We start from the raw sequence: 144,179 nt of genomic DNA on the forward strand, positions 1-144,179 counted from the left end.
CGATAGCTTATCGCTGCTGTGGGAAGAAAACCTCATATCTCCATTTTTGACATTTTTCAGTTTGTGACATAATTTGAAAATACCAGTTACCTTTTGCAATGTGTGTAAATTTCAAGCACGGTCTCTTTTACTGAGCACAGCAGCAGCAAACCACTCAGACCTACTGAACAGCCAGGTAAGCAGGACAGGTCATCATTAGCCACAGAACCAGACCGGCTAACCTCACCACCCAGCTCAAAAAAAGACAAATAACACATAAACATGTCCCAACCTCAACATCAGCGACTAATTTACAAGGTTTCAAGTCTCTCCTACCGGCACTGGCACCTTCCAAGAGCCTATGTGCATGGCCACTATGCTCTCCTACAGCTGCACAAGCTAGTGGCATCCTGCAACACTATTACTTTGGTGTGCAGAAAAGCGTACTGCTTATATATGTACTGCTATACTATTACATATGTACTGCTTATGAATGCTGCCAATGTTCAGTTATATGTTTATGAATGTTGAAATATGGACCATAGTCAGAAAACTGAAGACTGTAGACTTTGTGTCAGTATAAATCTGAGCAATGAACGTCATTGGTTGACTGATGTGCTGACAGATGGCACTTTTCCCGAGTATTTAAGACGTATTCCTGATTCCCGAGCCTATTTCTGGCTCTCTCCCATGATTCAGCAATCTTCTATTACTCTTTTTTTTTATGGGGTTCAAAAATAAATCCCTGTATCTTGCGTGTGGCTGCCTGGGTCTGCAATGCTGAGGAAGTTGTGCTCGGCTCTGATGGTTTTTATGTGCTTTCAGAACTATGAGCGTTGTTGCAAAGGTGTTACATAACAGTGCCGTTTGAGCACTATGTTTAGAACAGGCCCCCAGTGAGAGGGGAAGAAACCATGAGAACGCTGATCAGATGAGCACTATGGCAACCTTTTCATTTTCAGGTTACAAGAAGCACCGTGACATGCATTCGGGCGAAACTCAAGCTGATTCCAGGTCAAACCAATAGGGAGATGCTGTGATGTTCTCACCAAGTGATGACTAACTTTGGATGTTTGTTCAATATTGATTCATATATTTTTTTACTTGGTTCAAGCTGCTCCATAAAAGGTAGTATTTATTTATAAATGTGCAGACTTTTCTAATTTCTATGATTTTTCCCAAATTTAGTTGTAGTCCTATTTTAGGACAGCAGAGAGAGAGAGGGAGAGCGAGAGAGAGAGAGATGACAGAACGATGACTCATCATCTTATTTACAGAAGGGCATGCAATATTCATGCCTTTTTATACTGTCATTGTAAAAGCAGCAGCATGTTTGTTCTCTGTAGATCCATGTGCTCTCCTGGTCTGACATAACCAGTAAGAAAAATCAAGGCAAATTACCGTTAGCTTTAAGCAGATTAATGGCAGATTTTAAAGAGGTCTTCAGTTTTGTTTTTTTTTTTTACTTCACATAAAAACCATGTTTGGTTAATTTCTATCCAACTCTGCCTTAAAGGGAAACTCTGGTCAAAATGTTGTCAGAACAAAACCTTGTATCTCCAATTTTTTGTCATTTTCCAGTTTTTGACATACTGTGAAAATGCCCGTTGCCCTTTATGTTCACATTGTCTGTGAATTTCATGATGAATGGACCAAAAGAAACAGACCAAAATGACTCGGACAAATGTCTGGGTTCCATTGACTTACATTAAAAGTAGAGCAGGTTTTTTCCTTCTCCTGTAAAGTTACCAGTTTGGAGATAAGAGGCTTTCTTCCGACAACAGCAATACATTAGACTCCATGGAGAGGTTTTCTGGTTTGAACACTGTGAAAACCCCCCCTTCTGATGATGTATCTTGTGGGAGGACCATCTGAAATGCTACTAAACTGGGTTTGCTTTGGTGTTAAATTTTATCTTTATTTTTTACTATTTTTCGTAGCTGGTAAATACAGAAAGAAAGCAAAAAAGTGTAAGAAATATGAGGAAAGCAGATAGCAGGTAACCACTGGGAAGTCCAAAATCATGCTGTATTAACCCCTCAAGTGGCCAAAGTTTTATTACACACTTCTATAACCTAAGAATAGCTCGATCAGTTGCATTGAGGTCCCTGTCGCTACTGAATCATAAGCCTTAGTATGTAATAAGCCTGGGATTTTAAGGGGGTCTTCAAATCATCATTACAATGGAGAGAATGGATTACCTGAACAACAGAAATGACTCATCGGATGAGGAGGACACCGAGCTGCAAGCTAAAGATAGCAAGTTAGCTGGTTTGGCTTCTTTTCTGTGGCCGAAGGGGTAAAAAACTTGGATTGCATGGATGTGAGATGTACATGCTAACTCTTGTAATTGTGAGAACAGTGATGAATATAAACATAAAAATGCTATAAAATCATGAATTCAGTCAAAGCAACAAGGGCCACAATGCTGTGCTGCAGAAAACGGATTCATATTATAGCATTAAACTATCATTACAGACTCAAATGCCTCTTTTAATACAGCGGCTCTATGTCGTTCACTGAAAACGGGCATTTACGAGGTAGACCAGACATCCCTGTCTGGTGTGGGGATATACTACTGCTTTGAAGAGCAGATATGAATAATAGATCAGAGACGAAAGGCTCCTCTTGTAGCGGAATTTCCCCCTCCCTTTTCTGTGGCCTGCATTTTATGAGCTCGCCGGTGATAGAACAAGTCTGCCGTTTGCGGTATGCATGAAGTTCAGTCTTCCCTCACGAGCAGGAAGGTGTTAGAATTATCTGAAGCGGACAGTGGCAAGTCTATCCAGTTACCAAGGCGTATGATTATACACTGGGGTCGGTGGTTTCTAAGGCCTTATCATCACACACACAATGGTTGGAGAGGATGTTGGTGGTGTAATGAGTAGATACTTTTGCCAGAGTCTCATTGTCTTCACACCATCCTGTATCATCTCGTCTTGTTCTGGAACCGTGTCAGCTTGTGCGTTGTTTGTGCTGGTTTCTTAGTGAAGTAAACAAGGCGGTGTAGGAGGAGCTGCCTTGATAGCTAACATTTCAGTACATAACTCAATTTAGTTTGTAACTCAATAAAGCCAAGACCACCTGTGTTGAGTTCAAATCAAGATTGAATCAAAAGGGGGCAGAAACCGAACTGAGAGTGACTCGAGCGGGAGTGAGTCAAGAGCTAGACTCCAGTCCTCTTAAAGGCCAAGGCTCAATCTCAAATGGTTCCCTGCTCCCTGTATAGTTATGAAATTTTAGTATCCGCACCCAGATAGTGCACTATGTCCAGTAGGGTACGGGTGCCCATGTGTCTGAATCCCAAATGCTCTTTATTAGACATATTATGCCGTGCTTTGGTGCAGGAGGCAGTATTTTAAGTTTTACACCGTGCACTATGTAGGGAGTTGGAACCATTTGGGAGTTGGCCCAAGCTTTAACTAGTGTTTAAATACATCCAGTCCAACTTTTCGGATCTTTTCCAGTGATGTGCTGGAGTCATTTAAAAGTGAACTGTGCTCCCAACAGATGCACCCGGAATTACAGAATGACTTTCATTTGGATGCTTAACCCTTGTGTGGTGTTGATGTGGTTGTTACTCAGTGGTCTGCTGGACTCACCACATTATTGTTTTTAAATCAATACATTCATTCATTCATTCATTCATTCATTCATTCATTCATGTTCTAAGCCGCTTCTCTCTCAGGGTCGCGGGTTAAATCAATACAGCCTTAACAATTTATGTATAAATACCAGATGTTTAAAATAGCACAAGTGTTCAGCGTGGGGTTCTCCTTTAGCAGCTGTAGCCAGTCAGCAGCCTCTTCATGTTGTCCAACTTCACGCACACACAAACACACACAGATATACAAACACACACACTAACAGAGAACAGAGCACAGAGTGAAGGACACAGCACCTCCACACTTTTACTTCCCACGAGTTCAGCCCAACACCACATGCAATATAAATATGTGGGCAGTGAAATAATAATAAATTATGTTATTTCATTTTTTGGTAAACACTGAAAATGGGTCCCACAGACCTGAACACCACACAAGGGTTAAATGAAATGATGTAATTACATCATTGATGGCTGACATAGTTGTGTATTTATTTACATTTTAATTGAGTTTACATAAAAATATGTTCTCTTCTACTTACAAACACGAATGTGAGTGTTTTCCAGAACGACTGGCTGAATAAAACACAAACAGATGCAGCGATCAGTTTGGGAGCCGCTTGAATGAGTCATTTTAAGTGGTTGCAGGACCAGAGAGCAAACTTGGGAAGACCAATGGCCGAAACCAGGACGAGTTCCAGTACAAACACTCGAGTCCAAGACAGAAAAAAAACAGTGGACGTACAAACTTAAAAAGATGGTTCTCCAAGGGTTCTTTGGTGAAGGCAATGGTTCTATTTAGATGAGTTCTATATAAAACCATTTCATGCTTTAGATTGATGGACAGTGTGTTGTACATGGTTCTATATAGCACCAAAAAAGGTTCTGCTGTTGTTATGATGTGAACCTTTTAACAGTAGAAAAACCCGTTTTGGTTCTTTAGATTGATGGACAGTGTGTTGTACATGGTTCTATATAGCAGCGAAAAAGAGTTCTGTTATTTTTAAAATTTTAAGCTTATAACAACAGAAGAACCTTTTTTTTCGGTTCTTCAGATTAACTGAGAGTGTGTTGTACATGGTTCTACATAGAACCAAAAAGGGTTGTCCTGTTACTACGATGTCAAGCTTGTAACAACAGAAGAACCCTTATTGGTCCTTCAGATTGATAGTGTGTTTGTTGTATAAAGTTCTGTGTAGCACCAAAAATGTGAGCCTTGTAATACTAGAAGAACCTTTAATGCTTTCCAAAAAGGTTCTGTATAGAACCAAATACAACACACTCTCCATCAACCTGAAGAACAAACTCCACCATGCAAAGAACCATTTAAGCGCGAAATGATCCTACATACCCTGTCTTCACTAACCCTAAGAACCCTTAAAGAACCAAGCACCTCAACACTACTCAACAGCTCTTGACTCAGATTTCAGGCGTGTGTAAAGTTCGTAGTGTCGTGCTATTAAAACAGAAGCACCTAAAGAACCCATTCATGGTGACACATTAAACAACCCTGGGTTAAATTCCACTCCTGGTCTATCGATCGGTATGAAGCGGCGTGTTTTCTAATGTTTCGGTGTGTCTGTCCCTTTAAAACAGCGCGCAGAGCGGAGAAACATCTGGTTGTTGAATGAAACCCAGCCATTCATAAAAACAGCACAGCGCCTGGCTGCGATTGGCTGCCGACGGCCTAACACATACCGGAGCCCTGCGCGGCCTCCCATTGGACGCTGGAGTGAGTGACGCGAAGAGTCAGCCAATGAGCGCGCTCGCCAGCGTCGAGCGCTCGCCCTCGGAAAAGCAGGCGAGTCCATTGAGAAAATCTTCAGTCTGGCTGAGTCGATACGGAGAGCGCCGCGCCGCGCCGAGCAGAGCCGAGCCCAGCCGAGCCGAGCCGTGCAGGGAAGCGCCCCGTGTTTGCTTTGGGATTTAATCACATCGCTGGAGCTTCTTCTTAGTCCGGAGGATTAAAGCCCTGAGCCGTGAGTATCTTTGCACGCGTCTGTGGTGTTTAGGCACAGCTTTTTTTTTTTTTTTTGCAATAAGTAGTTTTCTTGCATTTCTTTTGTTTTTTCCTCCTTCGCGAAGTTCAAGTCACTCGCAGCTCGAGGTTTTGTTTATGCTCCGGGCTCCGCGGAGCGCACGCCATTTTCTTGGTGCTTATTAGAGCCACCATTTTCCTGTTTTTCTCACGCTGGTTTGTTAGTTTCTAACGCGAAAACGTGTCGTGTGCGTTTCTCAGAGGGCATATGGTCTTAAGTGAAACCTCATGGGGGAGAGGGGGGGTCGCTTAGGTTTGTGCTGCAAGTGTGGTGGGATTTATGAATGGCGCGTTTGAGGGTTGTTTTTTTTCCCGTGAGGGATCAAATTTCACTTCATTGAGAAAAACAAGAGGCCGAGAGAGGAGGAGAGAAGAGGGGGGGAGGAGAGGAGAGGGGGAGACCGGGGAGAGGGGTTGAACTTCTTGAACCCAAAGCGCCTTATGGCGTTAACCCTTACCTGTGACTTTGTAGTATATCTTTATGAGGCGGTTTGAAGGGAAACTCCACCGTTTTTTCAAAATTTCTGAATAACTCGGTTCTGCAGAGAAACTTACAGGCTGGTTTGAAATCAGAGGTATGTCTACAACCCAAACGTGGCCATTTTATTCACCGTCCAAAACCCATCGTGTAACGTGGATGGTGGTTAAAATGGCCATAAATCCGAAAATAAAAAGTAATTTTTTTTTTTTTTTTTGGGGAACTACTTTAGCCCACGAAGCTGTGCGTCTATCCCTCCGCCTTGAGTGTGTTAAACATGGGTTAAAATGCATCTAAGCCAAAACTTTTTCACAAACCCATCATAAAAACAGCGCGTCAGACAGGCGGCAGCACATGTCCAACCACTTCACGTAACTGTTTGGCTTTCTGTGAGGGACTTTCAGAGGTGGACGTCTGGTTCCTATCGGCACCGCTATGAAGAGTTCTGACTCGCCTAGTGACTCTAGAACGGAGCACTTCGCCCCAGACCGCTCCGCGGAAATTTTAAAAAATTGGTGGCGTTGCCCTTTAAAGGTTTCTGCGTGTTTATAATCTGGCCGGAGACTTTAGTTTTATGACGGGAAAAAACCTGATTGTGCAGCTTGTGCGTGAACCTTAACGTCCCCGTTGGGAAGCCGTGATAAACTACAGGAAGCAATAAGATGAACATGAATGTTTAACTACGTCCTATTTTGTCGCGCTGCTCGCCAAGACCCGCTGGGTCCTCTTGGCTCGGTACCAGCAGCGGTAACGCTACGTGCGTCAGGGAGAACAGACACGTGTTTGTGACCAACGCACCAACATTTAGGTTCCCTTTCCCCCCCAACATGGTGGACTTTGTTCTGTCTTGGTGTGTTGATCTCTCCCCCAGCCCACCCCTGCCCCCCCCCAGCCCACCACTGCCCCCCCCCAGCCCACCACAGCCTACCCCTGCCCCCCCCCAGCCCACCACAAAACCTTACCTAAGATCAAACCCAGTGGACACAGCTCACTTAGGAAAAGCACCGAAGGCTGAACGCGTGTAATCAGTTACGTGCTTGGATGTAGGGCTGCGCGATATGTCGATATTTTCTCATCATCGTGATATTTTTGTCACAATATGCTTTTCTGAGCATATCGTCGATATGGGTGACGACGTGTTTCAGTACAAAAACACGTGCATAAAACACTGAATAAAAACACCTGTAAAATATTAATAATAATGTTACACTAGATACTCTATTTTTTCCAAAATCTCACAAAGACCTAATATCATGACGCACACTGTGTATTGTGATTAAAAAATATTGTGATATAATATTTTTGCCGTGATATCGGCCACCCCTACATCTTCGTAGGTCACACGGGAAAACTTCTGTTTTTACTTATTCCACGCTGTACCTCGCTGTTACTGGCTGGCAGATTGATGTAATTCCTCTGTTAATGTTTCATGAAGTTCATTAGGGATGCAACGGTCATTCATTTTATGGCCGGTGCTCTGATTCTAATTTCTTTACAGCCAAATTGACCAATGGACTTTATTATTATTATTATTATTATTATTATTATTGTTATTGTTATTATTATTGTTATTATTATTATTATTATCCTTTTTAGCCTGCATCTCACACGGTGTGGGTTAGTACATTCTAATAGCCAAACACACAGTATGGAACTGTGTGCATAAGTTTGGGCACCCCTGAGCAAATTACTTCATTACTTTTGGTTGTTTTTCAAATGAAAATTAACACATTTCTGTGTGTTTTAATGCAGAATTATCAGTTATGGTTTGTTTGCTGTGGGGCAAGGCGTTTTATGGGCATGTGCAAAATATTTCCAGTACAGTAAATTTTCTGTAGTAGTTTAGAAACTTCAAATAACTATAAATGGCATTATAGCAACTATAAATACTATTGTTTGCTCTTTAATGGGCCAAATTTAAAATGATTAAATTAAAAAAATCAGGTGTGTGTATAAATAACATGAACCAAACAAGGTACTATGCTGAAAAGTGAGAGGCAACTGCCTGTTTAGCATGAGTTATACATGATTATGCTACAGTGTGTAGTTATAGGAGTAGCAGTCACATTGAAGTACAGGCTCCTGCTATACACTATGAATTGCAACACAGATTTGCCAGAAGCATATCATTCACATCATGCATCCCTAAAACTTATAGAAGTTACAGAACTACCAACTTTTTGCATCCTTATTTTTTTATTTTTTCTCATTTATTTTAATGTTTTGCTTTCATTGCCAGACTCAGGCTCATTAAACAGATTTATCAGTCCACTCATGCTTTAGCAGGACCTTCAGAGGGCCTGTTGAGCTCCTCTCTAAAGTGGATCCACCCATTTTCTACACACTTTAAAACAGTTAATAGCGAAATAATACACTGGATACAGATGCTTAATTCCCGCATTCAGAATACTTCTTATATTCCATCTCAACCCTGTTTGTATTTTCCTATTTTTCTCCTTTTTTTCTGGTTAGGCTTAGCGAGAGTGGCTCTCTCTCCCTTGGGCAACAGATGGCTATGTGTGGTTATGTAAGGCCCCCATCTGTACCGTGAGGCTTAAATGGTGTGGCGTGTGTGTGCGTGCGAGTGAGTGTGTCGCTGTTCTTAAGCAGCGTTCTCCGTCGGAAGGGGAAAAGAGTTGGTGCTCCACAAACAAACGAGCTGGTTGAAGGTGCCACACATCAAAGGGACAGTTGGTCTCGTCCTGTCAGTTTTAGGGACGTTCGCTGACAGCTGCCCAGGTCTCTGGCCGAGTACTCAGCTCTCTCTAAGTGCCACTTTTCTCGGCTCTTCCTTCACCAGGACCCGGCAGGCGAGAGGAGATCTCACTCGCGAAGGGAGATACCCACCCCCCCAATCCCTGTTTCTCTCTCTCTCCTTCCCTCCTTCTCCGACCTGGTCCAGGCCTCCAGCCACGCTGCAGAACCCGCAGCATGGACGGCTTTTATGACCAGCAGGTCCCTTTCATGGTGCCACCCAGAGTAAGTGCCCACCTTTGCTTACATTTACAGTATTAGTAGCCAATATAGTTTATAATTGATATTCTTAGTGCTGGTGAAATGCATCATTAGTATTTCGATGCGGTCGGAACAAAATCTCCAAAATGGTAACTTTACAGGAGAAGGAAAAAACCTCCTCACTTTTAATGTAAGTCAATGGAACCAGACTTTTTTCCAAATCATTTTAAGCTGTTTATTTTGGTCCATTCATCATGAAATTTACACACAATGTAAATGGCAATAGCTTCTTTTGAATTAGGTCAAAAACTGAAAAATGACAAAAACGGAGATACGAGGTTTTGTTCTGATATTTCCGGTGTCCTAACAAAATCTCATGATGGCGTGTTCTTACACTTACTGTAAAACTGTCAGGTCATCATGAAATATTCACCTAAAAGCTAGAATAGAAGATGTTGTTATGAAGCTTTGAAATGACAGGAGTGGTCTATACAGTATATATGACTGCTGCCATTGCTAACCGTCATCTATATCTATAGAAATGTCATGCCGAGGAGTCGGCCTGCCGGCCACTGAGTGAGCGGAAGAGGAAGTTTGTGGACACTGAGCTTGCCCAGGACACGGAAGGTAAAGAACTGCAGCCCCTTTGCTGCTGTTACTGCAGCCACAAGATATGATCCAAACAGAGCCGTACCCCGTCATGTGACTCTCATGTGTAATCCTGAATTAATCCTCATATTTCCCCAGAGCTCTTTCAGGACCTGAGTCAGCTGCAGGAAATATGGATAGCTGAAGGTAAAATTCCTCTTGGTGGCAGACAGAACATTCCTAGGCCTTTTATTAATTTCCCTATTAATTACTTTTTAACCTCTTGACATTTTTGTTGTCATTTCTTGTTTTGATATTTTGGTTTGTCCATCTGTATTTACACAACCGAATCAGAAGGCAAATTATTCAGCAACTGCATGAAGTACATTTAAATTTCTATTTTATTTATTTTTAAAGCTCCCCTCAAATCAAATCGTTTTATGATCTCCACACATCACTACATGCTCACAAATTACTGCTGAAGCCAGAAATCTCCGCCGCTCTTTGTGTTATTTTCTAAAAGTGATGTTTCCAGAGCAGATCACTGAAGAGACGCCGTCTGTTTATAGTTTAGAGCCCAGATTTGGGGAAAAACGGGTCGACTTTCAGTAGAAAAACAAAGTTCAGCTTCTTTTATTATAAGGGTTTAAAATGACGTCACCGTCTATTAGACTGGAGAGAAGAGCTACAGCCTCACACGACGCCCAGCTTCTGAATGGAGCTTATGGAGTATGAACGTTATGAAGAATATGACCAAGTGGGTTTTGGGACCACCGGTGGTCTCGAGGAGGTGAAGAGGTTAAATGTCTTTTTTTTTGTTGTACATTGTGTGCAACTATTAATGTCCAGGCCTGAAGTGGGCAAATTGGCTGATTTAGCTTCCCAGCAGTCGATGCCCAGAACTCTCGACTGACAATAGAAACGGATTCAGCTCAAATAAACAAACATTACTCATAACATGTTTAATTAAATGTAATTCATGCTTTCTTCAAGTTACTTGTGTTTGCCTGTAAATAATAGATGAGCAATCGATAAAAATGCACCCAGTCCACATTCTGTTTGATGTGACTTCAGACAAAGACGATTGTAACCCCATGTTTTATGTGTTATACACTGTATATACTATAGTTTTCACCATAATGTTGAATATAGGTGCTAAGTTCTGGTTCTAAAATCTAATTGGCTGAGCCACCTTTGAAGCCATAGTGAAATACTCAGTATGCACCTGTGAAGTCTAAGCCCATAGTGTTTAAAGCCCATTCAGAACCAGACTGAGCTCACTCTTTATCTTCCACTGTCTCCAGCCCAGGTACCTGACGACGAACAGTTTGTTCCAGATTTCCAGTCGGATAACTGTGAGTATCTGATCCTAGAGTGTGCAGGCGGGGAGGGAATGGGATTGGTTGCAAGGCTGCCAGTAGTTACTTATTTGCATGCGTTTCATGAATTATTAATGACAGTCTGTAGAGTGAAAATTTCAGTCTTCATGGATTATCACAGATTTGATGATACCCTGATATTGCCAGATAATGTTAATGGCCACTTTGGTTATATCATAATAATATTTTTTTTGGCCAGTTTTCATCAGCATCAACACGTACTGATAATAAGAGGGAATGCGGTCTGCAGTGTCCAGGACATTTTTAGCTGCAGAGTTGGAAAAACATTCTTAACTTTTAATGAAAACACATTTTATTTCAAGTGATTTTGGAGCATGAACGGTGATCCGGTCATCACGACGTTCTCACACTATGTAAGAACAGCTGTTGAGCTCAAATTATGTAGAAAAATGAAGAAAAAAAGTATATACATTTTTAAAAATCAGAAAAACAGTGACTATGTAACAACACACAGCAGTGTAACATGGTGATTAAAGTTATACTGCTTGTCAGTTGCTACATGCATTTTTTTCAGTACAGTGGCAGAAACAAAAGGTTAAAACCCAAATTAAGACCCCACTGGGGTTGTCCTGGATTAAATTGATCTAGTTAAGATGCTTCTGTAATACTCTTTTCTTATTAGATTATGTACTTAGGTATTCGATCCAAACTGAAGTCATCACAGTGACTAAACCCGTAAGACAAGATTTCAGAGTTGCCGTGTTGCTGTAATACAATCCCTGGTTAAGTTAAAATATTTAATGTGTTAAATTAAACAGGACGTAAGTGTTAAACATAATTTAGCCACTGTTGGGTTAAAAGATCATTGTGTGAGTTTTTTTGGTCTTTTTTGCTTGTCTTTCGTGGGGAGGGGGGAGGGGGGAGGGGGGGGGTGAATGGACCTCAGTAGGGTTTCCAATTTTCATTCCAAGCTGTTCTCAAGTTCTGGGCTCCAAATGTTTGGATTGAAAAACTGTGCAGTGCGTGTGAGCTTGAGGGGGTTGTTGTGCAAGGGCCCAGCACACTACTGCAGTGCTGTAAATCACTGCAGCCTTTAGCATAGTGACATTTTAATGGGCCAGGATACACACACACACTCGCACACTCGAACACAAACACACTTACTTCATTATGTGGCGAACACTGGTCTGGCTGTTTTCCTTGTTAGGCTTTTTTTCCTCCCCTTTGGCATCTGAATACGTTTGGTTGCGTGTTCTATAGTGCTAATGTGACTTTATGAGTCTTGCCAGCGTTAACACATGCATATGTTTGTATAGGGGGGGTTGAGTTTGTCTGGCATGGTACTGCAGCTTTGGCAGGAGGCCTGTAGGACTCACAGAACCCTCTTTCACCATGCCTTGGCAAAAGAAGCCCTTTAGCCCTATAGGTCCTGAGACCTTGTGACACCTTTTTGGAAGAGATCAAATCTGCGCCATTTAGACAAACATCTAGGGCACATGGAGTCATTTGGGCATAGCGTTGCTCTCACGAAGTGCCAAGAGTTACTTGAGTGCTAATAGCTCCACCTTGTGGAGAATCTTCAGCCTGCTAAATGTGAGTGAGTTACAAGCCAGGTCTACAAGGTGCCTCACAGCTAGACTTTCAAAAAGCATAAATACTCTTGGAGCAGATTTATGATTGACTTTATTTGGTAAAAGGTGGTGAAAATGGTTCCTACATTACCATAGAAAAGCAGGGGCTCTCAAACTGGTCTTGCGAGGCCCTACAGATGGTCCACATTTGTACCTATGTGATTGAGCAAAAATGTGGACTGTCTGGAGGGGGTTCCTGAGAAGCACTGCCCTAAAGAACCTCTCAGTGGATGCTCGTTGAAAGACCATGTTTGGTTATGAGATCTGGAGGTGTGAAGAGCCTTTTTATCCCATTTTATCAAAGAACCATACATCCCAGAACTTTATTTTGAAGGGTTATTCAAACTGCCTCTGTGAATGGTGGCTCTCATTCCCTCTTTGGTTTGGTTATCTGGATTGGTAACGTCTGAATGACTTGTACTAAAGGCTTTGTTTGTTGCTGTCTTCGTCTTTCCCTCTGCAGTGATGTTCCATGGCCCTCCTCAAACTAAAGTGAAGAGGGAGACAAGCCCAAGCAGAGAGTTTTCCCCCTGTGGACAGGAGCAGAGACTCTCCCCATATGGAGAGAAGTGCCTTTACAACTACAGGTGTGTGTCTTAATGATCACCAATTCTGTTACTAGAGATTCACCAGCCTGCACAGTTCAGCTCTAACCTAATCCCTCACACTTGATCTAATTATTGTCTTCAAGTCCTCGATTAGCTCAATGAGTTAAGTTAGATTTGGATTGGAGGTGAAACTTCAAGGAAGGTGCATCTCCAGCCAGGCCACTAATTACGTTCTTCTGATTTTTCTGTATTGGTGGAAATCTCCATAGAGCAGTTTTGATGTCTCCAAGTTTTACATTACAACACCACGTTCTGGACTACGATATTTCAAACAACAGCCAAAACTACTGTTGAGCTATAAGGGAACTCAACAGAGAGTTCAAGCTTGTTATTTAGTCATTTAAATTGAAATGAAATTAGTTATTTAAACGGAAATTCCAAGAAGTTTATGATGTAAAGACAATCAGAATGCTTTGATGTAAAATGAGCTGTTCTAGGGAAGCTTATCAAGTCAGAATTGTTCACAGTGGTGGTGATAGGAACCAGGCGTCTTAAGAGTTCAAGGTCACGGAAAATAATTTCATGAAATGGTTATGAATACCATGCTCTATGTCTGAGAGTGTGTTTTATGATAGTTCACAGATAGAGGGTTGAAAATATTGGCCTAAGATAATGTATTTTTTTTTTTTAATGTATTTTTGGCAGAGCAAAATTACATATAGAACTCCGAGGATGTGTAAGTTATTGGGTGGTTTTCGAAAATTAAATTAATTGCCTATATTTGCGTTGTAGACATCGCAACTATGGTTCCTATCACCACCACTATAAGAAGTCCCTAAGTTTACTGTTATCATGAAATGTTTCTGACAGACCCAAACTGACCGCCCTTTCTTTTCAGTGCCTATGACAGGAAGCCATTTGCATTCAACAAGCCACTGACTTCACCGTCCACCCCTGTCTCACCTTGTGACTCCTCCCACAACGCGGTGACACACACCCTGCAGAAGAGAGTCACACCCCCAATCCATACTCAGACACAGGGACTGCCAGCACTGGCTGGCCACACCCACAATCCAAGCCAAAACCATCACAGAACACAGACCCCAGTTCACAGCCAAAGCCCACCTTTTGCAGTGCCCCACCTGCCTGTCAGTAACCAAGATGCCTCCTACAGTGCAGATCACAGGTATGCCCATCAAAGCTGAGAGCTCTTTTGAGGTCATTCATTGCATGCTAGGGCTGCACCTTACAAACAAATCATCAGACTGTGATTCTGTTTCTACGTATTTCAGTTGCATTGATTTGTCTAATGTCCCACACAGCACTCATCAAAATATCCTGTGATTGGTCAGATACTCTCAGCACAGAAAATAAAGACTTTTGTGATTAATGAAATGGCCTTTCTATTATTTCTATTATTATTTTCTATTATTATCATATTGCCGTCCATATAGTCCTACAGCATGAAAGTCGACTGTTAATTGATGTCAGTTGGCTGATGTCACGTCTTAATCTGTCTTGTGCCTACGTGGTCAGTAATCAGTGCTGTGATCAGCTGATGCTGTGCCACGGGGTATTAACCCCCTAATGATTCTACACTGACCTGGAAAGCAAAGCTATCTTTATCCCAAGGTTTAACTCATGGAAATAAGCGTTGGAGGTCCTGTTTGCCCTTATTATGGTATACATCATCTAGGGCTCGGTGTCCATTCCACGTCCTCCATTCGTTTTCTTAACTCTGCTTTTGTGATTTAACCATTTTATTATATTTTTGGACACAGTTACTTTGCACACTGGGACTGAATTCCACTCTGCCAAAATAATAATGATAATAATAGGTCTAAAATAATGGTTGTAAGTGCCTCTGAGATCAGAAGAATGGAAGAAATGTGAAGCAGATAAGAGAAAGAATGTATCGGGAAGAACTTCATACCCCAAACAGTAACCCTTTCATTCTTATTCTTTTTCGTTTTAGGTTCCACAGGCAGCTTTCAGAGCCATGTCTGCCCTTTCCACAGCCTGATGCCCGCTGCAGGACACCCTACCCTCCACAGAGCCAGCACCCCTTCCCACGGGACAATCGACCACCCTACCATCGCCAAATGTCCGACCCCCTGGTTCCAGTTCCTCCGCGAGGGTTTAAACAGGAGATGGTGGATCCCCGATACCCTGAACAGAGCGGGCCTAACGTGGGAGCCCCTCGGGCCCCTTTGTTCCAGCAAATGTCCATCAAACAGGAGCCCAGAGACTTTGGCTTCGACTCTGGTAAGTGTGACTGGCTATGAGCCACGGAAACACTACATGCAGTATGTGATCTTGGCGTGAGATTATGGTGCACAATTGCAATTACGTCAAAGGCACGTATTTCTGTGAAACCTTTTCATTTGCGTTATAGCTCTCTCTCGCTCGCTTGCTCGCTTGCGCTGTCTATCTCTCTCTCTCCCTTTTCCACTTGGTCTGTGATGGCGAGATGTGATGTAACAGCAAATCCTCTTAGTTCCTACTGGCTCTGAAATACTCTTGGCTGTGAATACTGTGTGCGTTTCAAAAGAGCATGTTTCAGGCATGATGGAACACTGTGCTTTGGCATTATTGCTGGCTTGAATGGAAAGAAAGTCTCTACTTAATCAGTTTTTGTCTTTAATTCTGGAAGATAATTGTACTGAATGCGGCAAACAACAAACTGAATTGAATTCATCTCTATCTTGCAGAGATACAGAACTGCCAGACATCTTTCGGAAAGACATCAAGCTTCTATCGGGCCAACAGTGAAGGTAAAAATTCATACATCAATTAATCAAATGTAACTGCGACCACAATCCACTTGTAGGTGCCTTCGCTCTTGCTTTCCTGTTTAACCTGTTAAACATCCTGAAACACAACAGCACTGAAAGTCAAAATCCCATAATATCTCTCGGATTAGGAGTAAATTGGAGCGAATATTTTTGGTCCGGAGTTAAATGTGTGCTTATTCTGCTTTAATCTGTAATTATTTTGTATCTACTCTTAAACTAATGTGCACGTAATCATGAGAGGAAGTGGACTCTTACACTTTAGACCTTCTTAATATGCGACCCGGTCGTAATCATGGCTGAGCGCTGTCCTTGGCTGACCCGTCTCGTTTCCACTGTGTGCAGGGTTCATCTATGACGGAGAGCCTCACCTGTACTATGATGATGCATGTGTGGTGCCTGAGCGGGCCGAGGGGAAGGTCAAGCAGGAAGGGACGGGGTTCCGAGAGGGGCCGCCATACCAGCGGCGTGGGTCCCTGCAGCTTTGGCAGTTCCTGGTCACCTTGCTGGACGACCCGTCCAACAGCCACTTCATCGCCTGGACCGGCCGTGGCCTCGAGTTCAAACTCATTGAGCCGGAAGAGGTCAGTTTATTGTTTGCGGAAAGGGACACTTCTGCTTAGTTACAGGGTTTCTACTGGGTGCTAGCGTGGCTGTCGTATATGTCGGAAAACTCTAACCAAATCCATGTGTGTGTCCAGGTGGCTCGGCGCTGGGGCATCCAGAAGAACCGGCCTGCCATGAACTACGACAAGCTGAGCCGATCTCTGCGCTACTACTACGAGAAGGGCATCATGCAGAAGGTAAAGGCACGTTCCCGTTCCAATTTCCTTACTTTTGCTTCCTTTAGTGCCCATCATGTACAGCTGGGGTTAGAAATGGTACACGGATTAAAAACCATCAAAAATGAGCTGTTTTTTTACAGAACATAATCAAAAACGGCAACAGAATCAAGTAAGAACTTAAAACCATTTTTAAATGTTGTCAACAACCTTATTTTCTTCTGATTCACTTTCATAGAAACAGGAATTAGAAAGTAAATCACTGCCGTTTCAATTATTTTTTGAAGCAAAACCGAATCTATATCTCCGTTTTTGCCCTTTTTTTAGTTTTTGTGGTCATTTGAAAGCGTCTTTTGCTCTTTACATTGCGGGTAAATTTCACGATGAATGGACCGAAAGGAACAGCCCGAAATGACTTGGAAAAATCTCTGGTTCCACTGACTTGCATTAAAAGTAAAGTATGTTTTTTCCTTTTCCTGTCACCTTCCCATTTTAGAGATACGAGGTTTTGTTCCGACAGCTTCCGACACTTTTTTAAAAAATGTATTTATTTATTTATTTATTTATTCCATCTTACTCCAGGGTTCTGTCCTGCCTCCCCAGTTAGTAGGATGAAATATTAGATTATTAACCAGCATTTAATTCAGGAATTTCAGGGTTTTTGATGTTATGGGGGGAAAAAAATATTCTCGGTTTTCATTTTTAGTCCAATTTAACATTTCCTAACTCCTGCTGTACAGTAGCCAATCCCATTATTTAGAGCCTCACCATATATTTTTCCATCAATTCAAGATTTTCCAGGATTAATGCCTCTTTCTCTTTCCACAGGTGGCAGGTGAGCGCTATGTGTATAAGTTCGTCTGTGACCCGGAAGCTCTCTTCTCCATGGCCTTCCCCGATAACCAGAGGCCCAGCCTGAAAGCCGACCCAGATGGGGTGCAGGTCCCAGAGGATGACACCGTCCCACTGTCCCACTATGAAGAGGCAAGCGGCGCCCCCTACCTCAGAGACGGACGCGATCAGTGCTTGGCAGGATTACCTTTCACCGAGAGCTACGCGTTCTGAACTGCTTTTGAATGTGTTCGGACTCCTAATCGCCCTCCTAGCCGCTGAGCAGGACTGACGAACACTCGCACACATAAAATCCCATACATGCCTATTCGGGCCCGATCCATCATGTTATAAACAGTGGGAATATATCACCTGCTTTTTTTCCCCCCTCCCCTTTTCTTTTCTGCACACTCGATTCTCACCTCCTCTTGTGATTTGAACTGGTATCATGATCATAAAAACACACAAACCACAAATTCTCTCCTGTAATGGACCTCTTATTTCGTCTCGCAAGTTTTTTAATCGATGAAAATAACTGAAAGGGACTCCGCAGTATTTTTCGACAAGCTTCGGTTTTGTATGTATAAATATATATAAGTGTATATTTTAAAAGGCGGCTTTTGTGCGCTGTTTTTCTCCGCGTAGAGCCTGGCGTCTACCTTTCAGCTCTGTCCTTCTGAAATCCTTTATGACAAAATGTACTGATGCACCTCTGATGCTTTTGAATGCTGAAGTCTACAAGTATCACCTTAATATGAACGATTCGCAGTTTTATTCCAGCTGTGCAAGTGTACATGCTTTATCACTGGCCAGAAAGAGTGCGCGGGTTCTGCTTTTGTATTATGATTTTAATGATCCTTCTGAACAGAGATGGGTGGGAGGGGGCAGGAATATTGAAAGAGTAAAATCTATGTATATTATATGAGTATATTTTTGCAAAGTCTGCATTTATTTTGTGTCTTTGTATAAGCTGTATACCAGAATTTCATCACTCTAATTAATACCTGTTCATTTTATACAGTGGTGAGTGACAAAGTGGAATCTATGGGCTTTTATACCAACATATATCTGAAGTGTAAACATCGGGATTTTGCATGTCAGTTCCAGTTTCTGCATGGAAAAAAAAGAATTGTGCGCTCGAGTTTGTTGACATGCAAAGCAGTTCATAGGTTCTCTGTAACAGAACAACATTCTTTGCAGTTGCACGGAACCAGGTGACGGTCCTGCAACCTTCAGCAACAAGTTTTGACCTGTGAAGACCCTCGGGCAGCTTGAATTTTGGAACTTGTGAGCTGTTTCGCTCTTTTTAGTCATTCGGCTTTCTATAGCAACCGATCACAAGCTTGTCCGAGCACATAAATCTGATCAAGCTGCAGGAAAAACGGACAAATTCTAAACTTTTACAGTTGCTGTCTAAAAGTAGCCCAGTGTTGGGTTTGTGCTCAAGGCCTTTGTTACAAAGAACCCAGTAACTTGTTTTAGGGTGGGTCTGCCTTTTAATCGCAATGGTCGGACTTACTGTAAGGGGAACCGATCTCTGTTCAGCAGTGAGAAGGACATGGCCCCCTGTAACGAGCTTCACGGGTAACTTGGGTGTCCCTACCTCCACTATTGAGCTTTTTAATCTGTTCTGGATACAATAAACTCATTTCTGCTTCACTTAAGCCTTGTTCTTTGGCAGCGTTGAGTCTAGTGTGAAGGATCATGCTCTTTTATGAAATCTACTGAAGTGTCTGGAAGCCACATGACCAGCACGCTTGTTCCAGCGATGGTGTGTAACGTGTTATAACCGGATTATCTTGCTGCCATTGACACGACGCTCAAAGCAGCTGCGAAGGAGCAAAATCATTTTAACAGAATCGTTTGGTATCAGTACGTTATAAACATAAGCAAGTGTATATTATACTTAATAACTTAGTGCAGCTTCATAATCACAGACTACATTGGGAGTGAGGGAAATGCAGGTCTTCAAAGCTGTAGTTAAAAGGCAAGTCCACCTATTTTACAGAATTCCTGCCTAAACTGACCAGACCTGAAGTCATTCAGAGCGGTTTGATGAGGAACGTGCCATTCTAGACTCACCAATTCAGGATTATTCACGGTGCTGGTGATGGGAACCAGACGTCGGAAGCGTGTACTGCCTTATCACACAAGTTATCACACAAAATAGCTTTTTTGCGAAGCCGTATGGCGAGTAATGTAAAAATAGTGCCCAAGGGAAGCTTTAACACTATATAACACTATTAACAAGACTTAAAGGGAAACTCCACCCATTTTTCAAAAATTCTAGATAGTTAAACGGTTGAGACGTAAACAGTCTTTCAGGGTGGTTTGGTGTGAAATGCTCAGTTCTAGCATAACTTGCCATAAATCATCTACTGTGGTGGTGATGGGAACCAGATATCCCCCTCTAAAAGCTCCCTTTACAGAATGTGATTAGAAGAGATGGTTAGATATACGCTGTGCGATGTCTGACACACCAATAGTTTTGTGATGAAGTTTTGGATTCAAATATATTTTTGTTGTATTTTTTCAGATTTATGACTATGTTACAGTCATCAACATTACTTCTAAAGACTCAGAGGACACATGCAGGTACACTGGTGGTTTTGGGTAGTAAATGATTTTGACGTGTTTCACACCAAACCACTCAGAATGATTTTGTTTACATCTCAAGGACTGAATCACTGAGAAATTTTGAAAAAATGGTGGCATTCCCCTTAAACGCTACAGCATTGCATATGAAAGTTCAGAAGACACCTGTAGGTTCACTGGCTGATAGTAAATAAATGTGCACTGTAGACTTTGGGATGCCTGATGGGATGCCTGGTTCCTATCACTACCACTCTTTCACATCACACCACTCTGAGCTTCATTTTAACCACTGAAATGGGTGCGTCGCTGCTGTTGGAACAAAACCTCGTATCTCTAAAATGGCAACTTTACAGGAGAAGGAAAAAACATGCATTACTTTCAGTGTAAGTCAATGGAACCAGACGTCTTTCCATGTCATTTTTGGCCGTTTCTTTCGGTCAATCCTTCATAAAATCAACAAAAATGGAGATGCGAGGTTTTGTTTCCGACACCAGCGATATATATATTTTTTTAAATGAATCGAATTCTTCTTTAAAGCCGAGAAAAGTGATCAGACCTGTTTGATTTTGCTAGATTATTAGGTACACTCTGATAGAAACACTGGAACTGTGTCTCCATCACATTGTTGTCTCTCATTTCTTAGAACTTCCAGAAGATTCTTCCAGTCTAAAGCGTGTAAGAGGGCTTATCTAAAGTTAACCTAGTGACTCCCATTCTCTGCTCTCCACTCATCCCCCCCCTCCATCCTCCTTCTCTTTCTGTCTCTCAGTGAATGCTCAGCCAAAATCCTGCTGATGACCCTGATCCGCTGTGTAGAACTGCAGAATCTATTAGGGCTGTCAGGAGCTCAGATTGTCATGAGCGCGCTCTCATAAGCCTTTTCTGAGGACGTCGTGGCCTCAAGCCTGGCCTGGGTAAATCATGTTATTAGGCTATACTTGACTGGTGACATTAAGGGAAAAGTTCAGAAGTTTTCCAGCGTTTTACAAGAGCTCCTGACCTGTTAAGTGCATTACTTTTCCATCTGTCTTAAAGGGAGTACTGTGCCAAGGATTGGCCTAGTTCACTTAAATTGTCTTTAATGATCTGAAAGTTAAGGCCTTCATTTTTAGGCCACACATATTCTCTAGAGCCCCAACGACTGTTGGTATAGTAGAGTAGTATTAGCACTAGCAGGGTTGTGTGTTGTGCTTATAGGGAAACGGCACCCCTTGGTGGCCAAAAAGCGTAATTGCACCTGTGCTTTCTATTACACAAAGTGAAAACGGCTGTCTGCCTTCTCCCCGTTATACAGCGGCCAGACCTGGCGATCGACCTTTATTTCCCATTTTTCTTCTGTCACAGGCTCGATGAAACCCCATTAGATGAACCGTAATGTATATGCCCTACACGCAGCGTTAGATACAACAATATGTACAAGAAGCATAGAGTAATGACACTGGCAACTGCAGACGAACGACTCGTGAACGAATCGCTCCTTTGAACCGGTTCTTTTAAACAAATCTGTAGAACCTAATCACAAACCGAACTGAATCTGCGGACTTGGCGTGGTTTCCTCTTTCTGTTGTGTATTTGTGCGTCGTGCATTTCTTTTAGTGAGAAGACGTGGCGGACATTAGATTCACTCACTGAATCGAAACTCACTGAACGAGGCTCGTGAATCAATGCGTCGCTTATTCGGACGTTCGATTCGTTGAAACGGACAGCTCGGAAGAATCGGTTCGTGAAATGATTCAAACTTCCCACAGTCAGTTAAAGGCCGCTTGAAAGAGAAGTGGCCGACGCAGTTTTCACTCAGCTGACAGCGATTTCGGCCGTGTCTCAAATCGCTCCCTACTCCCTATGTAGTAGATTGTGTGAACATAAATTTTGGCCTTTTCAACGAGTGTTCAGCTGTAAATACGTGTCTGAATCAACGAATGGCTTCTTATATGTGGCACTGGTTGAGTGCAGGGACTGCTGTTTTAGGGGCTATGTAGTGCACTATGTAGGGAGTAGGGAGCTATTTGAAATGTGACCTTCGGGCCGCCTATAAACGGTTGTCGGCGTTAGCAGCCGATTTAAAAACAGTTCCTCCTTCATCGTGACGCTGTTTAACTGCTGCTAAAAACACTGAAAGCTGATCTCAGACCAGCAGCTGGCTGTTCACGCCCTTGGAGGCGCGTCATACGGGTACTTCAGAGCCGGTTTATGAGGAGCCTGGCCATTTCTTATCCCCCCTGCTATATTAAAAAAATGACAGAGGGCGCCCGCGAGTGAGCCCTCGATGAATGGGAGTAAGTAGCGCTCAACGGCTAAAACCGAAAGGTTTTCTAGTTTCTAAACACTCGCCCAGAACGTTTCTTTAATTTTACAAAGACGAAGGATGTATTTCACTTAAAAACAAAGAAATCTTACCTTTATTTTTCCTTTTTTTCTACAGCAAACGGTTTTTGGGCAGCAGGAGGCGGGCTTTACTGCTAGAGCGGGATGATTGATGGGCGAGCGGAGCAGCTCATTGGCTGTTCGCGCTCACTGACGTCATGGACGTAGACGAGTCGCTGTTTTAAACTCCTGTAGCTCGAGTTTAAAAGCTCGTAAAAACATAACAGCGGTGTCCAAATGTTTCATCCCGCTCCGTGTTCAGGAAACGATTGCGCTCTTTTACACCAAAAATGTTTAAGCGTTTATAAACTATGAGTTTTGCTCGAACGCTCCATATCAACCCATTCATTTCGGACTCGTTCGGGAGCGCCCTCTAGCGTTGGACACAACCGAAAGGCACGGCAGAGTGGTGACTCTCCCTCTATACGCGATCTTTGGCACTTTCACCAGTAGTAGGAAGTCGACGCCTTCCGCGAAGAGAAGCGAGGAGAGGAGAAGACGCCACTCTGACCAACTTCCACTAAAGATTCCTCTCCACTGACGGAGCAACAGCGAGGCATGGCTTATCCAGGATACGGCGGGGTAAGCTGGAATATCGCCTCTACACCGCATTCCCTACTTTTCCTTTAACCCACACTGCGGTCTGAGTGTAATTCTAAGGCGTTTCTCGCGCAGGATTTTCTCGAGTTAATTAGCCAGTCAGATTACGCCGAATTGTTTCCAAGCTGCGGTGAAGGGAAAATGGCTGGAGCTCGTCCTAAAACACGGTTTGTGAAGAGAAATCGCGATGCTGACGAATTTATCACACTAATATACTGAATATATTCAGCCTGGGAGCTGCTGGATGCCATCAACAGGTTTCAGAAAGAAGATGTGGTGTTAAAACGGCAAATACGGGGCGGATGGACAGATCGCAGTTGGCTAATTGGGCTGATGTTAAACGTTACTGTGAGGTTTGTTTATCTGTGGCTCCTCAGGTCTAAAACTCCGAGTTAAAGAAGTGAGTTAATAACAGGTGGGCTTGAGTTAAAGTAAAGACCTCCAAGGTAAAATATCACTCCAGTAAAAGTAGAAGTTCCTCCCTTTAGACCTCCAACTTGAGTAAAAGTACAAAAGTATTTACCTTCAAATGTACTTAAGTATAAAGTAAAAGTACTAAAAGAGTAATTCTGGCTCTGATGTCCTGTTATCATTTTTATAACCAGACTGGCTTCATGAACTCATTTCAGGTGAAAGTCCTCCAGCGTCTCTCTTGGTAAACCAGTCTTTTAATAGAACGTCATTAATTAGTGACGCTGACGTCTATTAAAATGATCAGAAGCACAAAACACTGAAGGTAAACAGTTTCCATCAGGGAGAACCGAGTGGCTCTGAAATCACTTTTTACACACAAGCAAAGTTTCAGTTTCAGATTTATTTACAACTTAGTTCCAAGTTTAAGTTGAATAAAAACTGGCTTTAAACTCAGGATCACAGATGAGCTCCTTTACTATGTTGATCTGTAGGCGTCTGTTCATAAACATAAACCAGCCCAAACTCATTTACTATAAAATGAAATGGTGTTTGTAGAAATTCAGAAAAAAGCCGCGTCAGTCTCGACTGCATATGTGGACATATTTCTATATTGAGCTCTATTTACACAAAGTTAGGTTAGTTCATCATTTATGTTGAACAGACTCTCCCAAAGTTTTACGCTGCTGCGCTGACGTTGAACCGCGTGCTGCACTGGGTCGGTATGACCAACAGGTCAAAACCAGCTCTAAACAAAGTGACCGCTGGGCCCTGATTGGTGCTCTGGCTTTGCGCTTCTTTCGTTTTGACATGTTACGTTTTTATACACACAGAAACCAAAAGGAACGACAGATTTCTCAAAATGTAGGAGGAAAAAGTCGGATATTAGACTCTGAAATGTAGTGGAGTGAAAGGAAAAAGTCCAGAACGGAGAAACTTCAGTACAGATACACCAAAAAATACTAAAGTACAGAAACTAATTACATTTACTCAGTTACTCAGTTACTGTCCACCACTGATAATTGTAATAATAATTCATAAATATTAATAATTTAAAGTTACAGTGTCTGATCCAGAGCATCATAAGAAATGCGAGGTGTAAAGTGAGTCTAATAAAGAGAAATGATCAGAGTTGTGAGGGAGGAAACCTCGGCTCCTCATCTCAGCTCCTCATCTCGGCTCCTCATCTCCTCAGCCTCTGCATAACCTTCCCTACAGAAAACCCCGTTAGTGTGCATCACTGCACTCACTACCTGCCTGCCCATCTTTCAGGTGTGTGAAGGTTGAATAGGTGTAACGCAGGTATCCGGCTAACCTTGCTGGAATTTGGAACTGAAAAGTGGGCGTGGCCGTCTTTTGTGTGGCAAAAGGAAGCAAGTGGTTTACTGTGATTTCATCACGGGGAAGGATGTTCTTTGGCACGGTGTGTAAAACTCCCTTCCCCGTGATGAAATCACAGTAACGCGCTGCCTCGAGTGGCTTATTGCTTTTACATTTACATTTACGGCATTTTGGCTGACGCTCTCATCCAGAGCGACTTACAGTTTGATCAGTTTACACAGGAAGGCCAAGGCGGTGTTAGGAGTCTTGCCCAGGGACTCTCATTGGTGTAGTATAGGGTGCTGACCCTGGTGGGGGATTGAACTCCAGTCTATAGTGTAGAAGTCAGAGGTGTTACCCACTACACTAACCAACCATTATTGCTCTTATTAAACGGCGCCCAACATAAAATATATTAAAATACGCAAATTATGAATCATATTCGACATAAACAAGTATTCCGACAAGTAATGTAGTTCCTATAGCACGCGGTACGGTTACTAAGCAACAATTGACCGCTGAATAACCTTCGGTCGCCAGTCAAACTGCCAACAGACATTTCATGATTTATTAAAACTTTTTTTTGTGTAACAGTGAACATCTGTTAACACAAGCACTGCGAGTCGTCCGCCGGTCATACGACGCCACTTTTCTCCCGCTGGGGCTGAATCTCACTCCCTGCTCCCTACATAGTGCACGACATAGGGGATTAAATACTGACTCCTGCAGCCCAACAACACAGAATATCACCAGAAATGGTCATTTTTGGGCTTCATCCACATTCAGACTTCGTCTCTATTTGACAGCAGAAGATAGAATTTCTAAACGTAACGTTGCACAGCGCACGATTTAGCTCGGGAGAACGGCGGCGTTTGGGATTCAGTCTGGGTTTGACGCCACTTCTGACTGAAACACGGACGTTTGCAGCGTGTAAGACATTCAGGGGACTTTAGTTCTTTAGACTAATTTATCGCTGTTTTTCGGTGAATCATGACGAGTAACGTTACTTCAGCTCAAGCTAAAGCTGTTCAGCGTGTTTGCTGTCTTTTAGCCTGCTGGCTGGCTGACCGGCCCGGTTCTAGTTAAGAAAATAAGTGTTCAGCCCTTCAGTTTAAACAGAATACGGCTTCTCATCTTCATCAGGACGCTCGGTGCTCCACACGATCAGAATTACAGTCAAAGATTAAATGAATCCTTTAACCGCGGACGGGTTTTCGCAGCGATACAGAGTCCAGCTGCTGTGTGGTGGTCAGAGCCGTGGTGTATCGTGGATTTTACAGCGGCTTCGAACGGCTCAGCCAATCAGATTTTAGGACCGGAAATGTCTGTTGTTGTAACAGTTGGACGGTTTCAAGCATTTGGATTTTATAATTAAAGAAATGTAATAAATGCGTTCAAAAGAACTGCCCTTTCATTCATGACTGGGTATATTTGATGCTTAGCAATTAATTCGCTGTTGTTAATTATTCCCCAGTTGTTCTCCAACAATGATTCTTAAGCAATACAACAAGAAAGGGAGTGTGTTATCACTACATATGTTATTGTTTATGTTATAAATATGTTATTGGTGATAACTCCCTCCTCGAGTGCTCTACTGCTTTAATACAGCAGTTAAATAAATACAGTAAGAAATGAATAAACTGGCCGTGAACGCGGCGTTTAATATGTTTTAATGTTCAGCTCCTTCCTCCTAATTAGAGCTCCTTAACGAGCAGCTCGTTGCTACGTCAGAGTAACGAGCTCCGCCCACTCGCTGCTCAGCCGGCAGTTCGTTCTCCAGCTCCTTACACTAAATTCCCAAACTGTCGTCACCACTGAGCAGCTTTTCAGTCGGCAGCTGTGACAGAAGATCAGCTGAACAATCTGGAATCAGCCAGAAATGAACCCAACACCATTCGCCAGATGGGTCTGATCTTCAGAGTCGGACCAAATCAGACTGAGCTGTAAAACTGAGCCAATATCAGGTTCAGCTCAGTCACACTCTGCCACAGCTGCCGACTGAAAAGCTGCTCAGTGGTGACGACAGTTTGGGAATTTAGTGTCGTCTCGTCTTCAGAGTCGGACCAAATCGGCTGTCGGTCAGATGTGATCTTAACAGCGTCCGATTTCTGTTTGTGGCAAAGTGAGAAGTAAAAACGTTCGAATGGCTCGAGCGTCTCCTACAGCTGTCAGAGTCGTTGCTTAGCAACGGCGTCTCAGCGGAGTGATACAGTGTTTGTGGTGAAATAACAGCACGGATATAGAACGCCTCTCAACCAATCAGCTTGCGTGGCTGGAACTAACTGTTGTATAACAGTATGGATGGATTTCGGGCCGGTATCAGCACAAAACACTTGATCAGATACCAGAAGGGAAAATAGTAGAATATGATGCTCTCCTCTAACAAATCTCTCCTGTAATAGATCCCACTCGCGTTGTGTGTTAGCTGCATGTTCCTTTTTGTGCAGTAGTAGTGTTTTAAGTAGTTTGAGCATGATGGCTCACTTTCAGATGCTCTTCTCAAGGGAAGTACCTCATAATATCATTAAAAGCTTAGTAGCTTTGGAAGGACAAACCTTGTAATTGGTGTTGTGCCATCTCTGCCTTTTGTTATAACACTAAAGCCCTGCGAGTGGAACAGGCCTTGTTTTTGTGGACAGTGTATATTGAAAACTAGGTTTAGAAATACTACCAGGTCGGCCTCCCGCTGCCGGCTGTGGCATCAAAACGAGTCTAAACACGACCGTGAAACTTGTTTCGCTGTAAAAGAGAAATTTCGGGGAAAGCCGTGCGTCATCCCATACCCAGTACTTGTGATTAATGGAAATGAAAACAGATCCGATTAAATACAAACAAGAAATGTGAAAGGAAAAAAAAACAGTCAAAACAAAAAGGCAGTAAATGAATGACGTATGGATATGGTACACGTTCACTGTGGAACTGATTAGAGATATTCAGACTTGTCACGCACATCACGTGAAAGAAGAAGGGAGAAAATCTTGTTTTCTTAAGTCTTTGTGTAAGATTTCTCTGAGAGTTGATGCACTGAACACTGTTAGAAATGAAGGTATGTTTTTGGTTCATCAGGGCACAAACACTGTAGATGTTGCCTCAAAGGTTCTACAGTGGTTCTAAGGTCTGATTGTGGAGCTTAAATCAGTTCCTCCAGGTGAAAAGTTGGTATTTGTACCTTTTCATAACCGAATGCTTCAAAGCAGAGCAGTAGAATAAAAGCCTGGAGGCGAGGCGAGGCGGGGTGTGTGGAGTCAGTCCAGCTTAGAGCAGATCATTTCAGTGGATTGTGGTTCAGTTATGTTCCCTGACTGAAGGCACTGGGATGGACCCCTGAGGGCCCTGCCCCAGTGGCAAGAGGACATTTTTCAGTTTTTGGCATAATTTGAAAATACCTAGATTTAATGATGAATGGACTAAAAGAACTGACCCAGATTGACTTGGAAAAAATTCTGGTTCCATTGACTGACCTTATCAATAAAGCAGGTTTTTCCTTCTCCTGTAAAGTTACCGTTTGGGAGATCTTCCGACAACAGCGACTACAGTTGTGTGCAAAATATTAGCAGTGAGTTTAAAGCAACTGAGAAAAAGCTCAATAATCATAACAGCATTTATTTCCATATACGCGCTGGAAGCGCCGCACGTTCAGCTCCAAATGAAAACATGAACAAAATATCAATTTACACTGTAAACTTTTGTTTACAGATTTAGCTTTTCTGTTGATCTTAAATTTTCTGTAAAATATTTAGTCGTATAACCACTTTATATCTGTGTGGCATGGAGTCAACGAACATCTGACACCAGCGAACAGATGTTCCGGCCCAAGCTGACTGGTCTACATTCCACACTTCTTCTGCATTCTTGGGTTTTGCATCAAAAACAGCGTTTTTGATTTGACTCCACAAATTCTCAATCGGATTGAGGTCTGGGGATGGGGCTGGCCGCTTCGTAACATCAGTCTTGTTGGTCTGGAACCAGGATGTTGCCTCATTGTCCTGCTGAAACACCCATTTCAAGGGCATTTCTTCTTCAGCGCAGGGCAGCATGAGCTCTTCCAGTATTTTGACATATTCAAACTGGTCCATGGTGCCTGGTGTGCGATAAATCGGCCCGACTACAAAGTATGAGAAACATCCCCCAAACCATTACGCTTGAACCTCCATGTCTTACAGTCTTCACAGTGCACTGTGGCCTGAATTCAGTGCTTATGGGTCGTGTTGCAAACTGTCTGTGGCCTTTAGACCCAGTAAGAACAGTCTTGCTCTCCTCTGTCCGTAGGATGTTGTGCCACCTCTCTTTAGGCCAGTCGGTGTGTCCTTTGGCAGACTGTAACCTTTTCAACATGTCTTTTTTTCAGCAGTGGCACTGTACGAGGGTTTCTTGCAAATAGTTTGGCTTCACGTGGGCGTCTTCTGATTGTTGCAGTACTCACAGGTAACTGAAGATCTTCTCTGATTTCCCTGGAGCTGATCATTGGATGCGGTGGCACGGTGGGGTGGTGGGTAGCGCCGTCGCCTCACAGGGTGGAGGGCCTGGGCTCGAGTCCCCGGCCGGGCAACCAGGGTCCTTTCTGTGTGGAGTTTGCATGTTCTCCCCGTGTCTGCGTGTGTTCCTCCAGGTTCTCCGGTTTCCTCCCACAGTCCAAAGACATGCAGTCGGGCTGTTTGGACATGCTAGATTGCCCCTAGGTGTGAGTGTGTGAGTGAATGTGTCTGTCTGTCTGTCTGTCTGCCCTGCGATGGACTGGCGACATGTCCAGGGTGTCTCCTGCCTTCCGCGCGATGTCAGCTGGGATAGGCTCCAGCTCCCCTGCGACCCAGAAGGAGAAGCGGCTTAGAAGATGAGTGATCATTGGGCGCTTCTTTGTCGTTCTTGTTATTCTATGACCTACGCGGGTGGTTTAAAGCATTTGAGATCGTTTTAACTGAGCAGCCAATTATTTTCTGCACTACTTTGTTTTCCCCTCTCCATTCAACTTCTTGTGTTCAAAGTTCCTTCTCCGTAGGTACAGTGTCTGGACCGACACATTGTACACACTGAGCAAGGGCTAAAACATTGACCTCACTAAGTGAACCCCACACTGCCTTTAATTTGAACATGGCCCTTTCATTAAATGAGTCAATTACACCCAATTAGCAGCGTGCATGTCATGACTGTTGATGCTGTTAGTTGCCCATTACTCATCACTAGGCTACACCTAGTCATGGATTGTTTCCCATGTTGTGTTATCTCTTTTTTGCCAAAATCAGTAATTAAACACATAAGTGATGTTAGACTGCTATTATTTTGTACGTAACTGTATATACACTATATTGCCAAAAGTATTCGGTCGTCTGCCTTCACACGCATATGAACTAGAGTGACATCTCATTCTTAACCCATAGGGTTTAATATGATGTCGGCCCACCCTTTGCAGCTATAACAGCTTCAACTCTTCTGGGAAGGCTTTCCACAAGGGTTAGGAGTGTGTTTATGGGAATTTTTGACCGTTCTTCCAGAAGCGCATTTGTGAAGTCAGACACTGATGTTGGACGAGAAGGCCTGGCTCACAGTCTCCAGTCTAGTTCAGCCCAAAGGTGTTTTCCCACTTTGCATTGCGCTTGGTGATGTAAGGCTTGGATGCAGCTGCTCGGCCATGGAAACCCATTCCATGAAGCTCTCTACGCTGTTCTTGGGCTGATCTGAAGGCCACATGAAGTTTGGAGGTCTGTAGTGATGGACTCTGCAGAACGTCGGTGACCTCTGCGCACTATGCCCCTCAGCATCCGCTGACCGCTCTGTCATTTTACGTGGCCGACCACTTTGAGGTCAGGACTCTGTGCAGCCCAGTCAAGTTCTTCCATGCCAAGCTAATCTGAAGGCCACATGAAGTTTGGAGGTCTGTAGCGATTGCCTCTGCAGAAAGTTGGTGACCTCTATGCTCCTCAGCACCTGCTGACCCCGCTCTGTCATTTTACGTGGCCGACGACTTCATGGCTGAGTTGCTGTCGTTCCCAATCGCTTCCACTTTGTTATAATCCCACTGACAGTTGACTGTGGAATATTTAGTAGTGAGGAAATTTCACGACTGGACTTGCTGCACAGGTGGCGTCCGATCACGGCACCACGCTGGAATTCACTGAGCTCCTGAGAGCGACCCATTCTTTCACTAATGTCTGTAGAAGCAGTCTGCAGGCCAAGGGGCTCGGCTTTATACACCTGTGGCCATGGAAGTGGTTGGAACACCTGAATTCAATTATTTGGATGGGTCAGTGAACACTTTTGGAAATATAGTGTGTGTGTGTGTGTGTGTGTGTGTGTGTGTGTATATATATATATATATATATATATATATATATATATATATAAATAAATATAATCTGCAGATGTGGAAGACCTGTCATTTATTTATTTTCCAGTCATTGTACAAGACCATTTTCCAGAGCAGAAAACTTATAATTAACAGAAAATTACACAGAAGCCTCAATGGCTAAATATAATATAAAATCTTTCAATATTTCCAATATGTCCACCCTTTATTACAGCTTCCTTTCTCTTCAGATGACTTGCTTTCGATTTTTCAAATAAAACAAGTGGGTATAATATCACACTTCCCTAGTTCAGTCTTAGAAATTGGTTGCACTTTGTGCTTTTCACAATCCAAGAAGTCCCAAACACATTCATTGTGTTTGAATGTGAGGATGTTGATGTCCGGACTCTGGGGTGGCCAGTCCATTGTTTCGACAGAACCGGCAGCTTCTTTATTTGGTTTGCACATTTTCTTTTCTTTCTGCTTCCCTTTCTTAATAGGAGTTTCTCAACAACTACACGTCTTTTCATACCCACATTGAGCTGAGTCTTCTCACGGTGGGAGGATGGGCAGAAACGCCTGTGGGCGTCTTGATTTTCTCCTCCCTCTCCAAGTTGAAAGCTTTACGTACTGTTACCTAATGTAATGTGTAATGTGACCATTTTGTTGCTGTACCACGTCTGGGGACTCATTTTCTCTGTATCTTTAAACAATTTTTTGAGCTCTAGTTTAAGAAAAACGTTCTTTTATCCTTTGACTTTCTGTTTTCCTTGCAAATTGACTCTCTAATCTTCTCTGAAGCATCTCCTGAAAAAGGGAAAACGTGTCCTTAAGGACCGTTTTGACTGGAATTTTTGCACAGCACCTTAGGTACCAGGAATCCGTGCTATGAGGTTTGTAGAATGACGGAGAACTTGATATTTAATCTGTAAGCGGTTATTTTATTTTCATCCTTTTAAATTCATGGTGTAAAACTGTTGACCATAAAATTGTTGTATTATTAGGAGCCAGAGTAAAAACAGGAAGTGGGGGTTGGGGGGTTTGTGGAGAAACTGACATTTGCAATCTCTTGTTTTTTTTAAATAGATAGCCATCTCTCTCTCTCTCTCTCTCTCTCTCTCTCTCTCTCTCTCTCTCTCTCTCTCTCTCTCTCTCTCTCTCTCTCTCTCTCTCCCCCCCCCACTCCCACACTCTCTCTTCTCATGTGGGGGGCCAGCGCACTGGTTTGATGCCGTTCTGTTTTAACTGTCTGCCTCCCTAATTTTTCTTTATTGTTCTCTTTCTCTTTCAGTATGGTGGTCCTATGCCAGGCATGCCAATGGCAGGAGGCCTTATGGGTGGCCCTCCCATGGGGCAATACCCACCCCAGTTTGGGGCTTACCCTGGCAATACCTTTGCACCCTCTGCCCAAGACCCCATGTGGGGTTATTTCACCGCCATAGCTGGCCAGGTAAGATTAGATTGCGAAGTGACGCATTAAGCCAGGCACACACTGCAATTTTAGCCTGTTTTAAACCCAGTTTGGTTGGAGCCGACTGAATCTCATGATCGGGCCAAATTTCAGCTTCATCAGCCGTCATTTGCCGTGCAGTGTGAGGGGAATTTATTATTATCATTTTTTGCTCGTCTCACAGTGTGAGCAGCCTCACAAATCAATTTCTCAAAGTCGCACCCAGAACCTCACACAGCCACAGCTCCTACACGGAGGCAACGAAGTCCACATTTGCGGCACCAGAGTCCGTATATGCCGACCTAGCTCTGTTTGACTGAGTTGAATTGAGAGGTGTGAATATAGTGTTTTATTGTCTCTGTAGAGCTGTCTGCCTGTTCTGTAGACCGCCTGCTCTTCAGTGCACAGTGTGGCTCAAGTTAGTAAAGCTGCCGTAGCGGTTTATCAATGGCTGAATCTGCCTTCTACATCAAAACAGTGCACTGCATGTCCAGTGTGGAACTGGCACACATGGTCGAATCTCAGATGGCTATTTATTAGATATGTGAAGCACTTTATGGGTTCAGGAGCAGCGATTAATTGTGTAGTGCACTATGTAGGGAGCAGGGAGCCGTTTGAGATTCAGCCAGTGTTTTGATCAGGACGTCAGAAGCGCAGCACGTTGGTTTGAATGAAATGGCTTTATTGTAGATTTAAAGCAATATATTATATTGCTTTATTTATCTGTAGCGGCTGGGTTTCCTGTGCAGTGTGAGCCATGTTAGTCGGACGGAGTGTTTTCGTACAGCACGAGCTTCGGCCGCACACGAGGGGCGAATCAAATGAATGGTGTGAGCTGTTATCAAAAAACATTTCTACAGTCGCACAGTGTGAGCCTGGCTTTACTGTCAGCTGGATGTTAAGATTTACTTTGGAGGAACCAAAAGTCCAGACGATGTTTGGTCATAATGTTTAAGCGCTCTAGCTAACTGACGAAGGCAGGTGGAAAGGAAGACCTGAGTTGTCTGGTAATGAGGCTTTGTGTTCTCAGGATGGTGAGGTGGATGCTGAGGAGCTGCAGAGATGTTTGACACAGACTGGGGTCAGTGGCTCCTATATGCGTAAGTTGAGGGAAACCGTGATCTGAGGGGGATCTGTGGGATGCAAGAGCTCTAATATGTGTTTCATGTGGCCTAAGCTTTCTTCATGCTTCTTGTTTGCAGCCTTCAGTTTGGAGACATGTAGGATCATGATTGCCATGCTGGATGTATCCTTCACAGAAATGTGGAAAATTGTCACTGTTCTCTCGTTCTTCACTTTGGATTCCTTCATCTATTTATTGCCTCACAAACTGTAGTGAACTGTCTTCCAGGTATCTATAGGCATATCCAGGGAGATTCACTTGAAAGAGGCGCCGAATATTTTTTAATAACTCTCTGTAGGACGAAGCAATCTGAGCGAAACAACATGCAATGTGCTCCTCAGTATATGGCCTGTCTCAGTTGAACTCACCGTGAACACCAGTGTGTACCTGGACATTTTTTAACAGTTTGTGAATCAACTGGATCATCACGAGTTAGTAGAACTCGTAGAAGAAGAAGATCACCGCAGACGCTGAGTCCTTCTTTGGCAACAGGGTAATTTCAAAGGGGTTTCGGCCACCACTGTCGCCGGATCTGGCACTACCAAACTTCTTCCGTTGCCGTTTGCTCAGAACAAGCCTCACACAGTGGAAGATTTGAAGGAAATTGCTCCTATGTCCCCCGATATGCTTGCCAATACGTTCGGGAACTGGAGCGCAGCATCGAAATGTGTTTGGCAGAAAACGGAGATCACTTCCATTATCGCATGTAATGCAATCATTTACACACATGTCAAGATATGTAGTGCATTTCTTTGGTTCAGATTGCTTCATCCTAATGGGAGATACAACAGAATATTCAGGGCATCTTTTGACAATCTCCAGTATTCAGTGCTGCAAGGAGAAGTTGACAGATTTGCTGGAAAAGTTTGATCAAAAACTTAGGGACCTGCTCCTTATTAGACATGAGCATCTACTGCTTTACTGCTTGCGTGGTATTGATGTGTTTGGTACTCAGTGGTCTGACGGACCCACCACATCATTTTTTTAAAATCACAACCATAACAATTTATGTAAAAATACCAGATGTTTAAAATATCACAAGTGTCATTTAGCAGCTGTAGCCAGTCAGCAGCCTGTCCTTGTTGTCCACCCTCACACACAGAGACACTAACAGCAGGCCATGTAGGAGGAGATCAGAGTGAAGGACACAGCACCTCCACATTTCTACTCCCCACAGGTTCAGCCCAACACCACATGTGTAATATGTGGACCTGTTTTTGGTTATATTATATAATATCAATTAAAAGACAGAGACTTTTACTGTGAGTGGCTGGTTGATTTCCTTAACTGCATTACTGTAGAGAGATTACTCTGGTAAAATGGGTTTCAATGAGTTTAAAGAGCTGTTTACTGCGTTGAATGGTTGGAAGCAGAACTTTGTGATGGTGGACCGAGACAACAGCGGGACAGTGGAGCCTCATGAGTTGTCGCAGGCCATCGTTAGCATGGGTGAGTTGGCTTCCTTAGCACACAGCTGACTTGTCAGTAGAACTTTTATCTTGATGGCTTCTGGGAACTTCAGCTAGCTAAGGTATCTTTACAAAAATTAAACTGGGTGAAATCTGATAAGTGTGTGCCATGCATCAGAAACTGAAACTGAAATTGTATTTGTGGGTTACAGGGTACAGACTGAGCCCTCAGGCGCTGAGCTGCATCATCAAGCGCTTTAACCGAGGAGGCAAGATCTACTTCGATGACTACGTGGCCTGCTGTGTGAAACTCAGGGCTTTAACCGGTCAGTGGGACAGTGGTTTTGCCTCAGAGTGCAGCAGATATTTATGGTCATTTTGGCTACGTTAATATACCAAAGTGATCTTTGATTCAGATTATAGATGCTAATGGCCAAATCAAGTGTTTTTCTTTTCTTTTTTTTAATAAATGTTTTTCTTTTATTCCCCCATCTTTTTTTACGGAACACTAACCATAGACAGCTGCTCTCTAAAGAAATTAAAAGTTGATATTTTACACCATTTTGATTTTCTTATCTTACATCAGCCTCATTTGTGCTGTAAATCGCAGCAAGGATCATTTTTAAATTTTCGAGGGGAAAAGGACAAACTGTTGGACTAATGGTTTTTGAAAATGCTTGAACAAAATGTAAAAGCAGAAAAAACTAAGAATGTCTTAAGAGAAACTGATTATGTTGAGCAGTTTATGGTGTCACCATATAGTCTTTAAAGCTCTGAATGATGTAGCACTTAAATCAGTGTCTCTCTGTTTGTGTTCCAGCACATAGTCTAAGATCTGCTGATAGTGGCCTTAAACAAAAAAAACCCTCTGTAAAATCCCAGATCGATATGGCAATACAATTAAAAGTACCACTTAAACCCTTTTTAAAAGATATACACACACATTTCTATTATTTTCAGGAAGAAAACAATTCTGGAAAAAGGCTCTATTCTGGAAAAAAAAAACATTTTCTTAATTTTTTGCAGTAAAAAGGTAAACTTTTTATGGTTAAGATTTATATCTTTGTGTTTTTTTTTTGCAGAGAACTTCAGAAGGAGAGATACTATGCAACAAGGAGCAGTGAGCTTCCAGTATGATGATGTAAGTAGATTTGAGTGAGTGACTGTGAGTATCATACTGCCATCTTCAAGGTTATGTCTTAGGGCCTTTGCTTTTCTCTTGTACTAGGTGATGTCATTAGGAAGCATGGTATAAATTTTCATTTCTATGCTGACGACAGCCAGCTATACATTTCTATTCCTTCTAATGATCAAGAATCTGTAGATAAACTAACCAGCTGTGTCAGATATTTCTCAGTGGATGTCGCAACATTTTCTACAATTAAATCACAAAAAACTGAAACACTGATTGTTCTTACAGAAAAAAATGATTTTTGAGAAACTTGCTTCTTTAACTTCATAAACCAAACCTGCAGTACTAAACCTGGGTGTGATCTTAGACTCTGAGCTCTGTTTCAACCCTGCATGTAAAAAGTCACTAAAGTAGCTTTTCATCATTTGAGAAATGTCACTAAAGTTCGGCCTTTTGTCTCTCAGCGCATCGCAACCAGCAGAGTTGATCACTGTAATGGTCTTCTTACTGGACTCCCTAAAACAATACATCTCTTACAGCTCGTACAAAATGCCGCAGCGCGCATCCTAACAAAAACTAAACAGAGAGATCAGATCGCTCCCGTTTTAAAAGAGCTGAACTGGCTGCCTGTATCGTTCAGGATAGATTTTAAGCTACTAGTCTTTAAAGCTCTGAATGATCTAGCACTTACATCACTGAGTGTCTCTCTGTTTATGTTCCAGCACGTAGTCTAAGATCTGCAGATAGTGGCCTTAAACAAATACAGAAAACATGGAGAGACTCTTTCAGTTATTCTGCTTCTAAACTGTGGAGCTCAATTCCACCTTTTATTAGAGAGTCAAGCTCAGCGCTCACTTTTAAGAAGCATCTAAAAACGTATCTTTAACTTAGCATTTAATTAAAACTCTACAAGGGGTGTTTATCTTCTAATTTGATCTGGTTCATTGTCTTTTGATTCAAAATAAATACTTATAATTAAATCACATGTCTGTACAGCATTATTATTATTATTATTATTATTATTGTTGTTGTTGTTGTTGTTGTTGTTCATTTTTGAGTCTTTATACATTGGTTGGAGTCCTTGAGAGCGTGAGACCTGCTGATTATGCTAAATATATCATCATTTAAATGGTTTCTAAAGCAACTTTCCAGAAGTCTTAGGGCAGAAGTCTCCAGAAGTCTTAGGGCATCTCATCTACATTATTGCTATAAAAGTACATCCACACAGGTTTCGCCTGCAGTAACTCAAGCATCCTCATCCTCACGACTTGAAAATGTAAGATAGTGAGAGAATTTGACGTGTAATCGTTTACACACATTTACAAACAGTGCTTTTGTTTTCTCTTTGTAGTTCATCACGTGTTCTATGTCTATCTGAGTCTGTCTGAGGAAGGCGGAACTGACGGCGCCTCATGAGGGAAGTTCGAGCTACGGGAGCTCCGCAGAGAACTAGAACAGTGTATCAGCCAATGTATATGCAAAATAATATATGTATGTATGTGTGTATCAATCACAGGCATTCAGGATGGCTACCTCTATCAAAGTGCAAGTGCCAGTAGATTCTTTTTATTGAAATGAGTTAACAATGAGTGCGTTGATGAGGTGATGAGACGGAGTGGTTCTTAGACAGAGGTTGTGTCCGTAAAGCCATTCAGTGCCACATTTTTGCGAAAGGGTCAGACCACATCACTGATCTTTTGTTTTGTGCCAACACAAAATTTCTTATTTCTAATTTTTAAGCATTTTAATCATTTCACAACCAAATACTCAAGCCACTCCATGTTTAGATAGTGTTAATAAACTACATGGTTTAAAACTGGTGTACTGTGTTTATGTAAATAAGCATGAGAACTGGAGTAAATCTCAATTGCCATTGGCTTCCTGATGTGATTAATGAAAGGGATTCATGATAAACCTTTGAAGTACCTTATCGCTCGAGTTGAAAGAAAACCTCATATCCCCATTTTTGCCGTTTTTCAGTTGGAAAGACGTCTGGTTCCATTGACTTGCATTAAAAGTAAAGTGACTTTTTTTTTTCCTTTCCACGCTTTATTTTGATGCCCCCCTATAGATGATTACATATACTTCAATCATTGACAAACTTTCTGGTGATACCCCATTTGATTATCAGCAACATTGTGGTTAGGGGTAGGTTTAGGTTTTGTTCTAAGGTTTAGAATTAGGGTTAGATTTTAGGGGTTAGGGATGGATTTAATAGAATCTTCAAGTTCAGTTGCATTTAATAGACATTTATTTGCTATATATTTATATGTTACTTAAAAATATTCTGAGCATCTGCAAAGCATCTACAATGGACCATCCAAATAAAATGTTGCCCAGTTCTCCCTAGTTTTCATGATGAAATCTGGTCTGTGATTAAGACCGATATCAATTCGGAAATCAGTGACCAAATTCTGCACCGCACCAGGACAAGCAATAACGGATATTTTCTCTTTCACTGTTTGGTAATAAGAAAAATTCAAAATTTCTTTTCTCATAAACACAAATGGCAGCTGTAAATTGTATTGTCTAAGAAACACAACGCATTTATGAACGTTTTCTTTACACATTTTTTTACAAAAACATTTTTGTGAGAAATGCACTATATTGCAAAAGGTATTCGGTCGTCTGGCTTCACACACATATGAACTTGAGTGACATCCCGTTCTTAATCCATAGGGTTTAATATGATGTCAGCCCACCCTTTGCAGCTATAACAGCTTCAGCTCTTCTGGAAAGGTTTTCCACAAGGGTCAGGACTGTGTTTATTACTTATATAGTATTTCTGACCGTTCTTCCAGAAGTGCATTTGTGAGGTCAGACACCGATGTTGGACGAGAAGGCCTGGCTCACAGTGTCCGCTCTAATTCACCCCAAAGGTGTTCTGTTGGGTTGAGGTCGGGACTCTGTGCAGGCCGGTCAAGTTCTTCCATGCCAAGCTAATCTGAAGGCCACATGAAGTTTGGAGGTCTGTAGCGATTGCCTCTGCAGAAAGTTGGTGACCTCTATGCTCCTCAGCACCTGCTGACCCCGCTCTGTCATTTTACGTGGCCGACCACTTCGTGGCTGAGTTGCTGTCATTCCCAATCTCTTCCACTTTGTTATAATCCCACTGACAGTTGACTGTGGAATATTTAGTAGTGAGGAAATTTCCCGACTGGACTTGCTGCACAGGTGGCGTCCGATCACGGTACCACGCTGGAATTCACTGAGCTCCTGAGAGCGACCCATTCTTTCACTAATGTCTGTAGAAGCAGTCTGCAGGCCTAGGGGCTCGGCTTTATACACCTGTGGCCATGGAAGAGACTGGAACACCTGAATTCAATGATTTGGATGAGTGAGTGAATTTTGGAAATATAGTACATCAGTCTCATTAATCAGTGACAACTCTGGACCGCATGCGCCATGACGAGCAATAACGGATATTTTCTCCTTTCAGTGTTGGGTTGTAAGAAAAATTCTAAATGTCATTTTCTCCTGAACACATAAGGCAGCTGTAAATTGTATTGTCCAAGAAAATACAATGCATTTATACATGTTTTCTATACTGCATATTATTTTTTCACAAAAATAAGACTGATCTTTCAAGAAGGTACAGATGAATAACGAGGACAGACAAGGTCACTAATGTGACAGCACTGCGCTTATGAAGCACTGAAGTCTATATAAGAAACTCCCATTTGGAGAATTTTCTGCCTGCTTAACATGAGTTGCATTAAAATTACATTTTTTCCTTACCCTGTAAAGTTACTATTTTGGAGATGCAAGTTTTTGTTCTGACAACAGCAAAATATTGATGCCAAACAAGAGACAAAAGTGACGATTTTATGCTACTATTTCAACAGCACTTACAGTTGGACAGGACAGCTCTAGCAGGACAGAAATTTGATTAATTGCTGGAAAGACTGGAGATTTTATGGCTGCGTGCTTCATTCTGTGTACCTGTTAGCAGTGGGTGTGGCAATGTGTATAATGTGTATAATCCATTACTTTCCACTACTGGATACACGTTATCACGATCGTTTTTTTTTTTTACAGTTGATACAAAGAGAAGGATTGTTTACAGATGGAATGCAGAAAAAAACGCATATACACAGTGATGCTGCTGCATCACTTCACAAAACAGATTTTTATTAATCACGAGATACAAAATAAATATATTTCTTATTCAGATACATATACTGTTTTTATATCATTTTTATACTGATGCAAGAAATCACAATAAATTTACCACAATCAACAGGTACACAAGAGCAAGACAAAGTCTGGAAGTGGAGAGAGGCTAGACGAACGAAGCGAGAGCGTTAATACCACTCAGAAACCAAAGTCACCCCCTCAAGCAGAGCACTGCATTCCCTACAGCCTCTCATGCACTAATGCTACTGGAGACTAGAGGATCCTGGGAAAAACACTCACAGCACTGCCTAGGTGGAAACGGGACAAAGCCATCACCATGGTTACGAGAGGAAAACTGGAGGCTTTTCCAAAGAGTAGAGTGAATACAAGGGCCAGGGGATTACTCCTCAACTCACTCCATTTTTAATGTCAAAAGAACGGCCGAGATCTTAAAGAGTTGGGGATGAGTTTGAGTTTTTAAAATGAGCTTTGCTCTGTACGTGTGTGCGTTTGTGTGCAGTGGAGTTTTTGGGCCCGGTACCAACACAGCCTCAGTAGGCCCTCTTCTTATTTTTGGAAAATGCTTACAACCAGTGTTTTTTAAGAGATGCCAAAACTCAGTCTCAACCTGTTTATTTTTAGACCAGACGTCAGGAGGGCTCCTCTATCCAGAAGTCTTGGTAGTCAATTCACGGGCGTAGCCAAGGAGGTAGGGGGTCAGGTGGGTCATTTGACGGGTCCAGGGAAAAAAAACAGACCCCAATAACTAAACTCTGTCTTTGATATTCCAGTCCCTAAAGAACCTTTAGTGTCATTGTTAGGAGCTGTCTCCCAGGGATTTGATAGTAGATGCCAAATCTACCTTTTCCAAATGTTATTTGCAGCAGCCATTAAAGCTGCAACTGTTAATTGGCTGAAAACTACCGCCCCAACATCTGAGTCCTGGGTTCAGCGTCAATGGGAACTACATAATGTGGAAGAAATGACACATAATTTGAGACCACAGAAGCAGAAATCTGTTAAAAGACAGAGTCCAGCAATTTCAATTTAAACAGTTGGTAGGCATCGATCTCCTCCCTTCCATCCAGGTTATTGTTTTTTATGTTGTTTTATAGTATATGTGAACATCAGTGTGAATGTATGTCTGAATGTATACACCTGACTTACTGTGGCCTGACTGCGAAGTTAACAGGCAACACATAAATTATGCAATGAACAGCTGAACTGCTGGACGAGGGCAGGTAAAGCAGGCCCGACTAACTGTTGTAGTTAATAATCATTTAAGAGAGATCATATTACACCTGCACTCCACTCACTGCACTGGTTACCTGTCAGTTTTAGAATAGATTTTAAGGTTCTGGTGATGGTTTTTAAATGTCTTCATGGTCTTGCTCCTCTTTACCTCAGTGAAATGATGGTGAGATATGTTCCTGTCAGGTCTCTCAGGTCCTCAAACAGTAATCTACTGGTGATTCCTAAAACCCGGTTAAAGATTGGCGAGGGTGCTTTTAGCCACTACGGCCCAAAGCTTTGGAACTCTCTTCCTGAGGAGCTAAGAGGCATTACATCCCTGTACAGCTTCAAGAGTAATCTTAAAACCTTTCTGTTTAGATCTGCTTTTAGTTAAGAAACTTTTGTCTGTTCTATCTCTTTCATTCTATCTTTTTCAGTTTATTTCATTATTTTATTTTGTTTCCTTCTATCTTTATTTCTTTTAATGTGTTTTGCTTATCTTTGTTTTCTTTTTATTTATTCTGTAAAGCACTTTGAGTTGCATGTATGTATGAAAGGTGCTATACAAATAAAGATTATTATTATTATTATTATTATTATAATGTAATAACAGCATCAGATCAAAAGATGACCTATGTGACTGCAGTAAAAAGGTTCACTTAGTAGGATAAAAAGACCCGTGCCCACGTAGGCTGGCTACGCCCCTGCATGCCTACCACTGCCCCAGCTGTGATGTCCTTGTGTGTGTGACTGAACGCCTGAGTTGGTGTCATGTCAGTGCTTCAGAAAGGCAGGTTGAGGCAGCACTTGCTGCACAGGGCTGGGGTGGGGAGGGGGGTGTATGTATCTGTGTATGTGTATTTGCTGGAATGGTCTAATCAGAGGTCTTGGGTCGCTTCCATGCATTAACATATATCTTGTAAGGAGTGTGTGTGTGTGTGTGTGTGTTTAAACAACAATCAGGTCCTGGTCTGCTGGTCTCACTGGGGCAAAGCTTTTAGAATGGCATTGACCTCTTCAGCCACAGCGGTCAGAGCAAACTCAAACTGGTCCTGAGGAGAGAGGAGAACAGTGCTCAGCATCATTCTACAACAGGCACTGTGAGCTCCCTTGTTACATCTTTTAAATGTTTCAAAAATATCATATCATAATAATATCAACTAAATATAGTCTATTGCAAAGGTGTGGGAAACTGATTTTCTGATTTGAAGTCAAAACATCCTGTACAGAGAACGCGCTTGCGTACTGTAATGCACAACTGCTGTTTATTAACTGAGTGTAACATACTGGGAGATACTGTGCACTAAAATCTGCAGAGAAAAAATGTTTTTTTATTTTATTTTCACTTTGAAATTCAGCAAAATGTAATTTGACCAGAGTTGTTCAAACTTCTGCCCACTACTGTATTGTTATTATGTAATAGGTACAATCTAGGGATGCACTGCTACGGGCTGATGCTGATATTTCTTATGTACATGTCTCCCTACGCCGATAGCGATGCCTATACATAAACACTGGGATTACATATCACATCAGACTCTTCAACTCCTCCCATCGGGGACGGGAGGCTGCTGCTGACTGAGCTTAACCCAGTCACACTACATGGACATTATTCAACTACTCAACCGCTTAATTATTTATTCACAATTACACTTCCCCACCCTCTCTTACACTCAGGTACATTTACTCATGGTGTGGCATTCATATATTCACATATTCACTTTACAGAACTATATTTTTTACATGTACATATTAATAATTCTATGGCACATCAGTCACTTTTATAACCAATGTCGTTTGCACTTTGCTCTGTGAATTTATTTATTGGCTGTTAGAAAAATCTACTGCACTGCTCCATCTACAGATAGTTCTTTACCTTGTACGGAAAGTTTCTATACCCTTATATATTTTCTATTGTTCTGTGTTTAATAGATGTTGAATATGTTTCCTACTGTATTGTGTTGTTGCTGCTGGATGCCTAAATATCCTTCGGGATCAATAAAGTAAGTATCTATCTATCTATCTATCTATCTATCTATCTATCTATCTATCTATCTATCTATCTATCTATCTATCTATCTAATGTTCTATCTATCTATCTATCTATCTATCTATCTATCTATCTATCTATCTATCTAATGTTCGATCTATCTATCTATCTATCTATCTAATGTTCTATCTATCTATCTATCTATCTATCTATCTAATGTTCTATCTATCTATCTATCTATCTATCTATCTATCTATCTATCTATCTATCTATCTAATGTTCAATCTATCTATCTATCTATCTATCTATCTATCTATCTATCTAATGTTCAATCTATCTATCTATCTATCTATCTATCTATCTATCTATCTATCTAATGTTCGATCTATCTATCTATCTATCTATCTATCTATCTATCTATCTATCTATCTATCTAATGTTCGATCTATCTATCTATCTATCTATCTATCTATCTATCTATCTATCTATCTATCTATCTATCTATCTATCTATCTATCTAACATCTGTCCAATGCTGACATTTCTTTTTTTTTAAAGCCAATAACTGTCAATACCAACATTATTCCGATATCATCACGTATCACTAATATAATCCCAATAGTAAAACGGTTGGAGTGCTATATCTATGTTACACACGTGGCCACTCCCAGGAGAAGAAGAGGAGGGGACAGTGAAGGGGTGGATTTCCTCAACTACAACACATGCCCTCAGCTAGGCTGGTCTTACTGAGCTAACCATCCAGCTATGCACATTTTAACCTCTTATTCTCCAGGGTAGATTATGTGTATTCCATCTGCAGTTACGTGACCAAATTGTATGGCACATTATTCAGTAACTGCATGAAATAAATTTTAATTTTATTTATTGTAAACACTCACCTCAAATGAACAGAACATGTTTTATGACCTTCACATATCTCTACACGCTTACGATTCACTGCTGAAAGCCAGAAATCTCAGACGCTCTTTGTGATATTCTATAAAAGTGATGTTTCCAGAGCAGATCACTGAAGAGACGCCGTCTGTTTATAGTTTAGAGCCCAGATTTGGGGAAAAACGGGTCGACTTTCAGTAGAAAAACAAACTGAGTTCAGCTTCTTTTATTATAAGGGTTTAAAATGACATCACCGTCTATTAGACTGGAGAGAAGAGCTACAGCCTCACACGACGCCCAGCTTCTGAATGGAGCTTATGGAATATGAACGTTATGAAGAACATGATGAAGTGCGCTTTGGAACCACTGGTGGTCTCAAAGAGTTGAAGAGGCTACTGCAGGATTTGAGTGTAAACTAAATATTATGAATAAATATTGTGAATAATTCTTTGTCTTGCTATAAATTTTGGTTTAATAAAGTGAAATACTTCATTTAGTTTTTGTTGTTGCTAACTAGCACACTAACAGAATAATAAGGTTGTATCAGCAGACATGAATAACAGATGGTGTAGTTCGCTACCTAAAAACATTCTGAACACAAATCAGCAAATCAAAAGTCAAGGTTTTGAAATATTTGAGGTTAAAATATTTTATTGCTATGGCTTATAAACAGCTTTGCCCACAGCTTTGCAGAACTAATGCATTTCCCTCTTCAAGCTCAAAAACAGCTGTAAACAGATTTTTGTTTGTTTGAAAAGGGAAAGGAGTCAGGTCACACTGATTTGCTGAGAAGTCAACACTTGTGTTCACCTATCAAGCTTCATTTGAGCCACTAAAGTGATGGAATAGCCTGATGATGACCAGTGATGCCACAGCCATCTGTGGAGTCCAGAAGAGAATAATTGGCCTTGCTTTCTCTGGCTGGGATGGATGGTCCTCCCTCTTCCCTATCAGTCAGTAGTGATGCTATCCAATGTTAGCTAACATAACATATAAGTCCAACCATTTCAGCCATTCCCTTAATCATGGCACTAAGAACTTTTTAAAATATACACTGTTTTAGTGCAGGCCCTCCGGGTAGATCAGGTGTATTTAATTCAAATTCAAGGTCCAGTTAAAGAAAATTTCCTCAGGCAAAGGTCCATAACATCATAATGTCCAACTTCCATCATGATTCAGGACCATATACTGTCTACTGAAGTAGCCTAGTAGTTATTAACTGAGTGTCATATCAAATAATCTACAATTCAGTCAGATTTCAACAACATTTATGGTCAGTTTTCTCTTTTTAGAGCACCGCATGTAAAATATTCTGACTCACTTTCTTCTCTGACTGCTGTTTCTCTCCTCGTCCCTCCCCGTGTGGCGTCACTCACTTGAGTCTCACTGCTCATCATAATGCACAGGTCTGACAGGCTGAGTAGCATCATGTGATATTTACAACGCATGTGATTGGTCTGTGAGTCTCCCAGGCCACTAAACTGGTACAGTAAAGGCTAGAAAATTTACGCAGATTAAAACAGGACCACCCAGTCGAAATTAAGTAATTCTCAGTTTATCAGTTATAGGTCCAGGTCTGCATAGGACAGCGTCTGGGTCCGTACTCCACCAGTTAGTGACCTCTGGTATAGATGATGTGGTTGATGTGTTCGAGAGAGGAGATGTGGTTGGAAAGTGCTGTGTGCTGCTTTGTATATTGTGCTGCTTTATGTTTCCAACAGTGATTAGCCAGTCGTTTACCTTTGTGCGCACCATTCCTGGTCTCTGGTCCCGAATATGTTCCAGAGTTGCAGCGATATCAATTTCCTTCACCCCTACGTCACAAAACAAAGCAAAAAAAAAAAAAATAAAACCTTCAAAAACGACTTCCTATACTCTTGAAATGAAGCCAGATAATGACAGACTCAAAACACACTAATCCCTCATTTTCAGTTAAATTACAATAGGTACAAAATACAAGATTGGCCATTGGACCATTACTAGACATTTAATGGCTGAGCCTGTTAACACAGGATTATCACAAAATGATAGTGCCAAATAGTCGTTATATGGTAGGTATGCATGTAAGGAGCTTAAGGATCCACCTTTAGCCATGCGGTTTAGAACCATGTCAATCAGGATGTACGTTCCAGTCCGGCCTGTACCGTCACTGAAGGAGAGGGGGGAGACCAAACCAAGCACAAATTTAGGTGTTTAAAATAAAAACAACGTCTAAACCCAAAATACACTGAGTCAAGCAGAGTCGAGTACGTTTTAGTGTCAACAAGGAAAAGAAAAAGAAAACAGAAAACAAAGCAAACTATTTTTAGAGTCTTCTGTGTAGATAAGCGAGCGTACCTGCAGTGGACGATGATGGGGCAGGAGCGTCCTCGGTAGCATTTGTTCACCTTCCTGTGTGGAAGAGGAAGACAGACAGACGAGAGGAGAGAAACGCTCACACTTTAAAGAGAAATATAAAAGCCAGTGGACAATTCTATATCAGAGCAAAGGCATAAATTCAGTGAGGAACTGCTCAACTGACACGACTGAGTACTGTGATAAAGCTAATGTCACTCAAATGATCATTCTTTTGTTCTAGCACAATTTTTTATTGCATCACCTTAATATAACCATTCCCTTTATACCACGGTTAAAACTATGGTTCATTTTCAAGCGCATACAATAGAAAAGACTACACACACCCATAGAAAGAAAGACAATAATGTAGATTTTCAATGTGGAAAATTCCTGGGGATTATGCAATGTAGGGATGTGCGTTCAAACGGTGATATCCGAGTATCCATAACAGTGAATATACAGATAATTGATTAACTGCAGGGAAGGCAAAAGCAAGGGAAACAACTGGCATTAATATAGAGCTGTATACTTTCCTTTTAAGGTGACAAGGCCGGTGCTGAACAAACATTTCTCAGCTTACAGAGGAATAGATTTGAAAACGTTTTATCATTAAAAATTACCTGCAAAAGTCTTTTAATTTTCTAGCAATATTATCTCGTTTCACAATGTGCTGCACTACAGTCCCCAGCATGCACTGCGACTTTCCTACCACAACAACAGTCTATGGGACAGCGGTTACACCTCAATTCTACACAATTCCACACCAGTCACGTCACCAAAATGCATTTCAGCTGCGGCTCAACCAACATAAACACTAACCTCAGCTCAGCAGCTCAGAAATTAAGCACAAGTATTAATGAACTTGCAGCAAAGAAAAGATGCCAGGCGTCTAGTTCAAGCAAACAGGTATGTTTAAAAGACTGAGCTCTTGAGGACATTTAAATTATGAATATTTCAAGTGCCCAGTAATATTTTAAGGTCTACTACAAGTGTCTGTATTTTACTGTTGAAGTTTCTGAATATTTAGAATAAACAATGGCCAGTTTGAGGAAAAGCACAAAATGAATTAAAAATAAAATCTATAAATTTTTTTCTCTGGCCCACAGATGAGATTTATTGAGATTTTTTAAGAGGGCCCTGTTACTGGTTTGGTACGGGTTTGACACCCCTGCTGTAGGGCAAGGCTCATATGTGGTACCTTGTAAATGAATTTGGAACACAATGAAAATTCTGTGGGCGGCAATTCATCCAAACACATTATCCTCCTTAGCTTAGAGAGGAATTACTCAGATTTATTAAACAGAGAAAGACAGACAGACACACACACACACACACACACACACACACACACACACACACACAGACAGAAAGACAGAGAGATTGATGCAGACAGATCAGTAACAGACAGAGACAGACAGATAGAGAAATAGGCTGAAAGAATAAGAGTGAGCGGCAGATAGAATGGACAGAGGGAGGGAGGCTTTGAGGCGATGGAGCGTGCCATCAGCGTTGCTCTTGCTGCAGCCACACCTGTCCGTGCTCATTTTTGTGACTATGCAACTGGAGTCAGATTACTAGCTGCAAACCACAAAAATGACACAGACAGCTGTGCAATACCACGGGCCCCGCTGCGCTCCATCGCACACGCAGAGAGACAGAAGGACAGAGAGATACAGAGCGGGACAGAGAGAGAGAGTGAGAGGAGGCACAAGGAGACAAGGATAAGGGCAGCGTGACAAAGGAGAGACAAATGGAGGAAAAGAGGCTGAAGGCAACTCCAGAGACAGACGGAGAGAAAGGTGATGAAGTGACAACGGGCAAAAAAGAAAAAAAAAAAAAACACAGAAAACCAGGAGAGGGGAGGACCAGCAGCGGGGGGGATAACGAACACTGCACGGGGGAAATGACTATGTGTGGCGCAGTACCTGCGGAAGTCCAGCAGAGGGCGCGTGGAGGTTGGTATGCCTTGTGCAGGCCAGCTCAAGAAGTGGAACTGAGTGAGAGTGCGTGTCTCCTGTGTCTGGACGTTCTTCAGGTAGAAGCTACGCACCAGGAAGTCGTTACACCAGATGTGCTCGGACACCAGGTTCACCTGCGTATGACATCACAGGCTATTTCCACACAGACAATGACTACATAACCCCTTCCAGCCATTGAGACATGTTTGATTTATTCATCAGGAGCCAGTTTGTTGGAATAAGCTGCACTGAGCTTAAGTAAAAGGGCAATTATCAAGCTTCTTACGCAGGTTTATATCAAATATACACACCTCGTAGATGTGGTAGAGGGAGGAGCCCTCATCAGGCCAGTAGCGATCGCACTGCTTCTCTCCGTCCTCAACAAGTGCGGTCATCATAACGATCACGGTACAGCCATTCTCCCAGACCATCTAAAAACAACACACACACACACACACAGCTCAGTCCTTCCAGCAGACTGAAATCACACACATCTAGTATAGCTAGGGCTGACTTTGCATCGTTGCATTGTGACTACCATTATTTCCTTATGGCTAGAACATTCTTAGAGATTTAATTTAAAATATTGGGTAACACCTTACCATAGGGTTCTGTTCATAAGGCTACACGACACCTACATAAGTCGCAATAACTGACAAAACCCTACAGAAATACTTATGAATGCTTATTCCAATAAGGTTACATATGCCAATTCTGATCAGTTAGGTAGGGTAGGCAGCCTAAGGTAGCCTTTATGACAGATGATGCCTATTGGAATAAGCATTTATAAACATTTATGTAGGGTTATGTCAGCTGTCATGACAAGCTCATGTAGGTGTTAATGTAGCCTTATTAATAGTACCCTACAGTACAGCGCTAATATTGTACCTTTAAATGCTCTAATAAACTAAAAATGGAAACTCCTTACTGTTCGCTGCACTGATTTGAGTCTTTAATTTTTTCGACTGTTACACCCAAAGGACAGTAGGTGTAATGATTTCTTTGAAATAAAAAAAATTGTTTTTATTTAACAGGATCATCATGCTAGTAGTTATACACTTATTTTATTAAGTTTTGGTTGGAAACGAAAGGGCTACATTCTTTAAAATGCCCACAGAAAATTATTCAATCAGAATTTCTTTTCACTGTGGTATCTAGGTACATACAGCCAAGCCAATTCACCCATTTTTTTGGACTTAAAAATAAAGGTGAAGGCCTTCACCACTAACATAATACGTAACTGACAGGGGATCAGTGGGTGGGACTCTAAATACATCACTGCCTGCAAGTGGTAGACTGACCGATGCATTTCAGTCAGTTGTTAGAGATAAAAAACAGTGGCAGAAGCTCTACGTCAGGATTCTTTGTAAATTTCTTTTAATAAAACATGCTTTAATCAGGACTTGTCCAGGGTGTATCCTGCCTTCCACTTCCAAGTGGCCCAGAAGGATAAGTGGCTTAGAAGAGGGGATGGGGGCCTGTTTACCCTGTGCTGCATCACCTTTTCTTTTAATAACACTCTGTAAGTGTTTGGGAACTGAGGAGACACTGCTGTAGTTTTAAAGGTTTTCCCATTTTTGTTTGATACAGGAATTCAGCTGTTCAACAGCTTGGGGGCTCATTTGTCATATTTCTCATTTCATAATGCACCAAATGTTTTCAATGGGTGACAGGTCTGGACTGCAGGCAGGCCAGTTTAGCACCTGGACCCTTTAACTACGAAGTCATGCTGTTGTAATATGTGCAGAATGAAGTTTTGCGTTGTCATGCGATGATTTCTCTGAAAAAGACGTGGTCTAAATGGCAGCATATGTTGCCAAAACCTGCATATACCATTGAGCATTAATGGTGCCGTCACGGATGTGCACGTCACCCATGCCATGTGCACTAATGCATACGTATACTAGCACAGATGCTGGATTTTGAACTGTGTGCTGATAACAAGCTGGATGGTCTTTAGGATGCAGTGTCCAAGATATCCAAAAACAATTTTGATTTTTTTTTTTACTTTTCACCTTTTAATGGTATTATGTACCGTACATTATGAAATCCCTAAGCTCTTTGCTGTTACGCTGAGAAACATTCATTTTGAATTGTTGCACTACTTGCCCATGCAGTCTTTCCCAGAGTGGTGAACAGCTCCCCATCTTTACATCTTTTTATACCCAATTATGTTACTGAACAATTAACCACCAGGTGTTGTTTTTAGCATTACACAACCTTTTTAGCATTGCACAGCATCTTTTGTTCCCCCGTCCCAACTTTTTGGAAACATGTTACTGGCATCAAATTCAAAATGGGCATACATTTTCCCAAAAGATTTTCTCCATTTCAACATTTGATATGCTGTCCTTGTACTATTTTCAACTAAATGTAGGGTTTGAACATCATTGCATTTAGTTTTTATTTACATTTTGCACATTATTTCATTTTTTAGGAAATGGGTTTGTAAAACATGCTATTTTTAATGCACATATATGCCAGTATGTTATATTCAGCAAATAGTAATAGTGCATTTAAATGTGTAGGAATGTGTTGTCTGTAGAGGCGGCTTACTTAGTTTCACTTAGAAAATCAACAAAACATCATGTGACAAGGGAAAAATTGTATATTAATGTACGTTAATGTCTCTTACAAGCTTCAAATAAAATATGCAGTGTTTTTTACAAGCTTCAAATGTCTGTGATTAAACTAGAACAGGCAAAAAATTTGCATGTGAATCACTGTTAGCTTCACACTATTATTACCAGCAGAAATGAACACTACCATGAAGGTAACTTCTCCCTCTTTTTTGACTGATTTTTGACATTTATGGCCCAAACTGAAGGCCTAGTTCTAGTCAAAGTTTGCCACTAGTTACACCCCCAAGTGGTTCTCTTGTATCATCTATGGTCTACATTGAAAGACAGACATACAGTCCTGTTTAAAAGTCAGAGGCCAAACTTGTTTTATCTGATTTACAGTCAAAACTGCAAATAAATACAACAGCAAAAATCAGGAAACATTTACTTAAAAGAAAACGACACAGAAACTTCATCAACTAAATTATAGAAAATTATAATAAATAATATTTTTTCAGGATTTCGTCTGCCCACCATTCCCCTTTAATTCCACTCTTTTCTGCTTCTCATGATCCGTACAGATCAAAGTTTTGCATACAGACACACTCACACTCACACTCACACTCACACTCACACACACAGACTAACCTGCCAAAAGTCAGAGATAGTGTGTGAGAGGGGTCCTTGGGTGGCGATGTACGCTGGCATTCTGGGGTCATGCTCAATCTAAAGGGTCAAAAGGAGACAAAAGGTTGGGGGGTCAGTGTTTCAACCCCTTCTAACCCTGGACAGGCCCATCACTACGGCGACAGGCCATTCATGTGGTCAGCACACAGGAAGGCTTAATAGATGATCCCCTTTCGCTACAACAGAACAGCGGGGATTCCAAACCAACTCCGCCTGAGCTACATCAATACACCGTAGCCATGGCAACGGCAAGACGGGGATTCCGGAACCCAAGGCAGCCCTGCACATCACTGTGGAATAAATGGATTTTATCACCATGGCAACGGAAGGGGAGGTGTGTGTGTGGGGTGGGTGGTGGGGGTTAAGTGGGTAAAGTTCTGCCGTGAGATGGCAGAGGAAGAGCAAGGTGCGCCATTAGATAAGAGAGACAGCCTTTAGTGACATTCTCTCAGACGGGCTGCGTCCAGTTTCAGCTGCAGACAGAGACAGGAGTTAACCCTTAGGAGACAGGATTAAAACCAGTCAGTGAGTCATAATTACGAAATTAAGAAAAGACACAATTTTCCGCTTAAGATGTAGTTATGTTTGATGCCCAAATTTTGCTTTTTTTCATTAAAAATGAGAAATACAAGGCTAAAAAAAACACACAAAAACCCCATTAGAAATAGTTATCCAAAATATTTTTCATACACTGATCCCCAAAGCATCTCTCAACCAACTCAAACCACATCCAGGTCTCCATTAAGGCCATGCAGACTTATCTACAGCATGTTTTAAGGCACAGAATGATTTACTGTTAACTATAACCATGAATAAAACTTCACCATGTCGCTGAATACTGTGAGCAAGCACTTTAGACAAGAGGTGCCAAATTCCTACTCATCAGTGCAAAAACAGGCCAACAGTTGAAAAACATGCACTGTACCCCAGTCCTCTTGCATGGCGTGTGTGCATGTGACAGGCGCCCATACTGTGGCGCTTTGTTCATTTTTTATAGTTCACATTAAGTCATACCGGGAAATAAATCACACTGACAAGTCTGCATGGCATTAATAAAGACCAGAATGTGGTTCGAGAGAAGGTTTGGGGATGTATTTACGAAAAACATTTGGGTGACTATTGACTTCTAGTGTTTGTTAGCAAAGTTAGCTTTGTAGCTCCAGCACTACACTAAAGGACCAAAATATAGACATCAAACATGCCTTGGCGGATTAACTGTGTCTGAAAAACTGTAAATTGGATTTTTTATATAACCATTTCTTTAATTATTACTCGCTGATAGCTAAATGAAACAAGAGAGAATATTTAATCAGACACATTTGTGTTTGTAAGGATATCATTATGATTTAAATTTAATATAGAGTTATTGTTGTACCCACAGTCTTATTTTGTTGAAATATTTTTTTTAAATTATTGTTATCTGTTATGTCTTACTTACTATGTAATTAAATACCTAGTTACATCTGAATAGTATCACAAAACGAAAGTAATAATAATGGTCAATTTCTAAGCGTTACATCTTTGAACAACAATCTCTACTAAAAACTACTATAGACTAATATGCAAGTTATGATGCTGTAAGAGTGAGAAGCTGAAGGGTGCCAGCTTAGGGCTGGTTCCCTGGAGAGAGATTAAGTCTAGTCCTGGGCTGTATTTTCCTATCTACAGTTAATTTCCGTTCATAATGTTGCATAGCCCAGGACTAAGCTTAATTCCCATCAGGGAAACAGACCCTTAGTGTTTAATGGGTTAATGCACAGAGGAAGGAGGCTGTTTCCTTGTTGCAGTGATCTAAACCTGAACATGGGCTCAAACAGCCGTGCTGCTTCACTTACTATGGTGCTGGCGTTGATGTAGTCAGTCCTCGAGGGGTTAATCTCGGCCTTCAGTTTCACACGGGAGTGATCGTCTGTACAACACAGCATGGAATTACACACAACTAACACATTTGGGGGACAGAGTGAACAAAAGAGGAGATGCTATCTGTTGGGCTCCTTTCACATTATTAAATAGTCAAATTTAAAAGGCAAAGCGTTCACACCCCCACGCTCGTGATAATGTATGACAGTGGAGGACAAATGACTGGAACTGGCACTGACTAAAATTAAAGAGAAAAACATTTTTAAAAAGTGGTTCCAAAAAGCTCACACGGCACAGCGTCTGGACAGCGGTTCTTCTTGAGGTTGCTTTCGCTCTGCGCGACAGACACAGTGCTGGGCTCTGCCTGGTAGGAGCACAATGCCTCCCACTCCTTCATCAGGCGGTCCTTATTCTTCACATGGTCCTCCATATACGCCTGCAGACAGAGTGGGAGAGAAAGACAGAGTAAAGAGTTCACTGTATGACTCCACAAAGCTATCACAATATTTTCACAGTATAAAATGATATGTAAGCTAACATTAATAAAAGTAATGAACCCACGCTTCAACTTGGCACAGCCTGGCTTGACTGGCCTGTTTTGTTCTGTTCTGCTTTTCTTAAAGTATGAGTACTGCATATGTCAATCAAAAAAAATCCAGACGTAGAACTGAATTCGTTTTTATTTATTTTTTTAACTGCTCTGTCAAAAGAATATTAACCCGTGTGTGGTACTCAGGTCTGTGGGACCTGTTTTCAATGTTTACCAAAAGAAAAAATGATGCAATTTATTATTTCAATCTCAGATTTTGCTCAATTTTGGTGAGGAACATATAAAATAACCCATTTTCAGTGTCTTCACTCTGTCCCCCCCCGCCCCCAGAACCCGCAGGGAGTTAAAGTGTGGAGGTGCTGTGTCCTTCACTCTGTTCTCCTCCTACATGGCCTGCTGTTAGTGTATGTGTTCATATATACACTCACCGGCCACTTTATTAGGTACACCTTGCTAGTAAAAGGTTGGACCCCCTTTTGCCTTCAGAACTGTCTTAATTCTTCATTGCAGACTTTCAACAAGGTGTTGGAAACGTTCCTCAGAGATTTTGGATGGTTATTTGAGTTCCTGTTTCCTTTCTATCATCTCGCTGAGGTCTTTTAACTGCACCAGGCACAGGTCTACACATTACTGTATATGGCGATTAACTATGTTCATCAAAACTGCATCAAAGCGTGCCTGTTTATTTATGCGTACCAGTATCATGTGTCCGGTGGAGATGTCCATGTTGGACTGCGCTGGCTCCTCGCACCAGGAGGGGGTGCTGCTGTGAGAGCTGGGGCTGGGCTGAGCGGCATCGCTGAACTGAGACGATACACTGCTGACCCTGGACGTGTCTGTCCCTCCTCCTCCCCCTGAGCCTCCTACTGTGCCTCCCCCGCCTGCAGCCCCTGCCTCGCTCTCGTGCTTGCCTGAAGAGGACTTCGCAGCCATGTGCTGCCGACAGAGGTCCTGAGGGTGGGGCAGAGAGGGGCAGAGAGAAATAAACAAAAAGCTGTGGCCAAATAAGTTCACCTATGTTACCATACTTACCGTGTTATTTATAGAGTTAGCACCTTTGAATGACAAAATAAGAGATTATAGGCTTTTGACGAGAATGCAGGCCTCATTAAACAGAGACAGGTAGAGAAATAATGAGGCATAAATATCTTGATTTGATATGTCTTGTCATTTTTGCACTATGACAATTTTTGCTACATAATTTGAAAAGGAAGACTACCTTAAACATTATTTTTCATTTATTTGCTTAGGTAATTCTCTACACGTGCCTAATATCCATAAAGTAAAGAAAAAAAAACGGTAACTATAAAGCTAAACCTCAATATTAAACAAAAAGAGCACTACAAGTTCTGTACAAAGTGTGGCTGTCACTTTCTGGAAATGAACGTCAGAGGAGATTTTCTAAATGTGGAACCCACAACCGAATAGAGGTGGACTCTACGACTGAATAGAGGTGCAAACTGGTACCTATTATCATCCCTATGGAGCATGTTATTTGATTCACCCATCCAGAATCTACACTTAGCAGATAAAATTCTCCATTCTACCTTAAATTGAGCACCATGGTCACAGTCTGAGGTCGGTAATTCAAGTCCAGGACCAAAACTGCCAACCTCTGCTTAAAGTACCACACATAAAATTAGCTATATGTACAACAACATCGGAGAGAATATACCACTTTTTCTAAACATCAAAATGAGCTCAGAGTGAATTTAGTGAGCCCCACAGTAGAATTTTTAATTTCTCCTACCTGGTACGCATAATGGGTGTCACTTCCTGCCTCCGGCCCCAAACCCAGCTTTCCAGAGGCCAGTTGGCGGGCATGGCTGCGCAGGCAGGCGATGGTCAACGAACCTACTAAGAGGCCACCCACGCAGGCCACACCCACAAAGGTGAGGAACACCCATCGGGTGCCATCCCGCACACGCGTCGCAACCGGCAAGGCTTCATTTTTCTGCAGAAAGAGAGAAAAGCAAAGACAAAACACTTATAAAACACACAGCTAAGGGTTCATGGGTGAACGTTCCTCCGAGAAAAGCCTCTAAACCAGATTAGATGTAATGAATTCTATTCTGGTTTTTAGCTTTTTGTGGGAACAGTAGCTAATTTAAAACCGAACCTCGCAAATTACGGCTGCGGTAACGGATAGATATCCCTCCACCTCGTTTTCACTGGTGCAGTGAGTTGAGCCTATTCTCTGTGAAGAGACCACCCAGGCAAGTCTGTTCTGTTAGAGCTTTTTAAAATGAAATGGAATTAGAGGAGAGGGAGAGAGCGGGAACAGGAGGTGTGGTGTGAGTGTGCAGGCGCACACACACACACACACACACACACACAGGATAGAATGAGTATCTCAAAAGGAGGTTGCACCTCCCACCCTGTTGTCTGGGTTACCATGCGTCTCAGTGGGGGCAGCAGTTGCCATGGTAACATCAGAATGCCTGATGTAAGCCCTTTGGCCATCAGAAGTGACAAAAAAGAGAGTTAAAAATGTGACGAATGAAAAGAGATGAGAGGGAGAGAGCGCGGACACAGAAGCAATGCGGCCTGCTCTGCGGCGCAGCTCTACGGTTCCGCGGGCTGCAGTCCAGGCTAATCATTCAGAGATCAGAGAACCCTCCTGAGAACCATCCTGAGTCCTCAGTCCTGCACAAACACATACAGTACCGCTCTTTCCTTCTCTCTCTCTCTCTCTCTCTCTCTCTCACACTTTCCCTCTGCTGGTATGATGCAGACCACACAGGATCCGGGGCATTACATCATCGCATCTGGGCCAACTGCACTGACCTTGTCGCCACAGCAACCGCCTCACCTGACATCACTGTCTGTGAAGAGATTGCAGGGAGTTGAGTTGAGTGCACTGGGCCACAGGATTCCCTTCTGAGCCCTTCTGGGGATTTCTTCTCTTTTTTCGGTCATGTTTCATTTAATGGAATTTAATTGATAAACTGGCGTCTTAATAAAAACCCCACCTTTCTCCTTTTTTATTACAGTTGCAGCAGGACCACCCCAATTCATGAATGAAAAAAAAAATAGTGATGGATTTACTAATAATTTAGCATTTTTACTGTCATAAAATAAGCGAAAGTGTCTGAAAGAAGTTCGGGTTGCGATTTTAATCGAATCAGTTTTAACGCTCATCAAAGCGCAAATAAACCAACAGCAGTTCGCCGCTCGTTTTTGCCCATTTAGTCAGATCCCGTAGCTTATATCTCCGCGCACAGCGCAAGGAAAACACCCCGAGCCGTCAAACCCGCATACTGGTGACCGTGTTCGTTACGCGTTACCACGGAACGTTTACAGGAGAGCACGTGTAACCGGACAGAGCGGTAGTGGCTACGTTCCCACAGCGTGACACGGAGCTCGGCGGCCAAAACGGGCTTCGACAGTTAATCCTCAACAGCTGGACCGCAGCAAACCGCGTTCACACGGCCAACGGGCCACTCACAGCAGCGACGCTGTCGGCTTAACTCACCTCCCCAGCCCACGCAGGACCACCGAGCTCCGGCCCGTCGAGTCCGTCGCCGTTCTGCCCCGAATTTACGTGTTTTCGGGCGGAAACTTTTGACCAAGTGGAAGTTACTGAGGTGGCGGCGTATCGGCGAATAGTGACCGTTGGCGGTGAGAGAGAGGGAGAGAGAGAGGGAGAGAGAGAGAGAGAGGGAGAGAGAGAGAGAGGGAGAGAGAGAGAGAGAGGGAGAGAGAGAGGGAGAGAGAGAGAGAGGGAGAGAGAGAGGGAGAGAGAGAGAGAGGGAGAGAGAGAGAGAGGGAGAGAGAGAGGGAGAGAGAGAGAGGGAGAGAGAGAGAGAGAGAGAGAGAGAGAGAGCGAGCACGGAGGCTGTAGAGACGCCTGTCTCGGGAGCGCGCACACGAATCCCGAGCGCGCTTGACAGTTTGACACTTATGAAGTGGTTGTCATGGCAACTGAGCGAACGGTGACGAGCGAGCGAGGGGAGGGGGTGGGGGAGCGGGGGGCGTGAATGGCTCTTGAGAGAAAAGCTCTTGTCGAAGCGTTTGAGTGACAGAAAACGGGAGAAAAATTCAGCGAGAAGCGAAGAAGCAAACCAGGCCTGTTCACCAGGCTATTCGGACTCGGACTCGGACGGCATGTACCTCACCGCCTCCGTTTCCCGTCAAGATTTACACGGCCAAAATGGATGGCGGATCGAGGGCTAGCCTGTGTGGCTAAAACCACCCCCGCAGACTCGGACTCACCTCTCCGGCTCCTGCCTGCAGCACGTTCAGGCCCGTCTCTGATTCGAGAAAGTTCTTCTCGGCCACTGCTCAGAAAACAGAACCAAAGAGTGAAAAAACCCAGACACCACATCACGGGCAGGGTAGAATAACAACAAGTCTCGTTTCACATTTCAGTGAGATAATGACTCGAGCCCCGAGTCAGTATCAAGAACTGAGTCATTTATGGACCTTTTTTTGATGCATCCAGCATCTACACATTAAAACCTCATCGATTCTACACCCACTGTCCATTTTATCAGCTCCACTGACCGTACAGGGGCACTCTGCAGTTCTACAGTTACAGACTGTAGTCCAGGGGGGGACAACTCCGGTCCTGGAGGGCACAGTCCAGCACAGTTTGGAGGTTTCCCAGCTCAAACACACCCACATGTCAACCTGGCAGTTGACAGATAAGCATAATCAGGTGTGTTAGAGCAGGTAAATCACCCAACTGTTGGACACTGGCCCTCCAGGACCTCCAGGAGTTGTGCGTCCATGGGGGTCCTGACCACTGAAGAACAGGGTAAAAGGGGGCTAACATAGAATCAGAGAAACAGATGGACTACAGTCTGTAACTGTAGAACTACAAAGTGCAGCTATACAGTAAGTGGAGCTGATAAATGAGTGTAGAAACAAGGAGGTGGTTTTAATGATGTGGCCAGTCTGGGTACCTTACCTTGGGTACCAGTACCTTAGTTTTATAGCTGCAGTTCTTTTCTCGGTAAGCTCTCTGGTCTATAGTAAAATGATGAAGTCCACTTGAATAAAAACTGACCCTATTGAACTTGTTGGTCCTTTTCACTGGTTATATTAAACACAATTTATCGCATGACATCATTCAAAAGACAAAAAAATGTGTTTTTCTGTAAACTTAGCCTCAAACACGTTTTCTGATTTTTGATTATGTCACCATGCACCAGCATATGGAGCAAATAATGTTAATGATATATCATTAACATATTAATGATATATAAGGTTAATATCATGTTTCACCTCCTCCTTCTGAGGTTCAGCTAGCTCTGAAACATCTCCTGATACCGTGTTTCATTTAGAAACACATCACAGTGTGGAAGGGAAATGAATATCTGATTTATGTTGACTTTAAACAAAAATACACTCACCAGCCACTTTATTAGGTACATTTAGGTACAGGTTTATTATGCTAGTAAAAGTTTTGTCTTCAGAACTGCCTTAATTCTTCATGGCAGACTTTCAACAAGGTGTTGGAAACGTTCCTCAGAGATTTTGGTTGGTTATTTGAGTTCCTGTTGCCTTTATATCATCTGGAACCAGTCTGCCCATTCTCCTCTGACCTCTCACATCAACAAGGCATTTTCGTCCACACAACTGACCGCTCACTGGATATTTCCTCTTTTTCGGACCGTTCTCTGTAAACCCTAGAGATGGTTGTGTGTGAAAATCCCAGCAGATCAGCAGTTTCTGAAATACTCAGACCAGCCCGTCTGGCTCCAACAACCACGCCACGTTCAAAGCCCCTTAAATCCCCTTTCTTCCCCGTTCTGATGCTCGGTCTGCACTTCAGCAAGTCGTCTTGACCACCTCTACACGCCTAAATGCAGTGAGTTGCGGCCGTTTGGCTGATTAGCTATTTGTCTTAACAAGCAACTGAACCTAATAAAGTGGCCGGTGAGTGTAGGTCATAATTACAAAAGGCTCAAATGTATTATTATTATAAATCACTAGAAAATCATGTCTGTTTGTTAAGTATTAGGTCTAATGTAGATTTTGCTGTTTGGGAATAAAGAATTACCACATCATTGTACAAGCCCCCTGCCAACATACACACACACACACACACACACACACACACACACACACACACACACACACACACTTACCAGCCTTGTCTGCCACTTCAGCAGCTGTCAGGTTCTGGCTGTTCGGGCGAACCCGGAACGTGAGAGCCGGACCCACCACGCTGTGAACAGAAGTTAAGGTCACACAGCCGAATAAGCACAGGCTGTGAAGCATGAAGGGATGTTAGGGAAGAGGTTAGCAGCAGGGTTGGGGGGGGTCAGGGGGTCAGGGCACCCCAGAGTTGAGGTTGACTCGTCATTTATTCCTTCACCCCGCCCCATGGTTCTCCACCGTGCGGGGGGACCCCGGCTAAGGGCTCCACTTCACCACAGCTTGAGCTTGGGATACAAAAAGGGTCCGAGGGTCATCGTTAGAAGGATTACGCTGAGTCATCCAGTAAAGGAAATATGGGGCTTTCTCATGATCGTTGCTTCAAATCTAACCCTGCAGTTTTTGTTAGGCCACAATTGAGGCTTTTATATGGTGCGTTTATATACAGCAGAGTACGGCCAGTTTAGTCCCACCTGCCATTCATTTCCAAAAACTGTGGATCATCGGAGAGAAACAGGCGAAATGAGTGATAAACAGTTGAGATTTTGAGTCTTGCTTGTCAGAATGTTTAAATGTGGCGTGGTGAGTTGCTTCGTGAGTTGTGTCTATATTAAAACTACACTCTGAATGTGTTTTTGAGACGATGGAGGAAAAGATAATGGGAGATTTTAACGTTGGCTGATTTTTAAAAACAGTGTTAGGCCTTTTCTCACCTCTATTTCTTCGGAGTACAGAACTAACCTAGTACATGTTTACTCTGGACAGCTAAACTTGCTTGCGTTTTAGTGACACCCCCATTAAGCAGCCAACAGTGAGCAAGGTAAGCAGTTCTAGCGTGTTGTAATGCAGATGCAGTGTTATGCTCATGGTTTACTGAATTTATAAAGGAGTTTTATCAATTTGATCTTTTCCTGTCGCATCTGTATTTTACCATCGGTAACCACAGATAATAATTTTGATGTGAAAAGAAAAAAACATTGACTTGAAATTTCTTACTATCTAATAAACGCTATTGGGCAGATGCTGAATAACAAGAATGAACTATTTGAAACATAGTTGATATTCAATACTTCGCTCCAGTCCAGGTCTTCATAACGTTATACCAAAGGTATGGAATCTTTAGTAAGATATTTTGGGGAAGAAAAAAAGCCCAAATGATTTTGGTTGTGTTTACTTTTCCTAAGCTTTTCTGGAATCCATGTGTGATAAAGCTGGAAGCTGAAAACTCTCCCGACGGCTACGCTGGCAACACATTACCAAAACAGTTGTCCCTCTGAAAAACTATCACATCTCTGGAATGAGATTTACAGCTTGACATACAGATACCGATAATTTGTGAAAGTGTTCTACAACAAGGACGTGTGGCGTCACTGATGCGAGGCACCGCATTAAGGAAGCATCAAGTGCTGTTTGACCGATAACAGCACCCCCTTATGGAGAACTTTCAGCCTGCTGAATAGGAATGCACCGATATACGATATATTTTGGGCTGAAGAGGTTATCTGATATTTTTATGTACGTATCAGTCGATGCCTGTAGGGATTTCTGTAGGATTACAAACACTGTTACAATACATAAAATTGCAGTGTATTGTTGTGTATTCGAGAGACATCATCTAAATGTTATGCTCTTCCAGAACACAATAAATAAATAAACACTGGTTTGAAATATCAATCAAACCTAAACATCCAATCATTTTTAAAGCAATTATCTGCCAATACTGCTATGATGACGATATCATTGCGTAAGCCTACTGCTAAATGTATGTGAGCAAGTGTTACAAACAGTTCCATGAGGCATTTTTCTTCTATTTTCATTTTTTCCTTGAGATCTACGTATGACATTTATGTGGTTTTACATACCAAAAACAGTAATAATTCCTTTTATATGGCCATTTCCCAACCTGTCTTCATCCCTTAGAATCAAACAGGCTATTTTTGTTACTGGGACCGGTATATGTGAATGTCCTCTGAGCTGCCTGGCAGCCTTTTTTGTGCCTCATTCAAAAAGCAATTTGTGCTAAACACTCCTTCATCATGAATGAGTGTGGCTAAACTGCTGTAAGCTGAAATGGCAAATGTATGTAAATGCATTGGTTTTCATGATATCATGAAACAGTACATTCTACGTGTTTTTACAGCTTAATTTCCATATATGGACTGTATGGAGTGAGGAACGAATGCTAGGTTTTAATATTTAATATTAATATATAATATTATTTAACATTATTAATAAATGTTTACATATGGCAATAACAAGCGAGGAAAAATTAGTTTTCCAATGAACTGGGGCTTTTAATGTTCCCTTTTAATATACAGGGTGATTAAAAAAGATTCATCAAGATTTTTTTCAACGTGAGGTGCCTATAGGAACCAATCACAATCCAATTGTAAGAGGGGTTCATAAAGTTTCTAGCTGTCTGTGGAAAATGGCCCCTTCAGTCTGAGAGGAGCTGAGACCCCTGAGCAGAAAGCGTTCTGCGCTCTCCACTTCAATAAGAGCGAATCCGTCAGAACTGAGCAGCGGGATTTTCATCAGCAGTGAAGCTCCAACAGCTCAGCGCGTTTGTCATTGGTTCCACAGCATTGGATGATCTCCGAAATCACACTGAAAGAGCCATGAGTGCAGAGACACCTGACACGCTCAGTCCAGTCTGGGATGAGTTTGACTGTGGTGTTGATGTCGCTGTACAGCTGGAGGAGGTTCATACTGAGCACTTGTCAAACTGCATAATAAATTTTATGCTCTTTTACACCATTTACAGTTCACTGCATTGGTCTGTATTGATTTACAACGGAAATGAATCATTTTGAAATAAGATGAATCCTTTTGAATCACCCTGTATATTCCACATCAAGAGCTTGTCCCATATTTTTTGGACTGCAGAAAAAAATGAAAAATTGAACTGGGTTTGTTGAGCTATAATGAGCTAATCTGTAGTTATGAAGAGAGCTGAAGTGGGCTCAACCTGACTGTGTGTGATTGGAGGCTCATTCTGCAGGAGGTTAACTGTTGGAAATCAGCTGATGCTTCTGTGGTAATCGGCAATGCAAATGTGGCAGATGGATATGAGGTCTAAAAAAGCTGAAGTGTTCATTTAAGCACAGTTTCTGGGCCTGAATGTAATCTACCAGAGTGCAGCCTGGAACGTTCCTGAAGCAGCACTCGGAATTCTTTGTCTCTGAGCCTACCTGATATTGACGAATGTGCCGGTGGTGAGGTGGATCCTCTCAGCCAGGGTCTCCAGCAGACGAACCCCATCAAACAGAGAGAGGGGACTGCAGAAAGACATACGCTTTCACACACCACACACACAGACAGATAACCACTAACAGACTACACAAAGTACACACAACAGCCACCCACACAGACAGGCAGTCCACCTCGCCGTCTAATAGCTAATGTGTAGTGCTTTGATGCATGGAACAATCCAGATTCAAGACCAAACAAACCATGTAGACAAAACATCCAGTGTGTTACACTAAAACAGACATAAACGGACCCACAAACGTCACAGATGAGCATTCGGTTCAACACAAGTGTGGCAATGGTTGTACCTCTGGTTCGTAATGATGTATCCATAGTCCTCTTTGTATTTGGTTTGATTCTTTACTGGTGTTGCATTGGGGACTCCTTTCCACACCTTTTCCTCTCCCTTCCACCCCTCCTTCTCCTGTTTCAATGGGGCTGGAGGGCCCAGCACACTGGCCCCTTCTGTAATGTCGTTATTCTGCAAGGTGCCCTCAGGAGCCGGAGCGGGGGAGGAAGAGATGGCTGGGGTTGGAAGTTTTTCCACTACATGTTTCATCTTCCCCTCAGTGATTTTCATCTATTAAAGAGCAACATAGGATAAATCTGCTCAGTTACACTGTTGGTTTTTACTGAAAAAGCTCTTGTGGTCAGCCATTTCCTGCAGTCAGTGCATACACTGCCCTCTGCTGGCTATGCCATGCAGTAGCAATGAACTCAGCCACAGGAGCATCAGTAACAAATTGCTACCGCGGATCTGGCGTAATTCTTGTATAAATGAGCTTACCAGCTTTTGCGGGGCAGCTGAATCAGTATGATCTATGAGAAAGAAAAGATCAAAATGTTACTATCCTATCAATATACACAGATGTTTCTACGCTCATTGTCCACTTTATCAGCTCCACTGACTGTATAGCTGCTCTCTGTAGTTCTACAGTTACAGACTGTAGTCCATCTGTTTCTCTGATACTTTGTTAACCCCCTTTTACCCTGTTCTTCAGTGGTCAGGACCCCCATGGACCCTCACAGAGCAGGTACTGTTTGGGTGGTTGACCATTCTCAGCACTGCAGTGACACTGATGTGGTGGTGGTGTGTTAGTGTGTGTTGTGCTGGTCTGAGTGGATCAGACCAGAGTGGATCAGTCATAAAATTATGCCTGATCGGTGTGTACTCTAAAGCATGAGAGCAAGTGCTTGTCCTATATTTTTTGAACTCCAGAAAAAAACAAGCAGAAGCATGGTAATAAATCTTGAACTAGGTTTGTTGAGCTATATTGAGCTAATCTATAGTTTGCTAAGAGGAGCTGAAGCAGGCTCACCCTGATTGGGTGTGATTGGAGGCTCATTCTGCAGGAGGCCCAGCACTGCGAAGAGGCGCTCCATCTCTCCAGGGTTGAGATGAGCCAGGTCGAAGCCATGCTGCAGTAATAACTCATTCAGACTCTGCTGAGTGGGGTCTGCACACACAAGTCAACAAGTCACAGATTCAGACGATACTAGAAAATGTTTAAAGGCCTGCAAAGGCACATATGTACAGATTAAATTCAAGCTTCAAGACGGCGGCCGCTACTGTTTTTATCTATGCACCATGCTTTTGTGCTGATTTTTATAGATTATAGTACATCATACGGTGTCAGCGGTTACAAACACATCTATTTGAGCTTCTTTTGTACAGTGATAATTGGTTGGGTACACTGTAAAACCTGATGAGTAAAGACTAAGTAACCCCTATTAGTCCCACAATAGGGAAATTAACCCATCCGTGCAGTGAAACACCACATACGCTCTAGTGAACACACACACTAGGGGGCAATGAGCACACTCGCCTGGAGTGGTGGGCAGCCCTATCCGCAGCACCCAGGGAGCAGTTGGGAGTTAGGTGCCTTGCTCTAAGGGCACTTCAGCCATGTCCTGTCAGCTCAGGGGATCAAACCAGCGACCTTCCAATCACAAGGCTGGATCCCTGACCTCCAGCACACGACTGCCCTCGACTTATGATTTTTTACTTACATATAAAGCAATAGAATAACAACGACTAGTGTATAGTAACTGCATAAACTGCAAATTACTGTAACTGACTGGACTTCATTGACCTTTAAATCCAAATATATATATAAAATCAACAAGCAATTCATGAGTTTGAGGTGCTAAAGCAGAAAAAACACTGGAGCATGGTGGGAACCCTAGGAGTTCTCTAGGACCAAGGTTGGGAAATTGTGGTATAAGCACACTTCCCAACACTAACACACTCAGTTCACACTTACCATCAAACCTTCCATACTCCTTAGTGGTTTTCTTCTTCTCTAGCTGGCTGCTGACCTCCACATCCTGGGAAACGTAGTCCTTGCTGTAGTCCAGTGGAAAATCCAGACCCTGGAAGAAAGATGAAGAGGAGAGAGGTGTGGCCACCCTGTGGCGGGAGTCAGGTTGTGCAGGTGAAGAGAGAAGGAGAGACACCAGATCCTGAAGCAGTTGTGTGTCTCTATCCAGTGGGTGAGGACGTGATGCAGACCCCCTGGAGTGAGAAGAGGATGGTGGGTAGACGTCTCCCTCTACCAGGTTCAGAGAGCGTTCTTCTTCGTCCTGGTAACCGTACTGCACGGTGGGAGGATACAAACAGTGGTGGTGAACCCCTTGAACTCTAGGCTTATTTTGTTTTTAATCTTAAGACTTTTAATCAGTAACTACCAGGGACGGGTAGTGACTAATTATGTTTACTCATTTACATGTATGCAAGTAAACTATGTGTCAGGTGTACTTTAGAGCAAATTTCTCTGATTCCTGATTATATTTTTTTATTTAATTCTGTTCCGTTGATTTAGCAACTCTTGATTCAGCAAGTGCTTTTCTGTTGCCCACACCTCTCACTTTCAAGCTTTTAGCATTTTATTTTACACCACGATAATAAAGTGGCTGGTGAGTGTATAAACTCTTAGAGTTGAAGGAATGAATGAAAACGGTACAGAACGCTGACCTTCTGATAAGTAGGCCTGTAAGGCTCCAAGCTTTGCATGCGGAGGGTGGACTGGGGAGAATCAACAATCATGTAGTCCATGTAGTGCTGCAGTTTGGGGTTCAGCTGGTCTGTTGCCCCTCCATCAGACCTAGAGAGGATTGAGAGGATATGTTAAAAAAGGGTTTGGAGAGGGTGGGAGAGAGAAAGCAAGAAAAAAGTACACCAAGCAACTTGCCACCCCACAAAAATGATCATGCCCAATTTCAAAAAGAGGGCAGGACAAATGCTTTTTGTATTATACAGAAGTAGGTGGTGCCAATCCTTAGTACACTCTTGCGCCACCCTTAAATTTAAGCTATGTCACTAGGTGCTCTGCTTTTGGGGCATTGCTGAATACCACTTTACATAATAAGGCTGTCCAGGTGTTTATCATCCTGGCACAGGCCCTTTTGTTTAGTTGAGCATTTTAGGAATAAAAAAGACAAATTAGCATCATAAAAGCACACAAAACACAACAGAGCATCAGCAGTGGCTTTGGCTGTGGCACTGTTTGGTCAGTACTTTGCCTTTTAATGTTAGAATGCTGATTTCCACATTTCTCATGTCTTACTCAGAGGAGGGAGCGTTCTTGAGACCAGATGGCAGCGGGATCTTCGCAACTTTGCTTAGTTCCTTGTCGATGACTGATTGGGTAACGTCATCCTGCCAGGTCAGTCCTGCAGGAAAAAAAAATTGGAGAGAAGAAACAGTGGGGTCCAAAAATCTGAGACCTCTGGTTAAAATGCTTCTATTTTGCATTCCTTTATCATTTAATACACCATTTTCGCCGCAATAATATTATCATCATTAAACGTTCAGTAAAAAGCAGAATCTTTGAGTGTTTTACATTAATAGTGAATTTCTGAAGGCTCCATAAGTTTGATCAGTAGATAAAGTCTGAGATTCTTTTTGTTCAAAGGCCTTAATGTGAGCAATTTCACAAACGGGTCACTCTACAGAAATGTCCACTTTTTAAAATCTCTCCATAGGAGTCACTGGTGTTACTGGTCATCGTTGGTGTCACACATGATAAATGAAACACCAGAGACCTTTTTAACGAAAAATGAATTTTTATAAAATGTCTGGTAAAGAGCATCAAACCACATGTTGTCAATCATAGAGTGTTATTTTGTGTTATTGTGTTATTCTCTAAAAGTGATGTTTCCAGAGCAGATCACTGAAGAGACGCCGTCTGTTTATAGTTTAGAGCCCAGATTTGGGGAAAAACGGGTCGACTTTCAGTAGAAAAACAAAGTTCAGCTTCTTTTATTATAAGGGTTTAAAATGACATCACCGTCTATTAGACTGGAGAGAAGAGCTACAGCCTCACACGACGCCCAGCTTCTGATTAGCTTACGAAATGTGAAAGTTATGAAGAACGTGTGCATTTTGGAACCACCGATGGTTCCAAGAAGTTTAAGAGACTACATCACAAACGTAAAGTGGGTGTGGCTTAAAGCAAAAATGAGTTTGAGCTGCAAGAAGTTGTGTATTTACTGTCCATAGTGAAATACATACTAATCAAAAAGCACTGACGTTAATAACCTGTGCATGGTACGTAGTTTAGACAGCTAATAGACCATTGAACAAGCATGCTTATTGGCTTACAGGTGCTAATAAGACCGACTGCTTAGGTGCTGAATGACTGAATGGCTGCTACCATAAAAATATTGAATACTCAGACCTACTTGTGCATAGGCATTGCCTTTGCAGCATCGCATGGCCTGGTGGGGTTTATATTGAACTGTTTCTATGGCAACAAATACAAAGACTCAAAGCAAAGGAGCCTCTGCGGTAAGTCAATACTAAAGGGCGCTATTAAGTGAGGTAAGGATAAATAATCATTAGGAAAGTGTGTATGACTGACCTTCCTTCATGAGCATCTGTAGTAAAGACTGCAGTCTGTCCAACAAGGCTGCAGTCACCCTGTAGCGAAATCTGCCTTCCCGCTGCGCCAGGCACTGCCCGAACAACTCATCTGGGATGCACAGAAACAGCATGAGAGGGCACACAATTAAATGCAACGTCCACTCACTGGTCACTGTTTTAGATAGAAACACCTGCCATATAGCTCCGCTCACCTCATCATCCTTTAGACCTTCATCAGTGGTCAGATACTGACCACAGAACTGCTCTTGGCTGAATCGTTTTTGGGGGGTGGACCGCTTAATTGTTGGCGGCCTTTGTTTTGGATTGTGTTGCAAGTAACACAACAACCAGAATGTTGCAGTATTTCCTTTCACCTGATGGTGGCAGCAGCACCGTAAAATTACAGTGTAATACTCTAATTGGTAACACTGTGGTAACAAAGTTAGCTGAAGTTCAAGAGCCTTTCTTCTCTGATGTGACCTGCAGTTTCATTTACTGGATGACATTTAGTCAAGACTGCAGCTAGGAAGCTCAGACTTAACACTGGGAACCGGCAATTTTGGTGAGATGCATGTGCATCATATTTTATAAGACTACAAAGAATTTAATATAAATAAACATGTGACAAAGAAAAGACTTTACGATGAATATTCAGGAGAGAAACTAAAGCAGCTGCAGCTCCCCGAGTCTCACAGCACTGAGTTCTTATCAGAGCAAATTCAGCAGTTCAGTAAACGATGAGCAAATAAAAACGTAGCTATTTATGCTGTTTAATCTGCTCTTCTCGTATAATAACGTGATTTCTGAATCTACTTGCTGCATTTATTTGACATGTAAAGAACATTACCTAACAAAACCGGGTCTTGTCCCAGTATGTCGTACCTGGTACACCCCCACCGGGAGAGGTCCAGGGGCCATCTGGATCAGAAGCAGTGGCCTCACACACTAAATATTAATATATACACTATCATCACAGGGCAGATAAACAGGCATATGTTTAATCCAAGGGGCAATTTCGCATCGCCAATTGGTGGAACCAGAATTTCCAAGTAATTTTGGCCAGTTTCATTTGGGCCATTCATCATGAAATTGTTCCAACAGCAGCATTATGTATATAAATTGACTGGAAATTAGATAAATGAGGGTTGGCCACTAATTTTTTGCACAGCACATAGTATATAGTGTAAACATAGTGGACCTTTAAGTTAAATGAACCCTATGCAGTGGATAGTTAGTGTATGTACATTTTGGACCATTTAGTAGCCCCATACATGTGTGTGTGTGTGTGTGTATGTGTGTGTCTGTGTGTCTGTGCGTTTGTGTGTGTGTCTGTCTTTGTGTGTGTGTGTGTGTGTGTATGTGTGTGTGTGTGTGCGTGTATCTGTCTCTGTGCATATATGTGTGTGTGTGTGTGTGTATATGTGTCTGTGCGTGCATGTGTGTGCACTTGTGTGTGTGTGAGTAGTGAGTAGTACTGCCGTGTGTGCGATGATGATATGCTTTCAGATGCAAACACTCCTCTTGCGCTAAGGTAACTGCTCACATGTCTTTATGAGTCATTCTTACTCTTTCCTTGTACCTTGTCCTTCCTTCCCTCTCTCACCTCTTTCCCTTTACACAGAACCATGAAAGCGAGACGTTATGGTTGCCTGAGTGATGTCACGGTTGCCATAGAGACGGTGTAAGATCCTTGTCATTGGATAAGAGCAGGTGATAGTTAAAGGCTGTGTTTACATAAGCAGTGTTTACAGAAGCATTTCTGAAAAAAAAAAAAACTGCACAAAAAAAGAGCAAGTGGCAACTTCAAAATACATGCTAAAGGAAGACAAGCCACAAGAGTAGGACAGCATATCAAATAGATCCATAATTCCATGAAAGGCAAAATCTAAACAGAATGCATTGATTTATAAATATACTTTGACCTGTATTTGAACCAAAATGGTTCGATTTCAGAATGACTGTAAATATAAATTCATTCTGAAATTGAGGCCTGCAACACGTTGGGATCGGGGCAATTTAAGACTGCAAACACTGTGAAATGTTCAAAGAATTAAACATGTGACGCAATAATACTTGGATATAATAGGAGCATCCAGAAAAAGCCTAGTCCTTTGCTGGATGGGTTGAGGTTCGCCTCTTTGTCAAAAATAATCAGAGTGGAGGTGCTAGACTGACCTGTCCAGAACAGTCTCCCATTGAAAATGTGTGCTTCATTAAGCTCAAAATGCAATAATGAACGACCCCTACAGTTTCACTACTGACATGTATAACAGAAGAATGGCAAAAAAGGTCAAAACTGGATCAGTTTGTGTCGTCATTCCCCAAATGTTTGTAAAAGGAAAGGTGACGTACACAGTGGTGAACATGCTCCTGTCCCAACTTTTTTGGAATGTGTTGCAGGCTTCAAATTTGGAATGACTATATATTTATAAAAAAAAAATCATAAGCTACAATATTGTGTTTTTGTGGTATTTTCAATTAAATTCAATCACTAAATGGCTACTTACTGTTTTTATTAGCATTTCACATACTGTTCCAACTTTTATGGAATTGGGTTTGTATATCAAGAGGCCCTTATGATGGAAAACTTGATTTTATTATTATTTTTTTTAATAAACTATGTATTATGCACTATGCACTCTGTATTCTTTTGGCATCTGCCCATATTCATCCAAAAGACTGCCTGAAGTATGATTCTTCACTCTAGAGAAGGAGTCGAACACTCTGAGCCTGAACTGTTTTTACTCCTAGACAATTTCATTTCACAATAACAGCACTTACAGTTGTCTGGGGCAGATCTAGCAGGGCAAAAATTCCACTGACATGTGGCAGAGGTGGCATCTTTTGACAATAGAGTCATTGAGCTCTTCAGTACGACCCATTCTACTGCCAGCGTTTGTCTAAGGACATTGCAAGGCTAAATGTTTAATAAACCTGTTAGTAATGGGTGTGACTGAAACACCTGAACTCTGAGCTATTTCCATTCTTTGTCATATGGTGTATCTTGGGTTTTAAAAAGAAAAAGTATTTCTATTTTATCATTTAATTATTAATATTATTAATTAATGTGTTTTAAGCCCACTGCTAGACTGCCAGTAATAGATTACCAATACACATTTGTGTTTTAATCCATGAGATGGAGTTTGTATTAGGAATGGTCTGATAGGGTAGAGGATAACAGGCTCACTCTGCCTGCAGAAGAAAGGGGTTCTATCCCACCATTCAAACTGGAATAGAAAACATCATTACAATATGACCATAACAATACATGCCTAGAACATCGCTGTTGTCAGAGCAAAACCTCATATCCTCATTTTCGTTTTTCAGTTTTTGAAATAATTTGAAAATGTCTGTTCTCTTTTACACTTTGTGTCAATTTCATGAAGAACAGGAGAAAATAAACGGCACAAAATAACTTGGAAAAAACTCTGATTCCATTGACTTACATTAAAAGTAGAGTAGGTTTCATCCTTCTTCTGTAAAGTTACCATTTTGGAGATATGAGGTTTTGTTTTGACAACAGCAATATGCCAATTAGAGGCACTGAGCGAGATTTTTAACATTACATTCACCTGCCATTGTAAATTGCTGTAGATAAACCCGTATGGTAAACATGTAAGACTAGTCTGACAATTCGATCATTTTACTTGAAGTTTAAACTGCATTATAAATAAATAATAATACAATAGACAATTTTTTGGTTTATTTTTACTTTAAATAAATCATCACATTTGCTGGCATGTATTCTTGTGCTACTTGTTTCACTAAATGGTTTAAATGGTTAAAATCTTGAAATGCCCAACAGATCTGTCCATTGTTTTTTTTTCTTCCATGAATTAAAAAACAATATAATTAGTGACTAGTGATTAGTGATTAGTGGAACCAACCAATCAACCAGGCACTGTAAAACTCTGTAAAGCTCAACATGCAAGGTCCAATAATTGTTAATGCCCGTTAAAAGCTTTTAATCAGATAGACTGTCCTGAATAAAATGTCTTCTAATTTCTGTAAATGACCAAAAAAAGGCTCACGTGCACTGGGGTTAGCGCAAAACTTACATACTATTAGAAAACCCATCGGAGTGCTAGTAAAATAAGCATTATGATCGTGGCAGCAACACAGGAAGTTTGATTTATGTTCATTGAAATAGTCTGGCACTAGACATGCGAGCGTAACTTGACAGATCATGAGGTTTGCACACGTCACATCAACAGTATACGTGGTCAGCGCTCAGCTCAGATGCGTAGTTTGTTCAGCAAGTATTGATTAAGTATTGATTGTAATGTATTGTATTGTAGTGTAGTGTAGTGTAGTGTAGTGTATTGTAGTGTATTGTATTGTATTGTAGTGTATTGTATTGTAGTGTAGTGTAGTGTATTGTAGTGTAGTGTATTGTATTGTAGTGTAGTATACTGTAGTGTAGTGTATTGTATTGTAGTGTATCGTATTGTGGTGTAGTGTATTGTATTGTAGTGTATTGTATTGTAGTGTATTGTATTGTATTGTAGTGTATTGTATTGTAGTGTAATGTATTGTAGTGTATTGTATTGTAGTGTAGTGTATTGTATTGTATTGTCGTGTAGTGTAGTGTAGTGTATTGTAGTGTATTGTATTGTAGTGTAATGTATTGTAGTGTATTGTATTGTAGTGTAGTGTATTGTATTGTATTGTATTGTATTGTCGTGTAGTGTAGTGTAGTGTATTGTATTGTAGTGTATTGTATTGTATTGTATTGTATTGTATTGTAGTGTATTGTATTGTAGTGTAGTGTATTGTATTGTATTGTATTGTATTGTCGTGTAGTGTAGTGTAGTGTATTGTATTGTAGTGTATTGTATTGTAGTGTAGTGTAGTGTATTGTATTGTATTGTATTGTATTGTATTGTCGTGTAGTGTAGTGTAGTGTATTGTATTGTATTGTAGTGTAGTGTAGTGTATTGTATTGTATTGTCGTGTAGTGTAGTGTAGTGTATTGTAGTGTAGTGTAGTGTTGTGTAGTGTAGTGTAGTGTATTGTATTGTATTGTATTGTATTGTCGTGTAGTGTAGTGTAGTGTATTGTAGTGTAGTGTAGTGTTGTGTAGTGTAGTGTAGTGTAGTGTATTGTAGTGTAGTGTTGTGTTGTGTTGTGTAGTGTAGTGTATTGTATTGTAGTGTAGTGTAGTGTTGTGTTGTGTAGTGTAGTGTATTGTATTGTAGTGTAGTGTTGTGTAGTGTAGTGTAGTGTAGTGTAGTGTTGTGTAGTGTAGTGTATTGTATTGTAGTGTAGTGTTGTGTAGTGTAGTGTAGTGTAGTGTTGTGTAGTGTAGTGTATTGTATTGTAGTGTAGTGTTGTGTAGTGTAGTGTAGTGTAGTGTAGTGTTGTGTAGTGTAGTGTATTGTATTGTAGTGTAGTGTTGTGTAGTGTAGTGTAGTGTAGTGTAGTGTTGTGTAGTGTAGTGTAGGAACTCTGTTCCTTTTCTCTCTGTATCTACAGTCACTATTTGTTTCTAGGAGTATCTGAGCTCAGGACCGTCTTTCTCTCTAACCTACTGGTAACTAGCAAAGATACTTTCTCTGGAAAAACAAAGCACTTCTTGAAAGTCGCTCTGGATAAGAGCATCTGGTAAACGCTGTAAATGTAAATGTAACAGAGATAGCAGGGTGCATCATGCTATGTCATTCACATGTGCCTGTGTTATGATTTGAAATATTCTGTTTCATGTTATCCAAACAACTGAAATGATAGATAGATAGATAGATAGATAGATAGATAGATAGATAGATAGATAGATAGATAGATAGATAGATAGATAGCTTTTGTTACATAAAGCCACACAAAAGTCATACAATACAATAAAATGTAGGACATGGACCTTTAAAAATAAATAAACTGAGAAACAGAGCGAGGACAAGAGAAGACTAAATGGTACCGTGCAGTTACAAGCATACAGTTGTTTACAAAATGTACAAAAATGCACTGTACAGATCAGTTGAAATATGAATAAATCATGAACCCCGCAAACAAAACCTTGAAAAGTCTAACGCATGCATACTCACCATCCCAGCAGACCTGCTCACTCGAGCAAAGGCCTCCATCAAACAAACAGCCTGAGAGAGAGAGAGAGAGAGAGAGAGAGAGAGAGAGAGAGAGAGAGAGAGAGAGTTATAAAGGACAATGCAAGGAGCAATAAGAGAAAGGAAAAAAAGATAGACTGTGCGCGAGATGGAGCGAGACAGATAGCAGATGACACAGGTCTCTTAGTAACCGATAGTGAGGAGGCAGACCTCAGGTAATTGGCTCAGTGATGGCGATGAAATGCTGGGGTTTCAGGAGCGAGTGAGTGTGTATGTGTGTGTGATGTGACTTGATAATCGTTAGTGACCTTTAGGTCCGCACAAAATGAATAAAACTCCACATCACTGTCACAGTGCTAGACACTACAACTTCGATATAGCTCAGCACTACCAATGTAAGGCTAACAAATGTTAAAAGAAAGCAAAAACCCATTCAATACAAACACACTATGGACCTTTAGGGATCAGTAAAGTTGGTGAAATAATACAGTGAAGTGTTCTTCTATTTAAGCTTCAGTCAGAATTTTCCCTTTATCCTGCTGTATAAGCAGACTTATTCAGCTATTTGTTTTCAGATAAATCTTTTATTGATTTCTGAAACAATTACAGCATAAGGAGAAGAAAAAAATACAAAAACATATAGAGCAGTTTGACAGTAAGGTTAGGGAACCAGCTTTCGTCACTCCAGAGAACACGTCTCCACTGCTCTAGAGTCCAGTAGCGGCGCTTTACACCACTGCATTCCACGCTCTGCATTGAGCTTGGTGATGTAAGGCTTGGATGCAGCTGCTCGGCCATGGAAACCCATTCCATGAAGCTCTCTACGCTGTTCTTGAGCTGATCTGAAGGCCACATGAAGTTTGGAGGTCTGTAGTGATGGACTCTGCAGAAAGTTGGTGACCTCTGCGCACTATGACCCTCAGCATCCGCTGACCCCGCTCTGTCATTTTACGTGGCCGACCACTTCGTGGCTGAGTTGCTGTTGTTCCCAATCGCTTCCACTTTGTTATAATCCCACTGACAGTGGACTGTGGAATATTTACTAGCAAGGAAATTTCACGACTGGACTTGCTGCACAGGTGGCGTCCGATCACGGTACCACGCTGGAATTCACTGAGCTCCTGAGAGCGACCCATTCTTTCACTAATGTCTGTAGAAGCAGTCTGCAGGCCTAGGGGCTCGGCTTTATACACCTGTGGCCGTGGAAGTGACTGGAACACCTGAATTCAATGATTTGGATGGGTGAGTGAAAACTTTTGGAAATATATTGTAGGTTTTTCCAGGTGAAAAGTTCGTATTTGTATCTTTTCATAATCGAATGATTTAAAACAGACCAATAAAAAAAACCCTGGAGATTAGATGGTGTGTGTGGAGTCAGTACAACTTAGAAAATATCATTTCAATATATGATGGTAGAGTTATGTTCCCTGACTAAAAAGTACTGAGATGGAACCACCCTAGTGACAGGAGGGGAACTGCCCCAATGACAGTTTACTACCTTAACAGTTGTTGTTTTTTTTATGTAGCCAAGCTGCTCGTTTTTCCAGTGAGATGCAGATGGTGCTCTAGAAGCCCTCCACTCTCTAACAATCAATTTACAGCCTAGCACTAAAGCAGTGTGAGTCCAATCAGCCTCAGGGGGCTGCAGATCCGACAGAGCTGAAGGCTCCCTCGAGAAGCACAATCCATGTGAGAAGTGAATTTGTTTGCCCAGAATTTTCTCAGTACTGGATGTCAGACCAAAGACCTATGTATTAGGACACTTCCACATCAAGTGCCTGACTCCACAATGTCAAAAAGTGGCCCTGTCTAGTAGGCCGACTCTATATAGTCTAGACCATCAGCTCATGCGGCTCTTTTGATGCTTTGTTGCGGCTCCACAGCAGAATTCGATTTTTAGGTAAAAATAAAATAATCCTCCTTTGCAGTAAAATATAGCTCTGCTGATCATTATAACACAATTTTAACAATAAATGGTCTTAAATGTGTATATTTATAACTGCTAATTCACCCTTTAACCCTGAAGGTTGGTGTGCAGCTTGCTGGTCACCATAGCAACACAGACAACAACATTTAAAACAAACTTGGATGATTCGGAGACGTATGGACTTCCTTGCATTTATAAGCATAATCGGCGTCTGCCAGCCAAATTTTTTACGTTCCACCTTAAGTGGTGCAACAGTTAACTACATAGTTAGCTACCTTCTGGCTCCTCAAGCACCTTTTAAGGTGGAATGGGAAAATTCGCACAAGAAGCTGGTAAATGGGAAGCTGACTTCTGCCTCGTAAAAAGAAACTATTCTTTTTGAGGAAAAGATTCCTGTTAGAGATGCGAGAAAAGCAGCTATAGCTGAGCTAAAGCTTAAAGCAGAGTAAAGTTTTAGCCTAGACTAGGATATCAGCACCTAATACTGAGACATATTTAGAGCCAAGATGGTGAAACGTTACTCGAATAAAATGAACATGAAATGCTGTGGCTCCCAAGGCGGTTCGTTTTTTTTGTTGAGACTTGAAAAAATGGCTTTTCTTAACATTTGGGTTGTGACTCCTGGTCTAGATGGAGTCTAATACACTGTTCATGATTTCAAACTGAATGAATCGTGTCTTAAGCGTGTCTCTAGACATTTTCTTGGGGATCCTCAGAATCCAGTCCCACTCTGTTTGAATAAAAGCGGTATTAAGATCTGATACCCAGGCTGTCTTGAGAGAGGACTCTTTACTGTTATGGATTGAGTTAAGAATGGCATAATACATATCAGCCTAAGGGCCTTTAGCAAAGTGTTCCAGGATCTGATCAGAAATAATTGCCTCAGTAGGACAGACTGTCAAGGAGCCACAGGTCTACTTCAGTAGATGTCTTATCTGACAAAGTCTTCAGAATTGGATTTGAGGTGGATTAAATTGTTTAAGACAGTCAAAGGACTTTAATGAGTCACTGCAGTGTAGCCCACCTATTGTTTTAATGCCTCTTTGAAATCACTCTTTCCAAAAGAATGGGGATTTACCTTATTTATCCATTTTTAAATGCTCCAGGTGGATATTTGTACATCATAAATAAGAGCACCAGTATGAAAACTGGAATAATGCTGTGATGTGCTGATTGCTATTATGAGGATGATCTATATGCAAGGTTACGTTTGTCCAGTAATGTCCAGTACAGCCAATGTTAGATGGCTGTAATGCTAGAGGAAAGAGAACGGACGGTTTTTGCTCATATTTTTATACTCTCAAAATAAAATGTACACTTTGTTTGACTGTACACATTATTCTGAGTAGCTGTGTTGACCAGTGTGAGTGGTCCACTGGCAAATAACTGTAACTACAAAATGATAAACTTGCAATGACACATGGAAATATATCCTATTCTGTATGTATTTTATCCTATATACACATAGCAAAATAGTCCCCAAATAAAAACATTATCAACAATGTTATGTATACAGTATAAAAACGTAACATTGTAAATGAAATGTTCGGACTGCAGAAATTGCGCCCCCTGGTGCCTATCACCACCACTGCAAAGAAATCGGTTTCTCTACAATAAACGATTTCACAAACCACTCTAAAGGACGACTGAAATATACAGACGTTTTGTTGAAAAATCAGTGGAATTTCTCTCTGAAATGAGCATTTTTTCCTATAATATGTCAGTGTATTGCACTGCAAAGCCAGTTTCACAATAACAACAACAAACAGTATATTGTGCAGCCCTGGAGACCTTTAAGCTTTTCCACTACACAGAGAATCTCACTCTGACAACAAAGTGTGACTGACCACCTGCTGCAGTGCAAACCATCCGCATATCGAGGGCACGGTTCCACTCAGCATCCAATCTGCAGCCTGATCTGATTTGCATAGACAGTATGGGCTTATCAAGTTCTGTCAATCTTCTGCTACCACAGCAACAGACACATGGTCGCCATCCTGGAAAGAATCCGCAAGTGTTTGGTGTAAAACAAACAGAGACTGTTTGTTTTTTATCTCTCCTGTTTTCCATTATTGTAAAATGAAATGTGAAGTCCATGTCTCAAATCCTGAGAAACACACATCTCTCTAATATACACATATTATATACAATCATATATATATATATATATATATATATATATATATATATACACAGTACTGTGTGAAAGTTTTAGGCATCTAAGCAAATTTTTAAACAATTTACCTCAGGTGAGTTTATCACAATAAACATAAGAATAAAGTCATATTCATAATTCAAATAGAGTTCAAAGAATTTCTTGGGTCCATATTTTTCCTCGACACCTTCACAGCCGCCACAGAGGCTCGTTAACATCATCAATGACATCATGAGCTCAATTTACTGAGCACTGATTGGTCAAACCAGGAGCTGCTTTTTAACTACATATAATACTGGACTTCCTTCCTTTATTATTCATATATACACTCACTGGCGACTTTATTAGGTGCTAGTAAAAGGTTGGACCCCCTTTTTCCTTCAGAACTGTCTTAATTCTTAGTGTCACACTTTCAACAAGGTGTTGGAAACGTTCCTCAGAGATTCTGGTTGGTTATTTGAGTTCCTGTTGTCTTTCTATCATCTGGAACCAGTCTGCCCATTCTCCTCTGACCTCTCACATCAACAAGGCATTTTCATCCACACAACTGACCGCTCACTGGATATTTCCTCTTTTTCGGACCGTTCTCTGTGAACCCTAGAGATGGTTGAGCGTGAAAATCCCAGCAGATCAGCAGTTTCTGAAATACTCAGACCAGCCCGTCTGGCACCAACAACCACGCCACGTTCAAAGTCCCTTAAATCCCCTTTCTTGCCTGTTCTGATGCTCGGTCTGCACTTCAGCAAGTCGTCTTGACCACCTCTACACGCCTAAATGCATTGAGTTGCGGCCGTGTGATTGGCATTGGACAGGTGTACCTAATGAAGTGGCTGGTGAGTGTCTATATATATATATATATATATATATATATATATATATATATATATGTATGTATGTATATATATATAATCATTGTTAATTTTCTATAAATTTTCTTTATTCGAATATTAACACAGTAAAGTATCTGTGTGGTGAAGTTTTAATGACGGACCTGCCATCTGCCCCATCAGATAAACAGCACTTGAAGCTTCCGTCTTTGAGAGAGAGGAGAACATCAAGCTGCTTCAGATCTGAAAACATCCACAGGGGTTTCTGACCGTCCTTCCACTGTGAGAAGACCACTCAGCGCTTGTGGGTCTGAAAGGACGTGTAGCTGATCAAGAAGAACCTCACTGAGAAAAGGAGACGTACAAAAACGAAGAATATTTTGCACTAGAAAACTAAATCTGGACACAGACGAGACCTCAGCATGTGTTTGCTCTACAAAACACTCCACTACAAACGCAACCAACTTCTAAGACTGAACTTTGGAGGTATGGAAATCATCCCTGTCTTAATAAAGGAATGAAAACTGTGATGGATGCAAAAGGTGGACACGATAAACATACCACAATACTGGTACTGTGTTTAGTTGTTGAGGCTTCTGTGTCATTTTTCAAATCTAAGTTTTCTGCTTTTTTCTAACCCTGAAAAAATGAATAACTTGTACTTGGTCTTGGGCTCCTAAGTGGTGCGACCGTCTAAGCGTTGGCCATATCATCATAAGATTGCGAGTTCGATCCCTGGTGATGCCACAGCCATCCGTAGCCGGGAGTCCAAGAGAGCACAACTGGCCTCGCTCTCTGGTTGGGTACTTCCCCCATTACTCAAGGCGATGCTGGTCAGCGCATGCGTCTGTTAGCTGATGTAACAGATCTGGCCGTTGGCGCTTTCCTCTGAGCGCGTTCGGCTGTCCAATGACGTTGTGTGAGCAACAGTTTGAAAAGATGCGGTGGCTGGTTTCACAGGTCTTGGAGGAAGCCTGTGTTAGCCTTCACCCTCCTAGCGTTGGTAGTATTGTGTGATGGGGGGAGGCCTAACTAGCAGGTGGAATTGGAAATGACTAAATTGGGTAGAAAGTTGGGTAACCCCCCCTAATATGTTTCGCTGGTCCTGACGTTGTATGTTGTTTTCATGTTTTAGTCCTAAAAATGTAGGAAAACAAACACACATACACACACCATGCATAATTGAGTCAGAGCACTAAACGTGGTTATGAAAGTGGGAGTTTCCTGCTGATTTTCTCTCTCTTTAAGTCTGCAGAGGGAGCCTCCTCTGCTCCTTCTCTCCGGCTCTGCCGGGGCTTCCCGAGGGAGTGTGTGGATGTGTTTGGATGTGTGCGTGAGGGAAGGAGACCAAAAAGTGAGACAGAAAACACAAGAAAGCAAGACTTGTGTCGAAGAGAAGATGGGAAGACACACTGTGACGGAGGAGGTCATATGCAGTGACTCATCTCCAATATCCTCCTGCACAGGATGAGCATGAAATAATGAGAAACCACTTGGGACTCAGTCAGACAGTGAGACCTCGCTGAGCGCCCACACGCATCACCAGTCCAATATTTTCACTGGACTGTGTAGACCATCTTCTGTAGGCACAAGCGCCGCATGTTGCGTCCAACATTCGAGTCTGAATCACACTTAAACACATGCCTTTCGTTAATATACTTCTCACAGCGTAATGCTGTTTGTCCACAAGGTGGCTATTCTGAGGAGAGCACTTAGCAAATGAATGAATCCTAAATGTAATCAACTGCTCGCTCTTACCTGAAGCAACTACCCCCAGACTTATCTCTTAATCTCCATGACCAACGAGTGCGCACATATTACACTAAATCACTCACGCCATCTGGACAGACGCATAAACAACTGACTTTGTCTCTTGACATGGCATTAAATTCAAAAACATTAAAAAAATGAACAATAACGTGGGTAGGGGGTCCTATGTTGTCTTAAGGCAACATTATGTGACTATGGGAAGAAATGATATAGAGCTGTGTTCCCTGAAGCTGTGAAACGTGGCTTGTGACCTGCGGAATCCATTCTACTGTCACAGTGTTGCTTCTAGGCAACTAACATATTTCTGCAAATTCTCATAACAAAACTAATTATTCTCAGTGTTTAAAAGGTGGTTTAAAAGTGCCGACGAAGAGACAGTAAGACCCCGTACATGCTTTTTATTGACTAACTCAAACTCTTCCCTTTATTGTTAACCCTAATATCGTCTATAAATATGTCTGATGTTATTGTAAAGTGAGGAAAATGAGTTTGTTGCCCTGAGGCAACATCATGCAACAGAGGGTGAAAGGGTGAATGAATTCCACTCATTTTTCTAAATGTCTCCACGACTAAATTAAGTAAATTAAGACATTGTTGATGTGGCTTAATGCAGTATAGTTTACTGTAGAGAAACTTTCCAATTCAGATATCTTTATGGCGGTGGTGATAGGAACCAGGGGCAGGATATCTACAACACAAAGATAGACATTTTATTTACTATCCAAAATATCCGGGTAATCTACTGTTTGAATGGTCAAATAGTGGGAAATCTGGAAAAAAAAACTATGTATTTGGACACTGTTTTGCCCCAAGTCTAACTCTACGCCATGAATGGATAAAAAAAAGCCACTTCCAAGCCGCTTCTCCTTCTGGGTTTGGGGGGGGTGGTTTGGGGGGATGTGGGGGGCGCTGCAACCTATCACAGAGGTCATCAGGTGGAAGACAGGAAAGACCCTGGACAAGTCGTATTTATAATCATTTTCGGTCAAGAAGCGTTTGGAGGCATTAAACTCTTCATAGACGCCTGGTTCCTGTCACAATCTCTGTGAATGATTCTGAATTAGTAAGTTTCTCTTCAAACCATTCAAACCACTATGATTGAATTTGTTTACATCTTAACTGTTTATTTCTGCAGAAATCTTGAAAAAAAAAGTTGTAAAAATAACCGTGCCAAAAAAGGCTTCTTTATAGCGAGGCCGAAGAAGCAGGTCTGTGACTAGGATCAGAATTTGATGTACTAGCTGCACAGCAGGAGCAGCACACCAAGTGCCAGATTTCACCATAGACACTGTTCATTTTTACCCCATAATTTCTGTTTTCAGTGGAAAACACATTAAAAGCTCTATGCTAAACCAATTTACAGTCTCACCTTGTTTTTATTTTAGGCCAGTTTAACGTGGTTCATATTTACCTCTCAGTCTTTCACTTGCTCTCTCCTCACTGATGAATTAAAAAGCATACATTAAAAAAATGTCCATAAGTCTGTGTCTGTCCAACACTGCGTTTATACGGAGCCCCTAACGTGACATAGTGAATTTTTTTTAGAATTTGTGGTGTTAGAAATTCAGCTTTCAGGATTCAGAAGTCAGGAGACCTTCAGTGTAGACTTGACTTTACTGACACACAGGAAATGTGGGTACAGCTTAGTCGATCACAGCCAGTCTATCACAGCCAGTCTATCACAGCCAGTCTGATTAGGAATATTTTAGGAGGACCTTATATACACTGGAAATTGTGGGAGGAGGATAAAGGTGAAGAAGAGGAGTTTTAGGGGGGGTAAGCGAGGGGGGATGAGGGTGATGAAGAAGAGGGGGGTATGCGAGGGGGATGAGGGTGATAAAGAAGAGGGGGTATGCGAGGGGGATGAGGGTGATAAAGAAGAGGGGGTTAAGCAGGGGTATGCGAGGGGGATGAGTTCTGACTTCTGAATCCTGAAAGCTGAATTTCTAACAGTGGTCATGAGAAACAAAACTTGTGGCCCCAACACATTAATCCATGGCCACGCCTCATTAAAATACTCACCATGTCACCTTAAAGGCTGTGTGTGTTTACATTATAGCAAAGAGGCGGTTTTCAGTTCACCTCTATGTCCAAACGTGAGGATAAAGCAAGAAAAAGTTGAGATTTTCTTAACTACATGCAAATGAGAAGCATGTTTCGTTGAGTGGCAGCCAATCAGGTTTTAACAGGACAGGTGACGCAGTGCATCAAATAATGCGGCACATTCACTTCCAAACTGCACGCTGAGTTCAGTGTTAATGGAAGATGTTGGAGGAAGAAAGAGACAGGAGAGTCTCACAATAATTCACATTTTTAAAAAGAACATTAGACCTTTTCTCACTTGAGTCTCATCAAAGCGCAGAGTGAGCCTACACCAGAGGTCCGAGTCCAGACCGGACCTGGACCGATAACCGATAAACTATGGAGAATTATTTCATTTCGACTGGGTGGTCCTATTTTAATCGGCCTTTACTGTACCAGTTTAGCACCCTGGGAGACTCACAGACCAATCACATGCGTTGTAAATATCAAACATGACGCTACTCAGCCAATCAGATCTGTGCATTGCGAGCTCTGAGACTCGACTGAGTGACGCCACACAGGGGAGAGACGAGGAGAGAAACAGCAGTCAGAGAAGAAAGTGAGCCAGAGGGAAGTTATTTTACATGTCGTGCTCTAAAAAAGTGAAGACTGGCAATAAATATCGTTGAAATATCACTGAATTGTACTTTATTTGATCTGACATTCAGTCATTGACTGTATAAAATGTTGATATAACTACTAGACTACTTCAGTTTACAGTATATGGCACTGAATGATGATGCAAGTTAGACATTCTGAGGTTCTGGACGTTTGCTGGAGGATATTTTCTTTAACTGAACGTTGAATTTTAATTAAAGACTCCTGGCCTACACCCAACCCCCCACGACCCTGAGGGAGAAGCGGCTAAGAAGATGTGTGGGACTCCTGGCTCTTCAAGACTCTTCTCTATCAATCAGTAGAACCCATTGCCCATGTAAAGAACCTTTTAGTCATGCACAGGGTTCTTTACATGGGCAAAGGGTTCTATAGATTGACGGAGAGTATGCTGTAAATGGTTCTCCATAGGACCAAAATTGTTCTATTATTTTGTGATGATGTCAAGCTTGCAACACTAGTAGAACCCTTTTGGGTGTTATGTAGAACCTTTTTTCTTTAAGGTTCTTTAATGGTTCTACAGTAAAGAAAATGGTTCTAGATAGAACCATGAACACTCAAAGATTTCATGATTAAAGCGTTCTCTGCATCATGAAATGGTTCTTCAGAGAGATGGAAAATGTAGATGGTTCCACAAAGACTGTTGTATATAGAATAAAAAGAGTTCTATAGTTACAAGCTTAACATCAAACAGGAGCAGAACCCTTTTTGGTGCCATACAGAACCCTTTTCAAAAAGATTGTGCTATAGATGGCTCTATATAAAATGCACCATTTTATAATGCATAGAACCATTTAATCATACAGAGGGTTCTTTGAGTGTTCATGGTTCTACATAAAACCATTTTCTTTACTAAAAAGCCCTTGAAGAACCCTTTTTATGCATGTAGAACTCTGCTTGAACAGCTGATCTTGCTTGCGACATCACCCAGCAAGGTTCTGCTTCCCTGCAGTGTAAGGACAGCAGGTAGCACTGTAGGCTACTCATGTTGTTAATGATACATAATACAGTCTAATCTACCTTTGATTTCTTAATAGCTTTACATGGTTCTAGACCATCAATATGCTATTAACAGTGAACCTTCTCCTGCTTGCTGTAGTCTGTTATGAGTAGATATCACAACAACAGCTTTGTATGACCGCTGAGTTCTCAATCGATCTCTAATATACTCAACAACAGAGCCTGAAGCCTAAATATAGCACCAGACTGCAGCACCAGATTTAGCTACCAGCTGTACGAGTGGTCCAAACAAAAACTACACTGTGCGCTTTGCATTTTACAAACGTAACCTGTTCATTAACCCGTGTGTGGTGTTCAGGTCTGTGTGACCCATTTTCAGTGTTTACTGAAAGAAAAAATGATGTGATTTATTATTATTTCAACCTCAGATTCTTGGTCTTTGCTCATTTTCTGTGACGAACATATAAAATAACCCATTTTCAGAGTCTTCAATCTGTTCACCCCCCATACATTCAAAAGTGTGGAGGTGCTGTGTCCTTCACTCTCTCCTCCTACATGGCCTGCTGTTAGAGTGTGTGTGTGTGTGTGTGTGTGTGTGTGTGTGTGTGTGTGTGTGTGTATGTGTCTGTGAGAGGATGGACAACATGGACAGGCTGCTGACTGGCTACAGCTGCTACAGGAGAACCCTATGCTGGTCACTTGTGATATTTAAAACATCTGGTATTTTTACAGAAATTGTTACGGCTGTATTGATTTAATAAAACAATAATGTGGTGGGTCCAACAGACCACTGAGTAACACACACATCAACACCACACATGGGTTAAGCATCATAAACACTCACATTTATATCATTCCCCCTTTAATAAAAGGTTCTTAATGGCGGTGATGGACAATGTGCTGTTCTGTATAGCACCAAAAGCGATCTTCTATTGTTATGATTTCAAGCCTGTAACAATAGAAGAACCCTTTTTGTGCTACACAGAACCATTTTTAAAAGTATATATTCTACAGAAGCATCCATTTTTGTGTCCCTAGTGTTTGCAGATATATTACACTTTAAAAAAACATGGTTACAATTTATTAATATTTTAACATAAAACAATAAACTTTTTGAGTCTCAATTTAGCAATATTGGTTTTTAAATTCATTATTTAGAATTCCAAGGACCACAAAATGTTATGCTTCCAGGTTCTCCTCCCTTGCCAAACACGCTCCAGGACTCCATCCATCCATCCATCCATCCATCCATCCATCCATTTTCTATTTCCCAGAATTCCTATCATCATGACATCACCCCTTCCGCCCATCACAGGCCTCTGCCCCCTTCACAGTCACCTGATTACTAACGCTACACACCTGGTTTGTTCTCCAAATTGTGAGCTATTGCCACTCTACTGGTTTACTGAGTGGTTCTCCTCTGATTTCATGACTAGTGGCACTGACCATTGCCTGTTTTTTGACTATTACCCTTTTGGATTTGTTGCCCTTTACATTGGTGTGTAAATTTCATGATGAATGGAGCAAAAGAAACGGCTCAAAATGACCTGGAAAGATGTCTGGTTCCACTGACTTGCATTAAAACTACAGTATGTTTTTTCTTTCTCCTGTAAAGTTTCAATATTGGAGATACGAGTTTTTTTTCCGACAACAGCAATATATATATGTGAAAACTTATGGTTCTAAATAGAGCCATTCCATTTATTAAGGAACGCCTAAAGAATCATCTTTTTTAGGAGTGTAGCTAAATCATATATTAATGTATTGTATGTGTAAGCTTTTCTGCCTAACCTACTGCATTATTAGAACATTTCTTTTCCCACACTGATGCAAAATAAACCCTTCCCAAACTACCAAGGTCAGGACCTCATGTTCTCTTGCCAGGTACTGCCATGCATAAAAGAACCACTTTTGGTTCTTTGAAGCAGGTTGCACTACATGGTTCATTATACAACCACTTCTTTAAATGAAACTTTCACTGTGTAACAAACCTTTGAAATGTTTAAAGAACTTCCATGTAGGGCTGAACAATTTTGGTAAAATATCTAATTGTGATATTTGTGACCAATATTGCAATTATGATTTAAATTGCGATTGTTTACAACAAAGGTACACTATATCGCCAAAAAAATTCACTCCCCATCCAAATCACTGAATTCAGGTGTTCCAATCACTTCCATGGCCACAGGTGTATAAAGCCGAGCCCCTAGGCCTGCAGACTGCTTCTACAGACATTAGTGAAAGAATGGGTCGCTCTCAGGAGCTCAGTGAATTCCAGCGTGGTACCGTGATCGGACGCCACCTGGGTAACAAGTTTATAACAAAGTAGAAGCGACTGGGAATGACAGCAACTCAGCCACAAAATGGTTTAAACTTCATGTGGCCTTCAGATCAGCTCAAGAACAGCATAGAGAGCTTCATGGAATGGGTTTCCATGGCCGAGCAGCTGCATCCAAGCCTTACATCACCAAGTGCAATGCAAAGCGTGGAGTGCAGTGGAGTAAAGCGCCGCCACTGGACTCTAGAGCAGTGGAGACGAGTTCTCTGGAGTGACCAATCACGCTTCTCCGTCTGGCAATCTGATGGACGAGACTGGGCTTGGCGGTTGCCAGGAGACGGTACTTGTCTGACTGCATTGTGCTGAGTGTAAAGTTTGGTGGAGGGGGGATCATGGTGTGGGGTTGTTTTTCAGGAGTTGGGCTCGGCCCCTTAGTTCCAGTGAAAGGAACTCTTACAGCTTCAGCACCAAGAGATTTTGAACAATTTCACCCTCCCAACTTTGTGGGAACAGTTTGGGGACGGCCCCTTCCTGTTCCAACATGACTGCGCACCAGTGCACAAAGCAGGTCCATAAAGACGTGGATGAGCGAGTTTGGTGTGGAAGAACTTGACTGGCCAGCACAGAGTCCTGACCTCAACCTGATAGAACACCTCCAGGATGAATGAGAGCAGAGACTGCGAGCCAGGCCTTCTAGTCCAACATCTGACCTCACAAATGCGTCAAAAATTCCCATAAACACACTCCTATCCCTTGTGGAAAGCCTTCCCAGATGAGTTGAAGCTGTTATAGCTGCAAAGGGTGAGCCGACATCATATTAAACCCTATGAGTTAAGAATGGGATGTCACTCAAGTTCATATGCGTGTGAAGGCAGACAGACGAATACTTTAGGAAATATGGTGTATGATTTATCATGCAGCCTTAGTCCAGGACAGTGAGTGATTATAAGAAACCTTTATTTTTAGCACTGAAGATGTCATCTCTTCCAGTACAAACACATCAACTTTCCTGTAGTTTTGCTTCATTGTGAGCAGACTTGTACCCCCACATAGGGTGATGTGAGACTCATCAGAGGTGACTCATCCAGCGGAGGAGGACAGAATACAGATGGAGATTAAACACACAAATAAATGAAGATTCAAACAACCGGCATGCAGAAGCCTCTATCTCTCAATAAAGTAATAATAAATTAGGAAAACAGAAAATAAGGAAATGATCTAAAATAAGTTTGGCTGACATGGCAAAACATACCATGATGATATCTGGAGACACTACAATACATTATGCATCGTGATATTTCGTTTTTCTGAGGCTGCACCAGTAGTACCAGTAGTATTACTCAAGAGGTCATGTTAACACTATACCCGTAATCCGATGAAGAAATCTGACATAGAGGCTAGTTTTCAGCTCAGTAATCCGATTTTTCAGTGCATGGAACTCTTACTCTGATTTCTTTCAGATTTCTCAGTCTGCGGATACGCAGGCAGCGACGCTGTGAGACGCAGCAAAACACTTCAGGAGAGGCGCTGAAACCAAAGACGAAATAAAGGATTGAAATATTCTTCATCTTCTAGATGATGTACGTTTATACTTTCAGGCAAAATGGTGCGAGGTTTTAGGAAATGCTGTGGCATGAAGTTGGAGTTTTACGTTTACTGGACAGTTGTAAAGCAGAAATCTGATTACTGTCTGAGTCATGTAGACCCGGAGTTTCCCCATCATCTGATTACTCAAGTGCATGTAAATGCATCGATCAGATTACTGGATTATTAAGTGCATGTAAACAGACTCAATGAGATATTCAATGTTACACTTATTGCGACGCACTAATTCCAATTAAGCAGGACTAATTATTAGGGATGCACGATGATATCCAAATCATATCAGTATTGGCAGATAATTGATTAAAAAGTATCAGCATCAAACAGACGTTTGCATTTTAAACTTATATTTGATGACGAATTAACAGATGTATCTGCTGAGTTTGACATTATTTTAGAAAATAATGAAACAAAATATAACAGTTTATACTAACATTCGCAAATTCTGCACAGGCCACATTTTACAAACAGTAAATGTGCAGAAGTGTGTTCTCTTTGACCAGGAGTGCCCAATCTTTTGCATATGACAGCACATTAATCCGGACGGGCAGAGCGTTTAGGTGATGCTGGGCTGACCTGCTAAAATATTTGAAGCGTATTCATTTTACTGCATTTGCAACCCTACAGAAATAACCTCTAATCTAAAATCATCACATCGAATTGGTTTCAAGCACAGTGCTGGACTAAATAAACAAATACATATATCTCTGACTGAATATTCTCAAAACACCCAAGACACCGTGCTGCTGATGCACGTCGGTCTCTGTCCGTGGTGCTGAAGTGAATCTACGTGGTGCTGCGCCATCTCGCCAAGATGAGGTGAGTCAAGCTGACCCAAACTGTTCTTTACAGCCCTGTCTGTGACAAACAGTAGCCATACTACACAGAGACAGCTGCAGACAAGGCAGATTTATTGGCTCTCGCCACAGCCGTCTCACATTCCTTCAGGCTTCTCTGATTCCCTACAGACCGATAGCAGACCGTATCTGGCAGTTTCTCCACTCAAAATGTGTTTACAGCTACATTTAGGGCCGCCTGCCTGGACTAGGATTAAGCTCGGCTTAGAGTAAGTGGCAATAGTGATTCATCAGTTAAAATCCTTACACTCTAGAAATGAAAGGTTCCTCAGGTTTCTTGAACATGCACTTCTAGGAAAAACCTTTAATAGAACCTTGAAATTCAATTGAGGCTCTTTGAACTTTCAAGATTCTTCTCACTCACATAGTTTGGTTCTTTAAAAAACAGTCGGTAGGAGTTCTTCTGTGGGAACACTGAAGACCATTTTGTAAGAGCACAGTCTTTATCTAAAGGGTTTTCCTCTCAGCTCAAACACAGTTAATCTGCCATGACATGTCTGATTCCACATTCCACATACCAAGAGCCAGTTTCGGCCGTAGGGGTCTATGCCATCAAGGGCATCTCCCACTGCCAAAACGGAACTGCACAGGTCCCCCATGCTGGACCTTGTGGTTGGTGGGCCCACATGGTCCCCCCACATTGCCAGGATATGTGGGCTGCCCGGCCACCAGGCACTCACCCGGGAACACCACCCCCAGACCGGGCTCCTGGCTCCTGGTAACCCTCTCCCGGGCAGGGTGCATGGTTTTCTGTGTCCTTTAGTCATGCAGGATTTTTGGATCGGGTTGGTCTGGGTCTTCACTCCAGACCTGTTCACCCTGGGAGACCCTCCAGACAACTTTGAAGATCCCTAGACCACACAAGCCCTTCCGCCATGGCAAGGCCCCGATCCAGGAAATGGTGCCGCAGTAACATTCTGGCACATCAGGCACCATTTAAGGAGGAACGGGAAAATTCGTATAAGAAGCTGGCGAATGACGAGCTGACACAACCTTTGTAAAAATCGAGGGTTGAGAGACATTTCACAAGAAGCTGTTTTACTTTTGAGGAAAAGCTTCCTGCCGGAGATGTGGGAAAAGTGGCTACAGCTGAGCTAAAGCTCAAAGCAGAGCAAAGTAAGTGTGCGCTTTCACTGATATTTTCCGCCTATGCTAGTATGTTAACACATACGGAGTCATATTCACAGCCAAGGTGGCAAAACGGACTTAAAACTCTGTGGCTTCCAAAGCACAAAAATTGCTCTCCTTAACATTTGGGTTGCCGACCCCTGAGCTGGCTAATAACCACAAACAAAATAATTCTAAATGTTAAAGTATATAATAAACCTTTTTATAAGGGTAAGCTTAACATGAAGCGGTCCAAGTTCATTCACAGAACCCAAAACAAAACCGCTAAGCAAAAGATTCCTCGGTCTGTAGGACCCAAACGGACTGATCTGAACTAGATCTGCCTCAACTAAGGATCAGACACGAAATGGTGTGTAAAAAAGTGTCACTAGATTTGCATGAGTCATTTTAACTCATAAGCGAAATAAGAAGCGCCGGTATTATAGTTTACGCGCGTGATGCGCACTGAATCCCAGCCTGCGTTGGCTGCATGTGTCTGTTTTCTCTAAAAGGGACTCTGCAGAGGCAGGCAGGGCACATCTGCGACACTGCTGGAACACTGGTGGGCCAGCTGTACTTCGTGGATGAGTCATAGTGCGCGCTGACAGCTCCGTGAGAAAAGGAGTCGGTTCGGTTCCAGCGGTGCGCAGCAGAGAGAGAAGTCTCGCCGAGGCCACGAACACAAACCACTCCGTCGACTTCCTCACACTGTTTACACGGAGAGATGCTCGGCGCGGCTGCAGAGCCAGGACAGATGCGCGGCTGCAGAGACGACTGACCCCAGAGTCGGCGCTGTGGTCGCTGCTACTGAGGAGTGAATGAATCACGATTCTCTCCGCCACTGACATCGGCGTGGGTGACTCACGCTGTTATCTGGCTTTGCATTGGCCGGCGCAGCTACGTGGGCGCCGAGTGGCTTTTCGGTGACGTCGCCACATATTAGATTACCAAAACCATGGACAGCGCTCCAGGTCCAGCTGCAGCACTCCAACAACACGGTCGAGGGTGGAGGAGAGCGAGGCGTTAAGGGGGCTACGTTGGGGGGTGGGGGTGGGGGGGGGGTTCGGTTTAAGTCTCAAATACTTGTAAACAAAGTAAATCAATAGTAAAAACAACAGATTATGACGCTAATTTATGGCTCCCAGCCTTGGCTGAGGATGTAAACATGACAAACGCCTGGCGTCCGCTTCAAACCGCGGCGGTACAGCGAAGCTGAAGAATCTTTCCGTTCCACCTTAAATGGTGCTGTAACTGCTGCACCATTTAAGGTGGAACGGGGGGGGGGGGGACTAAAAACAAAAACAAAGGCAGACTTAAGCTTCCCAACAGTAAACATGTGCGCTAACGTACCGTATCTCGCGCAGCTGCAGAGCTGACAGCACGCAGTCATCAAAGTGAGGAGCGCGCAGAGCCGCGAGGACTTCATGCTCACTCCGTGCAACAGCGGACGCTTTCCTTACTTACACTCTCTCTCACTCTCTCTCTCACTCTCTCTCTCTCTCTGCTCACGCCCACATCGCTGAAGCCGCGCGCCGGAGGAGCGCCGGGACTCAGCGCGCGCGGGGAAGAACCGCGGAGGAACCTGGAGGAGGAGGAGGAGGAGGAGGAGAAGGAGGAGGGAGCAGAAGGCGGGCGGGAGACCCGCGATGACGTCACGGCGCTCAGCCCGGACAGCGGCTCCCGAACCCAGACGCGTAGCGTCAAGCTGCACTGCAGCCTCTGAGTCTCAGCCAACGAGCAGGCGAGTCCTGAGCTGGACTGGGCTGAACACGCACTCTGTTCAACGACTCCAAACAGACACGCTCCAGAACCTTGTAGAAAGCTTCCCAGAAGAGTGGGAGCTGTTAGAGCTGCAAAGGGGGACACACTCCGTATTAACGCCTATGGATCTGGAATGGGATGTCATGAAATGTCCTGTAGGTGTGATGTGTAGGGATCTCGATCCTTTTGTCCATATAGTGTGTGTATATAGATATATAGATATATAGTTTTTAGTATATATACATGTATAAACACACAATATATACAGGGCGATTCAAAAAGATTCACCCGATTTCAAAGCGTCATATTTTTATAACCGTGAGGCTCCTATAGGAACCAATCACACTCCAACTGTAAGAGGGGGTCATAGAGTTTCTGACTGGCTCCTTCAGTCTGAGAGGAGCTGAGACCCCTGAGCAGAGCGTTCTGCGTTCTCCACGTCAATCAGAGTGAATCCGTCAGAACTGAGCAGCGGGATTTTCATCAGCAGTGAAGCTCCAGCAGCTCAGAGCGTTCGGCGCTGGTTCCACAGCACTGGATGATCTCCGAAATCCCACTGAAAGAGCCGTGAGAGCAGCGACGCCCGACACGCTCAGTCCAGTCTGGGATGAGTTTGACTGTGGTGCTGATGTCGTCCGTACAGCTGGAGGAGGTTCAGACTGAGACCTTGTAGAACTACATAATAAACTTTATGTTCACTTAAATCATTTACAGTTCACTGCACTGATCTGTAATTATTTACAAGTAAAATAAATCATTTTGAAATAGGAGGAATCTTTTTTAATCACCATGTATTTTCCAAAAAAGTTGGAAAGGGGCACCGCTCTGCGAGAGTTTGCAAACCGAGGAGACACTTCTGTAGTTCTGAAAGTGAAATGTTTTCCCATTCTGGCTGAATATAAGATTTCAGCTGCTCAGCAGTTCAGGTTCACCTTGGGTGACAGGTCTGGACTGCAAGCAGGCTAATTTAGCACCTGGACCCTTTTCCTAAAGTCTAGCTGTTGTAATGCACACAGAATGTGGTTTGGCATTGTCTTGCTGAAATAAATTCAGCAGTAGTGGTGCATTAAGTCACCCATGCCATGTGAAATAAAGCACCCCATACCTTCACAGATGCTTTTGAACTGTGAGCTGATAACAAGCTGGATGGTCCCACTACCCTTCAGCCTGGTGAACGCAGTGTCCATGATTTCCAAAAAGAATGAAAAATTTTGATCTGTTGGACTACATGACACTTTTCCACTTCGCTGCAGTCCATCTTAGATAAGCTCTGGCCCAGAGAAGGTGGCGGCGTTTCTGGATCCTCTTTATATATGGTTTCTTCTTTGCATGGCAGAGTTTTAACTTGCATTTATGGATGTAGACAAACTGAAACCACAGACAGTGGCTTTCAGAAATGTTCCTGAACCCATGCAGTGATTTACACTTTTTACAATTTTTAATGCGGTGGTTGGTTAGTGTAGTGGTTAACACCTTTGCCTTCTACGCTGCAGACTGGGGTTCAATCCCCCACCAGGGCAAACACCCTACACTATACCAATAAGGGTCCTTGGGCAAGACTCCTAACACCAACTTGGCCTACCTGTGTAAAATGATCACAATGTAAGTCGCTCTGGATAAGAGGGTCAGCCAAATGCCATAAATGTGATGCAGTGCTGCCTGAAATCCCCACGTTGATATTTTTACAGTGAGAAATGTCATTCTGAAATTATTGCACTTTTTTGCCCACATAGTCCTTCAGTGGTGTAGTATTATGCAATTTTGAACACAGCCAGATTGAATTTGCACAAATCTGATTTTTTACATTTATGGCATTCGGCTGACGCTCTTATAAAGAGCGACTTACAATTTGATCACAGGTAGATGAAGGCAGTGTTAGGAGTCTTGCCCAAGGACTCTTATTAGTATAGTGTAGGGTGCTTAGCCAGGCAGGGGATTGAACCCCAGTCTACAGCGTAGAAGGTAGAGGGGTTCACCAATACACTAGCCCAGCCTTGTTTGGTTGTTGTTTTTGTTGTCTCTCTCATCTGGATCAGATGTGAGGGGCTTGGATCAAAACTCTGGAGAATGAAAGATAACCAGTAGTGGAGCTGTGCACCACGGTTTACTGTGAAATTCTTTATTTCTTGCTTTCTTGCAATTTATTTATTTATTTATTTTTAAACAGTCCCCTGAACTGCATCGTTTGTTTTGCTCAAACAGTAAAATACAGATAAATGCAGTGGCCACAGATGGAAAATGCTTCCAAACGCCAGCGTTGGAGCTCCTCCAACTGCGCTGCACTAGACCGATCTCACTCTGAGCACTCGCAGCACTACAGCCATCGTTTGTGCATGCCTGCAAGGACCACAAAGCTGAAAGGCAGCCTGTTTGCACCTTTAGCGCAGCCTTTGGCGAGGACAGCTGTCTGACCGCTGTCTGACCAACATAAAAAGATATTTATGTATGAACTAAAATGCATTGTTTATTGTTACCTTGTTACTGAGCTGCATCATACTTAGCAATGGCAGTTAAGCAAATTAACACATTAAATAAATATATAATTTCACTTGGTAAAGTAAATGTACAGCCTACGCACTGCATGACTAACAAACGCACATTTTTACACCTAGCTCAATCAAGGTCTCTTGACCTCCATGTCCATGTCGTTGACGTCAAAGGATGCCTTTTGGAACTGGGCCACTGTTTGTTGGTTTCCCTGCTCTTATATACTGATTCAATATATACTGAATATACTGATTCAGACCTAATACCAATATTACTGCTATTAATATTAGTAGTATAATCATTTGTAGGTAGTTTGACCAGAGGAGGATGGGTCCCCCCTGGTGAGCCTGGTTCCTCCCAAGGTTTCTTCCTCAGTTCTGAGGAACTCTGCAGAGTGGTACATCTCTATGAACAGGACTGGGCACCCCTGATCTAATGGAACACAAGAGACTAGAGACATAGAAGCAAAGTTACATGTTTATTGTGTAGAGTCTAAAGTGCACCTACAAAAGTGATCCAATGAAGGGTCCCTCTGGTCCACAGCACTGCTTTGATATCTGTAAAAGGTCCAGAAAGGAGCCAGACGAGACAAGGAAAAATCCAGATTTTCCATACAGGGATAGGCATCTGGCTACCTGTCCAGGTGTGTTGTTACATCATGGCCACACACTCTAGTCCACCACAAGCATGTTCCTCACAGAAGGGAAGAATTCAAAGAAGCCCTGTGGATGATCGAGACTTTGAATGAGTTTGCTGTCCTCTGACTGAGTTTACAGAAAAAGCAATTTAACCCCAAACTGAATTCATTCTGCCATGAATGGCTTTTTGTTTTCCTTCTAGCCCTGTTCTGTTCGCAGGCCCACTAAACTAAAACGGATAAGAACAGCTCGCACGAAAAAACACGGAAAATACAATTAACATAAAATTACAGAGAAGCCTCAACGACTAAATATGTCCTCTGCAGGGATACAAGTTCAGTCTTAGAAGTTGGTTTCATTTTGTACTTCTCACAATCCAAACAAAAAGCCTTCCTTCACATTTAAGATTCTTCCTAATAACTGCTTCTTCACAGCTACACATCCTTTCAGACCCACAGCGAGTTCCATTTTCTCAATATCTCCATCATTTTCTGAACGCCACTTTGAAATTTCTGCTTTTGTTTCCTTTCATTTTATTTTTTACTTTATCTCATATCTAATCTCATTCGAAATATCTCCTGAAAAATATCTGACATTTATTTAATGGCCTTTTTGACTGGAAATTAAATAAATGACTCTCTCCATGTGGTCTGACAGTCCACTGGCACTGCAGTGGATCAGACTCTCTGACTTGTGTGGTCAAACATTTGTTCGATTTCATTAATGTTTATGGGGTAGCACTGGACAATACATTGTCTATACCACTAAACTTACACTCACCAAGCACTTTATTAGGAACATCTCCTCACTTCTACCCTCACTGTCCATTTTAATGCTCCTATATGATAAGTGGAGCTGATAAAATGGACAATGAGTGTAGATACAAAGAGAATAATAAAGTATCAGTGCTGGTATATGTATATAAAGACATCACAAATCATCCATCCATCCATCCATTTTCCAAGCCGCTTCTCCGTCAGGGTCGCGGGGGGGTGCTGGAGCCTATCCCAGCAGTCTTCGGGCGAAAGGCACGATACACCCTGGACAGGTCGCCAGTCCATCACAGGGCGAAGACATCACAAATCAATACTCTGTATTTAGTATTAATTGATAATGGTGATTATACCAGCCCATTCACAACTGAGTGCTGAGTTAAAGGCCCGGTCTCAGATCAGATTCCTTTGTATTTATGACGCTGATTGACAATCTAGTATTAACAGCAAAGGCTTCAACTTAAAACAATTCCTGCTTTGTTGCACTAGGTGGTGATGTGTCTCTTTTACAAGGAGCCATTTAGGCATTCTCTTAGAACAGCACAAACCAGAAAGAAGCTAGGCTAGCTCATTAGTGCTGGTCAGTCCTGAAATTTTGAGGAGGAAATGTACTTAAAGTTGGGCACCACAAAATGCACATTATGATTATTGATGACTCTTGATATTGAATTGTATACAAAATGCATGGTATGATATTTTTGGCCTCATCACCCAGACATAGCCTGAAGTCAGTATTACCTTGAAGAGAGTGGTGGTCTGGAGGACGCCTGACGTGCAGCACATTTCCCTGATGGAGTGCATGGCCAACTGTGGTGCACCAATGTCCAGCACAGGAATTCCCAACCTAGCCGCCAGGATCGGTCCAATGGTTGTTCCACAAGGACTGTCATTCCGAACCATTACGTCCTGGAAAACAGTAATTCACACTGTTACATCGCTCATGGCTAATGACAGATCACAGGTCAGTCAAAGGTGTAGACATTGATTTGAGATCCCAATCCATGCAGTCTAAAGAAACTGGCCAGTAATTGATCCATATTCTTGACTTGGTGCTTCAGTGAACCGCCTCCCAGTCTCGCAATCTCAGCCTGGAGCACACCATCATTGTTCATGTGTTGCCAGGAGAACTATTCATGTGCTCAGGTGGCATTCAGTGAAACCCATTGGCTCACCCAATTGAACGGTCACATTAACAACCAACAGACAGACATTTTCTTTAAAAACATGTCAAATATCAACCAGTCTGTCAGCTTAATAGGCATAACAAGGGCTACATTTCGTGTTCAGGGGCCAAATTAATGCCTTCAAATTCAAAAGAGCTCCAAAATGATCTCAACACCCTTGTTATAAGGAGAACACTTCAATATGAATCACTTACACACTGATATAGGTTATTGCATAGACTATTCAGTGCACTTTATGTTGCAGACTAAATAAAATACCTGATCATGAGATTATCTTAAAAAAACTACCACTTTCTCAATTCAAAACCTCAATAAATTTAGCTGCTTTACAAGTATTTTGACTTGCTTATCAAAAACTTACTACATGCCTAAAAACTGCTCAATGTGTTATGGCTGCCCAAAGGCTATATGTTCTCCATAATGTACATGTGCTTGGACCCTAATGATTCCCAACTGCAAATTAGTACAGGGTAACTTGGATGTCACAGCATATGAGACACAAAATCAACATTCCACTTTAGTCTTCGGAAAAAATAACTTGGCTGCAAACAATTTTTATTCATACTGATCTTTTCACACCTAGTGCTCAAAAGCGATTAAAGAAATAAATATGAAAAACTTGTCTTCGTAAGCTTCAGTGGTGCCCTTGTGCTTCGCAATGGCTCCATTTATCAGTATCATCAAGTCACTGGTTTTCAGTAACATTAGCCAAGTTGTTATGCAGCCCTAACAGCATCTCTGAAACCTTACGAATCATCATTTATGTGAATGGCATATTCGATTTGCTGAAAGGTGACAAATCCGTCAACGGCATGCTTAGTTCAATCAATAAGTCAGAGGATACGGGTACCCAAGAGGCCCATTAGATCTTTACCAGGGCAAGCTCCCCTATGACCCCAGCCCTGGATCTGCCCCTGCCAGAGGGAGAAGACCACAGATACCCAGCCACTTTATTAGGTACAGCTTGCTAGTAAAAGGTTGGACCCCCTTTTGCCTTCAGAACTGCTTTAATTCTTCATGGCAGACTTTCAACAAGGTGTTGGAAACGTTCCTCAGAGATTCTGGTTGGTTATTTGAGTTCCTGCTGCCTTTCTATCATCTGGAACCAGTCTGCCCATTCTCCTCTGACCTCTCACATCAACAAGGCATTTTCGTCCACACAACTGACCGCTCACTGGATGTTTCCTCTTTTTCGGGCCGTTCTCTGTGAACCCTAGAGATGGTTGTGTGTGAAAATCCCAGCAGATCAGCAGTTTCTGAAATACTCAGACCAGCCCGTCTGGCACCAACAACCACGCCACGTTCAAAGCCCCTTAAATTCCCTTTCTTCCCCGTTCTGATGCTCGGTCTGCACTTCAGCAAGTTGTCTTGACCACCTCTACAGGCCTAAATGCACTGAGTTGCGGCCGTGTGATTGGCTGATTAGCTATTTGTGTTAACAAGCAACTGAACACTGTACCTAATAAAGTGGCCAGTGAGTGTATATTTTAGGGTGGTCAACATCCCTGTTGGACTGCATCCAGTACCATTACCATTTCAGGAATGTTGCACCCAGAAAGCGGGACAGGATTATAACACGGATGTTTGTGTGATGCGTGTTGTTTATGTGTAGACATGGCCGTGTGGTTGGTGATGCACAACCTTATTTCATTTAATAGTCTATTCAGGGGATCTTAACTTGATGCAAATTTTCATTTACAATGATGGTTAAAGCTTTGTAAACTTGGCAAGTTATAGCATTCCTTAATCCGTGTAGATATTCATAACAGATTAACATTAGCACCTTCTTACACAAACCCCATTCCCATTCCACCTTAAATGGTTCAGCTTCAGGCACCAGAAAGTGAATGCTGCACCATTTAAGGTGGAACTGGAAAACTCAAAAAAGAAGCTGGCGAACCGGAAGCCAACTTCAGCTTCGTCCTTCTTACTGTAGGATTTATTTTATTTTTATGTATATTAAGATGAGAAGTAATTCACACACTGATGGATTTGCTAAACTGGGGTTTTTAACGTCAGATGCAGACTGAATACTTTCCTGCTGGTCCTGTTGGCTAATTATCACAATCAGTTATTACAGAAATAAAAGCTACCGAGGGCAGTCAGTGCAGATGAATCTGTTAGAACAAAACAAATTTGGTGAAAATCGCTTGAGTAATAAGGAAGTTGTGGCCGATTTAATCCTGAGACTCATCGTCTCTCAATACAAGTGAATTGGTTCACTAATGGATCTTGACCTCTCCAACATGGTAGATGTGCAACTGTGTCACCTCAGATAGAAAACAACAGACAACGTGGCATCTAAGTATGCATATCTATGGAGAATACAGAGAGACTGAGAGAAATGGTGAGAAACAGAGGTGGAGAGACCTGAGCAACAACAGAGAAGGAGGAGAACATGAATAAAGAGACATCGAGAGATACCTGAAGAGGCACTTCCACCCTCCCTGCAACCTCTCTCAAAACAGAAGCTGTTACTGCAGTGGTGGCATAACGCTGGTTACTGTTAAACTTTATGGCTGGACCCTGGATCAAAACACACAGACACACTTAGCCAACAGGCAGGGGATGAAGAGCACTGGCATGTGTGTGAGATGTTTGAGAAAAAAAAAAGATTTCAATACCTTATGGAAAGCAGGTCTGTGATTCTCCTCATGTTTCTCTCTGTAGGTTGGAATAAACATAATGAAAACACTACAAATCAACACCTTCAATCAAATGCTGAGTGATGAATCACAGCAAGCAAAGGCTGCAACACAACTAGCACAGCAACGGAAGCCTAGATCCTTATGTTCCCATGTCCCTTCATTACGTGCTGTGGATGTTTTTGTGCAAAATAAGGACGGAGGTGGATAACGTATAAAATAGGCCACACAAAAGATGACATCCTGCTTGACCCGAGAGGTGGATCTTGTACTGACCAGCTTGTGCTGTGATGTCACTATGTTAAGCTGCAATGGCACAGACTGCTGCAGCATTTCTATAAACAGGTAACTGAACAGTTTCTATAAAGACGCAGTGATCGGCATGAGGACTGACTGGTAGTTAGGGTGCACGGCATGGGCCATATCAGCGCTGATCATGAAGGACAGGGGCATGGCTTCCTGGAAGGCCGTCAGGTTGTCAGATGTGGACGCCAGGCGACGCAGAATCAGTTCTGTCAGGTTAGACTGGGCACCCTGAGCGCTCTCTGACCCCACCTAAAACAACAATGGGTGAAGTTAAAGCCACTACACACATAGAATGACTAATTCATGCGATTCCTTCAGACAATAAGAAATTAATTTGAACATAACTGTGTGTAACTGATCTATATCTTGCATAGTGATGCAATTTTTCTGAGGGTGGCATTATTTTATACGTTTTCTGTTTGATTTTTGCAAAGGGACATGAACTGAATAACCAATAGTGGTTGTTTCTGGAGTTGACCGTTCAGTTGTGTTGACACAGCGAGAACTTTTCCCATCAACGTCAGAAGGATGAGCTTCTTCACTGGTTACGCGGTGGTGCAGAAACCTTTTTGGTCACACAACACCACAGCAATAACACATAACCTTCTTCTTACCATCAAGGCTTCACATGGTCTGGCTCAGACATTCCTTTCTGATCTCATTTCTTTATACTGTCCCTCTCGTTCTCTCTGATCTTCTAACGGTGGACTCCTCACAGTTCCCTCAACTAGACTTTCTACTATGGGTGGCAGATCTTTCAGTGCTGCTGCTCACAAACTCTGGAATTCTCTACCTTCCACTCTTTGTAATTGCTCTTCTCGGTTTTCCTTCAAATCCCTGTTAAAAACCTTCTGTTTTCCCTCTCTGTAGTATTCAATTTATTTTTGATGATTATGTAAAGCGTCCTTGGGTTTGTGAAAGGCTATTGTCAATATTCCCAAATTTAGTGTCGTTAGTGTTATTAGCACTGTGTTCAGATATAGCTAAATGTTTTTTTTTAAATATAAAAATAAAATTGCTGCCAGCAACAAAAGAAAAAAAAAAAAGTTTCACAGTGATTTTTAAAGAATTTCTGAAAAATAAAACAGTAGCACATATTTTGCTTTATCAAATAAATAATGCACACATTTCCATTAACAATTTCATGTATATTTTAACTTGTGTGTCTATTACTCTTGTTGATTTTCTCCTGATGAACAAATTTAATTACAATATACAGAGAATTAATGATGCTTTTTAAAAATCTGTAAACCTTAGTTAAATCACCAAAGTTAGCATATTCTTCAAAGATGGCACACAAATTAAGCAGTGGCCTGTTTTTTTAATGGCCCACAACAGTACGGTCAATTGGCTACAGCTAGGGAGTGTGACTGGACAATGGTATGTTAAGCACGGTTGGTAGGATAGTACGAAGCTTCAAATACTTTACGTGGAGGAAGTCCAGAGAAGAAAATTCCAACCACACTGCACAAAGGCTGTCGCTGTCCTAACAGTGAGCTTGTGTTCATTACTGGGAACTGAAGTGGAAGTGAACAATGAACATAACACATTAAGTATGGCACAGCTGTCCAAATACTTCTTATGGCCACTGTAACAGAGTTCACTTCACAATGTAGCTACACTGGAGGGCTTCTGAGCATGAACTGCACGCGAGAGCAAGGTCTGCAGATCCTTAGATGTTCATCTGAGGTTTTTTTTTTTTATGACTTCCTGGATGAGCTGGCGTTGTGCTTCTGATAGACCGGCCACCCCTGGGAAGATTCAGAGATAATGGCTCTCATTGTGGTTTGCTGGAATCCCAGAGCCTCAGAAATGGCTTTGTAACCCTTTCCTGACTGATACATTCCAGTAACCTTCTTTCCCGCCTCCCTTTTAATCATGGAATAGGGAGATGCTTGTTGAGACCTTTCGGTCTTCTTCACATCGCTAGAATAGTTCTTTTTAAGTGAGGTTTAGATTCAACAGGGATGGCAATAATCAGGCCTGACCATGTCTAGTTTAATTAATTACAACTACGAAGGAAATCTGGTTAATCATTTGACCAAGTAACTAAGGTGGCAATGACTTTTCCCCCCACACACGGACGGCTGGCGTTGGATAACGTATTTTGTGTCTACTCAGGTTGGCTTTAGCTTATATTACATTTAGTTTGAAATTATGAGGAAATTAAAGTGCGACATACATGAATCAGGCATAAAATTATGACCACCTATTTGTTTCCACGCTCATTACCAACACAAACTGTGCAGCAGATGAGCCATCATCTCTGACTTCACATCTGCAGGGCGAACTGACCAGGCCGGAGTGTCTAAGAAAGTGGACAGAGAGTGGACACCACCACGTCAGTGTTACAGCAATGCTGAGACTGATCCGGCACCCCAATATTACCTGCCCTGTGAGGGTCCATGGGGGTCCTGACCACTGAAGAACAGGGTAACAGAGTATCAGAGAAACAGATGGACTACAGTCTGTAACTGTAGAACTACAGAGTGCAGCTATACAGTAAGTGGAGCTGATAAACTGGACACTGAGCGTGGTCATAATGTTACGCCTGATTGGCGCATACGCAGAAAGAAGAAATCAGGAGAGGTAGAGTTGGGCAGTATCCCCTTATTTAATACCTTAACACCGCCTCCAAATATTACTATGGTATGGGTACTACCAGGGTGGGGGTGTTGTGATGTTAAAACATTCATGACATTTTTTGTTGTCCTGCATTAAAACGATCCAGAGTAACTCACTTACATGGTCAGCAAACGAAGTGGACGCTAGGTGAACTCATTTTCAGTGCACGACAGAAAAGCACAATTTAAAACTGATCCACGGTGTTCGGATCTCTAGCTTGGTCAGCTAACCTAATGTCTGAGCCAGCAAAAGTGGGCCTGTAGCAATTTGGCTAAGCTAACAAGCGTGTGATGGCTAAACGTGCCACACCACAGCACAGGATTGATTCCAGCCAACTGAAAATCTGCTCGTTGAGAGGATGTTTAGGCTTTTTTCTATCAGCGCCACCTTTCGGTAAAGTCTATGTATATATTAATTGGTGGAATGTGTTTATTTAGCCAGTCAGAGGTCCAAATTTTTTAAATACCATCACAATTTTGATACACCGCAACATACCTAATTACTGTTACATCACCCAACCTTAGCAAATACTTTTTCACAGCACTGGTAAAGACTCGAATCGAGGTGGTTGGACACAGTGAAATGAAAATTTCTCACCTCCTCGTTGTCGTACAGAGTAATCATACGGATATTGGGGTCTTTAGCCAGAGAGGCGCTTGTGCTGGAGTCTATCAGGGCCTGAAAGTGATTAAAACACCATGCAGGAATTAAGCTTTCAGACAAAAAGCAGCAAATCTTAGGAGAGAGGAGACCAAATTCAAGTGTCTATGTGTTTGATATGACTACAGTAATAAATAACATGAAACCTACCGTCAGAGCACAGTAGCAGCTGTGAAGATTGTCTAAACGAGGAGAGAAGATAAACTCCTCGTATAAACCTCCTAGTGTCTGTAAAGGCCAACACAAATACAAATCCCATATCTTTAGAGACAATAGCACAACTAAAAACGCTCAAAGACTCAACATGGTTTCAATACGGGAGTCTGCTGGAGGGATCGCAGTGCTGAATATTCTGAGCGCATTACTAGACGCTGGCATGAATCCATTACTCAGATAAATGCAGAGAGACAGCATGAGATAGAGCCCTGCGAACGAACCCTGCGAATGAACCCTCTGCTGCAGTCTAATTTATTATCCCAAGACAGTCCTATCAAACTGACATGAGCTGCTGCTGCTGCTGCTGCAGCCTCCAGCAAGACACCAGCAGATTCTAATCTTCTGTGTGAACAACAACACACTCAGTGACATTCTAAAGCCAGAGAGCAGCAGGACTCACCCCAGGCTGCGTGTCCGCCAGACAGAGCTCAAAGTCCAGCAGGGCGGCTGGTTCGACCCCCAGCTCCCCACAGAGCAGCCGGATCAGAGCCGGGTGGTGCTTCTCTGACTGAGGAACGAAAACAAAGAGACACACACAAACAAAACATCTATATATGTCTGCAAAGTATTGATATATGACTACAATATACACTATTATTGCCAAAGGAATTCGCTTGTCTACCTTCACACACAAATGAACTTGAGTGACTTCCCATTCTAAACCCATAGGGTTTAATATGATGTCGGCCCACCCTTTGCAGCTATGGCAGCTTCAACTCTTCTGCGAAGGCTTTCCACAAGGGTTAGGAGTGTGTTTATGGGAATTTTTGACTGTTCTTCCACAAGCGCATTTGTGAGGTCAGATACTGATCGAATTGCCAGATGGAGAAGCGTGATTAATCACTCCAGAGAACACATCTCCACTGCTCAAGAGTCCAGTGGCGGCGCTCTGTAGTGATTGATTCTGCAGAAAGTTGGTGACCTCTGCGCACTATGCCCCTCAGCATCTTCGTGGCCGAGTTGCTGTCGTTCCCAATCGCTTCCACTTTGTTATAATCCCACTGACAGTGGACTGTGGAATATTTAGCAGTGAGGAAATTTCACGACTGGACTTGCTGCACAGGTGGCGTCTGATCACGGCACCACGCTGGAATTCACTGAGCTCCTGAGAGTGACCCATTCTTTCACTAATGTCTGTAGAAGCAGTCTGCAGGCCGAGGGGCTCGGCTTTATACACCTGTGGCCATGGAAGTGGCTGGAACACCTGGATTCAGTGATTTGGATGGGTGACTGAAAACTTTTGGCAATATAGTGTAAATATTTATGTAAATCTACCTTGAATAGTCCAGCCAATACTGGCCTGTGTGTGTGTGTGTGTGTGTGTGTGTGTGTGTAAGCATATGCCACTGCTATAATTAATCATTTTAAGCCCATTGTTTCTAATTTACATTAGGGATAAAAGTGGAATTTGTGCCACTATCAGTTTTTGTCCGAAACAGGGAAAAAAAGCTAAGTTTTGGCTGGGGGAGGATTTTATCAATCAGAAAAATTTATTCTGTGTTTATCATGCTTATTAAAAATATTCTTTGTTTTCAGGTATTTTGGCATTTACATGTAACAACTAAAAATAAACTGCAGAAACTGCAAGTTTTAAATGAATTGTTTTTTGCATTTACATACAGTATATGTGCTTATTCAGCCTGCAGCGATTTAGGCCCACCCAATCATACAGAAATTATAAGAACTCAATTACATGGATCAGTTTTATAGGCAGCTTAAATAAAACAGCCTGTTAAATTCTAAAAGATGACGGTTTTGGTGGAGTAGGTGTTGAGCAATATTCATTACCAAAATAGTGATAAACGAGTATTATTATTATTATTATTAAAATATCCCAATAAGCATATTCAGTCCAGAAAAAAAGCTTATTTTAAGAAAAAACAGAAAAACAATACCTACATACTCTATAGGTGCCAATCACAATTTAAAATAACATTATTTTTCAATACATTACAAAAATAAAGGAGGCTTTAATCATCAGTGGCAGTAGGGGAGGCTACAGAAACCGAAAATACATATCTGTAGCTTCGGAAATCACTAAGCATCAATTCTAACATGATGGGAGAGAGAGTGATCTTCTGATTATGTATCTTCAAAAAATGTAAAAATGTACTTAATTCACAACAGAAATGTGAAATCATCATGTTTCATCAGAAAATGAAAAAAACTCATGTTTTAGCAAGTACAGCAAACTGAAATTTCTTTTTTCTTTTTTTTTTTTTTTTTGGTGTCCATTGATGCTTGGACCCTGTCAGAGTTGCCTGAGTGTACTTCTTGATATCAGCCCTCATTGGTTCCATGATTTAAACATTTTTTTTTTGCTGCACACAAAGTTTAAGAGGGAAAACTGTATTAACTAGAGCTGATGTAGCAGCCTGTTCTATCGTACATTCAAGTTCACTGTACTATTAAAAACCAGAGTGTGAGAAAGAACGGCGTGCAGGTAAGTTGCTATTGTCTTACTGTAGACGCTGCATTACAGGCATCACCAGAAGGAGCAGAGCCCGCTTCTAGTTCCTCCTGAACCGCAGTTGCCAGAAAAGGCACTCTGAAACACATAAACACACAGATTTAATAATCTGACTTTTTATACCAATCCATAGCATTCCCCACCATTCCATCTCACTGATTCGCCTCTCTGAGGAGATCCTTCCTCCTGTCATTTGAACGACTCACAAGTGGTTCTCCTTGTTGGGGCCGAAGGAGTCGTTAATGTCTCTCTGCAGGTGAATGGCCAGGTGAGGGATTCTCAGGATGGGCCGCTGGACATGCACGAGACGATGGAGCAGCTTATCTCCACTCTACACGTACACAGCAGGAAAATGATGAATATGCATCATAAAGCAGGCAGTCCGAGACGCTGTATCTAATCAGATTGCGTACCTTGACCATGACACGGCCCGCAACGGTCAGATCCCGGTCGAACCACGTGTTCCAGATTCCCCCACCGTAACACTCGACGCCAACCTGCAGACAACCTAACCTCGTCTTCTTAGAGCGAGGCTTTACCTGATCACACAAACAAACGGAGCAATGTATAATAGCACAATACAGCATAATCACCACTGTCGGAAGAAAATCTTGTATCTCTGTTTGTCGCTTTTCCGTTTTTTTACATAATTTTAAAATGCATGTTCTCCTTGTGGGTAAATTTCATGAATGGACCAAAATAATGTGGAGCTTCTTTGAAAAAGGACAATAAAAGTTAGACGGGCAGCAGTTTTTCAGAAAAAGAGGCCATTCTCACCCTCAGGCAGGGGCTGTCCGTATGGGCTCCGATCATGGAGAAGCCATTTCCAGGCTTGTACGAGCCCCCCACTGCAAAAGCAATGATGGTGGAGTAGTTCCGGGTCACAAAATACTATAAAGCAAAAAAGAAGTTGTTACACAACTCTGAGTATATTACCGATTGCATAAGCGTACAAAGCTCAGTCTAATTCTGCAGACAGATCAATGGGTCACTTATGGTGCAACTGAAGATTATTAGGCGAGATGCCCTCATAGGACGGGCTGATATGATACACTGGAACGTCTTCAGGGCACAGCTCTGAACAAAAGCACACACATTGTGCAGAAACACATGCATGCAAGCACCTTGTTTGCTGGTTTGATGTCCCAGTGTTCAGACTCCTTCAGCTCGGTGAAGCCAGCTTTTAATAGACGGGTCTTACATTCTTCCACCACTGCAAAAGAAGGAAAAACAGAAAGGATGGTGTGTGAGAGAGAGAGACAGAGAGGCGGTGTGGATGACAATAAATTGCAATGACACACTTTTAAAGGGTAAGTAATGATAACACTCGGTCATTTTTAATGAGCGTACATTGGGTTACAGAAGAGGCTTCACCAAAGCCTTTAATCCAGAGCAAAGAGCAAAGTGCAAAGGTAAACTTGTGTGCGATGGAGGATTAATGATAAAGGCACAGGTAGCTTGCTCTCTCAAGCACCTACATACAATGACAATATACACCGATCAGGCATAACCGTATCGTATGACCACCTCCTTGGCCAGTTTATCAGCTCCACTGACTGTATAGCTGCACTCTGTAGTTCTACAGTTACAGACTGTAGTCCATCTGTTTCTCTGATACTCTGTTACCCTGTTCTTCAGTGGTCAGGACCCCCATGGACCCTCACAGAGCAGGTACTATTTGGGTGGTGGGTCATTCTCAGCACTGCAGTGACACTGACGTGGTGATGGTGGTGTGTTAGTGTGTGTTGCGCTGGTCTAAGTGGATCAGACACAGCAGTGCTGCTGGAGATTTTTAAACACTTCAGTCTCACTGCTGGACTGAGAATAGTCCACCAACCGAGAATATCCAGCCAACAGCGTCCTGTGACCACAGACGGAGGCACATCTGACCAGCCACAGCATTATGACCCTTGTTTCTACCCTCATGGCCCATTTTATCAGCCCCATTTGCCCTTCGTAGTTCCACATAAGCGTACAGTAATGTACACAGCAGCCAACTACTGCTAGACCTGTGAATGTGTTGTGACTCTAATAGAAATCCTTAAACACCAAGGCGTCCCCGAGGCACTGCTGTTCTTACCATGATAGGGCGAAACTCCACGATTGACGAAATGAAGAAACTCCTTGGCGGCGGCGTGGACGGCTTCCTTCGAGGTTTTCATGATGAAGGACTGGGGAAAAACACAGAGACGGAGAGGAGATGAGGTTAGAAAGCACAAACAGAGCGCACCCTCCTCTGGTTAGCCTGTCTCCAGCCTGAATACCCCACTAGCTACAGGTCAGCCGAGTCAGCTGACCAGTCGGTCAACCTCAGTGTGTATTTCAGACAGAGAAGAGACCCGAAAAACCCTCTGAGGCGGTTAAATGAAGGTGACAGGCGCTGAGCCGAGAGACAAAGTCCGTCATCACGCCGCTGGCAGACGTAAACACAAGTTAGCTCACGTCAATTTGGAGACGAACCGGCTTTCAGCTAAACGTCCAGCCCAACTCCAGCCTTCAGGAACGCGTGAAGACCTTCTGCCCTCACTGACAAGACCTTTATAGCGGTTCTCTCGCAGCTCACCTGCATAAATGTTTAACAGAGTCTCTCCTGCCAACCCGCTAACATGGAGACGCAGCTGCGGGTGAAAGACCGGAGCGAGCTGCGGAGAACGCCGCGCGTTTCTGCCCTCTAGTGTTTGGAGGGCGTATAACCACGGAAAGATGACAATGAAGCACTTCAGTCACACACTGTCAGCTCTGGGGATCAAACCGGCTGGTTCTCTAACATCCAGCCCACAACTGCCCCTATATAACAGTTGTACGCGGTAGTTATAATTTTCTGAATTGTTATCTTGAAATAACGAGTTAGTTATCTTGTTATCTCAAGATAACAAAGTTGCTATCTTGAGAGAACAACATAGCTAACTCGTTATCTCAGAATAACAATCCAGAAAACATAACTACCTCATGGCTTCTCCAGACTTCCGAACAATACATGTGATGGGTGACCAAATGTTCTCCTCATTTAGAGGTCCGTGGCTGTTTGGCCACGATACCGCGCTCTAAAGAGACCAGATTTCTTGGCAGGGTACTTGTTTAGGAGATTATTGTTTAAATATTCATAAATGAATCATATTTGATCATATTTTATTTGTTAAAATGCACTTTAGGGTGGGCCTAAGAACACCCTTCCCCGTGATACAGTCGCAGTAATCCACAGCCTCTTGTGGCTTTTTGCATTAGTAACTACTTGCTTTGTCCATCTTTGTAGAAAATAAGTACTTTAGCTAAAATTGACGGAAAATTTATGTAAACAGAAAACCTCAGGCTCCTCCTCCCCGCCCCAATCTTTACTCCCCTGCTACCACACAAGTTCATTGTAGAGTGGATATAAAATGCCTGCAAGGCACACAAGCAGGAATGTGTACAATTTGGGACGTGTGTTCTTTACAGGTTGTTAGGAAGGGTCTCCTTGGACAGTGGACAGTTAACCTTTTCACAGGTGTAGCTAATGTAACATTGCTGTAAAAGGGTCTTCATAATCCTTTCATACAGGCACAATATTAAGCAACTATATACTCTAAACATCGGATGTGTATGTCTGTGTTTGCCCCGTTGGCCGATTCCTGTCGGTTATTTATTCTTTGCTGTGGAAGCCCCTCACCTGACAGTGTGATATAGGTATTTTAAAGCTTTTAAAGTTCTTATTTTTAAAAATATTGATGTCCATCCTGTGTCCCAAATCTAATCAGGTATTAGACGTCCGTCATTAAAACCTCACCACACACATACAGTACTGTGGGAAAGTCTTTGGCACCCAAGACACATTTTTAAAATTTATATATATATATAATAGTGATTTTCTGGATGTCAGTGTGTTTGTTTATCCATCTCCAAGCCTCCAAGTCCAGTATTATATGTAGTTAAAAAGCAGCTCCTGGTTTGACCAATCAGAGCTCAGTAAATTGAGCTCATGATGTAATTGATGATATTAACGAGTCTCTGTGAAGGTGTCAAGAAAAAAAATCGTGTTAAAGTGAAGACAAACCTTAGCAACAGGAACGCACTGAAATGTCTGCGATTTGGAATTGTCCACGTTTGGGCCAGCAGATATTTCAGTTTTCATCGCTCAGTGAAATTGCTTTCTCGTGAATAACGTTATCGGAGAGCGAAAGGTCAGACTTTAATTAACATTGCTTCCGGGAATATGAATGCCTTCCTCGGTTGTCTGGGAGACGGTCTGGCCAGTGCATGTGGACTCACTGTGTACTGGTATTAGTTCGAGTTTGGTTTGTGATCAGTATCTGCCGAGGTTTGATGGGACATGTGTCAGCTCCTGAAAGTGCTTCATAATCAGTTTTAAAGGTGTAAACATGTGCATCAATATTTCGCACTGTGGGTATTTATACTTTGTTGATACCGTTTGTAAGTGTATTAAGATTCGGTTTGGTGCAAAATGTACCTCATGTGTAGTCAATCAACCAGACATGTTTGGTGTCCAGTTTTGCGTTTGGAGCTCTGATGTTGTACAATGTTGCTAATAAACACTAAATGTCCACAGAAAAACGAACCTTTTTCATAAAAAAAGCCCCAAAACTTTTCTCAGCTCAGACTCAAACTGCATCCTGATCTTCAGTAAGATCACCAGGCATGTCAATGTGATTTAGAGCATACTATGACTTACCCATCAACTATAAGCCTGAAACTTTACTGTGTAGCTGAATAGAACAGTTACCCATTTTAAAGAACATGTCTCAAAATTTGACTCCTCTAAATGTACACATGCCGTGCATACGAACGCCTCAGGATACTCCTACGATTTCTGTTGTTTCTGTTTATAAACAACTCATAATACTGAGTGGCTTGAGAAAAGTTTTGAGTTCATTCTTCTGGAAGAACGGTCAAAAATTCCCATAAACACACTCCTAACCCTTGTTGGAAAAGCCTTCCCAGAAGAGTTGAAGCTGCTATAGGGCGGGCCGACATCATATTAAACCCTATGGATTAAGAATGGGATGTCACTCAAGTTCATATGCGTGCGAAGGCAGACGAGTGGATACTTTTGGCAATATAGTGTATCTGTGGGCCGATAACAGATTTTTCAGAATCTGCGAAAATCCTGTCAGTGAAGCTCTGACATGTAACCGTCATGGTTACATAAGAAAAATGGGTGAAATGCATCCAAGCCTGAGATTTAGCATGACGGTGGCGTTTTCGATACACTGCTTAAAGAGGAAGGAGATTGAGCTGGTTTTTAAAAATGTCCACATAATTAAACAGTTGAGATGTAAACAAAGTCATTCAGAGCGGTTTGGTGTGAAACACTGTGTTCTAGGGAAACTTACAGAGTCTGAATTGTCGTGCGCTGGAGGTTAGGGAACCAGCCCTGTGACCAGAAGGTCACCGGTTCGATCCCCTCGGCTGACGGTCCATGACTGAAGTGCCCTTGAGCGAGGCACCTAACCCCCAGTTGCTCCCTGGGCGCTGTGGATAGGGCTGCCCACCGCTCCGGCCAAGTGTGCTCACTGCCCCCTAGTGTGTGTGTACACTAGTGTGCATGTATGTGGGTGTTTCACTGCACGGATGGGTTAAACGCAGAGGTCTAATTACACAGTGTGCAAGCACAGTTGGCAAAATGGTTCTAAATTCAATTCACAGTGGAGCTGATAGGAACCAGACATTAGAAGAGTTTAATGCCTCTAAAGGCTTCTTCACAGAATGCTGTTACATGTAATAGTTGTAAATGCATGGCCTGGTGACTAAGACAGTTTTCATGACTGAAAATGCTGAGTTCGCCTTAAATGTCCATTGATGGAGAGCTGCATGCAGGATGTTGTAAGTTCCCAAAGATTTTTTTTTATTGATTTAACACTATTTTACCAACATCAACATTACATTTATCATATCATCATCTCCAACGACACGTGTAGCTTCACCGGTCCTTTTGGATAATGAATAAAATGGCTACATTAGTGTTGCAGACGTCACGACCCCTGGTTCCTATCACCACCACTGTAAAGAAATCGCAGTCGGTTAGCTTTTCTACAGTGGACCACTTAACAGCAAACTACCCTCAATGACTGTGTTTACATTTCAACCACTGATTTCTACTACAATTTAGAACCAGTGGAATTGTCTTTTAACTAAAACTATTGGACTATGTTTATTGTTTTGACCAATTATATCGGCCAATGTTATCAATTTTATCCGAATTTTTAGCTCCAAGACAAAGACCATGAATGTGTGAGGGTACTTGACCAATAGTGATGTGAAGATTTGGCTTTAGGCTGCTGTTTAAGAAATGTGCTTTAGTAAGGGGAAAATTCTTATCACCCATTATTCTGAAGAACGAACATTTCAGTGAATGAAGGCAGTGAAAACATTGAACTTTGACAGCCTCGCCTTGTTTCTCACACAGGCCTCCTTTGTGTCTCTTGAGGTTCAACATCAGAAATGCACTCTACCTTATATAGCAGGGAGAAGAGGATAGAAGTGGAAGTGGAGGAAAGAGAGAGAGAGAGAGAGTTTATGTCCTCTGTCCCGGCTGATCTCTCTACTTGAGGATTTCCAGAGAAGCCTTTGTGAGGCTAGAATTCCAAAGTGTTTAACCAGGCAGCCTATAAATAGCCCACTGCTTCCAATATCAGATCTCCCTTATTTGATCATAATGCCAGCTGCATTGAAATCTGATTAAACACACTGATGCTCCAAAACCACATTTATGTGTTTAACCAGATTTGAATGCTGCACAGTTGTCGAGTAAGTCACTCTGTTTGCTGAACCCCCACCCATTAACTTTAAGCAAGGCAGGGAAATTTGTGTTTATGTAGCACCTTTCCACCAAGGTTAAGTATTACTTGATTACGGATAGGCAGCTAGACTTTGCCACTCGTTGTTATTCCCAAATAAAATAATCTCTGTTTTATTTTTATTCGACTGCAGAAAGTTTAGTTGCATCCAGTTAGTGATGAGCTCAAGGCACTTACAGAGTGAGTCTGTTTACACTACAGCTGGCCAATATGATGATGGTGGTCAAATTGCATTTGTTGTAATTTGTTGATTTTCTAAGTGAAAATAATTTCACTTATTTTAAGTTCACACATCCTCCATAGAGAGCACACTCAAATGTGGCATATTCCCGCATATTTCAGTGTACGATTTCTGTTTATTTGCTGAGTTTAACGCATTGGAAACAAAGGCATTAAATATAAAATGTGCCATAAATTTTGCACAGGCCACAATTTATGTTTAGTTTTTTATAATATGTTTAAATCATCGAAATAGTAGTTGTGTATTGAAAATTAAAGTGGATTTTCTGTAGAGGATGTGTGCTTATTTTTAAAAATAAAGAAATCAACAAAACACGAGTGTGTTGACATGCACTCAGTAATCCAGATAAATCAGATTTTGTCAGTAATCTGATCAACACGTTTACATGCACTTATAATAAATAATCAGATAATGGGAAACTCTGGGTCCACACGATTAAGACAGTAATCTGATTTCTGTTACGCAACCAGCCAATAAACTCACAGAGTGACGTAAACGTAACGTAAAACTCAAACCGCTGCTTTTTTAAAAATACCTGAATTTAAAAAATTTTTAAAATACCTGAAACTATAAACATGCATCATCTAGGAGCTGAAGAATGTTTAAATGCTTAATTTCATCAAGTATGTTTGGTTTCAGCATCGCTCCAAAAGTAAGAAATTCGAGAGAAAGCAGAGTGAGGGTTCACATGCAAAAAATCTGATTACTGAGCTCAATCCCAGCTCGGATTTCTTGATTGGATTTCTAGACCTTACTGCAATCTAATAAATCGGAGAATGCTGTTTACACGATAATATGAATGATCAGAGAACTGCAGGAATACCATACGATCGGGTTATTGAGTGAATTGCATGTAAATGCACTCAATGTCTCAGTCATCACCATGGTACTGTACTTCTCCACTGTACTTCTGGATCATCTCTCCAGTTACAGCATTGTCTGCTTTTCCATGTTGGAAATGGCTCCATGAAATCACTTGCCATGAGTGTCACTCACAGTAGAGAAAAATGTCCCAAAGCTACGTACGATGTCAGTAGGCCATTCATTATTTCACAGTTGTTTTCTTCTTTATGATATCTGCCTTTTCTCTTTGACTCGAAGCTCAGACTGTTTACATTTGTTTTTGACTCATCTCATAAAATGTCGCATAACATTATCCTATTCAGTTTTATTCATTTATGTTTACCCGTTGTTTGATGTTGCTTCCTGTTCCTTCGGAATTCCTAGTTTTGATGCAAATGTCGAAATAACATGATTTTATTTTTTTGTTTTTTGTACAACCACTGTTTCGCTGGAGGACTTTGTCCAGTCAAACTTGTTGACAAACCTCAGACAAACGAAATACTGTGATATATATCACATCAGGACAATGTCTCACATAGTGATGTTACATTTTCACCATATTGCCCACCTTTTCTTGACACCTCATTTGACCTCCACTTGAGCACACTCACTAACCCTTTGATTCTTCCCTTGCTCTCCCTCAGGTGAGGTCATCATCCATAGCTGAGTCATGACAAATGACATCATTAGCGGCATTCTGTGTTTACATAAGCCGCAGGCTGAGGAGCACGACTCTTCTCGGAGACAGTAGGCAGACGTGCTGCGTCTCTTTACTGGCTCATGCCTTTCCTTTTTAAGGCAGGTCGAAGACACCTCAGGATCGGCCTTGTGTGTCTTACCAAGTATCTCCAAGAAGAGTGGCCTAACAGCACAAGGATGAGGTGGCCTGCCATCTTGTAGGTCCATGTTCTCACGTTTTTAAAAATACCGGTGATTTCTCATGATTATAAGCCCTTCCAACAGGGTGTTCAATCCTTTTAAGGACATAGGAAATACAGCTTGAGGATGATTATAAACCTGAGGCAGGCATACAACTAAGTTAGCCTGTCCTAAATAATGTTTCTAATGCCGTTTCTTGTTTCTGTGAATTTTATTAAAGCTGCACTATGTAAGTTTTAAGAGAAAAATATGTTAAAATATGGTAAGCGTGCACTGCTGCGAGTCATACTTTGAAGCCTGAAATGATAATAAATTTAATAAATCTCTGAAATAAAATTCAGAGACGTCTGGGTTGGATTTGGCGTGAGTTGCACAACCATGTCGTAGGTCTTTGCCTAAAATCAGACACACAGGATCAAAAAGAAGGTCTGACTCGATGTTTTGGTCTCAAATGCAAAATCAACGTCATACTGATGAAGATAAGTAGTAAATAATTCACTTACTTCCTCGCAAGACATGTTCCTCATGTTCCTCAGTGTTTTGACTGAGTTCTCCTTGAATAGTCTTTCAATGCGCTCACAATCCTCAGATTCATCCTGTTGGGGAAGGGGTGCAATTATTGTTTTGTGCAATTATACTTTTCCACCAGAGAGGTCTCCAAATCCCCAAATCTTACAAAGTGTAGCTTTAACCCCGACTTTACTATCAATAACCAGATGAATCGTTGCGGAACTTCTTCTAAATGTTTGTGAGTGAGTGCTTGAATTATTGAACATTGGCAGGCTGATCATGAATGAAATAATGTCAATGCCCCTTTCTCATCCTCTCTATTTCCATAGTGACAGTTAAATACAGTTAGCTGGCTACACACGTAACCAGGACTAATGAACAGCTGAAATGATAGGAAGACAAAGAGGAGAGGGGAGCCCTGAGAAGCAGGTAGGGGATCACTGCTCTACACTCTTAAAGGTGTTAGAAAAATGCAAAAAAATTGGCAAATATTGCAACCATTGCAATTGCAATATTGAACCATATTGGCTCCCTAAGGAACCTTTTAGTAATTTTTTATTTATTTAATTTTTTAAAAACATTTTATATGCAACTCATTTGTTCAGTAGGTTTAGAATCCACATTAACTTTACTCTAGATGAAAAATATGCTGATATGCTATTATAATCATGATAAAGTATACCACAGTACACTTTTCTGAGCATACTATGGGATTTATTTGAGCTAAAATAACACTAAACAACTGCATTTGGCATGAAAAAATACCGATTTAGAGATCCAGCAGAGAGCGTTATTTTGTTTAATAACAAGATAACTTATTTTATTTGTTTATTATCAGTGTTGGGTTCAGCTATTTTAACCACTTAATGATGCAGAAATCTTGAAAAAATTGGTGGAATTTAGTCTCTAAAGGATCAGTATGTGAGCCAAATAGAGGTTCCAATCCTCCTTCTGATGACCATAAACAGTACACTGAGAATTAAAAATGCCAAAAGTTTCCTTTGGAGCGATGCTACACTTTATATTTGCTTCTCAAATAACTTTTCGATGGATGGTTCTTTAAAGAATTAGTTTTAATAATGAGACATGGAGTGTGAAGAAGCTTCTCAAAGTTTAAAGAACTTCCACACAAGTTCTTTACTAGTTAAAGATTTTTCCTAGAACTGTATGTCCAAGCCAAAAATCCATTTAGTGACCTTTGTTTTTAATTGTGTACACAACTTATTACCAAGGATTTGGAGTGCAGCTACTGAAGTCTTAAGACTAAAAAGTGAAGAGCCTGGCTCAGAGGGGTTAAACTGATACTGATGATGATGATGATGAAAATGGAAGCAGGAAGAGAAGGTAATGACCAGAGGGGATGAGGACAGAAGATGAGGTTTGGTGAGAATGGTGAGGGAGGGGTTGGCATGGGTTTGTCTTTGTGCCTTTGGGGAGGGGACATCTAAAGAGGGTTTGCCTTCTACAAATAGCCTCAGCTGAGCTCCTCCTGCCCTCACTCCTGTCTCTCTCCTCAGGGGAGCCTGTCTGTGTCCGAAATGAGCCGCTCCTCTTACGCCTCCTCCCAGTCCTCCTCGTACCGCCGTGCTTTTGGTGGCCCTGGTTTCATCAGCCCACCCATGTCCCGGGCCATGTTCAGCCGCTCCTCGCTGGGTGGCTCTGGGGGCTCCCATGTCAGCTCCCGGGTCTACGAGGTGACCAAGACGGCCTCAAGCTCTCCTGGCTACTCCGGCTACCGCGCCTCCACCTACGCCCTCCCTAGCCTGTCAGCGGGCGTATCCCGCTCATACGCATCCGGTCTGGGTGAGACACTGGACTTCAACCTGGCCGATGCCCTCAACCAAGAGTTCCTGCAGACGCGCACCAATGAGAAGGCTGAGCTGCAGCACCTGAATGACCGCTTCGCCAGCTACATCGAGAAGGTGCGCTTTCTTGAGCAGCAGAACCAGGCCCTGGTGGTGGAGGTGGAGCGAATGAGGGGCCGCGAACCCACCCGCATCGCCGACCTCTATGAAGAGGAGATGAGGGAGTTGAGACGGCAGGTGGAGGTCGTCACCAACCAGAGGTCCCGTGTGGAGGTGGAACGCGACAACCTGGCCGACGACCTGCAAAAGCTTAAGCTCAGGTAAAGGGGAGCTAGACGTCAAAGAACTACAATAAGGGTGGATTATATCTGTTACTACATGTTCAGTAAGGATTTATAACAGTGAAAATGTGGAAGAATGTATGTCTGGGTACCATATAGAAGCAGGTATGTTACATCAGGACAGTGCACTTGTATGCTTTAGTATATTATACAATACATGCATGCACTTCTGTGTAATTTAGCACAAAAGTGTGAGTTTATATTGTATTGTACACTGTTTACACTACACTTATCTGTTCCTTTCAGAATAAATAAAAGGCTGGAGGCAAGGAGTGTGTGTGTGTGGGGGGGGGGGGGGGGGGGTACTTTAGCTGCTATTTGTTGCAATATGTTCAATAACTGCCTTTATAAAAGGATTAGGGTTTATGCTAATACTGGGCAATATGGCAAAAGTATAAAAGACTTTTTTCACAATACATGATACACATTACACTATATACAATCTGATAAATTGGAACAATGGACTTTTAGTTGTAATTTTATTTGATATTTTATATGCTGCGCTACACTAAATCCAATTAAACAGGACTAGTTATTCATTTTGGAGTAGTTTTTCAAAAAATGTAATCTATTACAAATGACCAATAACTTCTCTCAGTGTGCACTACGGCTTACTGAAAAAGTAAACTCACTATTATTACTTCTGTTAATCTCTTAAACAACATAAATCTGTACCAAATAGAAAGTCCTCTCAGTACTTTACTTAGAGAAAAATAGCCAATCAGAGTAAACGTAATGGTAAAGGCTTAAAAACAGCTGCCTTCATCAAATCTTTATAAATAAGATACAAAGCCTACAGAGTTGGCCATGAATAATTGCCTGTTTATTAGGTTATTTATTTATTTATTTATTATATGTATTTTATTAGAGACTGAGGCTCTCTCTTCTGTAATACTGGGATCTTCATCCATCATTTTCATATTAGCACGAGGAGGTGCTTTGACAGATCGGCAGCTCTTATGGAGAGCATTTTAATGCAGCTCATGCTGCTCACATTCACAGCCAGTGGTCAGCTGTTGCAGCTAGCACACGCACAAATTATATACAAAAATACGATACAGAGCTTTTGGTACAGTATGTAATACTATACCAGATAATAAAAGATACTGTATGTCTATGCAGTCCATATATGGAATATAAGCTGCAAAAATGTCATGTTTTGAATTCATTGCTTTAGTGATATCACGAAAACGAATGCATTTACACACTGTAAAAAAAGTCAATTTACAGTAAAAAAGCAAATTGACTAGTTTTATTCAAAAAAGACTTCAAATGAACTACTGTTTCACTAAAAGTAGTTTTGAGTTGAGAAACTAGTGCATTTGCTTGTTACCACATGAAGTCTTTTTTTAAAAACTGATGAATCATTTTTCACAGCGCACATGTCGGCCTGTAGCGATTTAGCTGAGGCTGAGCTATTTTTGCTGAGGTTATAAGCAGTGTTTCAGCATATCGCTGCTGTATCTCCAATTTAGTCATTTTTCACTTTTTGAAAAAAAAGGTAATTGAAAAAATACCTGTTGACCTTTACATTGTATGTAAATGTCCTGATGAACAGACTAAAAGAGCCCAAAATGACCTGGAGAAACGTCCGGTTCCATTGACTTACATTAAAAGAAAAGTCTGTTTTTTCCTTCTCCTGTAAAGTTACTACGAGGTTTTGATCCAACAACAGCAATATGCTGCTTCTTGAATGAGACAAACAGGGCAGCCAGTCAGAACAGATGCCACTTTCATAAGTCAGCCCTGAGCGTATAATAAGCAGCCTGTTAAATTCTAAGGGATTAACAGAGGTTGGAAAATGGTCACGTAAAAATGATTTGCTACATCAAACCATACAAAAATTATAGGGGAAAAAATTTAAATACTCAAAAAATTGCTGAATATCGGCCCTTTACATACTGGCGATGTCCACAATGCTCAGAAAAGCATATTGTGCCATAATTTTATTGTGATAACTAGCACACTGTCATATTACAGACCCCTGGTGTGTACCACTGATGTGAAAGTATGAACTGTATACCATATTGAAGCATGCATGCACTTTAGTTAGTTTAGTTAGAGTTCACACTGAAAGTATGAGAAAATGCACTATGTTGTCTCACAAATATTTATGTGTATGTATCAGAGGTGGATGAAGTACACAAATCATGTACTTGAGTTAAAGTAGAGACACCCAAGGTAAAATATTACTCCAGTAAAAGTAGAAGTTCCTCCCTTTAGACCTCCACTTGAGTAAAAGTACTAAATTATTTACCTTCAAATGTCCTTAATTATTACTGAGCAGGAATATCCTCCAAATATTATGACTTTTTTCTCGAAGTCTACTATTTTTATTTCATGAACAGTGGCCCTAAAACACCATTGTAGAACCATGTGCTTGCACTGGGTCGGTATGTCCAACAGGTCAAAACAAGCTCTAAACAAAGTGACCGCTGGGCCCTGATTGGTGCTCTGGCTTTGCGCTTCTTTCGTTTTGACATGTTACGTTTTTATACACACAGAAACCAAAAGGAACGACAGATTTCTCAAAATGTAGGAGGAAAAAGTCGGATATTAGACTCTGAAATGTAGTGGAGTGAAAGGAAAAAGTCGCCCAGAACGGAGAAACTTCAGTACAGATACACCAAAAATACTAAAGTACAGAAACTAATTACATTTACTCAGTTACTCAGTTACTATCTAAAACTAATACATACAGTATTATACTTTCCTGCATCTGTCTTGTCAGAACTCAAAAACGCATTATGTGACTGTCCTTATCAACTGACATTCAGGGCCAGCAGGGTCAGATACCACTGCCCCCAAACAACACACAAAAACATGTGCGCTCCCTCTGCTCCCCTCAGGCCAGTGCTGACATAGTAAGGACACAGTAAACAGTACACAACCACACTTATGCTACAGCTAAATCAACAGCTGGAGCTGGCAGTGATGCAGCAGACTGCAACTCTTGTGGCACCGAGAGAAAAAACATTATAGAAGAGCAGAGACGTCATTTGGTCACAAGGTTACCAGCGTCCAGAGTTATTTCTGTACAGCTGTCCGTAACGCGGCGCAGCGTCCTCAGATGCTGTGTGCTTGAGTGTGTGTGATACATGTGTCATCATGTGTTTATATTCACAGACTGTTTCCCAGCCAGTGGATAAAGCCTATGCTATATTTAGGCATGGCTCTGAGCTCAGGCTGCCACACTGCTGGGTGAATGCCTTAAATGTTTAGCGCCAGAACATGGCCTGCGGTTGAGTTTGGAGAGAGGGGTGGAGGAGTGGTGAGCGTGTGAGAGGGATCAGCTTTCACTGCTGGGATTAGAAACGCAGTGAAGGACTGCAAAGCACAGGTGCACTGCATTTGTTAGACAATTACCTCCGACTACAGCTTGTAGTATTTAAGGTAAAAGTCTGATACGAATGCTTATTTATAGAATAGCTCTATAAAGTTTTAAGCACATTTTCTGTGACACAGCTGCCTTGGGAATAATAACATGCCTTATGAATCTCTTCACCTGTTGCACCAGCTGAATGGAAGATTAATTGTAGGCTAGTTTGAAAATAAACTGCCTCTATGTTCATGTTGACCCGAAACGCCCAACAACAGTTGAAATATGACTAATTTAGCAGATGTCATTTACCTGAACTAACCATGTCGTACAGAAATATGACTGTTAGTTAACTTAATATTTAAGGCTGTAGCCTTTTCTGTTCTTCGTTGACTGCAGATGGTGAAAAACGTTATTCTGTGCGAGAACTGAACTGTTCATACCGAGGAAGAGTAGGCGGTTGCACTGGCCGCCTACTGCCTACACACTTAAAAATGATGGTTCTTCAAGGGTTCTTTAGTAAAGAAAGTGGTTATATAGAAACATGAACACTCAAAGAACCCTTTGCATGATTAAATTGTCCTTTGCATCGTGAAAGGGTTCTTCAGATTGATGGAGAATGTGCTGCAGATGGTTCTATATAGAAAAGGGTTCTTCTAGCCTGACACCATAAGAATGTAAGAACCCTTATGGTGCTTTATAGAACCCTTTTCAAAAAGGTTGTATATAGAACCACATACAGCACACTCAATCAGTCTGAAGAACCTTTTCACAATACAAAGAACTATTTAAACATGGAAAGGGCTCTTTGAGTGTTCATGGTTCTGCGCAGAACTTCTTTATTAAAGAACCCTTTAAGAACCATTATTCTTAAGTGTACTGCCTACTCTTCCTGGCCTACCCTGCCTACTGCCTACTGTTCATACCAAGGAAGATGTTAATGCTAAACACACCTAAAAATGACCTATTTTAGTCTTATATTTGTATATTTATATAAAACCATTTGGTAATTTGAATCAAACTATGGAATATACAGATGGTTTATATGCGATTCTGTAAATTGCAGTTCTACACTAAGAGCTTGATAATTAATTAGTGTTAATTAGTGTTACTGGAGTAGCCTGTTAACTAGCTACCCTGCTGAGCTGTTCATGCTAAATGAACTAGTTCAACAAAAAAACTTAGTCGTTTTACTGACGAGGTCTCCCGGCCCCTGGGAGACCCAAAAAACTTACGTACATGTATTAGTGAGATCCCGCTGCTGTTTGCTTCCCCTAGTAGCACCCTCTTGTGGGGAGAACCGTTAACCTAAACTAACAAGCTACAAGCAGGTTATCTGAGGTGCTTTATATGTATATTTATATTTAGAGAGATTTTCTGTTCTCCTGTTTTTTGATCACATACTATAAATTTCAACGACCAAAACTGGAAGTTAAAATTTAATCCCTAAATGAAGTTTAAATCTGAGTTTAATGGACTGTAAAATGAATCCAGGAATAAATTGATTGTTTAAATGTAACCATAATTATTTTTGATCTAGGCTTGATTCAACATGATTAATGAACAAACCTTGATTTAATCCGTTTAAAGTTTACGTTGAATCCTTGTTGGTGCAACCTGCCCTCAAAGCATTTTTATCTTACCTTTTTAAAAACATATTAACTCATGTCTCTGCTCAGGTTACACATCATATTTTGATTGGAGTGTGATCCTTTTTTTCGCCTCTAAAACTCATTCTGATTTGTGGTTACATCACTGTGCACCAGCGGGAGGGGAAAGTCAAAATCAACCAATAATATCATGTTTCACCTCCCCAACTGTGACCCTCACCTGTCATAGACTTACACACACTGTAGTGGACAAAAAAGGTTTTGTATTATGTATATTTTCCCAATGAATGTCACTGGATCCTATGATCCGATGATGTTGCATGAAAGTAAATCTACTATTGAACTTCAACACTTCCAGAGCCTCTTAAATACCACATTTGACAAAGCCTACTGGCTTGTTTGGGTTATTTTGATGAGGTCGGCAGTCTAATAATGTCAGTTCAGTGCGCAGCAGTGTTAGCTTGCATTGAACTCGTAAGTCAGAGGATCCTATGATGTTCAGCGGAGAAACGTCTGTATGTTTACCACTGGCCATGACGGGCAATTTTAGAAAAAGGCCATTCGTTTTTGTCATGGAGAAAACCAGCTCCTAATATGGACGTGACACCGACCACAGAATGACGACCCAACCTCAGACGTCTGTGGAACAAAAACCCTCAGCTACCCCACAGACCCTCCGTGATACTTGATGATTTCTGATTCCTGGTCACTTTACCTGGAAAGCAACAGTGAGAAAGTTCAAATTTCAAAAATTTGGCAAGATGTCTCCAGTTTTTCATGGTCAGTATATGCCTGTCTTGCTCTGGTGCACCCAGAATTATCACAAGCAAAGGCAACAAAACCAGACCTTGGGAACCAAACTGCTTGAACAAGCTTCTGTAGAAAGGAAGTGATTGACACATGCATACACAAACACAGTTTACATTTCCTCAGCTTTTCTTCCTATTCAGGACGCGGTATCAAGGCATCTTTGGCCTCCCGCCCTGGAGGAGAGGGAGTGTGTGTAGGAGGGAAAGAAAGAGAATGAGAGAGGCCTCGCCTCTATAAAAGGAGAGGAAAGAAGTGGCCTTCATAAATATAAGCTTCATATCCCTGTATTGTCTCTCGCTGCAGGCTCCAGGATGAGATCGCACAAAGAGAGGAGGCTGAGAACAACCTTGCAGCTTTCAGAGCTGTACGTATAACTCTCATAGTGGAACATCAGGTTCTCCATGCTTTTAGTGCTTTACCTGAGAAAGAACACTTGGATTACCTGTTTTTTCACTTTTTCTAGGGGTCCAAGCACTTTGTGTGGGAACCCTCAAGTTTTGTTAAGCTTTTATTATATTATATTATATTGCATCCAAAGGTGTCCAAGCACTTTGTATTATATTAGTCTATTATGTTATTATATTATTGAGTGTAGTGTGAAATGATGATAATTAATCATCATGTAATTAATCAGACACTGAAATCTCTTAATAAAAACAGGATGTGGATGCTGCCACACTGGCCCGCCTGGACCTGGAGAGGCGCATAGAAACTCTGCAAGAGGAAATCGCCTTCCTCAAGAAGATCCACGAAGAGGTCAGATCAGCCTATGCTTATTAAAACACAAAAGTTTTTATCAGGTGTTTCTACTGATTTCAGTATTAAGGGAGCGTGAGGCACAGCCTAACATGGACAGTTTTTTTAAATGTTGCTAGTCCAAGAAGAACATACTTATTGATGTTTCTATTCTTGTGTTTCATGTTACGTCACATGTGATGACCGTATCAGGGAGTGATTGCGCTACGCAGTGCCCTCAATTTGCTGTGCTTCGTGAACAATTCACCTGCGAGATGCATCAGAAGCCGAGAATCATGACAGACACACAGACCTTTAAGTCAGTGTTTTCACTCCAGGTTTGGAGCCGCTGCACTGTATGGTTTAGTGTTTCTCTCTGCTGTTCACACCTCGTTCAGCTCAAAATTCATTAGCTATTCATTAGGATTCATTAGCTAATAATGTCAGATATTTTAACTAGGAAACATCAGTTATGCAGTTCAGGGGTTTCAGGACTTGAGCTGAACTCTAAACTACAGAAGCACGGTGGTCGAAACACGATGTCGTTTTCCGAACCACGACATTCAGTCTGATATTTAACATTTTTAGTATAACCTCATTTAAATCTCCAGAAACAGAGAGTGAAGTTATACCGGCAGTCTGCAGCCCCGTTAGGGGGACGACTGTTCATCTCCCAGCTGTTAGCATTAGCAAAAAGGATAGCATTGATCACATCTGTGTTAATTAGCTGATGTGGCCTTACCCGCCTAGAATGACACAGAGCTTTTCTCCTCTTTATGAAACACCATGGGATCCTTTACCCACCCTGACGTGAAGAGCCGGTGGGCTTCTGTGCTGGTAAAAGCTCTGAGAGACTCCAGAACAGGGAGACGGGTGTATGAGATCAATATAAATGTCAGGGAAACACAAATTTGGTAGCTTTTCCGCCAGTTTGAGTGGGACCAGGAGTTCAGGGGGAAACTGTGTAAGGATCACAGCCTATTTCATGGACTTTGTTGAGGAAAAGTTTTTCTCTTCCAAAGTAAGGAGAGTAATTTTAGCCGTCTTTCACCTCTAGTTACGTTCATGAGGAGCAGCGAAGCCAGAAATTTGGTCCCAAATATAGCAGCCACAACAGAAAAACCATGTGACTGAAACCCTAGGATAACAATATAATCTGTGCATCTTCACAGCAGTCGGGACAAGATTCACCACAAATCTCACTACACAAATGTATGTATAAGTGACAGAATTCACACCTATATCATTTTAATCACCCTCTTCATACTTTATTACCAGCCTGAAAGCTAGCCAGGCTATAGCACAGCCTCCACACAGCGGGGTTCATTTTAAAGGACTCATCTCATGCAAAAACAAATTTTCCTTGTTTGTAGTATGTAACAATGTACTGTTCACTCCTCGGTCCATACAGTCTATTGATTTAAACTAAGCTGCAAAACCGATTTATAGTACTGTGCAAGAGTTTTAGGCATCTAAGCACATTTTTAACCAGTTTCCCTCAGCAGTGAGTTCATCACAATATACAGTAGAATAAAGTCGTATTCATAATTCAAATAAACAGAAAAACTATAAAAAGTAACAAGAATTTCTCGGGTCCATATTTTTCCTCGACACCTTCACAGCTGCCACAGAGACTCGTTAATATCATCAATTACATCATGAGCTCAATTTACTGAGCTCTGATTGGTCAAACCAGGAGCTGCTTTTTAACTACATATAATACTGGGCTTCCTCAAGGAGCGGCTTGGAGATGGGTAAACACACACACTCACATCCAGAAAAAAAAAAAAAAAAAAAAAAAAAAATATATATATATATATATATATATATAAAATCATTATTAATTAATTTTCTGTAAATTATGTTTATTCGAATATTAACACTTTTCTCAGCAAATAAACACAAACTACACAAATAAATAGATTTTGAAAATGTGTCTTCGGTGCCTAAGACTTTCGCACAGTACTGTATATTAATTGTTTTTGTTCTGTGTCTTGAAAACCAACACATTTACAGTTTAGTCCTGCCCATTCACACTGAAGTAATAAGGAATGTTTCAGCCTAGATTGCTTTTTGAAGCAACAGTACAGGGCAGCCAACAAAGGTCATTTACATACATCGGTCTTAAATGCACTTTAAGAAAAATAAGCCAGTTTATTTTGTAAGGGATAAAAAAAAGAAAATGGTCACATATAAATGGACTATGACTATTTTTGGTGCATAAAAACACTCAAATGTCGTAAGTGGACATATGGATTAAAATTATATGCAAGAGAAACGTAGGTTACGGACCCTTTAACACAACTACAAATATACCTACCAGTGTAAACAATGAGTCCATATCAATGAATATTAATTCAACATAGTTCTTTTTTTGTCACTTTTTAAATTTAAAAATGAATAAAAAATGTACTTTAGATGTTATGCACATAACATTTCTGCTGATCTATGCTTTTAGTTTGGCAGTGTTTGTCTCTTTCATCATATTCACATAATATATAGACGCATTTTTATGTATTTAGGTCTCTACAACAAAGAAATTGTATGGAATTAAATGGTTTTACATCATTTTTACCAAACTTTTATAGCAAATGTAACAACCATCGTTTGCATTGTTACAGTTTACCCTGCCTAAGAGGTGAGTTGTAACAATTGCACTTATGCCATGTTCACCTGAATAGTTCATAAATGGTAGATGCTGGAAACAAAACCTACATTTCTATTCGCAGCAGAGATGGGTAGGTTGCTTGTGTAAAATAATTATACATATTGCTCAGATATTTTTAAAGTTATTAGCAAAAACCATTGGGTAGGTTGTGTCCTGCTCTCCCACAGTGTAGGTCACAGCTGCTGTGCTACACCTAATATAACCGCATCCTCAGGAACCAACATGAAACTGCAATAGATGCATAGATACTGCAGTTTCTCTCTGGGATCAATAAAATGTTCTGATTCTGAAAACTTTTTTCAACTAAATTTTTTGTGCCTATTCACACACACATTTTCTAAGCCGCTTCCCTCAGGGTCGCGGGGTACATCCCAGCGGTCACTTGGCGGAAGGCAGGATACACCCTGGACAGGTCACCAGTCCGTTGCAGGGCAGACAGACACACTCATTCACACGTTCACACCCAGGGGCAATTTAGCATGTCCAATTGGCCTGACTGCACGTCTTTGGATTGTGGGAGGAAACCGGAGAACCCGGAGGAAACCCACGCAGACACAGGGAGAACGTGCAGACTCCACACAAAGAGGACCCTGGTTACCCGGCCGGGGAACCGAACCCAGGCCCTTCTTGCTGTGAGGCGACAGCGCTACCCACCACGCCATTTGTGCTGATTCGTTTTGCTTATTTATTTATTTTTATTTTGAAAAATAAAGTAAAAAATGGGGACCAGCCAAGTGACCCCAAAATGCCAGAACGGTCTTCTTTTCCACCATCCTGGGAACATTTTGTGCCCACAAAGAGCTAAATATATGGCCACACAGTTATTTCCTCTGAGCATCATGTGAGAGTGTGACTGTCAGGGCTTAATTATAGGGCTGTATCTGTTTCAGGTACGGTATGACCGGTTACGATCGAAGGGTCAAATGTACACATGCAGAGAGTCCGTCACGAGTCCTATTATGACCACAGCTATGCTTATAGCTTCAATACTAACTGACGTCTCTCTCCTCTGTGTGTTCAGGAGATCCGCGAGCTGCAGGCTCAGATGCAGGAGACTCAGGTGCAGATCCAGATGGATCTGTCCAAGCCGGACCTGACAGGCGCGCTGAGAGACATCCGCACTCAGTACGAAGCCATCGCTGCCAAAAACATCGCAGAGGCCGAGGACTGGTACAAGTCTAAGGTGACAGACAGTAACGGATATACAGAGAGAAGAGAGGAGAGAGGAAAACGTAACTTTATTTATACAGTGTCCACTGTTTAAAGCGTTTTTCAACCTGATCTTTATCTGCTGTGTCGTATGTTTAGTTGCCATGGACAGTAATTTTGGAAAGTTCTCATGTACTTAGTTAAAAAACATTTATAATGTGTAAAATGGCAGGTGGAGCAGCTGCCCATTGACTTCCATTATATTTTGAAGATTTCGAAAAATTAAGAAAATCTTTAAAAAAAATTATGAAGTTTATCTAAAGAGGATATTTGGGAACAACTTAAGTTTTTATGAGAGTTGAATTCAACATTCTTATGAATGTCTTGGTGTTTGTCTTAAGAACCTTTTCTTTTCTTAAGAAAGCTTTTGTGAATCTTTTGTGCCGTTTCTAAGTGTGGATTAAGCCTAGTCTGGAACGAAACTGTGTCGCCAGTCGTAAATAACAATTGGAATTTTATTTTCTAAGCTTAGGTGCAATCTAGATATGGAAAACCGGCCTTGATAATATAATAAGACAGCTTTATGTAAAATAAAACTGAATAAACATGGTCGATAGACAAATATAAAATAATAATAAAAGTTTTTAAAAAGTATGATAACAAATTAAAACAGTAATAGCAAAACAGCTCAAATCAGCCAGAGAATTCATGAAACTGTATCTTAATTACTTTATAACTTCATAAATACTTTATAACATCATACTAAATAAATACTTTAAATACTATATAACAGCATACTATATAAATACTTTATAACTTTATAAATACTTAATAACTTTAAAAATATAGTATTTGAATTTCTGAACATTAATGGGTAGATTGCCCCATAATTTCAGAGCTCAGCATTGAAAATGCCTTTTCTTCCTGCTGTAGAAAAAGCAAATGGTGTCATTAATGCAAATCACTGTTTTTTATAAAGCACCAAAAATGAATTGAGTGCTAATGGCAGATGCCTGTGGAGAATCTTCAGCCTGCTAAATGTGAGCGAGTGAGTGAATCAGTCAGGTGTGTAGGTACGTACATGAGTTGCTTTACTAACCAAACACTGCGGTTTAATAAAGTCAGGATACAGTCACACAGGAAATCCCATGTTTAACTCAGCTGTAACACCTTCCTTTTGCTCTTTGACCCCAGGTGTCAGACCTGAACCAAGCAGTGACCAAGAACAATGAGGCACTGAAACAGGCCAAGCTGGAGACCATGGAGTTCAGACACCAGATTCAGTCCTACACTTGCGAGATTGACTCGCTGAAGGGCACTGTGAGTTTCATACATACTTCATCAACATACAGTATATATTACTATTCATAGACTACTGCATAAAATTTGGAATTGCATGACATTAATAATTGCTGTTATATGTGTCTCCAAAATCGAGAAGGCAAAGACATTACTAACTTTTAATGTAAGTTAATATAGAAATATTTTATTCCAAATCATTTTAGAGCGTATCTTGGGTACAGCAACTATGTTTTTAAATGTATAAGTTTTGGGAACAAACCCATATGTTATAATTATCCATTTATTTGAATTTCTTGTCAAGTTACCCATCTCGAGGTATGACGACCATTCTCAATTTTAATTTTATAACCATATTTTTTGTGTTATACAGCTTTTGTAATTATTTTATAGCCATCTGCAGCTCTGTTCATCAATCTGGGCGTCTAAAATGTCTTCATTTTTTACAGATTATTGAAAATGATATGAAGTTGTAAAGTGCTAACATCATATAAGAATCATTTTATAGATGACAACCAACAAAACAGGTTTCATATGGATGAAAACAGCAATTGCAAACTTTTAAACAGTGTGATACCTTAAGAAATTTATTTATGTAGTTTCTTTATAACTTAAATTAATAAAACTGTTGATTTTAAATGCATTTATAATACAATTTATAATACAAACCAATCTGCAGGTGCTAAAGCATGGTGTCCGTGGTGTCTCTCCCTTTGCTTCGAATCCTTCTTTCTTTCATCGTCTCCCCAGAACGAGTCTCTGATGAGGCAGATGAGGGACATGGAGGACCGCCATGGGCGCGAGGCCTCCGGCTTCCAGGACACCATTGCCAGACTGGAGGCTGAGATTGCCAACATGAAGGATGAGATGGCCCGCCACTTGCGCGAGTATCAGGACCTGCTCAACGTCAAGATGGCCCTCGATGTGGAGATCGCCACCTACAGGAAACTGCTGGAGGGAGAGGAGAGCAGGTAGGACCGCAAGCCTGAGGAGCCACCAATCCCATCCACATTATTAGAAACACCTACTCACTGAGCAGTTACAGACCGTAGCTGTTGCGCTTTGCCAGCTGTCCTCTTTTTCACATACCATTGGTCAGTTTCTGACCAAACGCCAAGGCCACTATTCTTTTTTTTTTTTCCTGTCAAAACAACCACACGTTATTTATTGTTCAGTGTCAGGAAAAAAAACAGAATTACTTAATTTCAGCTAATTATAATATCAAACATCCCAGTATTTAGTGTGTCCACCCTTCATAACACCTTCCAATCTTTTCAGGAGACTTGTTTTCAGCTTTTAAGATAAGATAAGATGCCTTTATTGTCATTGCACAGTGTACAATGAAATTGAGCAGCAATCCAACGGCACTTTACACACAAAATAATTAAACATATGGATAAAATATATAAAGTGAAGATTTAAGAAAAATAGTATATACATAAATATAAAGAAAAGGACTATAAAACGATATATTCTAAACAGACAATAGACGATAGACAACTGAGGTAGCAGTTAGTTATTGCACATTCCTGGATAGCTTATAGAGTTATATAATATTGCACATCTTAAGAATTATTGCATAGAAAGAATATAGAAAACAAATCGTGCAGTGAATAATAAATAGGACAGAGGTGGAGTGGAACACCGGAACAGTGTACAGTGTCCTATGAGGTCAGTGCCAGTAGAGCTGTAGTGGTGTTCAGTCGGTTCTACTGAGCAGTGTTCTATAGAAAGTCCTTGTCAGTGTGTGTGTTTGGAGGTGTTCAGTTCCCGTACGGCTCTGGGATAAAAACTGTTTTTAAGTCTGTTTGTCCGGGATGGGATGGACCTAAAGCGTTGACCAGAGGGCAGCAGGTCGAACAGATGATGTCCCGGGTGAAATGTGTCCTTCAGGATGTTGGCTGCCCTGCTGGACACATTTCACACGGCACATTATCTGTTTGATCTGTAGGAATTTCAAAGGAATCTACAGTGATATTTTCCCATTCTCCTTATAAACACCTCCAGAGTTCGGTCTTAGACGTTGGTTGCATTTCTTGCTTCTCACAATAAAAAATAATCCTAATGACTAATTTTAGACTCATCAGTCCATAAAACCTTACTCCACATCTCAGAGGTCCAGTTTGGTTTTCGAGTGCTTTATTTTTGTCTATTTCCTTTTCTCACTACTGACTTCTTCACAGCTACACATTCCTTCAGCATTTTTGGCTTCGAAAGTATTTTAATATGTTTACCAAAGACCCAAGCAACTCAGCTGAGCACTGCATTTACAGTGATGCAGCAAGCGATCCTGTGTGGAGCGCAGAATTAAAACTAATTAAGTAAAAGGGATTTAATCAAACCACTTCTGTATCCTTTAAATGTGCGGCGGCAGGATTTTTAAGCTAAAAAAAACCCCCAATCAGTAATGAAGCATTACAAGAGCATTAGCAAATAGGCTGCAGCCATTAGGCTGTGTGAGCCGCTGTTGTGGTTAAAGCAGCTTTCCCCAAGACTCATCCCTTTCAAATCCACCAAGAAATGTTACAAAAGCAAACTAATGAAGCAGAGATGATGAGGATAGCACAGAATACCAGGCAAATGTTTGGACACACTTGACTTAACGTATATTTTTCATAGCAAGACTTAAATGCCTGAAACGGGTTTAGCAGGGTCTCAGTCTATGTCAGTCAGTCTATGCAACTGCAGAAAAAGGTAAAGAGGTAAAGAGTCCAAGGTGGCTCCTCTTGGAAGAACACAAAGAGCGTGCTATATGTGCTATATATGGTATTTCATAGTTTTGTGCTATTCACTGTAAAATAATAGTAAAAATAAAGAAAAGTGTGTGTCTACAATTTGACTGGTTTTGTACGGACGCTAGACGAGAAAATTAAAAACAACAAAAAGTACAATAATAAGTACAATAATAAGCCCCTACAAGCCACCATCACAGCTTAAGCGTGACTTGGCATCTCTGGATCTGCACTGGAGAGATGGAACAGCATTCTTCCAAGAGATGGTCCATCAGTTGGTGTGTAGATGATGAAGTAGAGCGCTGTGTAACACATCAGTCTAAAATTTGCCACAGGTGGCAAATATATGACCCAATTTTATTGGCTCATATAAGGCCAATGCACATCATCTTGTACCCTGTGGATGAAAGTATTGTCATCGTGGAAGATCTATCAAGACGGGAATGTTTCATCATGGGATAAAGTGATCAGTCCGAACTATTTTGTATTGATCTGGAGTGACTCTTCCCTCCAATGGTACAAGTGAGCCTAAACCACGCTGTTCTGGTGGTTTGCTGTGGCCCAGCGCCTTCTGAACATCTCTCAGGTCTAATTTTCTTCCTTCTTCTTCATCCAATAGGATCACGCTGCCCATGCAGACCTACTCCACCATAAGCTTTAGAGGTAAGAGGGAAAATACATTTGGCTTAAACTTGCATCTTTTCGCAGCACAGCGAAGTCTTACTCTGCTACACATCGTCAAACACCACATGGGGGCATTGTGGTCCACATATACAGAGCGAGCTGACAAAGTGAACCAGAAGGTGAAATGACTCAAGGCCATAGACAGGGATTACAAATTAGCCATTAAAAATGAGGTCACTAAAAGACTGAAGAGAAGGATTAGGAGCTGTAGACCTCCAGAACTTCAGGAATAGACCATTAAACCCAACAGTCAGTAATACTTAGGATCAGAACCAACAGGGAATTCCAGCTTAAAACTGGAGATCAATAGGCTATTTGTTGTGTGACTGCAGTACTCTGTAGCACAGGATTGTATACCTCAGTCTCATCGGTGTTCTCACACTACATTACCCAGCATGCATTACACTAATCGGTCATGCAACATTTAGGAATACCTGTGGTGTCAACCACTGATCTACAGGCTAATAACTATAGGCTATAGGCTAATAAATAACATTAGTGTAACTCAGTATTTGAGCAAAGTTGTAAAGAAAACAAACAGCAATTCTATCCTCATTCAGCACAGATGGCACAGCAACGTAGTAAACATTAAAAAGGCCATACTGTACGCAAGGTCTAGCCAGCTACCTTGCTAACGTGCTCTGCTGAGTCATTTCTATCATCTGAGTAATGTTTTCTCTCCGCTGTAATGATTATTTGAAGACAGTTGCTATAGTTATTTGATATGTATACAATATCAGCTTCCTAGCAGCCATCCTTCTACACTCACAAGCTGGCTATAAAAACCATTTCAAAATAGCCTACCCCCAAAAAATCCACCCAAGGCAGGCGTAGGCTTAAAGTTCCTCCTTGATTCAATATACATCATGAGAAGGATGTTTTTCCTAGTCTTTTAACTGGAAAATCTCACTCTGGAGACCACTGCGACACCACTGCAGGATGTGTTTTCAACACATCGCTGCTGTCGGGAGAAAACCTCGTACCTCGTTTTTCAGTTTATGACATAATTTGAAAACACATGTTGGCCTTTATATTGTGTGTAAATTTCATGAAGAACTGACCTAAAGAAATGGCCCAAAATGACTTGGAAAACCGTCTGGTTCCATTGACTTACATTAAAAGTAAAGCAGGTTTTTTCCTTCTCCTGTAAAGTCACCGTTTTGGAGATACAAGGATTTCTTCCGACAAAACGTAGCAGTGGTTTTGATCAGAGTTTCCCGTTTAAAGCGTTTTAATGGATCCTGGCATGTGCAATATTTGCACATCAGTGATGTAAAATCTATATTATTGTCAGACAGACTGTTTTCAGGAAATGAATCATGAGTTGCACATGTTGCTTTGGACTATTCCAAAGATTGAATGTAAACAAAAAAAGTGGTTTTACAGCTGAGGTATAACAATAATTCAACAGAGACCATTAGTGGTTGATTAGTGGTTGAGGTCAGTTATGAAAAAGTCAACATGTTGTTTACTTACAAACAAAAGTCATCTGTAATATCCGTGATTCATGGGGCCATTCTCACAGACAACAACAGGGTTTGGCTGATATTGTTACATTGCATCATTGAAGAAGATAATGCTTGGTGCAACAGTCGAACTTTGACTGCATTAGAATCAAATAACAGATAAAGAAAAAACATGGAATGGCCTGAAATGGTTAAAATCAAAGGTTAATATGAAACAATGCACTGCAGAAAGGTTGTGATACTGACAAATTCAAATATAGTCATTTTAATTACTTTCCAATGACCAATATATACTTCCATGTTTATATTGGTAAAATAGTGGTAAATCTCACAGCCTGTATGTATTCCTGCAGCCTGTGTTGATGGAAAAAGTACATTTTAGACCATGTGTTTATCTCAGAAGTACTGTTAAACAATGTCTCAGGCCTCAGGCAGCGTGTTCGTAACCATTTCAAGTAGCAGCTTTCTGTGAGGGAGCTTTCAGAGGCATTTATCACTTTGGACATCTGGTTCCTGTCACCACCACTGTGAACAATTCTACAGAAATATAGAAAAATCGGTGAAATTTTCCTTTAACCCCTTGTCGGTCACACAGAGACCAGCCCAGAGCACCAACAAAGAGCCTCTGAAACGCACTCAAAGAAAACAGTCCTCATCAAGACCATCGAGACCCGGGACGGAGAGGTAACACACACACACACACACACACACACACACACACACACACACACACACACACACACACACACACAAAACAACCTCAACTTCCGACACACTTCATTTGTCATTCAGCCTGTACAGACTTGTCAGGAAAGCTGTGATTATTCCTCCCTTATTCCTCTGACTGCTGGAACTGATCCACTGCAGCCTTACTCGCTATACAAGAGTGAGAAAAGGAATAAGAGGAGATTAAGGATATAATTGGAAACAACCTGGTCTGGTCATGCAGCAGTTTCAACGGCTCCCTGCAGATCAGCATATGAGCTATGACAAAACTCATAAACTGTTTGGTGGCACGTGCCAGGGCAGTTAAACCAAAAACTGCCCTTTTTACCTTGTTAATTCATGTCCTTGGTTCCAGGAATGATCGCACAGCACCATTTAAAAGATGAAAATTTTGTTTTTTAAATAATATTTGACTTACCTATCCACTAAGGCCCAACTGATTTCTACCACCAATACTGACACCAACTTTATGAAGCTAAATAATCTAATGAGTGATAATATTAGCCAGCCATTCCCCGCCATGAAAATGTCTTCTGGTTGTTGATTCGTTACTTTGTACTGGGAAGTGGGGAAATATAATATCATGGCTGTGTTCAAAATTCTGTGTACTGTATACAGCCTGTTACTTATAGTACTGTAGAGTGAAGTTTAGAGTATAAGTACTATCGTTTTGAATAATACCTACACTGATATTTACGGCTACATTAGTCTTTAGCTGGCTACGGTAGTCTTTAGCTGGCTACAGTAGTCTTTAGCTGGCTACAGTAGTCTTTCACCAGCTACAGTAGTCTTTAGCTGGCTACAGTAGTCTTTCACCGGCTACAGTAGTCTTTAGCTGGCTACAGTAGTCTTTCACCGGCTACAGTAGTCTTTTACCAGCTACAGTAGTCTTTAGCTGGCTACAGTAGTCTTTCACCGGCTACAGTAGTCTTTAGCTGGCTACAGTAGTCTTTCACCAGCTACAGTAGTCTTTAGCTGGCTACAGTAGTCTTTCACCAGCTACAGTAGTCTTTAGCTGGCTACAGTAGTCTTTCACCAGCTACAGTAGTCTTTAGCTGGCTACAGTAGTCTTTTACCAGCTACAGTAGTCTTTAGCTGGCTACAGTAGTCTTTTACCAGCTACAGTAGTCTTTAGCTGGCTACAGTAGTCTTTCACCAGCTACAGTAGTCTTTAGCTGGCTACAGTAGTCTTTCACCAGCTACAGTAGTCTTTAGCTGGCTACAGTAGTCTTTCACCAGCTACAGTAGTCTTTTACCAGCTACAGTAGTCTTTCACCAGCTACAGTAGTCTTTTACCAGCTACAGTAGTCTTTAGCTGGCTACAGTAGTCTTTCACCGGCTACAGTAGTCTTTAGCTGGCTACAGTAGTCTTTCACCAGCTACAGTAGTCTTTAGCTGGCTACAGTAGTCTTTTACCAGCTACAGTAGTCTTTAGCTGGCTACAGTAGTCTTTCACCAGCTACAGTAGTCTTTAACCAGCTACAGTAGTCTTTAGCTGGCTACAGTAGTCTTTCACCAGCTACAGTAGTCTTTAACCAGCTACAGTAGTCTTTAACCGGCTACAGTAGTCTTTCACCAGCTACAGTAGTCTTTAACCAGCTACAGTAGTCTTTAGCTGGCTACAGTAGTCTTTCACCAGCTACAGTAGTCTTTCACCAGCTACAGTAGTCTTTAGCTGGCTACAGTAGTCTTTCACCAGCTACAGTAGTCTTTAACCGGCTACAGTAGTCTTTAGCTGGCTACAGTAGTCTTTCACCAGCTACAGTAGTCTTTCACCAGCTACAGTAGTCTTTAGCTGGCTACAGTAGTCTTTCACCGGCTACAGTAGTCTTTTACCAGCTACAGTAGTCTTTAGCTGGCTACAGTAGTCTTTTACCAGCTACAGTAGTCTTTCACCAGCTACAGTAGTCTTTCACCAGCTACAGTAGTCTTTAGCTGGCTACAGTAGTCTTTCACCAGCTACAGTAGTCTTTAACCAGCTACAGTAGTCTTTAGCTGGCTACAGTAGTCTTTCACCAGCTACAGTAGTCTTTAACAGGCTACAGTAGTCTTTAGCTGGCTACAGTAGTCTTTCACCAGCTACAGTAGTCTTTAACCTGCTACAGTAGTCTTTAACCGGCTACAGTAGTCTTTAGCTGGCTACAGTAGTCTTTCACCAGCTACAGTAGTCTTTCACCGGCTACAGTAGTCTTTAACCTGCTACAGTAGTCTTTAACTGGCTACAGTAGTCTTTCACCAGCTACAGTAGTCTTTCACCGGCTACAGTAGTCTTTAACCGGCTACAGTAGTCTTTAGCTGGCTACAGTAGTCTTTAACCGGCTACAGTAGTCTTTAGCTGGCTACAGTAGTCTTTCACCAGCTACAGTAGTCTTTAACCGGCTACAGTAGTCTTTAGCTGGCTACAGTAGTCTTTCACCGGCTATAGTAGTCTTTAACTGGCTACAGTAGTCTTTAACCGGCTACAGTAGTCTTTAGCTGGCTACAGTAGTCTTTCACCGGCTACAGTAGTCTTTAACCGGCTACAGTAGTCTTTAGCTGGCTACAGTAGTCTTTCACCGGCTACAGTAGTCTTTAACCGGCTACAGTAGTCTTTAGCTGGCTACAGTAGTCTTTAGCTGGCTACAGTAGTCTTTAACCGGCTACAGTAGTCTTTAGCTGGCTACAGTAGTCTTTAGCTGGCTACAGTAGTCTTTCACCGGCTACAGTAGTCTTTAACCGGCTACAGTAGTCTTTAGCTGGCTACAGTAGTCTTTAGCTGGCTACAGTAGTCTTTAACCGGCTACAGTAGTCTTTAGCTGGCTACAGTAGTCTTTAACCGGCTACAGTAGTCTTTAGCTGGCTACAGTAGTCTTTCTGTGCTTACTTTTTGGTACTAAACAGGGCTGCGTTTCCAAAAAGCATCTTAACACAATTCTTAAAAGGTAGAGAGAGTACCACAATGGATGCTCTCTCTAGCAGTTCTGATGGTCTTTTCACTAGGATGCTTTGAGAACCTGGGCCTAGATAAGTAACAATGACAAATACAAGACACAGGCTTTTTACTTCCCTCTACTGGAATAGAGTTCAGATATACCTCAGTTGGATAGAACTTATGGGTATTTTGAACATGAAGGACCAGCTGGTTTGCACACCGAGAATCCTAATTTACTTGTTTTAGTTTAGTTTTCGAATATTCTAAAGTTCTGACTCATCCCTAAGTATCATGTGTATTGTCTACTTTAGAGCACAATAAGCACACAAGCAATGGCTATATGTAGGTTATTAGCTCAGAGACCCTCGCTGATCTGTTTATTTCAGAAATAAATGATGGTACGGAAGGGAAATGCCCCGATTCTGATTGTGAACTTTCATCTCTATGTGTATGCTGCTCTGTTCCAACCCCCTACAGGTGGTGAGTGAATCCACACAGCACCAGCAGGACATCATGTAGACCTCCGAAAAGGAAGCTAAACCACAGCAACAAACCATGAGGAGTTTCAATAAAACCATTAGGCTAAGCCTTCACAGCCTGTGCTTATTTCCATTATTACAAACACAGCTTGTCAGTGAGGTGAGCGCACTGCTTCACAGCGAGGACACAGATAGAGTTTAAGCTTTTCTTTTAAATGAACTAAATTCTTAAGGGACCCATGTGGAATATCCCTCTAGTCTTGCCAGAGCGAGGGATCAGGGGAAAAAGGGATGGATGCAGGTCAAAACACAGGGTGTGGACAGTGATGTAGGTAAATAAAGGGGGGAAAAGGAAGACAGGGAAAGAGAAGGAGGGAGGGGGAAGAAGGAGACATGACGTGTGTGAGGAGGACACTGCCATGAAGAAATCAGAATAAACCAAAGGCGCATCAAGCACTCTAGCCTGGTGGTCCACCTGTTTCATTTGTGTGTTTTTGTACATTTTTGTGTGCTTTGCAAGGAAACCAGAAATATTGGCACCCCTGGTAATGGCGAGCAAAATAAGCTGTAGAAAATGATTCATTACTTATATTTTTTTGATCTTTCATTCAAAACTAAGAGAGAAAACGAAATCTTGCCATGAACAAAAAAAAACTGTTTTAAATCTATGTGCGGCATAATTATCGGCACCCCTAAACAGGCTTAAGCGTGAAGTGTAACTGAAGTACATTCCCATTCATATTTCATGTTAAGCTCACCTGAGCGATTAGGAACACTTATATTGGTCAGCCATGACTTCCTGATTCACTGGGGAATATATATACAGGGTGAGTCAAAAGTCACAGGACACTGTTTAATTTTATTTTTTATTTTATCGTCTTTTATCTCTGGGGTCATCTCAAATTGTGTATGCTGAGAAAATCCGCAACAAACACCACCTTCAGCACCGCATCGTGGAGGCTTGTGACAGCATTTCTCCAGAGATTCTCATGTGGGTTCATAATGAGTGGATCCTGTGCCTTCAGCTCTGTGTTCAGCACCAGGGACGGCACATTGAACACGTCAGATCGCTGCACCACAGGCAACGTTCCCAGTTGTTGTTGCAACTTTCTGTGTTGATAACTTTTGAACCACAAGAGATGTTGCAAATCTGATTGCGGCTCGATTTCTGAGACAATTCTAGTCTTTGATCTGCTACATGACCACCTTCCCATTGGAAAAACCTGCCCTTGATTCAATATAGCGGCTTTTGAGATAGTGGCCATGTTCCGGACATAGCCTAAAAGATAGGCCCCCTCACCCATTACTTGCTGGGGTATTCGGATTTGTCACTTTCTCTTTCGTTTCTGAAATAAAACTGCGTCCTGTGACTTTTGACCCTATTATTTATATATATATATATATATATATATATATATATATATATATATATATATAAATAAAATCCCCCGGTCATCCACTGTTATGAGAAAGACCAGAGAAAATAGCAGTGAAGTACCACAAAAGCATGCAGAGCTGCACAAATCAGGAAATGACTAAACAGCTGAAAATGCGTTTCAATCAGTCAGTCCACAATTACACAGAGAGGGATGTTACAAAGACATGGAGAAGAAGTCGTGGTCAGATGGATCATCCTTCACCTAATTCTGCACGTTTTCTACGAGAATGGTACAGCTCTGCTTGACCCCTGCAGTGAGGTGGTCTACAGACTTTTAGGCCCAATCCCATTTCAGCCCTTGTTCCTACCACTTAGCCCTGAGCCCTCTGTTTTGCGCGTTCAAGTCTAGGGTTAGGGCGTCCCGATTGTTGTTGAGATAGAGGGGGAGGGTGAAGTGTTAGGGCTACGGGACCCTCCAAACGGAGGTTTTTCAAAGACACCACTCCAGTGTGAAAAACCAGCAAGACGGCTGCACAAGTGACCAAAGAAACACACAGATGTGAGAATTTTCTCTGTTAACAAAATTACACTAACCATGGTTTTATCTTAGTTTAATGTCATTTAAATGCATTATGGTCCTTTATGGACTTTGTCTTCATAACAAGCATATAAAGTCACTAGTATTATGCTAATGTCTCAGTAGCTAAATTTCTCGTTCAACCTTAAAAAATGATGCAGCAGTTACATTCTGGCACTTAAGACCTCAGAACTGCTGCACCATTTAAGGTGGAACGGGAAAATTCTAACAAGAAGCTGGAGAATATCTGACTTCAGCTTCGTATTACTGAAGGATTAGGGGTGGGCGATAATAAACAATTGACACTTGAAAAGAATGGGTAGGGGTACAAATAAGAAATGGGATTGGGCCTTAGAATCTATGCCAAGGCACCCTTTACACGGTCATATGCAAAAGTATGAACACCCTCAAATTACACTTTTAGACATGAAAATAAGTTAACACAGTTCTACAGGGAACAAACGCAAATATGACCATTTTCAGCCAATTTTAGCACATAATCTCTATGATAATGAGTTTTCCATTAAAACAGGCCCCATTTTTATGTTTCCATATATGTACAGAAGTGTGTTCTCTGTGGAGTATCTGTTAACGTACTTTCACTTAGTAAACCAAACAACACCATTTAACCAGGTGTGCCCAAACATCTGTATTACAGAAGTGTGTGAGATTGTGGATGTTAAGTGCAAACGTGAAGACTATAGAAGCAGAAAAAACATCACAAAACAAATGCTGGAATCACATTGTTTATCATAATATCCAGGCCCATACAAACACATGCTTTTTAATAATAAGAAGAAGAATAATGGTAGATTGTCATAGGTTTTATGGCCTGATGAGAACTGTTCCTCCAGTTCTTTGTGGCCTAATTCTGCTGTCAGACAGGACATGGTAAATAAAGCATTTCTCAGCAAATAAATAAACAACCAAACAAATAAATAAACATATCCACCCAGCTCGCCCAGCAGGGCTCAGGCTCCTATAAATTAAAAAATACATATAATAAAAAAAAGTCCACATTATAATCAAGTCAAAATCAAATAAATAGGAAAGGCAATGTGGAGATGGCTATACTAAATGTGCATATGCTATGTACAAACAAGCGTAACAGCTTGGCTGAGACGTATTGCAGAATTAAAAGGATACGTCAGTGATTTGCCTCCGTCTGTTGCATCTACAACGTATGGATGATTACTATGAGCAGTAGTTTTGAAGCGGTTTCCTGTACTTAAAATGAACCAAACTTAACCTCTTCAATTCCTTGGGACCACCGGTGGTTCCAAACCGCACTTGGTCATGTTCTTCATAACGTTCATATTCCATAAGCTCCATTCAGAAGCTGGGCATCGTGTGAGGCTGTAGTTCTTCTCTCCAGTCTAATAGACGGTGATGTCATTTTAAACCCTTATAATAAAAGAAGCTGAACTCAGTTTGTTTTTCTACTGAAAGTCGACCCGTTTTTCCCCAAATCTGGGCTCTAAACTATAAACAGACGGCGTCTCTTCAGTGATCTGCTCTGGAAACATCACTTTTATACAATAACACAAAGAGCGTCTGAGATTTCTGGCTTCAGCAGTGAATTGTGAGCATATAGTGAAATGTGTAGATCATAAAACATGTTCTGTTAATCCGAGGAGAGCTTTTAAATAAATAAATAAATAAATAAATAATAAAAATGTACATTTATTTCATGCAGTTACTGAATAATTTGCCTTATGATTTGGTCACGTAAATTCAGATGGGCAAACCAAAACACACCCTGGAGAGGTTAAAACAGCTTAACAGAAGATGATGGGCAGTTGCTTCAGTGCGCAACTTCCTTAATTAAGTACAGAGTCAAAATAACTGCAGTAATCGGCCGTGTTTTAATAGATGCAACAGACAGTAATAATCGCTGGAATATTCCTTCCAAAAAAAAAACAAAAAAAAACGGATATACAGATGAACTTTTTGTGTTTATCAAAACTTGAAATGTGGGAAGGACAGCGTCGCGTCGATCTATTTTAGGCCCAACGGACGAAGATTTCTTTCTGCGTGAAGTTCAGTCAAACCCTCCGGAGCCTTTTCCCAGCCCGCTTTTAAGGACACCACAGACGTTAGCGTAGACCTACAAGGCGTCACCAAAGACGTTAGATGGCACTGCAAAACGATTTCAAAAAACACAGCAATGAGGGAGCCATCATGGAGGATTTGTTGATACCAGAGAAGAAAAATCCTGCGTTTTCAGTCTTCACTTTCTTTTTTCCCCCAAAATCCTCCAGCTGGTCCTAGGATCATATTGCCAGGTCCATTGTTTGACAGTTCATGCTGTTCTGGCTGTCCCTGAGTAGCTCTTCTTGTTCTTCTGTTTTTATTCCTTTGCCTCTAATCCTCCCATCACCACCAGCCATCGCAAGTCCCAGAGAGGACCAGTTGGTCTGCAGTAATATGGCTCTTTCCCCTGCAGCCTCTTTGAAACAAGGCCAAGGAGCAGATTCTCCTGAGACAACCTCCCGCTGGAGCCTCCCCCCAAGGCAAACCCCTCCCCTACCATACACAGCTATTTGGTACAGTCCAGGGCAAGAATTGGGATATAATCACAGTACAGACACCGACTTGTAGGATCCACAGATTTACGAGAAATGTGAGGGCAAAGGGCAGCTTTAATGTTACAAAGACAAAAAGTTTCAGCACCAGGAGATGACTTCCTCACGAGAAAAAGAAAAAACGCAATAGTGCAGGACGGACATCGAACATTTATGGATTCTTATCACACTGCTTTGCCATGTTGACGTCATGTATGAAACAATGTGATGTAATCGGGCCCAGATTTATTTCTTTTATAGTCACTCGCTTCATTGCACTAAGAATATTTTTGGGGGACAAGGTGCCACAGCTCAGGCGCACACTCAGCGGTAGGGTGTGGGTGTGTGTGCGCGTATGTGCCGCGAGGGTGTTTCTGTGCCTGCGTGTCTTGAATACACCCACAGTCCTTAAGTAACATGCTCAGACCTGTAGTGCACCACTCGGTTCTCCAAACCACACACTGATGGATGAGAAGAAGGAGGCAGTTGGTGTAGAGCTGTGTAGAATCTGAAGTCAGGAACAGCACCACGACAGAGAGATGAGTGTGTCAACATGTGTGAGAGTGTGAGGGTGTTTCTCCGTGTGTGTGTGTGCGCGCGTGTGTGTGTGTGTGTGTGTGACTGTACATGTCACACTCGAAGGTTGGGTCCAGCTCCAGCTGTCAGGGGTACAGTAGAGCCACAGTCATAGTCTATGTCCACAGCAGTGTGTGCCCCAGATAGTCTGTCTCCAGGGTACCTGCCGTCCACCTGCCGGTCACGGAAACTCTGGATGTAGCTCTGAAACAAAGACAGCAGAGCGGAACGAACCGGGATCACATAAAGCTGAAGTAACAGTGAAATGAGAGCTGCTAATTAGGCATGAGAAAGTGAGAGGGGGGGTGAAAACCTCTTAGCTGGATTAAATAAAGCTTGCTGTCGATTTGTGAGAAACAGAGAAAGAAAGACAGATAGAGACAGAGCTACGGAGAGAGAAAGTAAGAGAGAGTGAGTGAGTGAGAAAGAGAG

At 41.7% G+C, this 144,179-nt stretch overlaps 6 protein-coding genes across 10 annotated transcripts in view; 3 read left to right on the plus strand and 3 right to left on the minus strand.

The window, feature by feature from the left end:
• The first annotated feature begins 5,403 nt into the window (after positions 1 to 5,403).
• Positions 5,404 to 19,225, plus strand: etv5b (ETS variant transcription factor 5b). 2 transcript variants are annotated; one of them, XM_017715208.2, is made up of 12 exons: positions 5,404 to 5,562; positions 8,900 to 9,078; positions 9,594 to 9,681; positions 9,802 to 9,849; positions 10,947 to 10,997; positions 13,077 to 13,200; positions 14,060 to 14,347; positions 15,137 to 15,426; positions 15,873 to 15,935; positions 16,299 to 16,537; positions 16,655 to 16,762; positions 17,564 to 19,225. In XM_017715208.2, the coding sequence occupies exons 2-12, from the start codon at positions 9,031 to 9,033 to the stop codon at positions 17,798 to 17,800; spliced, it is 1,584 nt and encodes a 527-aa protein (XP_017570697.1). In that variant the 5' UTR covers positions 5,404 to 5,562; positions 8,900 to 9,030; the 3' UTR covers positions 17,801 to 19,225. The 2 variants fall into 2 exon arrangements, with proteins under 2 accessions (XP_017570697.1, XP_017570698.1); XM_017715209.2 differs by having other exon boundaries at positions 16,655 to 16,756.
• A 3,735-nt stretch (positions 19,226 to 22,960) lies between these two features.
• On the plus strand, positions 22,961 to 38,066 carry zgc:92027 (uncharacterized protein LOC449543 homolog). The gene is made up of 8 exons (XM_017715207.2): positions 22,961 to 23,107; positions 32,428 to 32,586; positions 33,617 to 33,686; positions 33,789 to 33,832; positions 35,011 to 35,158; positions 35,331 to 35,444; positions 36,201 to 36,259; positions 37,602 to 38,066. The coding sequence occupies exons 1-8, from the start codon at positions 23,084 to 23,086 to the stop codon at positions 37,626 to 37,628; spliced, it is 645 nt and encodes a 214-aa protein (XP_017570696.1). The 5' UTR covers positions 22,961 to 23,083; the 3' UTR covers positions 37,629 to 38,066.
• Positions 38,067 to 42,081: 4,015 nt separating this feature from the next.
• ptprnb (protein tyrosine phosphatase receptor type Nb) lies at positions 42,082 to 92,481 on the minus strand. 2 transcript variants are annotated; one of them, XM_017715205.2, is made up of 23 exons: positions 92,240 to 92,481; positions 74,692 to 74,742; positions 68,652 to 68,762; positions 67,356 to 67,461; positions 66,764 to 66,893; positions 66,054 to 66,384; positions 65,109 to 65,246; positions 64,577 to 64,608; positions 64,098 to 64,369; positions 63,732 to 63,818; positions 60,531 to 60,610; positions 58,651 to 58,715; positions 56,186 to 56,389; positions 55,132 to 55,386; positions 54,174 to 54,321; positions 53,861 to 53,934; positions 51,987 to 52,064; positions 49,089 to 49,208; positions 48,745 to 48,911; positions 46,820 to 46,873; positions 46,567 to 46,631; positions 46,223 to 46,296; positions 42,082 to 42,651 (listed from the first exon to the last, which is right to left on the minus strand). In XM_017715205.2, the coding sequence occupies exons 1-23, from the start codon at positions 92,313 to 92,315 to the stop codon at positions 42,580 to 42,582; spliced, it is 2,790 nt and encodes a 929-aa protein (XP_017570694.1). In that variant the 5' UTR covers positions 92,316 to 92,481; the 3' UTR covers positions 42,082 to 42,579. The 2 variants fall into 2 exon arrangements, with proteins under 2 accessions (XP_017570694.1, XP_017570695.1); XM_017715206.2 differs by lacking the exon at positions 63,732 to 63,818 and having other exon boundaries at positions 42,580 to 42,651.
• Positions 92,482 to 95,596: 3,115 nt separating this feature from the next.
• On the minus strand, positions 95,597 to 109,333 carry LOC108437829 (aspartyl aminopeptidase). 3 transcript variants are annotated; one of them, XM_017715201.2, is made up of 15 exons: positions 109,218 to 109,333; positions 108,735 to 108,825; positions 107,779 to 107,867; positions 107,432 to 107,545; positions 107,068 to 107,193; positions 106,861 to 106,985; positions 106,648 to 106,732; positions 104,585 to 104,692; positions 104,119 to 104,196; positions 103,906 to 103,986; positions 100,772 to 100,932; positions 100,357 to 100,396; positions 100,157 to 100,258; positions 97,287 to 97,454; positions 95,597 to 95,859 (listed from the first exon to the last, which is right to left on the minus strand). In XM_017715201.2, the coding sequence occupies exons 1-15, from the start codon at positions 109,221 to 109,223 to the stop codon at positions 95,809 to 95,811; spliced, it is 1,425 nt and encodes a 474-aa protein (XP_017570690.1). In that variant the 5' UTR covers positions 109,224 to 109,333; the 3' UTR covers positions 95,597 to 95,808. The 3 variants fall into 3 exon arrangements, with proteins under 3 accessions (XP_017570690.1, XP_017570691.1, XP_017570692.1); XM_017715202.2 differs by having other exon boundaries at positions 109,115 to 109,256; XM_017715203.2 differs by lacking the exon at positions 109,218 to 109,333 and adding an exon at positions 109,097 to 109,201.
• Positions 109,334 to 117,404: 8,071 nt separating this feature from the next.
• On the plus strand, positions 117,405 to 138,766 carry desmb (desmin b). The gene is made up of 9 exons (XM_017715200.2): positions 117,405 to 118,043; positions 124,107 to 124,167; positions 124,464 to 124,559; positions 128,228 to 128,389; positions 129,550 to 129,675; positions 130,405 to 130,625; positions 133,006 to 133,049; positions 135,132 to 135,220; positions 138,651 to 138,766. Exons 1-9 carry the CDS (start codon positions 117,457 to 117,459, stop codon positions 138,690 to 138,692), a joined length of 1,428 nt encoding a protein of 475 aa, XP_017570689.1. The 5' UTR covers positions 117,405 to 117,456; the 3' UTR covers positions 138,693 to 138,766.
• Positions 138,767 to 142,248: 3,482 nt separating this feature from the next.
• The window catches only part of tmem198b (transmembrane protein 198b), a 43,940-nt gene continuing 42,009 nt past the window's right edge, over positions 142,249 to 144,179 (minus strand). The window contains exon 5 of the mRNA XM_017715199.2: positions 142,249 to 143,951. Coding sequence (XP_017570688.1) covers positions 143,802 to 143,951 — 150 coding nt within the window. The 3' untranslated portion in view covers positions 142,249 to 143,801. The remainder of the gene's footprint in view (positions 143,952 to 144,179) is intronic.

The sequence above is a fragment of the Pygocentrus nattereri genome, chromosome 30 (assembly GCF_015220715.1).
Source record: "Pygocentrus nattereri isolate fPygNat1 chromosome 30, fPygNat1.pri, whole genome shotgun sequence".
NCBI lineage: Eukaryota > Metazoa > Chordata > Actinopteri > Characiformes > Serrasalmidae > Pygocentrus > Pygocentrus nattereri.

Excerpts from the sequence above, each read along its gene's own strand:
- zgc:92027 (XM_017715207.2), top strand. The coding sequence starts at position 23,084 with ATGGCTTATCCAGGATACGGCGGG. Across the intron at positions 33,687-33,788 it reads GGTCAGTGGCTCCTATATGC|CCTTCAGTTTGGAGACATGT; the intron begins GTAAGTTGAGGG and ends TCTTGTTTGCAG. Across the intron at positions 36,260-37,601 it reads TGAGCTTCCAGTATGATGAT|TTCATCACGTGTTCTATGTC; the intron begins GTAAGTAGATTT and ends TTCTCTTTGTAG.
- ptprnb (XM_017715205.2), bottom strand. The coding sequence starts at position 92,315 with ATGAAGTCCTCGCGGCTCTGCGCGCTCCTCACTTTGATGACTGCGTGC. Across the intron at positions 68,763-74,691 it reads TGAGCAGGTCTGCTGGGATG|ATGAGTTGTTCGGGCAGTGC; the intron begins GTGAGTATGCAT and ends TGTGCATCCCAG. Across the intron at positions 64,370-64,576 it reads CAGCTGCCCCGCAAAAGCTG|ATGAAAATCACTGAGGGGAA; the intron begins GTAAGCTCATTT and ends GCTCTTTAATAG.
- LOC108437829 (XM_017715201.2), bottom strand. Across the intron at positions 100,397-100,771 it reads GCCGTGCACCCTAACTACCA|AGAGAAACATGAGGAGAATC; the intron begins GTCAGTCCTCAT and ends TCCAACCTACAG. Across the intron at positions 97,455-100,156 it reads GGGTGGAAGTGCCTCTTCAG|GACGTAATGGTTCGGAATGA; the intron begins GTATCTCTCGAT and ends ACTGTTTTCCAG.
- etv5b (XM_017715208.2), top strand. The coding sequence starts at position 9,031 with ATGGACGGCTTTTATGACCAGCAGGTCCCTTTCATGGTGCCACCCAGA. Across the intron at positions 9,079-9,593 it reads CTTTCATGGTGCCACCCAGA|AAATGTCATGCCGAGGAGTC; the intron begins GTAAGTGCCCAC and ends CTATATCTATAG. Across the intron at positions 9,682-9,801 it reads GCTTGCCCAGGACACGGAAG|AGCTCTTTCAGGACCTGAGT; the intron begins GTAAAGAACTGC and ends ATATTTCCCCAG.
- desmb (XM_017715200.2), top strand. The coding sequence starts at position 117,457 with ATGAGCCGCTCCTCTTACGCCTCCTCCCAGTCCTCCTCGTACCGCCGT. Across the intron at positions 118,044-124,106 it reads CTGCAAAAGCTTAAGCTCAG|GCTCCAGGATGAGATCGCAC; the intron begins GTAAAGGGGAGC and ends CTCTCGCTGCAG. Across the intron at positions 135,221-138,650 it reads TCGAGACCCGGGACGGAGAG|GTGGTGAGTGAATCCACACA; the intron begins GTAACACACACA and ends AACCCCCTACAG.